Source organism: Pinus tabuliformis, chromosome 2_1 (assembly GCF_031772625.1).
Source record: "Pinus tabuliformis cultivar Carrire ecotype Pingquan chromosome 2_1, CPIR1, whole genome shotgun sequence".
NCBI classification, from domain to species: domain Eukaryota; kingdom Viridiplantae; phylum Streptophyta; class Pinopsida; order Pinales; family Pinaceae; genus Pinus; species Pinus tabuliformis.
The window spans coordinates 570756945-570901123 of record NC_142299.1 but is presented as its reverse complement, the minus strand read 5'-3'; the positions used below and the strand labels follow the sequence as shown (position 1 = coordinate 570901123).

Sequence of the window (144179 nt, the reverse complement as noted above, 5' to 3'; positions counted from 1 at the left end):
ATAAGTCCTACGGTGGAAAACAGAGGACCAATAGACCACTGACCTTGGATTGCCTTGTGCATCCATTCTTTTTACAGGAAAAGGAAATTTCTCATGCTGATAGTATAGGATTAGATGATAGATATAGGAGGTGTATCTGAACACCCTCTCTCTTTCCAAGTCCATCAATTGCTCATGTATTTTATTGGAGATGTAAGTGGCATAGTCATAACAGATTGGGGGCTTGCCAGGGGAAAACATGGCCATCATCACCAGCACAGTTTCATCAACAATTTCTATTGAATTATAGCCCAATATGGGACTAATCATGTCTGCAAGGTCTGTGCCCAATTGATTCAGGTATACATAATGGATGGGAGGGTACATCATGGTCTCAGAGGTAGGCTTCACGAACATTTGATTTATCTTGGTGACTTGAGCATCTGTCAGTTTAGCTCCTTGTTTTATCAGATCCATTAATGACAAAGGAACTAATTTCTTATCAGTCTGGAAGTTGAGCATCTCTCTAATGGCTGCAGGGGTGACATAAAAAACAACTGAGCCTGAAGGGTCAAGCACAGCCCTCTGAGTGGGGTCATAGCAGGCAGCACACCGATGGATTAGGTCAGGAAACACAGTGACCTGAGGGAGCTTGAAGATGGGGAGGAAAGAGTCCCAAATGCCCAATACATCAGTTCCACTATTATGTTTCATTTTCAACTCATTTAGCAAGTGAATGTGGTACTTGCTATGCATTAGCATTTCCTCTGATATTTGGTAATCTTTGTCTGCTAATGGTTTCCACTCCAACTCTCTCTGAGGGGCATTCAATGGAGCAATATTCAGGGCAACAGGTGCTACTGGTGTATCCATGTTTTACAGTCAAATTTGGGCTAAATTTCGACTATTTTTGGGAGAAATGTCATCCTGCGCGGTAGGTGAGTAATTTGCTGAATTACAGCCCGTTTCAGAGCAACAGGGGTGTAATTGGGCACAATTGGCCGGTTAAAAACTGATGGAATTGGTTTTAAGGCCTAGCAGGCCTATTTCTCTCGGGAAAATGGTCAAATTCAATGGTTTTTTAACAATGCAGGACGAAACAGAGCGCGCAGCTGGGAAATTGACAAATACCTGGTTTAATGGCGGTATTTGAGCTTGGTTGCAGTTGAATTCTGGGCGGCAGCAGCTCTGAACGGTCTTGGCAAGGTGCGGCAGCAAAGGACGTGAAAAATATATGCAGGAGGCAGAGCAGAATAACATAGAAAAATGCGCAAAAATGGCAAATTTCGGCCAAATATGGACTTTTTGTGGTTGGCGCGAAAATTTGGGTGACGTCAGCATGACGTCATCAGGTGGGGTCAGGGTCGGGTGACGTCAGCATGACGTCATCGGGTGACGTGGCGGCCTGTGAGTGGTCCACGGGGACTGCATAGGTGGCGTGACAGCTCGGAGCGATGGCGGGCGGGGGCGCTGATGCGGCGGTGAGGTGGCGTGACGTTGGCATGACCGGTCAGCGGAAAACCGGAAGCGGTAAGCGGTATGATATCGCACCGCTATTCATACGGAAGCGGGAATGTCAGAGGGCCGCCCGATCCAGTGATATAGCGACGCGTGCCCCCGTGTGTACGTCAGCGGACGTCAAATTTCGGAAGCTAACGGCAGTACATCGGGGCCGCTCCGAAATTGATGAGGGCCGTCGGATGGGAAAGCCCAGATCCGACGGCTGGCGGGAGGCAGAGTTGGCCGGACGATACGGAAGGGCGGGGATAATAAAATAATATTATTTTCTGAAATATGCACCCGGCGGAACATTATAAAAAGTGGGTTTTGCGGGTTTTAACAGTGTTACGGGTTAAAAAGGGGTCTTTTGGGTTTTTCAAAGGTTTATTTACAAAATAAAGTGGGTAAATCATTTCAGAGAGTTTGTGGAGGAAAAAAGGGGTAGGGGTTAGGTTATTAAACTGACCAGAGGTCAATTTAATCCCTGACTTTGGACATATGGCTATAGTGCCAAGGGGAAGGGAATATACATATTGCTGGGGTTTTATACACCATGGTGTTATAGTAATAGGGAAAGGGAACCATAGGGAATTAAGTAGTAAGAAATTAGGAGTTAATATGAGTGGGAAAGGTGGATGTGGGGGGAAAAACACTAAGTTTATATGAAATCAACTTAGTTTAGGAAGTAGATCAAAATGAAAAGAATTTTTAGACAAGAAATGTGGCTTTTAAAGAAGTAAGAACCAACAAAACTTTGACTTCTTCCATGAGCATAGGTAGTATTGGGATGTTAGTAATGAGTGTAATGGGGGTGATCAGGGGGTTAGACATGCTTCATTGTATTGCTGCAAAACTGCTGAATGAGAGACCTGCACTGGCGCCATGTTTTTCCTTTGCTTGGGCCAGTGACAAAAAGGAAATCATGCTTCTGCAACCCCATCTACCTACCCATCTATTTGCCTAGCATTTTTTGTTTCTTCATAGAGGGTGCACTTGGACTAGCAAACCCTCAATTGTTCTTTTCTTTTCTTTTTTCTTTTTTCTTTGCTTTTCTATCTACAACTAACCTTATTACCTCCAAGGCCCCAGATTAAACAGTTGGGAACCTTAATTCTCTACCTAACTACTGGCCTGCCAAGATTAAACAGTTTGGACAGGCTTCTTTCTCTATCCTTATGACAAGAAATTGAAACATGGCATGATCCAGATTAGGCTGTTGGACCATCCATCCAAAATTCAGTCAACATCAAGCTATGTACACATATTGCATTCTCTTGGAAATATGGGATCTTTGTATCACCAAATCAGAGCATATTTGGAACTTTCTTTGCCAATCATGAAATATGAAACCTATTGGTATAGGTATCTAACAGGTCCCTAATTAAGAGGGAGCCTGAAAACAAGTTTCTTACTTGGAATAAACTTGGAAATTCCTAAGCCAAGAGGGAGCTTAGGTACATTCCTTTTGTAGGAATGAGTACATTCCTTTATTGGAATGGATATGTCCTCCCTAATTAAGAGGGAGAGATAGACACATCATTGTTGTCTTCACTTGGGAAGACATAATGGAGAATTGGGTAAGCATATGTTATCCGATGCTCTTTGAGGATGTATTAGGGCATCCAAGATAAGAGTAGTCATTGAGGACCAATATTCTTTGAGGAATGGGAATCCAAGATAAGAATAGTCCTGGTGGAACACACCCTAAGAACCCGGGTGGGGTATGTTCTAAGAGAGACAATGATGAGGGTGTTTGTACATCATTGGTCTCGCCAGCATTGTGCTCAAATATCATGGATAGATAGAATTGTAAGTCAAGGCTTTGCTATGTGACAATGTTGGTTGATATGTTGTTATACATATGGGTTACCAATCCAATTCTTCTTATGAGAAATTATTTAGATTGAGAATGACCAAGTACCATTATGAATACCTCCCTAGTTAAGAGGGAGTGTTGACAAGTAACTAGGTTTGTTCTTCATAATGATGTATAATTTTGATTTGATGTAATTGATGAAAAGAAAGAGAAACAAAATTATTGTAATGCTTGTCCCATGGGTTTCATGAGCAAGGAATTTTATTTTAGTAATGGCTCCCATTGTGAGCCTTTAGGATTGAATCATCTAGTCATAAAATTCAAATTTAGTCTATGTCATGTATGAAGTACCCTTCTTGGGCATAATTCATTTGTATATGAGTCAATAGAAGTGTCAAACAACCCTCCAAGACAAGCACAATCATCCTCCTACAGGCCGGCTTCAAAGAAACAAAATTCTCTTCACAAAGGACAAGTCGGATCACTTACTATCATGTCGGCTCATATACATGGGAAAAAAACTATAAATAGCCAGTTCAGATTCCACTTCAATGCATAATTGCAGAGCATAATTTCGGTGATCAAGTCAGAAGCAAAAAGTGCAACGAGGTAGCAACTGGTATAGTGAGGTACAACAAAGGAAAAAGGAAAATAATCCAAGCTCCTCTTTGATTTTTTTTTGGGTTTATATCTCCTCCATCGAGTTTACTTATAGAAGAAGAGGAGAACAATCCGAGTTTATTTGCATTAGAAGAAAAGAAGCACAGTTTTAGTTTACTTGCAACAAAAGAGGAGGAGAACAATTCAAGTTTATTTGCAGCAGAAGGAACGTCGAAACAAGAAGGTAGAGTCTAGAAGGAAGGTTGAGATAAGAAGAAGGTCAAATATAGAAGGGAGGCTAAAGGTTTGAAGCTAAAGAAGGTTGAAGAAGAAGAGGAGTTGAGAAAAGGAAAAAGAGCATAAGGTTGACTATCGTTGTCAAAGGATCTCATTAAGAGAACTTGTGTCTTGGTCTTGGAGTGGAAACTAGGTCAAGTGTATTGGTCTTGGTATTTGTCAATTGGAATCTCTATAAGAAGAATAAATTGTTCAGGTTTTCCTCTCAAAGAGTGATAGGTTTTGGCCCTGACTGATAGCCTACATTCGGTGTCTCTTGTCTCTTTATGTTTATGCATTGGTAGTTGTTTGATGAAAAAGAACACTATAATAACATAATTAAAAGAAGATCCTAATATAAGAATTAAGAAACATTGAGAAGCAGTTACTAATGAAAGAGAAATCACTTAATTATTATGCCCTAGATTTCTCAACAAAAGGAAGCAACGTTCAAAGTAGCAAAGTAGACAAAAGGACATAAAGCCCATAATAACTCTAGTGATGATCAGATGAAGAAGAGGCAAGATTTGTAAGAAAGATAAATGGACGACATGACAAAGACAAAAGTGAGATTCAATTGAAATTATTTAATTGTGGTAGAATAGGTCATTTTGTTGCTAAATATCCATATGTAAAATTCAAGGACAATGATAGTGAAAAAGAGCATAAAGATTGAAACAAATTTCATAAACAAAAAGAGAGGATATGTCAAGAAGAAAAAAATTATTCCAAAGAGGATTGTAGCTCAAAAAAAGAGAGTTATGGATATAAATTTGATGATGAAAAATAAGAATTTCTATTTATAGCCATGGATGCTCAAAATGCTGATAAAAAAGACGACCAAAAAGAAAATACAAATTCAAAGGAAAATTTTGATGGAGAAGTAAATCTTGAAGTAGAACCAGTTGATGACTTGGAAGAAATAGGTAGACTCGGAAGAAATATTAAAAGGTAAAAGGAACTATTGGAAAAAAAATGAGAAAAAAGGTCATGATTCTAATCAAGCATCTATCATCCTCCTAAAGACACAACTAGAAGAAGCAAAGACAATAGAAAAAAATTGGATAAGCTTGTGGAAAAAAACAAAAACAAAAACAAAACAAAACAAATTTGTGAAAAGAAAGAAACAGAGGTTGTTTCCATGATAAAGGAACTAGAGAAATCAAATGCTCAATTAATGAAAGCCTTTTTCCAGAATGAAAAAACCAACAGTTTTTCATTAAAATGAAAATTGCTTACATAAGTTTATAATTTTCGCACATAACTAGACATTCAAAACCCATATCCATGGAGTAGCCACAAAGAAGACAAAGTCTACCTAAAGAATATTTACATCTTAACAACATAACCCCGGGAGTCCACACAAAAAACCCAAAAAGGAGCAAAGCTAAATCTCAGTGCATTTTGATAAAAATAAGAAAGTATTACAAAAAAATTTAGGCTAAAACCCAAGAACATCCTAAAAGAATTTCCAATTACCTAGCCCAAAACTCACAGGTGCACAATCCCTATGGCCATGACCTCAAGCAACAACAGAAGGAGCAGAGGGCAGTGAATAAAGCAAGGTGGTGGAAAATAAACCCCACGAACAAATCCAAGACTAGCTTCATGGAAAATATCTACAAACCTCGACCTTAAGAAACCTGCAACAAGATGTGGTGATGATAACAAATCGAAACTAGTAGAGGAAATGAGAGTCAACAGTGAAAATCCCAACATAATGAAGTGTTGAAATATGTAACTAGGTTCGATGTTCATAATGACACATGTAATCATGATTTTATGTAATTGATGTAATGAAAAAATAAATTTGTTATTGTTATTCTTGAGGCATGGGTTTCATGCTCAAGGGAAATTTATTTATAGGTCAAGCTTCCATTGAGAGCTTCTAGGGATTGTCATTAAGTCTACAAGTCAATAAATTCATTGTCATGTATGGAAGACCCTTTTGGGCATGCTACATATTGTAAAGATAATTTATTTAAATCAAATTTGAGTGAAAATACCCTCCAAGGCCTTGTCATGATGCAAATATCAAGTTGGCTTTCTCAAGTGAACAAATCGACCTAAAAGGAGCAATACGACCTAGTGGGAGACCTATATATAAGGGAGACTTCAACCTCATTTATGACACTTACTACACACACTCAAGTTCAATCAAGAAATAGGAAAATGTGCAATGAAAAGAAGGACGAGGAAAAGGAAAGAAAAGAAAAAAAATTGGATTGTTTTTGGGCTATTATTCTCCACATGTGCGAAGGAATTAGGGCACATATTATAGCATAAAAAGGCCAAGTTGCAGAAGTCAAGTTAGGGCATCAAGAAGGACACCTTGAAAGTCAAGTTCTCTAGGAGAGAGAATCAAATCAAGCAAAGAGGAGGAGAAATAATCTACCATTATTTTCCATAGGTGCAAAGGTTGGAATTGTTGTAGAAGAAACTGTTGGAGATCAAAATTGTAGAATAATATTCTAGGGAGGTCAAAGTTACAGAAGAATCTGCTGGGAATTGAAATTGTAGAAGTTCCTGAGGTCAAAGTTGCTAGAAAGGAGGAAATATTTGACTTGGTCATGGATGGTCTTGGAGGGTGTTTTTCAAGGGTCATAGGTCTTGGAATTCATCAATTTAAGTTCTATAAGAAGAAAGAATTCTTATGGTTTTTCCTCTTAGTTGGAGAGGTTTTGGCCCTGGTTGATCGCCTATATCTTATGTCCTCTTATCTTACTATTCTTTATGTTTTGGTAGTTGTTTGATGAAGATAATACTAATAATAATCAAGAGATAAAAAGATAATCAAGTTAAGTAAAGTTACATCACAAGCAGTTATCAAAGTAAGAGAAATCACGTATTATATGCCCCTAGATTTATCAATATGGTATCAGAGCTAAGGTGACTAAATCAAGAAAAGGAAGCTTAAAGAAGGAAACTCAAAGGTTGAAGCACAAGAAGATCACCTAAGAAACATCAAGAGAATCAATCATCAAGAAGGACTAGCCCTCTCATCATCTTGAAGAAAGTAATTAAGAGCATCAAATAAGACCTCAAAACCCTAGATCATTCAAAGAAGAGTTATTCAGTTCAAGCATTCTTGGAAAGTTTACAATCTTCATCGCAAAGGAAAGAAGACCTCAAGGACCCGACATCCGAAGAAAGATCCTACATTTCAAGTACCTTGGGAAGGCCATCACATTCTACACTATCATCTGAAGAAGCAAAAAGAGGCATTAACATCATCATCAAGGAATAAAGGTGATCTCCCTCTCTTTGAGCCAAGGATAATTTTTGAAGGAAGACATCTTCTATTATCAACATCATTATCAAAATCAAGATGGCATCAAGTTGAAGACATTGTCATCAAGAAGTATCTTCACAAGTAATTATATTTATATATATGTCTAAATCTGTTAAAATGACTTCATTTTGCAAGGAGAGCAACAAATTGGTTGGGTCATCAAACTTCCTTGCATGGAAGAAGATGATAAATTTGACCCTCATAGAAAATGGAGTCATTGGACATGTTAAGGTTTCAATCACTAAACCTCCAAAGGAATAAGCTCAAGCTCTAGCCAAGTATATGAAAGGGGAGAGAAGGGATCAAAGGATCCTTATAGAATCCATCAAGAACCCCCTCATACTTTATGTCGCAAAATTGGAGACATCAAAATAAATCTACGAGAAGTTAGTAGAATTGTTCTAAGTAAGCACCACTAGAGAATTCATATCTTTAAGAACCAAGCTATACAAGATGAAGATATCAAAGGAAGAAGGAATAGCCTCATACTTTATGAGGGTGTTAGAAATACGAGATCAACTTCAAGAGTTGGGAGAAATGATATTCGATAAAGAGATTACCATCGTTGTGCTCAATGCACTACCTGATGAATAGGGAAACTTCGTATTGAGTATTTATGGAAAGAAGGAAGCCACCCAATTTAGTGAAATTTGGTCACTATGTAAGATCGAGGAAACCAGGTTAAAAGAAAAGAGCGATGTGGGAACAGGTGAACAAGTTCAAGCATTTGCTGCCATGGCTAAGAGAAAAGGAAAGTTTGGAAAATTTGGTCCTCAAAAAATAAAAAAGAAGGATATGTCGTAGATCCAATGCTATGGCTATCAAGAATATGGGCATTACAAGAAAGTTTGTCTGAAATTCAAGAAGGACAAGTGGAAAGAAATAAATGAAGCCCATATCACTGAAGAAGTCGAAGAACCTGAGAAGAAGAAACAAAGGAGGAAGTGTAAGATCTCTACTATGATTGAGATAATCCCCTTCACTTAGTTCTTTTAATTTTTGTAAATAATAGCTGTCATGGCAGGACGCATTGTAAGTATGATAGGATGAATCATAGTAGATGGTATCATATTAGAATCTTACCATGAAAGCAAGATATCATGACATATTTAGAGAAGCTTGAAACAATAGTTGAAGTAGAAGTCTACATGGATATAACAGTCATCATAGAAATGAAGTATCTCTTTGTAACCTCATTGAAAGCATATATAGCACATATGGTTGAAAGAAAAGTCACCTAGAATGGAAGAAGGAATTCATCATACATCATCATCATGAGAAAGGAGCATTTGTTGGATGAGAATAATCTAGATCCTCCATTGGAATATTCATTAGAAGGTTCACCTCTACTTGGAAGAAGAAAATGTCTCAATGATCATTCTACCTTGTGTGAGACACATTTTTTAGAAGGATGATGGTATGGTAGAAGGCAAGTGCAGAAGTTCAAGTTAATTGGAGTACTTTCAATCAAGGAAAGGTAGCTTTCAAAGAAATTCTAGATGACCAAAAGAAGAAAATAGTTAGGTATGCATGTATTTGATAGATTAAGTCGTGTCATCATATAATTGCGGAAAGCATGATTGAATATGAACATGATGGAAAAATAAGAATATATTCTTGATACATAAAGGTATACACCTTGAAATAGTTCACATATCGATAGGATGAATTCAACATAATATGTCCTCATATGGAATATGTGGTGTTGACAAGATGAAGAAACTATGTTCCTGGGGTACAATATGTGAAGAAAAGAAGAAAGATTCTTGGAAAATTTGCAACTATGGTCACATAAGATAAGGAATCAACATCTAGCGACTAGAAGGATCTGATATGGCATCTCCATGAGGAAGGTATGCAGACCTTGATAAAATCTGAAAAATAAGAAGACTCTTCACATTGGAAATCTTGGAGATATGTGTTTATGAATACAGGGGATGTTGATGTTGCAAACAACAAGATGTCATGATGAAAGCCCATCACAAAAGGTAACTTTGATTTTATGTTCATTTTTTATCTTTGAAAAACATTTGGATGGGTTAATACATGGCTACTGAAAGAGAGTTGTAGATATCACCTACAACTAGCACTCATGTGGTTGGATGGAAGATCCTAAAGCAAACATGACTTGGAAGAGGTAGTTGTGTAGAGAAAAGTCAGATGTGGACTATAAGATCACTTTCAAATGAAGAGAAGGATGACATGAAAAATATGGTTCGTGAAGGAAAATGATGGATGGTTGATGCCCTATGAAAAATGAATGCTCCATTATGAAGGGTATGGACTTCATGACATCGAAAGAAGGAGCCCCACAAGCAGCTAATAGTACCATGATCTCCACCAAAGAGAAGAAAGATGTTAGAAGCAAGTCACTAGTTAAGAGGGGGCTTGGAAAATTCCTTGGATGAGAGGGAGGTTGGGTACATTCCTTTTATAGGAGTGGGTACGTTCCTTCTATAGGAGTGGGTATATCTTCCTTAGTTGAGAGGGAGAGATAGACACATCATTCTTTCCTTCATATTGTGAAGAAAGAATGGAGGATTGGGTAAGTGTTTGGCATCTAATACTCTTTGAGGATGTGGTAGGGAATCCAAGATAAGAGTGTTGAAGAGGAACGATATTCTTTGAGGACTAGGAATCCAAGATAAGAATAGTCCTTTAAGGACATACCCTGTGAACAACCGGGTGGGGTATGTACCTTGAGAGGCAATTATGATGGTGTCTATCAATAATTGGTCTCACAGACATTGTGCTCTGATCTTGTGAAGAGATAGAGTTTTTATCCAAGGGCTTGCTATATGAAAATTCTAGTTGGTATGATGCAAATAGATTGCTTACCAATCTGACTCTTCTTATGAAAATTCTTCATATTGAGAATGTCCAAGTACCTTGTATGGATAATGAATACCTCCCTAATTAAGAGGGAGTGTTGAAATATGTTACTAGGTTTGGTCTTCATAATGACATATGCAATCATGATTTGATGTATTTGATGTATAATGAAAAAATAAATTTATTATTGTTATTCTTAAGGCATGGGTTTCATTCTCAAGGGAAATTTATTTTATAGGTCAAGCTCCCACTGAGAGCTTGTAGGGCTTGTCATTAAGTCTACAAGTCAAGAAATTCATTGTTGTGTATGGAAGACCCTTTTGGGAATGCTACATATTGTAAAGATAATTTATTTGAGTCAAATTTGAGTCAAAATACCCTTCAAGACCTCATCATGATGCAAAGATCAATTTGGCCTTCTCAAGTGAACAAGTCAGCCTAAAAGGAGCAATTCAACCCAGTGGAAGACCTATATATAAGGGAGACTTTGGCCTCACTTATGACACTTACTACACACATTGAAGTTCAATCAAGAAAGAGGAAATGGTTTGAAGAAAAGAAGGACGGGGAGAAGAAAAAAAATGAAAATTTTGGACTATTTTTGGGCTATTATTCTCCACACATGCGAAGGAATTAGGGCACCTATTGCAAGAGAAAAAGTTCAAGTTGCAGAAGTCAAGTTAGGTCATCAAGAAGGACACCTTGCAAGCCAAGTTCTCTGGGAGAGAGTAACAACTAAACCGAAGAGGAAAGGTGAAATAATCTACCATTATTTTCCAAACATTCAAGGGCTAGGGTTTTTGCAAAAGAAACTGCTGGAGATCAAAGTTGCAGAAGAATATGTTGGGGAGGTTGAAGTTGCAAAAGAATCTATTGGGAATCGAAACTGCATAATTTCCTGAGGTCAAAGTTGCTATAAGGAGGAAATATTTGACTTGGTCTTTGAGGGTCTTGCTCAAGGGTCATAGGCCTTGTAATTCGTCAATTGAATTTATATAAGAAGAGAAGAATTCTTGTGGGTTTTACTCTTAGTTGGAGAGGTTTTGGCCCTGGTTGATTGCCTATATCTTGTGTCCTCTTGTCTTACTGTTCTTTATGATATGGTAGTTGTTTGATGAAGAGAATACTAATAATAATTAAGAGAAAGAAGAATATAATAAAGATAAGCTACATCACAAGCAATTATTAAAGTAAGAAAAATCACTTAATCTAGTTGCCCCTATATTTCTCAGCACGAAGCCCAAAGAATGAGGAAATGATGAAAATCCTAGAAGAATGAAGCCCAGAGGCAAAGGAAATGACAGAAATCCTAGCGAAATGAAGCCCAAAACTAGAGGCAACGAAAAGAAATCCCAGTAGAAAGAATCATGGATACCACGACGAAACACCAACACCCCAGATAGGTCGACAAGAAACTCCAACGGATGGTAATAACATCGGATTCCAAACACGTGAAACAAGCTAAACCATAGAAGGGGTGGTTAGGGTTTCCTCAACTGCCCACCTCCTTACTCCAAGGACCCACTTTTGGAATTAATGAAACCTTAAAGTTTGGAAAAGGTACTAAAATATTAGATAAAACTCTTAGTTTCTAAAGGTCTCCTTTCATCAAAACAGGTCTTGGCTATAAATAAAATCATGATACTTCGAAGGGATAATCAAGCTCAAATTCATTAAAGGAGGAATGCAAGGAAGAACCAAAAGATATGCTAATGTGATCAAAAGTTCTATCAACAATAAAAAAAACATGACCAACAAAAACATGAATTTTCCAAAGTCCATATTAGCCATATAAGTAGTAGAAAAGGAGGTTAATGTTGATTTTTCAAGTACAATGTAGACTAGTATTTATTTTTGAACACTGATAATTAATTTTGATGACTATATGCCTTATTTTAGCATTTACAACTTCTTCATCAAGCAATTATACTTCTGAAATTCAACCATTAACAATAGAATAAAAGAAGAGATCACAATGCATAAGAAAATGACTTAGTTTACCCTGGGAAAACTCACTTGGGCTAAAAACCTAGCAATTATTTCCTTAGAGAACCAATTCAACAAGAGATATCAAAGTCAAAGCTATGGATAAACTAACCAGCAAGAGCATCCAATAAGTGTCTAATTCAGCCCTATTCAATATGACTACAATCACAAGAGTACAGAGATAACATAGAGAACTTAGACTCCTTTTTCCACAAAGAAGTATCACAGTAATCTCAACCTTGTTCACAAAGATAAACCTTAGGGATCTCAACCCTATACACGGAGAGGAACCTCATGGATCTCAACCCTATGCATATAGAAGAACCTCAATGATATTGATCCTATACATAGAAGAATCTCAGGGATATCGGCACTATACATAGAGAATAATGCCATAGAGAATTCAAATCCACTTTAGATAGATAACACAAAATTTCAGGCTGATATTGGTCTCCTTAAATCACTTGAGCGAAGGCAGAAGGATAGGTTGTTCTTCTTTTTCTCGACTTCATTTATTTCTTGTCTTCCTTTGTCTCATCGCAGATATATAAATGTTTGAAATGATGTGATCCGAAGTACCTTAAGGGAGGATGATTTTCTCTAATATATAGACTTCTTAGTGACCGAATGGGTGTCTCCTTGGACAAGCCGACATGGTCATAGGAGGACCGAATTGGACACTTTGTTGGAGACATAAATATTCCACAAAAAAATTTATTATTATTTTCATAAGGTCATGAAGAATCATGCCTTTTACATTTGAAATATACATGAGCATGAAGAACATGTTAGATAAATATTAATTAAGTACATCAATAATAAAAATATATTTTATGAAGACCGACGCTAACTAAAAACTTTAACACTCTCTCTTAGTTAGGGAGGTATTCATAATTACTATCAAGATGATCTAAAGTTGACAAAATATCCAAGGAAAGATCAAGATTAAGACATGCATCATCGTTAATATCAAAATCATGAGCATCGACATAATCATGGTTCACCATCAAACAAATATAGATATAGTCTAGGTGAAACACTAGAAGCCTCATCAATGATAAACAATCTCACTCTAGAAAGAGATATGAGCATGATGTTGGGAGGTTCCTTCTCACTCTAGACAGAGATCTGAGTGGCCTCTAGGACTATTCTCCAACCAAGTTCTAGCCGACAAAGGGAGAATATCCTTTTTCGGACCATTATTAAAACAAGGTCAAAGTGACACAGGGATAATGTCTTTTATCAAACAATTCTCCAACAAAGGTCAAAGTGACACAGGAAGAATGTCATTCCACTGAACCATTCTTCAACCAAAGTCTATGTACTTGAAACATGGATAACCTCCCTAATAAAGTCAAAGTACATGACACGGGAAGAATGTCAGTCCATGATGTTATCTAATATGTCAAACCATTCTCCAACCAAGGTCATAATGACACGAGGAGAATATCGGACCATTCTCCATCCAAGGTCATAAAGGCATAGGGATAATGTCCATTCATAATGAAATCTCATTATCTCTCCCTCTCAATGAGAGAGGAAATCTCCACAAGCCCAAGCTTGTCCCAAAAGTACATAAACTTCCCTCTAGAAAGAGCCATCATAGGAATATCAATTATCTGCTTATCAGTGGAGATGTATTGGAGCTTCACATATCCCTTCAGCGCCATGTCTCAAATGAAGCGATATGTGCTTTGACATGTCATCATGGTCACCACCAACACCTGATAAAAAATAATCCAACAAGTATCTTCATAAGTCATACTACTTCTCAACTTGTCAATCCGACTGTAATATACTTGGCCTTTGCCATAATGAATGAAATAAATTATTTATTCATGCTTATCCAATAAAATTATAACAGATCCGAAACTAAAGAAACACATTATTTCCATCTTCAACACTCTCTGCCCAAACTAAGTTTGCAGTTGTACTTCTCATCCATGACCAATTGTACTATACTGGTAACACATGTTGAGAAATGAATATTGGCTCAACCATAAATTGTTATGTTCCCTCCACTAGATCACAAATTCTTTTCAGACACCCAAACTGGGTGCTCCCTCTTAGACTTAGGCATATCCTTCTATGGTAGTTTAGGTTGCTCCCTCTACCACTGTTGTCTTTCAGTATATCAGCTATCAATGAAAATACATCATCTCAAACTTATAGGTCATATCTCTTTGAAGTATTCAATGAGGTTTTCTAATCACAACCTTGAGGTAGCTCTTATGTACACTTCTTCCTCCTCAATTATTGAGGAAGGAAATATATGCATTAACCTGGTGCAACCTTAAAAAAATGGTAGTATAATTGTACCTTACAACAGGGGGAAATGTCTTGTCACGATTCTCTCCCTCTTACTCAAAGAACCTATTATTGCTAGACCTTGTAGACACCATGATCAAAGCATACTTCGAGCTTATTGATCTAATCGCTCCTTCTGAGTTCAGATCTTATCTAGTACACTATCGCTCAACACAAGTCGTAATTCTGGGAAATTCCTCTTTCTTTGATTCATTCTTACAGATCTTCCATCTTCTTGTCAAAGCCTTGGCAACCTTTACCATGTACTTGTAACCCTCACTAGGAGGCCATGGAAGAATAATTACAACCAAGCAAAGAACTCAAATACAAGAGACTAACTAAAAGTAAAATGATAACAATATTAATAATCAAACAAGAGAGATATAATATACTTATCTTTTGAGAAAAAAAATACCATATCCCTCTCGAATCCTTCATGCACATCATTTCATTCCTTCCTTTCATAAGATAGGGTTACATCTTTCAATGGAAATATTGAACTAGGTCTAACTCTAGGGTTTTATCCACAAACCCTAGAGATTTATTACCAATAATTCTAAATTTCTAGGGTTTACTAAACAGTTCTAAGAAGGGCTCTATATGACTTCTCATTTTATGTGAGGGACCCCTTCAACTCCCTCTTGCTCCTAGCCTACTTGCAGTAATTCTAGTAAAATAAGTCCTTATCACCAGCTACTAAATCTTTTGAAGAATCATTCTTGGATTTCTTCTGATGAGAATTCTCATCATCATCATCATTGTCCTTCCTTTTCTTATAATTTGATGCTTCAAGACAATTATTTCTATAATGTCGAATTTCTGACATCCAAAACATTGGACTTTTGACAAGTCTTTCTTTCTTTGTGAATTGGGTCTTCTACCTACACTTTTATTTTGAGAGTCAAATTTCTTCTTTCCATTATTCCTTCTAGATTTTGCAACAAGATCTTGAGATTCTTCTTCATCAGGACTTTGGATCTTTCCTTTAGTTATAAGCCTAGATTCCTCTTGAGTGCAAGAGGTCCACAATTCTTCAAAGCTTGGAGTATCCTTTCTAGCACATATCCCAATGGAAAATGCATCCCATAGATCTGGTAGTCCATTGATTGTTGTAGTGATCAATTCAGATTCAGAAATGACTTCACCAATGCTTTGGAGTTGATCTCTTAAGTGAGCTATCTTCATGAAGTAGGAGGCCACAGGTTCATACTTTGACATCTTAATATCACAGATTTTATTCCTTAAAGAAATATTTTGGCCAATGTTGTTGATTGAGTACAAATTAATAAGAGTACCATAGACTTTCTTTGATTTTAATAATTCTGAAACAAATCGGATTAAATGATCCTTAAGAGATTCAAATAGAATTCTTTGATCCTTAACCTCACCCTTTCTAAAAATTTATTTCCCTACAACATCATTATCATCTGGTTGAGGTACTTTACCTTGGACATATTGCAAAACTTCATGTTCTTCTAGGACAAGATCAATCCTCTTCTTCCATGCTTTGAAGTTTGATGCTCCTTCAAGTTTGTTTCCTTCCTTGCAAGAGGGAACCATTTGCTCAAAAATATTGGACATAGAGATAAGAGATTTCTTCCTTGAGAGAGAGAGAGAAAGAGATTCAATAAGGTGTGATCTTCAACTTTCTTTCTTCACCAAAGCTCTGATACCATGTTGATTTTTCAAGTACAATGTAGACTAATACTTATTTATGAACACTAATAATTACTACCAATGGTTATATGTCTTCTTTTATCATTTACTACTTCATCAAGAAATTATATTTCATAAATTAAACCATTAACAATAGAAGAAAAGAAGAGATCACATTGTGTGAAAAATCCAAAACTGGAATCCTATTGTAGCAACTAGAATTTATTTTTCTAATTGTTAATTATTTTAACAATTTATCTGCTATGACACATATCAAATAAATCACACTACAACCTTCACAAATAAAAATTGCAAAAATAATAGCGATGGAAACTGAGAAAATACTAGCACACACAATAAAATTGACTCCGTTATTTTTGGACAATTGTCCTCGGAAAAACCCAATGTGGAAAAATCGGTGCAGCAGTGAGGGTTTTTATTATTATGCAGCAGTGAAATTCTCAATGCAATCTATGGATGCCCACCTAGAAATCCAAACAACAAGAAAATATGGGCAAAATTATCTAAGGGAATTACCCTTCTTCCACAAGCAATCCCGACACAAATTCTCTTCAAAAACTCGTCCTCCTAGACCCTTTGCGTTGGCCTATGTGTTGTTATGCGCAAACCCTATGACGTCTAGCCGATGAAATGCCTTTGATGAAGTCGTTATTCTTGTCTCTGCTGAGGAAATTTCTTCTCTGACACTCTGGACCCTCTGTCCGACCTCTTGAAATGAAAACAAATTTCTCTCCAACTAAACCAAATTGATTCTCTAAAGCAAGTGCGCAGTCCTATGCGCTGCCTCACTAGGAATAGCTTAGCCCCTTGCTGCTGCTGCCTCTCCAGATCTGAAAAGATTCCTCTGGATCAATGTCTTTTCCCCTCACTAACTCTGCTTTGATCTCTAGCTCTCTAGCAACGGTTGTTGCTCTCTAGAAATCGATCTGCCGAGGAAATCGAACTAGTTGTGTGTCCTCTCGAAGATCCCATCGACTTCCTCTTATACTCCATTATTGAAGCACCAACAACCAATATTAAAACTTAATCAATGGATAGGATCATTTTGGAGTCGATATTTGTGATTTTCTAGATGATTTGCACCTTGACTTAATTAATTCTGATTAATTAACCATATTCCCTAAGTTTAGACTTAGGAAATATTTAAAAATTGGTTAATAATCCAACTAATCCATCTCTAGATGGAATTTCTAGAAATGATTTATGGGTTTTGGAGATCTCATGTATTATAGCCTCTCCACCAAATCTCGTGTCTAGAACACCTCTTATGCTATATACAATAGCACTCCCTCTTAGCAAGGATTGTGTTCTCTCTAGTGTTGCACATCCTACCACAATATCCTGTCTTTGTATCACCTGTTATCACGTTGTTGATGTCTAGACATACTGCCCACCAACCACTGCGCAACTCTGATGTTGCATCTGTGCCACTGCTAATACTACCATACTTCTGCCAATATTGCATCTGCACTGCAATTCCCTGTCATATTTTGTTGATGCAACTGTAACTACTGCAACTAAGAAGCATCCAAAATAATGAATCAATTGTGTTCCATATGATGCATTTGTCTCCCAAGTATTGACTACTACTAGTATATGCATTGTCACTAAATAATATGTGTTGTTGTTAACTCTATTACTAATCCACCTGCTCTATTACCAACACTACAATGTGCTCCTCAGCTACTAGTCTGCAACTATCACTCTGGTACTGACTGCATCAACTACCATTGATCCATCCTGCTACTGAATATTGTGGGCCCCCATAGCAAGGTAATGATCCATGAGGTGGACTCCTCAAGGACCCTGCCCAAATCTGTAGCTCTCTAGAGCTACAAATCCAAGTCTCCCCACCTCACTCCTAGAGGTATGGCTGCCAATATCACGAAGCCTTCCTCCATCCCAGAGGAAAACTTGTCGATCTCAACTAACACTTCTTGTTTGTCTTGCTTCTCTGACTTTTCCTTCTTCCTGAGAGGACACTGCATGCTATAGTGATCGATCTCAGCACATCTAAAGCACTTGACCTTTGATAGGTCCTTCTTCTTCCTTAGTTTTTCCCCCCGCCCTTGCTTGGGACCCTTTGATGTGAGGGCCATCTTCTCTTCCTCATTCACCACGTTTGATTTGCTGCTAATGATGCCACTGATGGAGCTATTTAACAAAGCTCGCCTTAACTCCTCTCGCTGCAAGTTTGACCACATTTTGTCCAATTCTAATAGCTTGTCTCTGTCCAAGATACTTTGGACATAAACTTTCCATTCCTCAGAGACACTATTTAGTGTCAATCTCACTAGCTATGTTGGTTGAGGTGTTGCCCCAATAGTTGCGAGTTGGTCTCGAACCTCCTGAATCCTGGTGAGGAAGGAATCTATGCCTTCCCCCTTTTGCATCCTGATGCATCTCAACTTTTCTTCCAGGATCATCCCACATCTCTTTGGAAGTATCCTTGTGAGTTATGTGTGGGACTATATGGTCCCAAACTCCATCCAAGATCAATTGCTATGCCTCCTCTAGTTCCTTCCTATATTATTTTAGCTCATCTGCGTCCTGGGGAACTACCACAACACTATCTATGGAGATCTTCATGCCTTATTCATCCAATAGGAAGGACATACTGGCCTTCCAAATGAAATATTTGGAGGAACCCTCCAACCTATCCTAATCTCTAAGCCCTATTGTGGCCATCTCAAAAAATTTCGAAAACCCCCTCTTTCCTTCTGCTTCGATGTTTCTCTTCTACTCGCACTCCCTTCTGGAATGCACAAATCTGATATCCGCTATTGCCAATCTTCCTGGAAAAATCGAACTTCTAAGACTCGAAGTTCCCTGAGAGAAATTTCCCCTCTGTTGTGTGTTCTTTTCACTACTGAGATTGTAGTTTCTACTGAGAAGAGAAAAGAAAACACAACAGCGGGGAAATTTCTCTCAAGGAACTTCGAGTCTTAGAAGTTTGACTTTTCCAGGAAGATTGGCAGTAGCGGCTATCAGATCTGTGCATTCCAGAAGGGAGTGCGAGTAGAAGAGAAACGTCCAAGCAGAAGGAAAGAGGGGGTGTTCGACAATTTTTGAGATGGCCACAATAGAGCTTAGAGATCAGGATAGGTTGGAGGGTTCCTCCAAATATTTCATTTGGAAGGCCAGTATGTCCTTCCTGTTGGATGAATATGGCATGAAGATCTACATAGACAGTGTTGTGGTAGTTCCCTAGGACGCAGATGAGCTAAAATAACATAGGAAGGAACTAGCGGAGACATAGCAGTTGATCCTGGATGGAGTTTTGGACCATATAGTCCCACACATAACTCGCAAGGATACTTCCAAAGAGATTTGGCATGATCTTGGAAGAAAATTTGAGATACATCAGGATGCAAAAGGGGGAAGGCATAGATCCCTTCCTCACCAGGATTCAGGAGGTTCGAGACCAACTTGCAGCTATTGGGGCAGCGCCTCAACCAACATAGCTAGTAGATTGGCACTAAATAGTATCTCTAAGGAATGGAAATTTTATGTCCAAAGTATCTTGGGCAGAGAGAAGCTACCATAATGGGACAAAATGTGGTCAGAATTGAAGCGAGAGGAGTTAAGGCAAGCTTTGTTAAATAACTCCATCAGTGGCAGCATTAGCAGCAAATCAAAGGTGGTGAAGGAGGAAGAGAAGATGGCCCTCGCATCAAAGGGTCCCAGTCAAGGGCAGGGGTAAAAAATAAGGAAGAAGAAGGACCTGTCAAAGGTCAAGTGCTTTAGATGTGGTGAGATCGATTAGTAGGGGGCATAAACTAAGATTGCAGTTTCTACTTTTCTGCAATCCTACAGTTTAAAATCGAATTTATGCCCCCGTCAATTCGACCTACTTGTCTAAGTATTGTGTTGCCTCTGAAAAATTCATCAACTTCTCCCTCTAAGCAGCGAAATTTTCTCCTCCCCTTAAGATCTTCCTGATTGATCACTCACGCTCTGATACCATGTGAAAATTCCAAAACTAGAATCCTATTGCAACAATTGAAATTTATTTTTCTAATTGTTAATTATTTTAACAATTTATCTACTATGGAAAATATCAAATAAAACACACTACAACCTTCACAAATAAAAAACTATGGAAATAATAGCACTGGAAACTGAGAAAATACTAGCACACATAATAAAATTAACAACATTATTTGTGGACAATTGTCCCTGGAAAATCCCAATGTGGGAAAACCGGTGCAATAGTGAGGGTTTTTATTATTATGTAGTAGTGAAATTTTGAGTACAATCTATGGATTCCCAACTGGAAATCCAAACAAAAAGAAAATCTAGGCAATATTATATGATGGAATTGCTCTTCTTCCACAAGCAATCCTGGCACGACTTCTCTTCAAAACTCGTCCTCCTGGACCCTCTGTGTTTCTCTGTGTAGACCCTATGACGTCTAGCCTCTCAACTACCTCTGATGAAGTCATTATACTTGTCTCTGCTAAGGAAATCGCTTCTCAGACAATTTGGACCCCATTCCCGGCCTCTGGAACTGAAGAACGAATTTCTCTCCAGCTAAATCGATTTGCTTCTCTGAAGCAACTGCGAAATCCTCTGCGCTGCCTCACTGGCATTAACTTGACCCCTTGTTGTTGCCTCTCCAGATCTAGAAAACTTCCTCCGTATAACTGTATCTTCCCCTCATTATCTATACTTCGATATCTAGCTCTCCGACAACTATTGTTGTTGTCTGGAAATCGATCTGTCGAGGAAATCGAACTATTGGTGTGTCTTCTCTAAGTGCCTATCAACTTCCTCTCATAATCCATTGTTGGAGCACCAAAGGTCAAGATTAAAACTTAATCAATGGCTAGGATCATTTTGGAGTCGATCAGTGTGAGTTTCTACATGATTCACACCTTGACTTAATTAATTCTAATTAATTAACCATATTCCCTAAGTTTAGACTTAAGAAATATTTAAAAACTCGTTAATAATCTAATTAAGCCATCTCTATATGGAATTTCTAGAAATGATTTCTGGGTTTTAGATATCTCACGTATTCTAGCATCTCCACCAAATTTTGTGGCTAGAACATGCCTAATGCTATGGAAACTAACACATTGAACAAGAAAAAGACAAAGTTTACTCTGGGAAAACCCACTTGGGGTAAAAACCCAACAATTGTTTCCTTAGAGAACCAATTCAACAAGAGATATCAGACAAACTAAACAACAAGTTCATTGTTGAATTTCCATGGCACTCAAGAATTTGGGTTTGTTCTTAGAATCTCTAACACAAACACACTGAAATGCCACAACAAACTACTTTGCACAACATAATAAACACAACAATAAATCAACTAGTGCACAATAGACAATTTTTCACTTTTTCAGCCCAACTTCGTTATATTAAAAAACTTTAATACAATTGTCTAGGGATCTCATACCAAGGATAATGGCCCTCATACAATCTACCCTGAAACAAGAATGCAACCAGGGCTTGGTGTCAACCATTTAACAACCAATCTACCCTGAAAAATATACAACTGACTTACTTGCCGATGTAGTTGGCTCCTCAGCTCCTTTCATTCCATGTACTTTGAACACATATGTTAGTCATTTAGCTTCCAATTTGCAGCAACACCAATCTACCACTATCAATGATCACAAGTCCTTTAGGTCACTGAACATGGCTCCAACAAATATGCCCTCTATCTACTCCTTTTTCCACCAAGGATGTCAACACAAAGGGACTTCGATCAAATATTCACAACTAATTTTGTGAGCAACTCTTTGGTTTGCCCACTTCTGCCTTCCTCTGTTGCTAAAATGATGGAAAATCAAGGGCTTGGAGGCTGCCCACTCTCACTGAATATGTCCTTCTCTGCACAGTGAACTAGGGCTCTCAAAATGACTCACTTGGTTGCCATTTACTCCTTTAAATATCAGCCCCTTGAGAACCAATAACTTTGCCTCTCCTAGCAGGCTTGTAGTCCTTCACAAGTTTTCACGTAGGGCTCCTTTGGCACCTATTGACATCCCTCAAAACTGCTCCTTAAGATGCCTAACCAAACCTGTCTTTCATGGAATCCCATCAACCATTAGAGAAATTTTGAGGTCTAAAATGGGCCTCCTAAGGAAAGTTATAAAATAATAGTGGAAATAATAAAATAAGATTAGATTACATGATCAAATTTTAGAAGAAAAAAAAAAAAAAACTATTTTTTCAACTTATCTCCCTATGGTTTTATTCAAATTTCGAGCAAGAGCACTCGTTGGATGCAGAATTTAATTCCTCATCCAAGGAGTTCCCATGTTACATACTTTCAATGGACCTTTCTACATGAAAAATGAGAAATACATGAAAATTGTGATGTAATCATGTTTTTCATATATTTCTCATTTTTCGTGTAGCAGGGTCCATCGAAAGTATGCAACATGGGTACTCCTTGGATGAGGAATTAAATTTGTCATCCAATGAGTGTCCCCGCTCGAAATTTGAGTAAAACCATAGGGTGATAAGTAGAAAATGAAAATTGAAAAGTTAGTTATTTTTTTTAATCTTTTTACTATTTTACTCCAAAAATGGTGAATCATCCCATATGGTTGGCATCATCATCTTGAATCCTATTGGTTCTTATAAATTTTATTTTGGTCGTACTTTTTTGTTTTGAGGCCCATTTTTTACCTCAAAATTTCTCTAATGACTAGCAACAACACAAAACATGAAAGGAGAAATTACATACCTTGGGCTAAAATTCTGCCCTCAAACTTTGGACTTTTGCTGCACCTTAGACCTACATTTTCGGCCCTTGTTAGGGTTTTTTTAGCTTCTCCTACAACCCTCCAAACTTGGAATTGAAATTCTCCTAAAATTTGTGCTTGACCCTTTTCTACAGGCCCTCTCGGTGCTCTGCCTTCTGTGATACCTCTACGCTTGTTCCAGCTCTATGTTAGGCCTAACGACCCTCCAAAACCCGACTTCAGGAGCTTGACCTCCTTCCAAAAAATTCCCTAAACCTGAAACTTGTTCACAAGAGACAAAATGCACCAAAAACTACCTATAACTTGTCCTTTGCACTCAGCCAACTCTTACCCAAACTCACCTACCCAAAAACACAAGAAGATGCTCCAATTTGGCCTCCTTTCAATTCAAACAAGCTCCTAAGGGACTGTGGTTTCCTCAAACCTCCTTCTCCTTACGTGAGATGCACTTCTGATGTGCCAGATGAGGTCTCCAATATTTTATATTTATATGTTCTTTGGTGGCAACTTTAACCCACTCTAGGGTACTCCTAAAGCAAGGTCGACATGTAATTTTTCCAAATAACCCACTAACACAAATAAAAAATTATATTCCTCATTTCAAAAATGCACCTTCAAATTTATTTGTAGCCCCTTTATCCACTAAGGGTGCCACACATGCTTCAAGGGTCTAACCTCCAAAATACACCTGGATTCACACCCACAACTTTGGGTGCAAAGCCCACAACTTGGGTACTCTTGCCCACAAATCCCATGTGGGTCAAATTCCTCCACAATCATGTACCCTAGGGTTTGGAGTACCTCCCAAGCTACAAACTCAACACACATCCACCAAGTTTCCAAGTTAACCCTCTTTAATCTAACTGCAATCACAAGAGTACAAAGTTAACACAAAGAACGTAGGCTCCCTTTTCCATAGAGAAGTATCACATTAATCTCGACCATGTTCACAAGGATAAACATCGAGGATATCGGCCCCATAGGTAGAGAAGAACCTTAGGGATCTAAGACCTATACACATAGAAGAATCTTAAGGATCTCGACCCTATACATAGAGAATAATTTCATGGATCTCATCCCTATACCCAGAGAAGAATTCCACTGAGAATTCAGATCGACTTTAGACAGATAACATGGAAATTCACACTGATATTGGTCTCCTAAAATCACTTGAGCAAAGACAAGAGGATAAATTATTCTTCTTTTTCTTGGCTTCCTTTCTTTCTTGTATTCCTTCGTTTTATTGCAGATATATGTGTGAAATGATGTGATTTGAAGTACCTTGAGGGAAGACAATTTTCTCTAATATATAGACTTCTTAGTGACTGAATGGGTGTCTCCTTGGGTAGGCTGACGTGATCATAGGAGGGATGACTTGGACACTTCGTTGGAGACATAAATCTTCCACAATAATTTTCTTTTCTTTTCATAAGGTCGTGAAGAATCATGCCTTTTACATTTGACAAATACATGAGCATGAAGAACATGCTAGAGAAATAATAATTAAGTACATCAATGATAAAAATATAATTTATGAAGACCGACCATAGCTATAAACTTCAACAATTAGAACCAACATATAAATAATTTTTCCAAAGGATCTCTCAAAAATACAAGCAATGAAGTAAAGGACTAGTAGAAAGTTGAGCTTTATCACAAAGATAACAAGAATGGTTTCAAAAGAATTATTCCATGAAGAAGGCCTTTCACATCCAGGTATCAAAATATCTTTTTGGACTTTTGCTCCTCTTGTAATAATTTTGATCATGAAGGAATAAGTTGTAAAGCCTATGTAAGGATGGTTATCAAAAACATATACAAAGAATACTTCAAGACTTCAAGGAATTATTATGTGATAAATGGTCATAGAAGTTTCAAAGAGAGTGTTACTAGAAATTACAATTCATTTTTCTTTATTGGATCATGTTGAGTGTTATAAGTGAAATAAATATGGGCACAAGACATGCGACTGTATAAGCAAAACAATAAAGGATCCTCAATAAAACAAGCAAAAGGAATTTACAAAGCTGTGAAAAGGAAGCAAGAAATTCGGGAAGAACGTGGATTTGATTTATATGCTCAAAATAAATGAATTCAATGGTATATAGATAGTGGGTATTTAAAGCATATGATATATATAAGATAAACTCTCTCTAAAGGGAGAAAAAGGAGGAAGTGTTACTTTTGGAAATAATGCACCATCCAGAATCATTGGAAAAGGAACAGTTAATCTTGATAATGGAAAGGCTATAAATGTTTTATATGTTGATGGTCTAAAACACAATATTTTGAGTGTTAGTCAAATGTGTGATCAAAGATATGATCTCATATTTCATGCTAAGGGTTGTGAAATAAGGAAAGCAAGATCGAGAAGATTAGTGGCAAATGTAGCTAAGACCTCAAGTAATGTATATGTCTTGGATGAAGTCAACAAAAAATGTTATATGGGGAAATTGGATGAAAGTTGGTTACGGCACATAAGGATGGGTCATATACGTTTTGGCCATCTAGTAAAACTTAGCAAAGAACAAGTAATGAGAGACATGCCAAAAATCTAAAAACTAAGTAATCCCATTTGAAAGTCATGTCAACATGGGAAGTAGACTATAGTCAAATTCAATACAAACGAGTACTCATCAACCAATCCATTAACACTTGTTCATACAGATCTTTGTGGGCCTATTAGAACACAAACATTAAGAGGTGAGAGATACTTTATGATTCTAATTGTTGACTATACAAGACTTAGATGGGTTTCTTTCCTTAAGGAGAAAATTCTGAAGCTTTTGAAAAGTTCAAACCTTCAAAGCCCTAGTTGAGAATGAAACTGATCTAAAGATAAGATGTTTGAGATTATATAGAGGAGGAAAATTTACTTCTCATGAACTCACTGAATTATGTGAAAAGGATGGGATTAGAAGACATATTTCAATGGAAAAAATTCCACAACATAATAGTATTGTTAAAAGAAAGAACAAAACTATGTAGGAGATGGAAACAACTATGCTTCATGAAGTAAACCTTGCAAACACCTTTTGGGGAGAAGCAATTAATACAACAATTTACATCATAAATAGAGCTCAAATTAGAGTCAACAACAATAGGAATCCCTATGAAATATGGAAAGGCAAATGTGCTTTAGTCAAACATGTCAAAGCTTTTGGAAAAGAGTGCTACATCAAGATAAATGAAGATAATTTAGGGATATTTTATTCTAGAGCAAATGAAGGAATTTTCCTTGGTTATTCATGTAGAAGTAAGGGATACAAATGCTACAACAAAATACTATACAATGTAGTAGAGAGCATTGTTGTAAAAATAAATGAAACATTACCTCAAAAAGAAAATCCACAAAAAAATGAATATCCAAAGGAGATAATCAGCGAACAACATGAAGAAGAAGAAGACGAAGAACAGAAAGAACAAGAGAAAGAGGAAGATAAAAAGGAAAAAGAGCAAGAGGAGGAACAGATAGAACTTAAACATCTAAATACCATCTAGGTACATTCAACAAAATCATCCAAAAAAACAAATTTTTGGGGGTAAAGCTTCAAGCATTTAGACTACGAGGTTGATAAGCTCACCATAATGTACAAACTTTGCCTTGTTATCCAAAGTATAACTGAACAAATTTGCTTAAGCCAGTAAAGATGAGTATTGGGCAATGCTATAGAGGAAGAGCTAAATCAGATTGAGAAAAATGAAACATGGGAACTTGTGCCTAGACCAAAAGATAAGAATTTAATTGGCACTATTGGCACTAAGTGGGTCTTTAGGAACAAATTAAATGAATATGGACAGATAATGAGAAATAAGGCTAGATTAGTTTACAAAGAATATACACAAGTGGAAGGTCTAAACTTTGAAGAAACTTTTGCTCTAGTTGCTAGATTAGAGGCGATTACAATGTTCTTGACATTTGCTTGCTTTAAAAAAATCAAGGTTTATCAAATGGATGTCAAGTCAACTTTCCTAAATGGAAATTTGGGAGAGGTAAATGTTGAACAACCAAAGGGGTTTTATTTGTTATAAAATTAAGACAATGCATGCAGGTTGAATAAGAATCATTATGGTCTTAAGCAAGCTCTTAGGGCTTGGTACTCAAGACTTGATAAATATTTTTGACAATAAGGATTCAAAAGAGGAGAAACCTATAGCAACTTATACATCAAAATAGATAGTGAAAACCTATTTATAATTGTTTTCTATGTGGATGATATCATATTTGGAAGTAACATTGGCACAATGAGTCAAAGGTTTCCGATAGAATTGCAGAAAGAGTTTGAAATGTCCATGCTGGAAGAATTGTCATTCTTGCAAGGATTGTAGGTTATTTAAACAAATAAAGGCATATTCATCTCCCAAACTAAATATCTCAAGGAAATGTTGAAGAAGCTTGGAATGGAAAATTGTGCACAAATTAACACTCCCATGGTTAGATAACGCAAATGAAGAAAATATGGTGAACCTCTAGATGAAAATCAAACTTTGTACAAATTCGTGATTAGCAACTTATTATATTTGATAACATCAAGACCTGATATCATGCAATCAATAGGGTTTGTTCCAAGGTTTCAATCTGCATCGAAGGATACTCGTGTGCAAGCAATGAAGTAGATTTTTAGATAATTAAACGGAGCTATGGAATTTGGCTTATGGTATGAAAAAAGGAAAGGCTTTATCATAACGACATATACAGATGTTGAATCGGTTGGAATTATTGATACCAAAAAATCACTAGTGAGGAGCATTCTTTTTGGGAAACTATTTGGTATCATGGTTGAGTATAGTTGACGATGAATACATTTAGCAATAACATGTTGCACTCAAGTTCTCTGGATGAAGCAAACTCTAAAGGACATCATAATAGACTATGATCAAGCAATATCAATTATATATCATAACACAACCAATAAAAGGCAACATAGCTTCATGGGGAGCAATGTCCTGCTCCTGATTTATGAAAAGGGGGAGAATTTCAGATGAGGAGAACCATCAATTCAAGGGGAGCAACCCTTTTCCATTGATCTCAAAGGGGAGGAATTGCATTCAAATGAAGAATTCAAAATAGGAGTTAAGATGCAGTCAAAAGGAAAATTTGTAGACAAATGGAGTTTGCAAACATGGGGAGCTCCTCAACGCTGCAAAATTTGTCTGAGGGTTACCATTGATAACGAGTGAGATTGTTGAAAAATGTATTTTCATTGATGTCAAAGCTAAGGGGAGACCCAATATGGATGCATATAAAAGTTAGGGGGAGACCCTTCATGAGGATAATAATGTTCAAAGACTCTTTTGTATATGCCAACACAACCATTACCACAATTCGACCCAACGTTAAGTGCATGTATTCACAAAAAGTCACTATAAATAAAAATTGTGAGTGCAATAGAAAGAGTGAGAATGTGGTGGGGCAATGTGATCTGTGGTAAGGACGATCATGTGATATGTGGTAAGCATGAACATGTGATCTAAGGTGCAGAGGAGAGAAGTGTAAAAGCAAGGACAAGGAGCAGAAGGTCGTAAAAAGGGAACAGAGGGCCATACAGGTAGTTTAAGAAGCAAAATAAATAGTAAATTAAATTTTGGTAGAATAAAATTTTCTTATGTAAATTACATTATTTCAGGTTACCTTTCGTCAGTTAGCGAATAGAGAATTTAATGAAAATAGACAGTCCTTGGCATATCGATAATTTTTACAAAGTCTTGGTTTTGAAAAATCATCAATATCCCAATATACTTACTCCTGGTCATAGCCCCTAGTCACAAGGCTCTTAAGGTTTAGCGCCCGAGGGCTAAACTCCTTTGGCATATCAACATATTGTTTTTTATCAAAAAGGCATGGCTAGTGCAAAATCACCAATACCTCATTATATTGGCTCGCAGTCACAGCTCTAGTAACGTGGGTGGTTAGGTATAGCACTCAAGGGCTAAAATCCCTCAACACATCACCATATTGGCATTTAAAAAAAAAACTAGTGGATTTTTCAATATTTTGAGCTTCAATAGCTCCTATTCATAGCCCTTGGCCAGGAGGGGGCTTAAGGGTTATCACATGAGGGCTAAGCGCGCTCATTATATCACCATATCGATGTTTTAACAAAAAGTGAAGGCCCAAGGAATCTCCAATATTCAGGTGTATTGTCTCTCATCACAATCATGGTCACGTAAGTGTTATGTTAAAGCACTTAGTGCTTAGATCCCTTGACATATTGATAAACAAAAACATTTGTAGGTTCAGTAAATATTGAATCTTAAATGACAACAAATTTTCCAAGGGTTGATAGAAATAGTTGTCGTTGTCCATACCTGAAAGGTCTTTGTTTTGCAAGTGATTTTAATGTTAAAAGATTTCAAGGATTTCTCTGATGTCCCGATATAATAGCACCTGGACATGTTATATGTGATGTAGTTTTAAAGATTATAAGCACTAAAACATGGAAATTTGGATTGAAGGGAGCTCCAAGGTTTGAAGAACTGTAAGTGCTTGCATAGCGATTGGTTGTATGTTTAAGTGGAAAGTTATGATAGTTGGACAAAAGGGAGAGCATGTATATTAAGGAATTATAAAGGCACTAGTAGTATAAGTGTTCGAGCACAGTGTAAAGGCACATGTGGAGTATAAGCTTAGCTCGAAGGTTGTAGTATGAATACGATTGAATAGGTAGTAAAAGCACTTAGTATTATGAGCACTATATTTTGAAGGTGGTTTGAAGGAAAGCACATGTTTAGAAAAATTGAAGAAGAGCTAATTTTGATAGCTCAAGTTGAAGGAAGTGCCTATTTTGATCGTTCAAGTTGAAGGGAGTGCCAAATTAATAATGACATAGTAAGGGGTGACTATACAAAGGTAAAGAATCGAACTAATAACCAGAGTGAATCATCGCAGAGCAAAATTTAGAAAAAACATAGTGAACCTTTGAAGAATAAGACTGCAGTGCAGAATTCAGATAAACAAAATGGATCCTTGAAGAAAAGTTTACAAACTAGACAACAGAGGGGATTGGTGTGACCTATAGGTTAGTTCCTATAAAATGGAGAAGGGTATTTGTGTCTCCTTCATGTTGGTGCTTGCAAATCAAAAGGGATTGGTGTCTCTTATAGGTTGGTGCCTGAAAATTATTGTAACAATAGGTTTGTGCCTACAAAGAATTATCATTTAAAGATATTTTGTGGTTTTCTCCAAAAAGGGTTTTCACATATATCTTGTGTTTCATGTCTTGCTTATAATATTAATATTTTATGGTGATTGAATGTTTAATAAGTAAAAATTGTATTATACTAACCCCTCCTCACCACCCTTGCCCTCGCGCCCCCCCTCGTCCATCCCCAGCCCTCTCCACAACAAAGTATAATTTTGAATCCAACATGTGGGGTTTAAGATTTAGAAATACAAACACTTATCAAGCAAAAAAGGACATCAAGAATTTATACACAAAAAGCTCCAAAGAGGAAATTCTATTCAATCATTAATTATCCATGCATGTTTTCAATGCACATTTGGTTGCTTTATATAGCTTAAGGCCATTATAAAGATATGAATAATATATTCAAAGCAACAACATGCATAATTATCTCCCATAGACTCTCCATGAATGTCTCGATTTATTCCATGAAATACGCATTCCTTTCTTTTCTTATTGTTTTCATTCTTATTTGTAAGTCAATATTACGTGTGATCTACTTTATTTATTTTATACATTCTTAATCACAAGTAGGTGTTAATCCTTCATACTTACTTTTAATGAATACTTGTGATCAATCATCTTAAGTTTTCTTTGGCTTACCCCCTAACCATATCTCAAGTTTCTGTGGGTTTCCATTAAACATTACATTCTTTGGGGTTTCAATGTTTCACCCTTAACCATTACAATTCTCAAGTGGTCAATATCATTTAGATATCTTAATCATATTTCTACACTACTCAACTTTAATTGTCAAAAGTCCAATAAAATGTTCTATTCGAAACTCAATCTTAACGTCGTGAATATGTCATTGTCATGGTTGCATGGGAAATCCTTCCAACTATTGGGTTCTACTCCTCAAGTCCCCACATCCCATAGAACTTTGAAAAGGGCAAGAAATGTTCCTTTTTAAAGGGAACAACCATGGGGCATTCTCAAATAGTTTCTTGGAGAAGAATGGAGCATTTCTAGAGCATTTATTTGGAACTTTTGGGAGCTTTGAGAAATCGTCCATAACCTAACAACCAAAACTTGGACTAGCTTGCCTAATGAACCCATAAACTAACACAACCATATAAATTAAATGATTAGTTAACACCAATAGATGACAATCCATGATAGACATCAAAACACTTACCTCAAGGTACATCTTACATTGTCAATATTACAAAATTCATAAAAACATAAGCAAATTATAACTTGTTTGTAAATTATTATTGGGAATTTGTTTCCGGATCCATCACATGATAGTTTAGATTATCAATGTTTCAAACCTGCTCATGAGGTTAATTCGAAACATAGATAATCTAAACTCTCATGCAATGGATCCGAAAACAAATTCCCAACAAAACTCAGACCCCAAAAGCCTCAAATTTGAATTATTATTAGTATAAAGAAATAATATATCAGTTAAGATATATATATATAACAAAATTGTTAACCATGGAAATTCACCTCACTTTACTATGGAAATTCTTAACTTGTAAATGGGTTTTCTTACAATACCATTGACCAATGCCATGGCTTATTGATACCACATGCCCAAAATATTTTTTATATAATTTATTTCATATTATGCCCTCTATCCTAACTACTACTAAAATATTTCATAGAGGTTATATTCCTACCATCCGTAAAAGAGGAAAAAAAACACTAGCCCTAGAACCAAAAAGACCAAAAAAGAACACCAACACCCCATAGAAATTATTTTTTTAATATGCTTTCGATGATTGGGAGGTGTTTAAAATTGATTTTTTGATGCATTTTTCATGTTTAGAACGTAGTTAGAGATAATTTTTAGGTTCATATATTATGTATTATGTTTAATTTTTAATATATATATATATATATATATATTATTTTATTTTCAAAATTTTCAATTTTCATTTGTTTAGAAACATTTTTTCAATTCATTCTACATGTTTGGGAGGTAATTAGGACAGAATTAGAGATCATTTTTCAAGTATCATGTTTAATTTTTTTTAAAGAGGTAGTTAATTTTTTTTGCAAATGAAAAATTTCGGTAAAAATCATGATGGATTTTCGTTTTTTTTAGTCTACGCATTTCAAACCATCCATTGTGGTTCATCGTCAGGACTAAGATGGTTCATCGTCATGACTAAGATGGAAAAATCTGATCTGAGCAAGAGAATAAATATTGAAGAATATGCACAAAGAATTGAGTCAAACAGTAGAAATAAAACGGTCATAAAGAATATACCATAAACAAATAACGTTTAAAAATACAAGATTAATAAATAATGTGCTAAAATAATTAATAATATAAAGGAGAATAAAAACAGAATTCATAAAAATATAATGACTAAATCAAGTCAAACAAAACATTGCATATTAAAAGGTCAAAAGATAAATATATACTAAAGAACAATTATTATATATATATATATATATATATATGAATTTTGGACTCTTTTTTTAATTATATTTTCCTTTTTTTAAAGCCAAAAATGGAATGTATTGAAAACATTTCTTTGGATTTTCTTTTTGAACTTTCATAGAATTTCACAACCAGCCCACCAAGACTTGGGCTAACTTGGTTAATAAACCATAAACAACGAAAAAGAGAAGAAATTGCTACCCCTCAACTCATAAATACAAAGAGCCTACCACATGTTTTTTTTTTTCCAATTCATTTTACATTATAGGAGACTAACTTGGTTAATAAACCATAAACAACAAAAGGGAGACAAAAATGTGATCACTCAAAGCACAAATACAAAGATCTTACCACACCTTTTTCTTAATTCGTTTTACATGTATGAGAGACAATTAAGCATATTTTTCCCTTCATATATATAAGGCTAGTGTGTGCCCCGATGGGGTGAGAGAACATAGTCACATTGGTCTTCAGGGCAGGGCTTAGCCCCTCTCAGTAAATCACCTAAGTGACATGTGGCGTAGGGGTTGCATCCAAGATACAGTGCATAGAAGTTTCAAGGAAAGGAGAGTCAACCTTATAAGTGGGTTGGCAAGCATGGTAAAGTTGTTGGTAAGCTGGGCATACTAGAGTGTGGTGGAAGTTTAGAAGGGGTTGCACAGGACGTCAGCCTATGCATGCCTCTTTGGCTCTAGTTCATTGTATTAGAATTTTCCGAATGCAAGTGGAGCAACGATTGTGGTGTTCGTGGTGGTCATGTATGCTAGGTCTGGGATCCCAGTGAAACCGCACATCAAAGCTTGCTCCATCATTGGTTGAGTCCAACATGGAGGAGATGCTTCTAGATTTGGGTAACTAGTGGTGAAGGTCTGAATTGGGGATTTGTTGTGATTTCTTGGTAAGTTTTCTAGTCTATCGTTTTGACATTCATACTAAATTACCCTCTTGGTGGCGAAGGGGAAAGTTCCATGGTTGTATTTGTATTCCGTTAACTTTTCTTTTGGGATTACAGCGACTTGGCCACCAGGCCTTCAAGGTCCTTCGCAGTTGTAATTGGAGGTTACTGGGTAATGTTTGGGTAGTGGGATTGGTTTGGGTAACTCCTTGCTCTAGTTTCGTTGTTGTGAGCGGGAACCCTTGGCCAGTGTTGGGCACATGCAAGTTTTCTCTTTGGCATTGGAGTTTAGGGTCTCTTAGGCTGCCCTCAGCGCTTCTAGTTTCGTTTTCTTGTTGTGTCAAGTGTTGAGTCTTTAGGGTCAGGGTTGTAATTGAGTGGAGGACGCTGGTTGTATTTTGGGCCAGTATTTTAGAAGGGAGAGGAGCCAGCATTAGCAAGCCGCTACCTTTCTTTAGCAAGGTGTGGGTTGGGAATTAATGGAATCCCTCTGTTGGGTGTCAAGGCTTGGGGTGGTGGCAGGGTCTACGCTCAGCGTTGGACATTTGTGGCTAGTTTTGGTGGTTTGGTATAGTTGTGATTATGCACACACATCGTGGGCATGCTCGAAGAGGGTTCGGGCCTAGAGGACAAAGGGTCGAACACCAAGGGGAAGAGAAGGTGGGGTACAAGTAGAGATGCAAGAGGAGTTGGTCCCTTCTCCTGGATTCTCAGCTTAGGCATGTCATGTATCTCCTAGAGCAGCTAGGTTAGATTCATCATGATGACCATAATGAGGTCATGAGTTTCATGAACGATCTGCAATACAATCAATGGAACATGCAGGACTGGCTGGCTTAAATTCAACTGAGCCAAAGGAGAATCTTAGACTGACTGAAGCACTTGGAAGGGGGAATGCCTCGCCTCGAATATCATGTGCATGGTGAACTTCGGCCTCCAGACCTGCCCGGTAATGAAATGGATAATCCAGATCCAACTCACCCTCCTGCTCCTTAATGTTAGTTGGTTGTTTCTTGATCTTAGGGGTATTTTGGGCCTTTTGTTGTTTCCATTTTTGGATCCTCTGTAAGTTTTGGCAATTTGTAATCAATTTACAACGCTTCTCTTCTAGCCAACAAATCCGGTAGGGGTAGGAGTGAGGCTGAAAGAATAGTGAAATTTGGACAATCGTGTTGTAATATATATATATATATATATATATATATATATATATATATATATTGTGTGTGTGTGTTAGATTTGTTACATTAACCAATGGTCTAAGAAAGTGTAAACCAGGGACATCTATACCGTCAACTTAAAACGTGAATCCTTGATATGGTTTGACTTTTTCTTTGTTTCCTCCCAAATACAAGTTTCAAACCTGGGCTACCTTACAAAACAAAATCCTCAAATGGACTTGAAAAAAAAAAAGGAAGAGAAGTTTTATATATATGTTTTTTTTATTCTTAAAGGTTTAATTTTTTTATTATTTTTACCATTAGCATATGAAACATCAACTTAATTTTATTTTTATTTTCATTTTCTTACGAAAAAAACAAACAAACAAACATTTTTTTTTTCGCTCATTTTACATTTTTGGAAGTTAAATAGAAATAATTCTCTCATTTTTAGAGGTTAAATAGTAATAATTTTCTCATCCTAACGCATTCGTTTATGTTCTCAATTGTGTTCAACTCAAATGAGTGGGAAAAATGTTGTTATTTTCCCACTGATATTCAATTCCTGCATGTTTAACTCATAATAGGTATTCTTTGTCCTTCAAACCTTATTGTCTAAGCAGCAGTCCTCGAGGACATTTCGTTTTTAGATTTTCAAATTTCTTATAATATATTTGACATTTCGTTTTTGGTGCCCCCGAAAACTTCACTTTTCCTGAGTTTTTGATACCCGTGTGCACATAACCCCATTTAGGAAACTCGTACAACGAGTAATTTTTATTTTGTTCTGGATTATTCTTCAAAATAACAGGATATTCGTTGATTATATCCCCTGTGATTGATGATAATGGACATTGTCAATAAGGTTTCACAGCAGGGTAACTGCATAAATGATAAAACCTACTGTCCAGCTGTGTCGCAAAATAGACTAATACAGCATGCAATATTACTTCAAGGCCGATTCAGAGACTAGAGCAATAGCTCGCAAATTTACCTTCATCTTTCCTTTACTGGCGCCCAAACTTTTAAAAAACAAATGCAGCTCGAAAGCTGAAAATAGCTTTCAAATTATAATTAAAAGTCTCCAGTTGAGCTCTGCAAACCTTAAACATGCTACATCATTTTCAACAAGAAAAATGATATTTTATCAATTATATAAGAAGCTAAAATCACGAAAGCAGTTTTTAAATGTTATAACCATTTCCAGTACAGGATTATAACGCATCGAAGAGATAATTTTGACACGAGCAGTAACGGTATCCCTAATCCTGAGTGACCCAAAAAGAACATATAAACATTGCCTCGACAGTTAAAAAGCATGTGTCGTACAAAGTATTGTGTAGGCTGAAAGCCTAAAACACATGCAGGCGTTCCCTACTTGTTAAATCTTGAGTACGAAGTCTCTCCAGACAATTGCTTTGAATATAAAATTTCTCTGACTACCACAGAAGCCACTCCTATGACGATTGAAGAGAAAATAACAGAACCAGTTGAATATTGAAATATTCGTAACACTACCCAGATAATATAATATCAAAATTCAATGTGCAGAATTGAAAAGCATAAGCGGGTCCTTCATCCTCCTTGAGAACCTTGGATCCGGTAATGGGACATTCTACTGCTTCCCCCTCCACTCTGAATCTGGATCCCTGCAATCACAAATTAGAAGAAACCCTGGGGTTAAAAAAATTCTGAGGTTGTTGAAATCCCAAACGAGCATAGCCCGTCCACAGAAATAGAGCTGTAAGCATTTTTGAATGATAAAGCAAAACTGACCTTTGAATATGGTCAAGAATGAGAAGCCTTGGTCCAGGAGGGATTTTTACATCTCTTAGGGCACTGCAGTAAATGGACAAATAGTTGATATTGTCAAATGCCATCAATTAGCAAAAGAATAGTGACTAGTGTGCTAATTCATGTGAACTGAGAAGCAGCTCAGAACAATATGTTTTGAAAAACAGCAAAGTTGAATGGTTAGACTAACCTGTCCGTCAAAAGAGGCAGGGTATTGTCGGTAAGCAAACCCTTCTTGAAATTCTTTTCATAATTTTGAAGCCCAAGTTTGGATAACATGGATTTCGTTTGGGCGTAATAATTTTCTTCAGGAGCTGGCTGAGAGAACTTTTGGCCTAACTGCAACAGGAAAGAATTTAACTATTAACCTGCAGGCAGCTTTCCAATATCACAGATACCAGCAAAACATATCATGCATATACAATTTGACATTATTCCATTATGTACAGTTAATTTTCGCAAATTAGCCCCTTAAGTAATAAGATTAAAAAATCTCGAGACATGCATTGAATGGGTTTAGTTAACTACAACAGTGAACTCTGTAACGTTTGCACAATACATGTCAAGCGAATATCCACAATAACCAAATTAACCAACGTAGTAACTGTTGAGAAACCAATAGGCTAGCAAATTAGGGTTGATTTCTTTTACTTGATAATTGCTTGTGAATATATGTTGGCTTCTTATTACTTTTATTATGTTCTCTTCATCAAACAATTACCAAAACATAAACCATGAAGATCACAAAAAGACAATGAACACAAGATATAGGCTCCAAGCCAGGGCAAAACCCCACAAGGGGAAAACCCAACCAACTTCTCTTCTTATAGAATCAGATCAAAGTGAGAAATCCAGGACCCAAAAACCAAGACCAAGACCTTCCACAAGACCCAAGTCAGCCCTCCTTCAAGCCTTCCTCAACCAAGTCAAGTCCAACCAAGTCAACGATGGTCAAAGCTCTTCAAATCAGAATTTTGGACCTGCAACTTCGCAGAGTTGCCCCAGCACCTTTGCAGAAACAGAATTTATGCCCTGTAATTCACAGAGTTGCCCCAGTACTTCACACGTGTGAACGACAAACAAAAGTTTGATTTTCTTCCTTCTTGACCTTCACTCTATCTCCTTTGACCTTTTGTTCTTCTTCCTTAGGTTTTCGCTTATCTTCTTTCTCTTGCTTGCACAGAAATCGTAGTTGCCAATGTGTGTCCAAATGAGGTCGAACTGCTCTCTATATATACAAATCCAGGAGGTCGAATTGTCCCTTCCAGGGCCGCCTTGGTCTTGTGGGTGACAAAATGACTCTTTGGCTCAAGTAAAATTATTTTTCTTTCTTTCAAAAGTCCAAATGGAACTTGACTCAAGTACAATAGATTGACTCGTGACAATTTTTCTTTTGACTTAATAAACCCTAGAAGCACGAAGAACATGCATGACTAAGAAATAATAATAATAATAAAAATTCTTCTTTTTCTCTATCATGAAATACATAATGATACAAGTACAATGATAATTATGAAGACCAAACTTACTTACAATTTTCAACGGTAACAAGGTGTTTTACCCTTCCATTTTCAAGGTACTCTCAACTCTCGAGCATAAAGCATCAATAAGAAAACCTCCAAGAAACCAGATCCAGCAATGAACACAAAGATGGTCTCAACAACAACGAATCTTTCCAGTAATAAACTCCCTAAGTTGGCTTTTTCATGCTAAAAGTGACAATTAAATTTATGGTAAATCAACAAAACGGAACAGAATGATCTTGAAAGGAAACGTGAGTACAGTCTGCAGTTACACATTTTTCAGCACAAAATTGGAGCTAAAGCACATTGCCAAAGAGTTTGGTGGGCCCATTGTCCCCTAATAGTGCAGGAAGCCATAGATGGAACAAGGTTTCAACTTTCATCAAAGAAAGCATACACTACAGTATTTCACAACTACTGTTGATGTTAAAGAATCAAGAGGATGTATCCCAGACCAAGAAGGAAGTTATGATGTATTAAATGATGTATATTTAAGAAATAGCTACAGCAAGGTTAGAAATAAGTTCCACCACATCTCAGAAAGGAAAGGATCCAGTGATTAAGGAAAAAAAAACCCTACAATTCTGCCAACAATATGATAGGGAAACCACAACTTAAGACCCTGAAGCTTAAAGGAGTCATAAAAGATAGAAATGTCACAATATTCGTAGATTCTAGCAATACTCAAAATTGTATAGACATTGTTGTTGCTAAACAACTAAAACTTTTTGTGTACCCCACCAAAGACCTCATTTTGACGGCCGCTAATGGACAAAAGGTAGAAGAAGTAACAAAATGTCATAAGGTTTCAATTCAGATACAAGAGCTGGAACTACAAACAGAACTCTATGTTCTACCGCTTAAAGAGATGGATATAGTGCTAGGTGCAGAATGGTTGATGTAGTTGGGAAGTTATACTACAAACCTTGAAGAATAGTTCATGGAGTTTAATTGGCAAGGACAACACTATAAACTATATGGTGTTAAAGCTTCCACTCTCAAAAAGATGCAAACAATACACACGAACCTCACCAACACTCAAAGTGTGAACGAAGTCAAACCCATAAACATAGATAAACTTCATTTCACCACGGAGACGTGCCCAACTAGAGAAAAAATTGTTTCCTATGTTTTTAGGACAAAGCATTCCTCAAGAGGGCGACAATGTTATAAACACAATTATAAAGATAAATAGAAATTAATTACTTAATTAAATGAAAAGTCAAGGGGCACATACCCTTTCACCTCGTGACAAGTCAATGCTATAAGTAAACTGTCACAAGGGTCATTGTATCATCATTTCTTATCAATCAATATATTTTACAGGAAATTTTGTCTTTGATTGTAAATAGGAACTGTTTATATTACACTTAACAAATGGTTCATGTTACCCACCAAAAAGTGGGTAACCCCAAGGAGAAAAGTTTTCTCCTCTTTGGACAGCCAACCAGCCAGTGGCCCTATTGATCAGCATGTGACATGATGCCATGGACTCTCCACTTATCACTCCAGTCATATCTCTCTCTCCCATCCGGAATCCCTTCTTAAAGGAAGGTGGGTCATCGATCAACAGGTACTTTAACCATTTTGTAATCATGTGCTTTCACTTAATGTTTCATGCATACTAATATGAATCAAGGGGTGATCTAGATGACTGACAAATCTTGACTGTATTCTTGTTCCCTCACTTCACCTAAGAGGTTAGTATTTGACTCTAGTCCAATGAGACTGTCGAAAAATTAAAGGCGGCAACATTTTTAACTTAACATTTTCCTTTCATGACATTTACTTGTGATATTAAGTTCTTCTTGTCATTATTATGTTTATGTTCTCATCATCAAATAAATGTCAAAACAATAAAGATCACATGAACACAAGATATAGGCTCCAAGCCAAGGCAAAACCCCTCCAAGGGGAAAACCCAAAAGAACTTTCTCTTCTTATAGAATTGATTCAAAGGAGACTTCCAAGACCAAAAACAAGACCCTTAGCTTCCTCCAAAACACAAGATGACCAGCCGAATAATCCAAGTGATCTTCAAGGGCAGCATCAAGGAAATTCACCATATAATTGATCTCTTTGTTATCTTATACCTGAGGTAACCCTAGGTCTCTTACACGACAAATCAGCCCTCCTACGAAATGCCCTTGACCATCCTCTTACAGACCTTCACACTTCCTCCAAACCGCAAACCTCAAGCTAAAGAATGTGAGCTTCTTGTTTTACCTTATGGAGAGCGAAGTCATCCCTTTTTATAGCCTTTATGTGGCTCTTCAAACCTACTTAAGGCCGACTTGATTCCTTTTGGAGTATCTAAACTCTTCTAAAATACAAAATAATGCTTATTTATTTCACACATGTGCCCAAAAGGGTCTTTACAATGTAACATTGACCTTTGACTCATAACAAACCCTATAAGCATACAATGGATGCTTCAACCTATTGACCATTGGCCCAAGCATGAAACCCATGCTTTATAAATAAATTTATTTTACAATTTTTCTCTCTTTTGATCAATACAAAGAGATTACATCATTACACGAGTCAAATGATAATTATGAAGACCGGAACTAGTTACATTCTCCAACACTCCCTCTTAACTAGGGAGGTATTCATAATTGACGAACTGTTACAAGGACAATACTCCCTTTGAAAAGTTCTCATAAAAAGAGTCAAATTGATAAGCCATCTTGTAAGCATCAACATTATGATCAACCAGCGTTGTCTCTGAGGCCTAACTAAACAAGCCCTATTTTATTCTAGAGCATTATGCTGGGAAGTTTTACATGTGATACCGCACTACCTCTACAAGGCACATACCCCATCTGGATGTCCACAAGGTATGTCCTTTTAGGACTATTCTTATCTTGGATTCTTGGTCCTGAATCCTCAAAGAATATCAGTCCTCTTCGCCCACTCTTATCTTGGATACCTATCATATCCTCAAAGAGTGTCGGTTCACGAGACTACTTCCTATCTTGGATTCCCAATCCTCAAGGAGTACTAGTCTTAGATGCTTATCCAATCCTTCAAATACCATTCTTTCCTTATGTCCTTCACTAAGACTTACGACTATTAGTCCTGGTCTAGTGCATGACACATAAGGATAAGAACTATCCACCATCACTCCCTTTCAAACAGGGAGGATATCATGTTACTGTTCGAGGGGACTCCTTTTACTCCTCAAATAGAGGAGATTCCAGACTTCCACAAGTTCTCTTACTTGTCTTTCATTCAGCTATTAGTTCCTCAAAGCTTGCATGGCTCCCTCTTTCCTTTGCATCTCATTATACCAAGCATGCTTCCTTTCCTAGTATCACAAGTCACGGAGACATCTTCTCACAACAGGTTCCAGGTCATCCATTTTGCACATCACTTTCATGTCTTCAATCATGAAGGCATTATGTCAAGCCTTCCCAGACTTCTGAGCTAAAAACGATCTTCCTTCTTGTAGTACGAAATTTGACCTTCTGGTTATCTTCTCACACTGCTACCTTCTAATCCCAAGATGAACACATCTTGTTCTTCATAGTTGCCAGGTGTTAGAGATTGAGTTCCTCTCCATATCCTTCACGTATTCCATCCACACAATTGAACTTGCCTCAATTGTCATCATGAATACCTGCAACATTCCTCCAAGTAGCAAAACAATATGTTAACCAAATAACCAATAATAGATATTAACAACAAACTTACCTCACCATGACAACCTTCTCAACAAGGCATCAACATCTTCATAGACCATCTCCACACAAGTCTACCTTTATACATCAGAGTGCCCAAGGATCCTTCTCAACAGGGCATCAACATCTTCATAGACCATCTCCACACAAGTCTACCTTTATACATTAAAGTGCCCAAGGATCCACCTTGATTACCAAGTTACCATTCTTTTCTGGAGATCATGTTAGATGTTCAACATATAAATTCTAACGAGAAGGTGTTCAACATTCCATTTTTCTAAAGTAAATTACATCTTCCTAGGCATCATAATGACTAACTTTTCTTGCAGGATTTATGAGTCCTATCCAAAAGTTATTTCAAATATACATTCTTATGCTTTCATACAATCATCTAGATATTAGATCTTAGCATCTCATTTTAAAAGAGAAATGAATGTCTTTCCTTGTGAGATGGCAACCTGATCAACTGCAATCCATCATCCTACAAGAGAATTGTCATGTTGCTATTTCCTAGAACCTCCAAAGTGATGGTTCTTATAGGATTTGTTACCCACCATCTGTGGGTGGTATCATAGGAGAAAAATTTTCTCATATGTGGTCCTCAACCGGCAGTCGGCAGCCATAAGATAGCTTGATGTGCCACTATCTCCGCCACTTGAGCCAGCCATGTGGTCCCTCTCCCATTTGTTATGATCGCATGTTTCATTTCAAAGTGGACCTCCCGACCCCGAAGATATGGCTTTTCATTCGTATAGTTGAGTAATTTTGTTTACTTATCATGGACACTTTTGGGCATGGATACATGGGGGGATTCAGTGGAAAGAGTGGGCTAGGTTTTACCCTTGTCTCCTCTGCCTAATTTGGTGGTTAGCCTTGTATCCTAGTCCCATGGGATCTCCTTCACTGGTTATTAGCTTTAGGGTTGCACTACATGAGAAATCTCGATTTTGGTTGTGTGGTCCCGCTTCCCAAAACCATATACATCACTCCCCTTTGCTCATTACACCCCCATTCATCATATTTCTAATCCAGGTCCACATTTTTCTACTGGGTCCACAAAGGGTTAGCCTCCCCCTCCCCTTGCCCACACCTTGGGTCGGACCTAGAACGATACCGTAGAGGTTGATGCATCTAAAAAAAAAGCATATTTGGCCACTCTCAACAAGGAAATTGTACCATAAAATGCAAAAGATGATCAGGACATACACATTTAGCACATGGTCAAAAGCCAAACATGAGCTCTACCCCTTATCTATGGCCATCACCTTGGTTCCTATGGGCCCTAGATGAGCCCTCTCCACATTAAGGAACCCATGACTGTCCCAACCCCTGGTGGGCAATGAACTACCCCACCTTAAATGGAGTATCTACTGTCGTATCCTACACATCATGCTTTCAATCCCTAGAAACCTGAGCAGTTATGAAGAAACATTAATCAAAGACAAAAGGCATATGAAGAAGGGTGGAGAAACAAAGGCCAGGTTAACTCATGTACCACAATTGCTCCCTCCTACACTCATATACCCAAGTGGGGGCTTCCCCTATTATAGCTACCCTTGTACCATGGCATGTGGCTTGGAACCTTTCCCTTGATCCCCACTTCATTCCATCATCATATCACTTGCCACCTACCACTTTATGGATGTACCAAGGACATGTCACCCTCTTTAAGGCTGAAACCACCTAATAGGGTCCTTGGTTAATCCCCTTATTAAGCTTGGAGACACTTGTACATGCCAAAGCCCACTATGGAAGGGCATGCCATTATGAAGTGCCCATTTGATTCCATGATTTGTAAACTCTTTTACTTGATTATTCTAATGATTTGTTGTACTAGAGGGCAAGGGGACACATTGGATCTTATGCAGGATTGCAGGTGGGTCTCCATTTGGGGTTTGGTCTCCCTATACGAGGTCCAAGCCCTCTAGAGGGTCACATTGGCACTTGTAGGGTGAACGTAGAGAGCCATGGGCCTCCACCATAGCAGAGAGCACTTCATGGATCCCCAGTACCATTCATTGATTGCTCATGTTCCACCTTTTTGGATGAGGATGATGCACCTAGATCACCATGCCCAGTCGGCTTCACATTTGCACCATACACTTGGCAAATGTTCCAGGGTCCAGATGAGGATGTGTCTCACCACGGGAGACAAAGGGAGGGCTTATGTCATCATCCTAGCCCTTACAAATGGTTTACAGGCATTATCGATCCACTTGGAGACCCATGAGGATGTCATTGTGCCCCCCACACCCACTTGGGGACACCACGTGTGACATGCTTGGATATGAAGGGGCCAACCCCTCACTATGTCTGGAGTTTATTCTCACACATTGGCACACTTTGGACTCCACTAGGCCTTCTCAATGGCCCAACGGCTCATCATGTTTATTATTTTACCCTCTTGACAGACTTCTCTTTCTATTTTGAGTTATCTTGGTGGGCTTGTCACCAAGTAATGTTATTGTTGCACATTATTTTATTATTTAGGGCTCAATTAGGCCAATTAGGCTATTCGAACTCCCTTATGGATTGTATAAATTAATGAGAGGCTCATTCATTCCTCTCATCATCACTTGGATTGGATTAGTATCTCTTGAGTGATTTTCGCACTTGTTGGGATGAACTTTTTGGAGTTTTCTTGATGCACTACGATGTTTGGATTTTCGCTATTGTCTTTTGAGCTTCTTCCTAATGCAAAGTGGATGAATGTATATACAGTCTCTCTCATGTAAGTGAACTTTTAATGTTATTCTTGTTATCTTACTTGTCAAATGCATGTATATTGTTATCATTATTCTTGTATGGGTCAATGTAATGCGAAATTCTTCTAGGACCTAGAATAAATGATTTAATGCATGTGTTTTTATTTGAGGGAGTGGGTGAATATTCCTAGAGGCACCTCATAGGGTGAAAGACCTCAACACTTCATCTCCTTTGCAAATTTGAAGTATAAATCCCTATTAACCTAGTTGTTGCCTAAAGTGAGGATAGCGAAGGTCAATTAGGGCTCATTAGCTAACGAAAATTCTCGATCTAGGTGTATCTTGCCTCCATTAAGCCCAAGAAGCAAAAAATTGATCCTCGCATCCCCTTGGTGGTCAAATTTACCTTTCTTTTCTTCACTTTTCCCAATTCTATGCCTAACCCTTGAGAGTCACCTAGGGCATCAAGTGAAATTCCTTGTAGCCATCCAAAACCCTTGAATTTTGGTCCACTACTGCGTTGGAGTTTGCTTAAGAGAGCCTCCAAGTTTGAGGCATATCCGACGGTTGAATCCCAAGATATAGCAAGCCCTACCATAAGACCATCTCTTTCCCTAGGATGATTTGGGTTAGTGTCCTCAATAGGCTCATTGCAGTGAAATCTCAAAAGAAAATTAGTCTTTTGATCCTATTCTCTTTCCCAATTAGGTCAAGCCCCTCCTTGGTTGATTGACTCCATACCCTTGATCTAGTTTGGGTCCACTTGGGTTCTCTGTGATCCCACAACTCTACAACTCAAACTCCACAAAGATCACATAGAATATGTTTCTCCTAAAGGAATCTTAAGTCTAGGAATCCCCTTGTCAAGGCATATCCTCCAAACCTAGACTCAAGTGTCCTCTTAGCCCTTCCTAGAGAGCCTATCACCTTGCTTTTCAAGCAAGCTATTTATTTGAGCCTCTCTTGTGAATAGGCCTTAGGAATCACCCCATATCTTATCATTGATCCATCTATTATTGTGGTTCCTCTCATACCGCGACTCCTCCCATCGGTGAAAATCCGTAAAGAGTAGGGAGCTTTAGCTGAGGTGAAAGTGGGCTATCGCTCCATTGTTGCCCCCTGACCTAGTAGTTGCTCTATGGGATCGCCTCCTAGGACCCCTACTTGTTTGAGCAGTAATAGGATCTTGAGGTTCCACCTCAACAAAATGATTGCCTCTAACATAATGTTAGACAACGAGAGGATGAACCTTATGCAAGTTAATCTCAAACTTTAAAAGACTAGATGATTCTTATAAAGCAATCCAATCAAGTAGACTCTAGATATGCTACTATCACATGATGCCATACTAAATCAAAAGAATACAAAGACGAATGTTTACTCCTTTAATGAACTTGATAGCATCAATACTTTCAAGGTCCTTACAGTTCACTCCTTCCATCATGCTCACCAAAGCACAGGGGTTTCTTTACTTCTCATTTTGCTTCCTTCATTTTGTAACTGCATTATCGACAAGTACCACCAAGCAAAATATACTAATACAAGAGTATGATGTCAGTTTCGTTAATCTAGGGACTCCATGGTACCTTAGAGGATGAATTCCTAGGGTTTTCAAATACAAACCCTAACCAGCTCTAGGGACATGATGTCATACCCTATACTTTATTCAATTCCATCCTCGCTAGGATTTCTCCTTACACCCTAGACTACCTACAAACCCTAGAAATCAAGAGTTAGGGTTTTTATGAGGGAACAATCAGATTAGGGTTACAGTTTTCCACATCACTAGGAATTCCAAATGCCAACTAGGGTTTACAAATCCTAGTTACCAACAACCTTCAACAAGATGAAGACTTCAAAACCCTAGAATCAAACATGTCACAAAACCCTAAAACAATTCATGATAGACCCTTTATTCTTTTATGCATAAAACAAATGCACGTACCTTATGACTACATCCCTTAATCAAATAGAAGTTGCTACAAAGCTCTCTCCTTGATTTCATTGTCCAAGGCATTTTCACTTCCACTGCTGCCACGATCTTCCCACTGTTTTCAAGCGTGAAAACTCCAAAGTTGACAGAGCCAAATTCTGCCTTCCAATGATCTTGAAAGTGCCAAACAAGAGTATTCTTTCTATGAGTAAAATTGCTTCTTCTCACAATGACTAACAGATGTTTCTCTTGTCTTTGAATAAGAGATTGCTATTATCCTTTCAAGTTTGGTATTTGTACTTCTACCAATTTCAAAATCCACAAAAGTCTACTAAAAATGGGTCTGGTACCTATCTCAGAATTTTGAACAAATCACGAGAAACTTGTTTTCTAGAACAACCCTCCAAACTTCTTTCGCAAAGTTTACAATGTTTACAATCTTACAATCTTGGTTCTGAATATAAAAATACTCTTTGGTTGGGGCTTCAGGACTATTTTGACTTGGAATGATATTCCCTTTCAAAATAATCCTAACTTTCCTCTAAACTATTGTGTCGGCCCTTTATCCAATATGGCCTACACTCAATTATTTATTTGAGCTTTTGGCCTTTCAAGAAAGGAAATGCGGCCCTTCATCAAATGTTACAAGACCATGACGATAAGGCTACCTTGGGAGTGCTCTTCGGCTTTCCCAATTCTTCGGCCTTGTAGCACAAGTTTGTGGCCTAGATCCTCTTACCAGGTATTCTCTCATGCTAGATTAACTATATCTAGCTTAAAGATGGACTGATATGTCTTATTGAATCAAGGTTTTTCAAGCTTATGATTTTTTTGTCTTCATCAATAGCAATGATACCTATTCTTGAGACTTCGACCCTCAAACTAGTGCTTCAAAAATGTTCCTCCATTCTGCGATCTTGAACTCTTTACAAGGTGACTCCTTACGTTGATTGGAGAGACTGCATATTAGACCACATAGCTTGCAATGTATAGAACTTGTAGCCATCCTTTTGAAGATACGGCTACTTACTCGGCCTCATTTAGATACAACTGATATTTGAGTTCAATACCTTAGATTCGGCCTAGTTCACAAGCCTACTTTTCTTCCAGAACTTCGCTTCTACCATTCACTTTTCCACAAGGATCTAATTTGCACTTACATAGACTCTTGGAAGCCTTGACACAAGAGTTTCAACCTATACACAGAACCTTGGGCCTTCAAGGAGATTGCAAGCCTTCGAACCATAGTGATCTCTTTAGCTGCCAATGTCTTGACCTTAGCTCTGATACCATGTTGGAAAATTAAAGAAGGCAACATCTTTAACTTAACATTTTCCTTTCATGACATTTACTTGTGATATTAAGTTCTTGTTGTCATTATTATGTTTATGTTCTCATCATCAAATAAACGCCAAAACAATAAAGATCACATGAACACAAGATATAGTGTCCAAGTTAGCACAAAACCCCTCCAAGGGGAAAACCCAAAAGAACATTTCTCTTCTTATAGAATTGATTCAAAAGACACTTCCAAGACCAAAAACAAGACCCTTAGCTTCCTCCAAAACAAAAGATGACCAAGTAATCCAAGTGATCTTCAAGGGCAGCATCAAGGAAATTCACCATATAACTGATCTCTTCGTTATCTTAGACCTGGGGTAACCCTAGGTCTCTTACACGACAGATCATCCCTCCTACGAAATTCCCTTGACCATCCTCTTATAGACCTTCGCACTTCCTCCAAACCGCAAACCTCAAGCTAAAGAATGTGAGCTTCTTGTCTTACCTTATGGAGAGCAAAGTCATCCATTTTTATAGCCTTTTGTGTGGCTCTTCAAGCCTACTTAAGGCCGACTTGATTCCTTTTGGAGTATCTAGACTCTTTTAAAATACAAAATAATGCTTCTTTCTTTGATATATGTGCCCAAAACGGTATTTTACAATGTAACATTGACCTTTGACTCGTAAAACACCCTATAAGCATACAATGGATGCTTCGACCGATTGACCATTGACCCAAGCATGAAACCCATGCTTTCTAAACAAATTACTTTTACAATTTTTCTCTCTTCTTTTGATCAATATATAGAGATTACATCATTACATGAGTTAAATCATTATTATGAAGACCGAAACTAGTTACATTCTCCAACAGAGAAACTCCTCGAAGGCCTTTGGGTTTCAAGAAGGAAACTACTAGGGAGGCTTTGATTATTATATCTCCATTCTTTGGGTTGGTGGTCATTGATCATGGAAATTGGCATCCTCTCATCCTCATCCTTGAGTCTAGGCTGGAAAACTTTGCCCTAGAGGTTGATGTAGCTAAAAGAAAGTTAAAATAAGAAAGCCACAATAAAGAAAAAAATAAAATGCAAAAGATGGTTGGGACGTTTGATTAGAACATGGGCAGCAGCTTAGTATGAGCTCTACCTCCCTCATTAGCCATCACCCGATTTCTAGAGCATGTGATGCTCTATCTATAAAAGTAACGCTTGTATTGGCCTATTGTCGCTGCTACAACACCCTCCAAAATTTCAACACACTCAAATTTTGGAGTCTACCTCACTACCATATCAAGTGTTGCCTTGGTCGTCAAGTGTCATCTCAAGTCATTCTGTAAGTTTCAAGTGTTCTTCATCATTCTTATGTGTCATCGCATTGATTAGAACATCTCTAATACATTTTATGGCCGAAACACCTTTATTTGTTGTAAAATGACACTTTTGAGTCACAGTCGCACACACATTGTTTGTTGTACTTGGGGAATGTATGTAAGCTGGCATTTTGATGTCTATTTATCATTGTTCAAGTCTGTCTAAGTTTTACCAATGAGTTGGTATGTGTCGCATATGATTTCATGTCTAAACTCATTGTGTTCGCCCTTTGTTCTATCCTCCAAACTTAGACAAATCTTGATTGTTAAAGTGAGCCCATTAAGGCATGAGCGCATAAGCGCACTCTTAAGCCTTGAGCGAGAATCTTTCGTTGCTCGGAAGTGTGCCTTGTGCCCTCCAAGGGCACATAGTGCACTCCTAAGCATCTTTCCCCTTCCTTGTTCCAAACTGCGCCTTAAAGAACCAAGTTTTCCTTTGAGCGCACTTCTTCGACTTGAAAGACTGTGCCCACCTTGAGCGCATAAGCGCACTCCAAAGACCCGAAGCCTAACCGCTTAATCCTTCAGCGATGCGTCTTGCACCCCTTAGCCCTTTGAGCGCACCCTAAAGCCCTGAAGCCTCATCCTTCATCCTTCGACACTGTGCCACGCTTTGCCTTCTTGAGCGCATGAGCAACTTGAAGCTCTGAAGCCTCTCCCTTCAGCGTTCACCTCTATGCCCTGTGCACTCCTTGTCTCCCTTGAGCACACAACGCACTTGGGAAGCCCGAAGCTTCATCCTTCATCCTTTGGACATGCGCCCTACGCCCTCCCTTGAGTTTCTCTATTTCCTCTTGAGCACATCCCGAAGCCCCAAAGCTTCCTCTCTTCAACTCTTCAGCCTTTCGAAGTGCGCCCTTGTGCCTAGAAGCTCTCCTTTGCTCCTTTCAAGTGCACGGTTAAGACATGAACAGAGGTCCAAAAGACATGTAATATCAAGAGTCATATGTAATTCCAAAAGTCATTTGGAAGTCCAAAGGTTCTAGAAGTCCAATAGTCATTAGAAATTGGAAAGTCAAGAGTCGTGAGAATATTAAAGGTCATGCCTCAAGTTATAAAAGGACCCTCATTACTCAAGCAAAAGACTTTTAACCTTGGCTTCTCCCATAGGCATTAGAGAGATAGAGATAGTACTTTTGGGGAGCAAGTAGTGGCTCTAACGCTCCACTATTGGAGCTAGTGATGTTCACTGTACTTACATATCTTGGAACCTTCACTTCATATTTGAAGCCTTTCGGCCAACACATTTTCATGCATGAATCATATATGTTTTGAGACTGTTCTTCTACTGTTTGTGGTTTATGTTGGTTTTCATATGTACTGAAGTAATTGAACTATTTCGATGACTTTGGTACTGTAATTATTGGAAATGTGTTGTAATGATTGAACAATTGTGGCATCTAAGTGAACTATTTCGCTTGATGTTCAACGATTCTTTCTTGTTTATGTGCGTGAGTCTCCATTAGATTAGTACTATTACTCTCTCTCCCTCGCAGTGAAAGAGCCTTGATACATCGACAATTGAACATTTCACTAGGCACACTCTCTTGCTCATTCAAAAGCACATGTGTGCTTCTGTCTCATGCTAATTGCTTAAGCCAAGGCAAATCTTTAAGTAGTCGACAGTCAGCCGTATTTTGGATGGTCACCAAACAGTGTGAGGTCTAATTGGGACCTCATATCGAGGACATTCCTTGTATGTTGGCAGTATCCATCACTGTCAACAATCTGGTGCTAAAAGGAGGATAGTCGATTTTGTATCGTTGATAACTCTACACATCCCAATCATTCATCCCCTAGTCAAGGCAGTAATATTCCAAGCGCCATCCCAACTCCTATTCCTGAAATAGGAGGGTCTTCTCAACCAGGTCTGAAGTTGGCCTACGAGGTTACCTACGAACAACTCCAGGCACTTCGACCTATTACCCGTCGGTTTGCGAAAGCTATCAGTGTGCTCCCTGTTGCTCATAATCTTCCACATCATCCTAAGAAGAAAGAAACAACTCGTACTGGTGTGTTAGTCACATTGGTGGAAGATTTGGTTTTCGCCACTCTTGAGGAGTTAGCAGTCTTCATAAGACAGTTCAGCAAGAGCCACTTCCACCCATTCACGAAGAGTATGAGGAAGACATTGTTCTTTCTGACGAAGAGCAGCCAACAGTTGAGTTGGAATTTAACGACGATTTGAACGATGACGGAGAAGGCTCATCAGAGTCGGAAAGGGAGGAGGAACTAAGAGACAAAGACATGGTTAACCAGGAATTGGATTGGATGGTCCCAAGGACCACTCATTCTTCTGAATAACCTTCGTAGAATGCCCAGACATCCGGAGAAGTTGTTATCAAAGTTTGATCCAAACAAGAAGACTAAGGCAGAAAATCATATCGACGATTTCTACATGCATCTACAGATGTTAGAAGTACGGTACGATGATGTTGCTTGTAGGCTTTTTCCTTTCACTTTAGAGAGTAGAGCAACAACATGGTCCCATTGTCTGCCTGTTAATTCAGTCCATGCTTGGTGGGAGTTTAAGAAATTATTTTTGGAGAAATTCGTTGATGACAAGACTCCCGCCATGTTATTAAAAGAGCTTGGAAATATTAAGATGGGGGTAAAGGAGAAATTTTAAGTCTTCAATCAAAGGTTTAACCGAATATTGAACAAGTTTCCCCCAGACACACAACCTCATGATTTAATTACTATTGATTACTATACAACTGCCTTGCCGACAAACATTTCCTCTTTTGTTAAACGAGCTGCAAAGGAGACATTGGCTCTAAAATTTGCAGAAGAAATCGTCGTGGAGAAAGACTTGCGTGCCATTGGAGTTATTACAGATGATGATGAATCTAAGGACTCCAAGGAGATTGGCAAGAAGTCTCGACGTTATTCAAGTAATGCTAAAGAAAAAGATTATGTGGATATTGACAACTTGACCAAATCTTTAAAGGCACTCACCAACGAAATTTCAAAATTAAAGAGAAGGTCAAGCGAGGCTTCTACCAGTAGCAAGCCCCCAAGTCTTTCCCATTCAAAAGGAATAACAACAACAACCACCAGTCAGTGAAATCTGCCCAGAATTCAAATGTTGTGTTGAATATTGAAAGTATAGGCATGGATAACTATTGTTCCTTCCATCAAGAATGGCATTCAGAGAAAACGTGCCCACAATAGAACCACAACATGAATGCTCTGGTAGCACACATTGTTGATACATTACTAGTAGATGAGCAGTCTGAGCAAACGGAAGAAACAAATGAACCTGCAGCAGCTAAGGAAAGTACAGGTATTGGACATGCAGTTAACGCTTTTGATTATATTCTCAACACTAACAAGAAGAGTGTTGAAGAACTATCGTAAAGCGAAGCTCCTCCTCAGAAACAAAATGGTTGATATAGTTTGAGGAGCAAAGAGCCCATTTCTAAATAGGAGGTGATGAGACAGAAGCTGAAGGATCAATTGTTAAAAAGGATCTCACCACTGGTCAATCCTTCTCAGAATGCACAAAGTAAGTCTGGAAATGCTACCGCTTCCAAGAACACTTCCACCAACACCAAAAACAAGTCCATTACTCTGGAAGTATCAAATAAAGCTACTCCTCTAAACAGTTTAGTACTACCTACTAAAGGTGAAAAGATTGATTATAATATCGTTGAAGATTTGAGAAGAGATCGTGCCAACATTTCCATCTTTGAGCTCGCGAAAATAGCAGGCCAACATGAACTGCTTGTCCAAGCCTTTTCATAACCTTCATCAAGTGACAAAGCTTCTACTTCTCAAAAGGTGTTTGGTAAGTCTTTTGGAACTCTCGAATCTATAGTCAATGTTGTAACTTTAGATGCTAACAATCTTTGCCCCCCATTTTTCCTTACTTTCGAAATTTTTAATTATAAGGTCCATAACTGTTTAGTCAATTCGGGTGCATCTGCGAACGTAATGCCATTATCTGTTGCTAAGAAAATAAACGCTAAATGGGATAAATCCGATGCACAAATCATTCAGCTAGACAGATCCCTTGTCCAAGCTATTTGTGAACTTAAGAATGTTATTATCCAATTCCCTCTGACCACCGAGTACACCAATGTATAAACATTGTAATTGTGGACATCCCTGAAGCCTAAGGCATACTCCTGAGTAGAGACTGAGTAGAAACAAACATATTCGAGTGGAGAGTGAGCCATACATGAAGTATACTATGGCACCATTTGAGAGTCATAATGAGCCTGTTGCCTTTGTCGATTTAATCTTTGGAAACTGATCACAATTGTTATCAAGCACAGTGATCACCCATCCCACTTGATACATAGTTGGAGCTCCTTCCTTGTACTCCAACTGGTGCTAATGAATCTTGTAATATAGATGTACATAATAGTAATAATAGTATAGGAAGTAGTTTAGTAGCTAATAATATTTGGACTATGTACTTTGATGGTTCAAGAACACAAGATGGCTCTGGAGCTAGTTGTGTACTCATAGACCCATGCAATAAGAAGTACATCCTATCATGTCGTTTGGAGTTCGAGTGTACAAATAATACTGTCGAATATGAAGCACTCGTACTTGGACTAAAGAAAGCCATCGATCTGAAGGTAGAGTTGCTCAAGGTAATTGGTGACTCAAAAGTGGTCACTCGTCAGGTATGGGATACTATCCACTGTGTTTCACCAAATCTTAAAAACTACCAACAGGAGGTATGGCGATTGATTAATTATTTTAAAGCTTTTAATATTATTTTTGTTCCTAGACTTAAGAATGTTGCAGCAGATGCATTATCTAATGCAGCCACTAGAATGTCGCCATTGAGAAATGGTTTTTCTATAGAGATTATATATAAACCATCTGTGCCTGATAATGTAACTAATTTTCATGTTTTCAATGACGACCAACAGATACTACATTTTATGGCTAATGTGGGCATATTTAAAGATGTTGCCATTGAAGAGGATGAACACGACAAGGCTTTGCAAGAGGCATCTAATGCAGTGAAAAGCAATACTATGCCTAAAGGCGTAGTGTCCCTGGAAAAATTATATGACCTACAAAACCAATTTAGAGGACCAATTAATACTAAGACTCAGAGCTCGAAGTTGTCATCTGAACAAGTCAACTTGGGAACTCAAGAAAATCCGAAATATGTAAACCTCGATACATGTTGTTCTCCACAAGAATGACAAGCATTCATCCGCTTATTCAAACAGTATCGTGATGTGTTTGCATGGACATACGACGACTTAAAAACATATGATACTTGTATTATCCAACATGTCATTCCTATTAAAGAAGGGGTGAAACCTTTTTAGCAGAAGCTAAGGAAAGTTCATCCAACACTGGAACCCCTGATCCAAAAGGAATTGAGAAAGTTGTTGGATGCTTGAATCATTTTCAAGGTTAGACATTCTACTTGGGTTTTGAATTTGGTCCCAGTTAGAAAGAAGTCTGGTGAGATAAGGTTATGTGTCAACTTTCGCAATCTCAATCGGGCATAAAACAAAGACAATTACCCGGTGCCATCCATGGAACAAATCCTCCAAAGAGTATCTAGATCTGAGATGTTCTCGCTGCTAGATAGTTTTTCTGGCTATAATCAAGTGCTAGTGGTGGAACCGAGTCGTATCAAAACCACCTTTGGGACCAAGTGGGGAACATTCACCTTTAAGCATATGCCATTTGGGCTTATCAATGACGGTGCTACATTTCAAAGAGAGATGGACATCGCTTTCCGCGGCCTGATTGGCCAAAGTGTAGCTGTTTATTTAGATGACGTAATTGTGTTCTCCAAAAGAAGATCAGATCATGTACGTCATCTAAGACAAATATTCGAGCAGTGTCGTAAATATGGGATTTTTCTCAATCCCAAGAAAAGCATCTTTGGTGTATCAGAAAGCACTCTCTTAGGACACATCATTGCAAAAACTGTAATTAAAGTTGATCCTAAAAGGGTCAAAGCTATAACTCAGATCCTGTTCCCTGTGAATAAGAAGCCTATGCAATCTTTCTTAGGAAAGATTAACTTCTTGCAAAAGTTCATCTCTGACTATGCTCAAATAGTTGAACCTCTACATGGAGATGATTAAGACAGATGTGACTTATAAATGGGAAAAAAGGGAAAATGATGCTTTCGCTCAAATTAAACAAGCTATTGTTAATGTGCCTACGTTATTCAATCCTGATTATGGCAAAGATTTCCTACTTTACACTTTTGCTTCGAATTCATCTATTGCAGTCGTATTGACTCGGAAGGATGCAGAAAGAAACGCACAACCTATTTCTTTCATGAGTGTTGGCTTACAGGGGTCAGAGTTGAATTATCCTGCCATCGATAAACAAGCTTATGTTGTGTATAAGGCAGTAAAATACTTCAGGCCCTATCTTCTTAAAGCCCACACGATCGTATTTGTGCCTCATCCGACGATTAAAACACTCTTCGTGCAACAGGAGCTGAGTGAGAAGAGGGCAAATGGGATGACCTTCTTACAGGGATATGATTTGAAGTTTAAACCAACTCACACCATTAAGGGTCATGGCCTTTGTCAACTTGCAGCCGAAGCAAGCGATGCTCCCGAGCAAGATATTTTAGGTTGGGAGTAGGAAATAGAAATGTATAATGTTGAACAAGTTCTCGAGACCAAATCTATAGCGCCATGGTATTCCAATATACGGCAATACTTAGAGCACAACACCTTGCCCACGCATTTATCGAATAAAGAAAGAGGGCAATCTTCCTTAAAGCTCTATCTTACTACCTCGTTCATGAAGTGCTTTTCAGAAAGCACCATAACAATGTCTTGCTAAGATGCCTTGAGCCAAAAGATATCGAGAAGGTACTAAGAGATCTACATGACAGACTGGCAAGGGATACAACTGTGCATAAAGTAATGAGGGTTGGTTATTATTGGCCCACCTTATTCAAAGACGCTCATGCTTATGCTCGCAAGTGCCCAGCTTGTCAAAGATGCGTCGGTCAAGATCAGAAGTCATCCGTCCCACTGCTACCAGTAGCAGTCGAAGAACCATTCCAATAGTGGGGACTAGATGTTATCGGAGAAATATTTCCACATTCGTCAAAGCAACACCGATACATTCTAATAGCGACATATTATTTTACTCGATGGACAGAAGCAGTTCCTAAAAGACAAGTTAACAACTAGGAATTCATCCACTTCTTGAAGCAGAATATCCTAACCAGGTTTGGTGTTCCAACGTCATTTGTCTTTGATAATGCGACTTATTTTTCTTTGTTGAAACTTTATAAATTCGCATTAGAAAATGGTATTGTATTAAAACATTCATCTAACTAATATCCACAGGGAAATGGTTTAGTTGAATCAACAAATCAAAATCTTATCCGCATAATTAAGAAAACCATTTTCTCTAAGCAAAAGAACTGGCACAATGCTTTGACAAATGCATTATGGGTTGACCGTGTAATTCTTAAGCCTTCCCTCAAAACCTCACCGTACTTTCTAGATTATGGTAAAGAAGTTATCTTGCCTCCAAACCTATATCTCCCAGCCTTGAAACTCCCCCAAGAGTCCCAAGTAGACCTTGTTGTTGAGAAATCAATGCAAGTAGTTTAGGGTTTTATTCCTCTTTCTTGATAATTACTTGTGAGTTATGTTGGCTTCTTTTACTTGAGTTATGTTGGCTTCTTTTACTTCTTTATTATCTTATCTTTCATCAAGCAGTTACCATATTATGTGTGTATGAAGATCACAAAACAAGAGACACAAGATGTAGGCACTATGTCAGGGCAAAACCCCCCTCGAGGGGAAAACCCAGTCAAAAATTCTCTTCCTTCAATAGTATTCTTTGAGACTCTTCACCCTAGACAAAGACCAAACCTTCCCTCCACACCAAGTCAACCTTCCAGATCTTCGAACCCTTTCCAGCAGCACTTCCTTCCCAACAACTTCGACTATGCAGCAACTTCTAGCACCAGGGAACAATTGGCAGCAACAATACTTGAAAGACTTCGATCTCCCAAACTAGGGCACGAAACAAAGAGAGAGTAGCTCCAAAATTTTGATTTTCTTCTTCTCCTTAGACTTGACCCAACTCGCACTTCCTTTTGCTTCCTTTTACCCACTTCGCACTTCTCCAGCTTCCTTAGAGATATCGAACTAGCTTGAGATGAGATGCTCCAAATGAATTCAACTTCCTTCTATTTATAGGCTCCAAGTGAGGTTGAATTGATGTCCTTAGGCCGACTTGATCTCTTCTAGGCCGACTTGGTGTGGAGGTTACATAAATTACATTTGACTCAATAGTAAACCTTTTTACATGATTCAAAAGCCCAAGAAGGGTCTCTTTAAATGTACAATGACTCTATAGACTCAATATTAATCCTAGGAGTCCACAATGGGGACTTTGACTAATATAATGATGACCCAAGCATGAAACCCATGCTTTAATAAGTCATTGACACAATAGTAAATATTCTTTTCTTTATTCTTTTCACAAGTACATTTCATGATGACTCAAATACATTAATGAAAACTGAACTTAGTTACATTTTCCAACACTTGCCTTCTAGTTCAAAGCAGGTTAGATACCTTAAACTTGAAGAATAAAAGCTCAAAGCCAAAGAAAGGTTTGTCGTTCATTAAAACTGTATTAAGTGTTGGTTCGACAAGAAATCTGGAGCGACAAAGAGTTTCGATGTGGCTAACTTAGTATTGAAGTGGGGCAAATTCCACGAAGAGAAAGGCAGACACACAAAATTCCAACCTCTATGGATTGGCCCATTTACCATCAAAGAAAGCTCGGTCATAATACTTTCAAGATGAAATCCTTAGACAGGAGGACTAACCCTCTTCCCGTAAATGGTCAAGATTTGAAGCATTATTTCCAATAGCGGCTCTAAGTTGTGTTTCCTATACAGTCTGTCCTTTTGTTTCTTTTCTTTTGTCTATGTCAGGCATATATGTGTCGTGCTAAGTCGGGTCCTATCTTGTTTTGTGTTTTGGTCATTGTACATAAATAAGACCTTGTGTGAAAAGTGCATGGCTCAAAAAGATTTTGTGGTGGAATAAAAAGAAAATGTGACAACCACAATGCTTGGCTATATGTTTGTTCTTCTTCTTTGTTTGGGAAGATGCCATAGGTTGAGCTAAGTCTAGATGGAAAATACAATACATCCAAAAGGAAAACCTTGAGGGAACCTATTAGATCTGCACCTATTCTAGTATCCAAACTCCTCAACTTGGTGTATATCTACTTGGTGTGTTACATGCTTATCCAATCTAGTAGAAAAAGGATAAGGGGAAAATCTAAAGTGAGCAAACCAATATCAGAGGTTATATAAATACTTCTCTGAAGGGGCAACCTTCTCTGCTCTCAACAAGTCGGCAACCCTCTTTTGTCCGTTAAAAATAATAAGTATTGAAGCACGGTCTTATTAAATAAATAAATAAAGGGTGAAAGAAGAGAAAGGCTTCCTGCGCAGGGAGGTGAAGCAAGCGACTTCGATGGTGTACTATCCAGGCTTGTTAGTAACGAAGCAACATTTGTGCCCCTGTATTGACTTCATCAGGGTACTATCCAATCCTATTGGCAGTAGAGCAACACCAAAGATGAAACTCATACTCTGAATATCTTAAACTCGCCGCACACATTACCCTTTCCTAGATTGAAACAATTGCGATATGGCATATCTTTTGTGTGTTTCAACCAAGTGAAAGGAAATGAGGTACTATGTATATAACCGGGTAGAGAGAGGAAATCAAGGCAATCTAATTGGTGAATCAATACTTCCTAAAGGGCAGACCCTTAAACTGAAAAGTTATTCCTAAGTAGAGAAGTTGAAGTCTGCCCAGTGTGCAGCCAAGTGTTGTCGCTACTACAACACCCTCCAAAATTTCACTACATTCAAATTTTGGAGCTTACCTCACTGTCATATCAAGTGTTGCCTTGGTAGCCAAGTGTCATCTCAAGTCATTCTATATGTTTCAAGTGTTCTTAATCATTCTTATGTGTCGACGCATTGATTAGAACACTTCTAATACATTTCATGGTCAAAACAACTTTGTTAAAATGACACTTTTAGGTCGCAGTCACACACACTTTGTTTCTTGTAGTTGGCTAATGTATGTAAACTAGCGTTTTGATGTCCATTTATCATTGTTCAGGTATGTCTAAGTTTTATCGATGAGTTGGTATGTGTTGCAAATGATTTCATGTCTAAACTCATTGTGTACATCTTTTGTTCTATCCTCCAGACTTAGACAATTCTTGATTGTTCAAGTGAACCCATTAAAGCATGAGCGCACTCTTAAGCCTTGAGCGAGTATCTTTCGTTGTTTGGAAGTGCGTCTTGCGCCCTCCAAGAGCGCATAGCACACTCCTAATCATCTTTCCCCTTCCTTGTTCCGAATTGCACCCTAAAGAACCAAGTCTTCCTTTAAGCACACTTCTTCAACTCGAAGGACTGCGCCCACCTTGAGCGCACCCAAAGACCCGAAGCCCAACCCCTTTAGCCTTCAACAATGCGCCCCACGCCCTCCTTGGCCCTTTCAGCACATGAGCGCACCCTGAAGCCCTGAAGCCTCATCCTTCATACTTTGACACTACACCCTCCTTTGCCTTCTTGAGCGCACCTTGAAGCTCCAAAGCCTCTCCAAAAAGTGGAAGTCCAAGAGTCATGTATGTACAAAAGAGCCATATATAGAAGTCCAAAAGTCATTTGGAAGTCCAAAGGTTCTAGAAGTCCAAAAGTCATTTGGAAGTCCAAAGGTCATTAGAAGTTGGAAAGTCAAGAGTCATGAGGATATGAAAGGTCATGCCTCAAGTTATAAAAAGATCCTCGTTACTTAAGAAAAAAATTTAACCTTGGCTTCTCACATAGCATTAGAGAGATAGAGATAGTACTTTTGGGGAGCAAGTAGTGGCTCTAACGCTCCACTATTGAAGCTAGTGATGTTCATTATACTTATGTATCTTGGAATTTTCGCTTAATATTTGAAGTCGTTCAGCCAGCACATTTTCATGCATGAATCGTAGATGTTTTGATACTATTCTTCTAATGTTTGCGGTTTATGTTGGTTTTCATATGTAATGAAGTAATTGAACTATTTCGATGACTTCGATGCTTAACTTATTGGAAATGTGTTGTAATGATTAACGATCATTGCATCTATGTGAACTATTTTTCTTGATGTTCAACGACTCTTTTTTGTTTATGTGTGTGTGTCTCCCTTAGATTAGTACTATTACTTATCTTTTAGAGACTCACTTTCTCTCCCTCGCGATGAAAGAACCTTGATACATCGACAATTGAACATTTCACAAGGCACACTCTCTTGCTCATTCAAAAGCACGTGTGTTTCTCACTCGTGCTAACTGCTTAAGCCAAGGCAAATCTTTAAGTAAACGGCAATCAGGTCGTATTCCAGATGGAACTTCTACACCAAACGATGTGAGGTCTAATTGGGACATCATATCATGGAGATCCCCTGTATGTTGGCGGTACCAACACTGTCAACATGTCCCAACCCTAATGAGCGATAAACTACCTCATCAATAAGGGGTATTAAATGTCAAATCTCAAAAAGCAAGTTTGGGCTCTTGAGCTATGCACCCAAATCAAGCCATAATCATAAAGAAGTAAAAGGAACAAAGGGGTGATAGAAGAAGGGCGAGGAAAGGGGTAACTCATGCATCTACGATAGCTCCCTCCTTACATCTATACACTCAAGACATTGGACCACCATTAACTAATTACTTGGCTATGGCACCCTGCCCTAAAGTCATGCCCATTTTGTTGACACCATCTTCACACACACCTCTAGATTAATGGGCTAACTTGGGACTCATCACTTCCCCTTGGGAGCTGGAAACAACTAAAAGGGTTATCCAACCATCACTATACATGACTTGATCTAGTTAGATATATGAAGTTGATTTTGTGAGAAGTATTGTGCCCCCAACATTAAATATGGTTCACTATGATAAATCCACGGTTATTGTACCTAATGATTGTTGATTTTCACTTGATCTTGACAAGGTTTTTGTTACATGGTTCTTGTTACTTTTGGATAATATGGTAGATTGGACATGTGTTCTAGTCTTGATTTGTATCTAAGAGGCTAAGGAACACAATATCTCCAAAACCCAGAAAAGGTTTCGGGAGAAAACACCTAGAGACCACTCAATTAAATTAATTGATCAATAATTAAAAGGTTCCTAAGTCTAACTTAGGAAAATTGATTAATTAATGAGAATTAATTGAAGAGATCGACTTATGCTCTAGAGACTTCCAGAAAATGACTTGGATCAAGTCTAAGATGATCTTAGACTTCGATCACGATTAGATCTTGGTCGTTGAAGCTCCAACAAGAGATTATAGGCGCAAGTCGATGACATGGAGAAAGACACAAGAGGGAGAGCAAGTTAGCCAAGGCAGATCGAGCTACCCAGTTGTAGTGATTTGGCAAGGGCGCAGTTCGAGCTAGAGATCAAGCATCGGAAAGAGGGAGCAACAGAGAATTTGAGGAAGAGGTATCTGAAGGTTTCCCAATGTTTCTTCAATGCCAGATTGGCAGGAGGAAGGAGGCCGAATTATCTGCAGAAGAAACCGCAAAAGCCAGTGTGAGCAGCCAGAAACCCCAGTGTGAATTGTCGGAGAGAGGTCGTTTCAATTGTCGAAGGCCGGAAAGATCATCCGAAAGGCATAGAAAATTTTTCCAGAGGAAGAGGGAGGCAGGATGGCTCACTTGGAGCCAACTAGCAAGTCGTGCAAATTATTCCAGGCCAGCAATGCACATTTATGGTGAGGAGTGTGAGCAGACCAATGGAGGCTAGGTGGATTTGCAGAGGGAGAAAATTATCTCCCAGATATTTTGCCAGTATATTTTTCAGAGGATTGCTAGTTGGGCATCCAAATTATTGTACTCTCCAAATTGCTGCATAATAATAAAATAAACCCTCATCTATTGCACCGGTTTTCCCTTCAAGGTTTTTTTAGGGACTTTTCAATCCAAAATAATTGTGTCGATTATTATGTGTGTGCATCTATTTCTCAGTTCTTTATTTACTTCTGCAACGTATTTTATTTGTGAAAAATGCATCAGCGAATTATATGGTATTTGTTGTAAACAAATAAATTGCTAATTAGTTAGGAAAATAATATCCTGTTGTTGCATTCGTGGAAATTTCACAGTTCTCATCACAGCAACAAAGGCCTCTTGAGATGATTGCCCCACTTTTTTTGCAGCATTGCAGAGGTCGTTTTGCCCATTGTAGATAGAGAGTATGACCTTGTTGATGCAGTGTCTCCCATCCAATGTAGAGCGTTGAGTTACTTGATGACCCCACATGATGCTTGACACTCCAAGTGAGCCCCAGATGCTGAAACATCGAGCCCATGAAGCTTGGTGTTGGAGATATTGATAATGTGCCTAGTGGACCTAGGATGCCCCCACGCTAGCCTAGATGATGACAGTCATCCTAAGGGCTCGCACATCACATTGGATCCCCAACACTTGAGTTAGAGAGTGCCATGTCACCCCTCTTGCTCTTTTTAAGGGGATTGTAGTGCACCAAGGAGATGAAGTGTTGGCATAGAAGCACTTCGGAGGCATGCACATGATCTAGGAGATATATCTACGAAGCACTCATTAGCCCACATAACACCCTTTTGTGGCATCTAGAGCTCATTTGGAGGATGACATCATGCTTGAGGTGTGGGCATTTACGGCACTTTTGTTATGTTTTTGAGTTATGAGGCTGGCTTGTAACCTCTATGATGAATACTTAGCAATCACTCAGAGGGGGAGCGAATCAATAATTGTGTCTTTTAAATTAACAAATTCAAATTAGTTTAAGAGTTTTTAATCTTTTTTTTGTAGTTAGCAGAATTGTATGTTTTCAACATTTAACAATGAATTCAGAAGCATACACACAAGTAAGACATTCAGCACATGTAGACACTAGATATAAGTGGAAACCTATAAAGGGAGAAAACCATGAATTTTTGGCTAAAGTGATGTTCGGCTAAAATGATGTGAAGGCAGGCTCCTATTTCTTCTATTACATCAAGTTTTATGTAGGCTTCTACCTACAAGAAGCTACTACCTCGAATTTCTTCTGCAAGCTACAAATCGTCAGGAAGTTCCTACTTCCTCTTCTATAGGCTCCAACCTGCTCTTTTTCAAGCTACTACCTGAAAGGAGACAACAATCCCCTACTCAAATTACAAATTAATTGTGTTGGTTACCTGACCTTTGTCTTTGCTTTGAACTTTGTTTTTTGTCCTCTTTTCAGTTGCTTATCTCCTCTGCTTCTCTTTCTCAATTCTGCTCCTCTTTCTCCTTACCAGGCTATTCATAAAGTTTCTCCCTCTCATAATTCAATTCTCTAGCATTTCTATCCTCTTTCTCCTTACCAGGCTATTCATAAAGTTTCTCTCTTAGAATTCAATTCTCTAGCATTTCTGTCATTCAAAAATGCATCTTTTATATACAGGGCTTTCTGACTGTTTGCCTTCCAAGCAAGAATTCGAAGTGAGGGGTAGTGTCTTTGAATTTTAGCGTTGTTCATGGTCTACCTCTTGATTTCTAAGCTTGAAGCATGAGTCAAAACAAATACACCTCGAACTGTTTACAAAAATGAAGAATCAGAGTCCAACATCAATGATTGCATAAGATAAAGCTCGAGAGTTTCTTCATTTTTGCTACAGGACATGAACGTTGGTTACCCACTGCAAATCTGGGCTGCGAACACTGATAATAAACTTTCAATCTGAGTTACAGACGCCAATAATCAGGCTCTAATCTGCATCCGTCCTCTGAATTAGGGAAAATTAAAAAAAAAAAATTCCCAGATCTGTATCAACTTCAATTTTCATGACTTCAGACTCCTCTACACTACTTCCAGTATCAGCAACATCATTATATGAATTACGTTCTTAGATGGATTATTATTCATGGATTTCATGGCTTGGATACAAGTCACAACTGTGCACTTCTTGTAAATGTCAATTCATCATATACCATATTGTAAAGTCATGACTCTAGTCAATGCAAACTTCAAGTTCTTCAAACCTTGTTCTCAAGTTCTCATGTGCCATATGTTTATTTTGGTTGTAAGACAAACAACAATTAATTTTGAAAACATAGCAATGTCGGTTTGATCAGCCTTTACACATCACATCTCATGGATCAGCCTTACACATCACATCACATTAATCAGCCTTGTGAAATTAGCCTTGAGTCCTGTCTTCATTACTGAAATCAGCCTTCAATTGACATCCAACCTTCATAGCCATTTGACATCAATGCCAACATTATCAACATTCCCCCCCTCTGGCATCGATGGCAACACTGTAGTCCTCTCCCCTTTGTCCTGAGAATCATCATCCTTATTTCTCCTAACCTCCCCCTTAGACATAAATGGCAAGGGGTTCTATGGACAATGAAAATTAACAAGAACACTCCAGTGTTTGCATAAACAGGGCAGTCCATTGTTGCATACGAATATTGAACATTTGTGGCAATATTTTCATAGTACTAAATTTATGATGATGACCACAATATTATTCAGGAACGAATCCATGACTGTGATTGCAAGATTCTTACCCTTCTATCATTATCAAGTGTTGACTATATACTGGTACAAAGTTGTTTTGATGTTGTCCCAATGTTTTGGTTATTGTATCTCAGACCTTTAGGACTATTGTTTACAACTCAGTGTATACCAACCTTCAGACTCTGCTATCATCAGTGGATTTTGAACAAGCAGTTTCGCATGCCATCCTCAACAATTCAACAAATTTTAGTAAAAACTCAAGAAATAAGATAACAAATGATTGTCTCAAGACTTTGAGGATGCTTCAGGTATAGTACAGTCATCACTATCAGTTAATCCTCCATTGGTCCATTTGAAACGCATTCCTGTGTTTACATTCCTTCTGTTCAAATATGACCTCGAATCCTCCTTTCAGTGTCTGGACTTTCCTGTCATTCTTCTTTTGGTATATTCATTCTAGAATATCCATCGATTTCATACATATGAGCATTATTTCCTGAGCTGCACACTATAGGCCTGGGCATAGTTATACTCTGTCATCCTCTGGCACCCTCAATTTCATTTCCTCTGGCGTCCTTTGGCATAGCATGTGGTATCCTCAATGCATGGAATCCTCTCTGGCCTCAACACATACAACCTGTGCTACCATTAAGGCATACAATCTGGCATTCACAATGATCTATTTTTGGCACGCATCCTCTCTGGCACCAGGTGCACTGTCATCCTCCAAAATAACGTATGAAGTAATTGGTGATTTCTCTCTGGCATCTTTTAGTACATACTATGTAACAAATAATTCAGATAAGCAATGTATGACAGTTTGGCAGTCTAAGTAACATTCTCAGTGCAGCTTTTCCTCTCTATCATCTATGCGTCTCTGCATCTCTGTCATCTGGCATCTGGCACCTCTGCTGGCATACCTCTATGTCCGTCTGACTACTCAATCGCTACACTTCAAAAGGTTTGCTCCATACCAAGGTCTGCTTCATTTCACCATAGCCTCAATACAATACAAATATTCATGCTCCTAGACAATAAGGTCTCTTTAGGCCATTTTTTTCTTAACAGAATACTACCATTACTAATCTTCTCTCAGTCTAGTGTTTGTCTTCATGTTGACTGCTCCTCTGCGACTTGAATGTGGCTTTGTTGGTGATGAAATCAAATGTCACAGTGCCTTGGTCCAGTCACCGAGACTCGCTTTCTCATGTCATAGTAATTCTTGATCTGGCCTCTGCGTTGGAACTTGGAACTATCCTCCGATGTTTCTACATTGGATATTCATGAGCTACATGAATTGCAAACTTGGCTCCATCTCCATCTCCCCCTGTCTTAGTAATCTCTGATCTCTATGCTAGGAAAAATGATCTCTGAGGTCGACACGCAGGAATGTCATGTTTTGGTTGTTTGTGTCATTTTGCAGGGATCCATATAGTCTTTTGGTGCCCTCCAAACTTTGCATAAATCATCTTTGAGGTCTCTGCCTATATGGTCTCTAAGGCCTGTATATTAGATATGGTTTTGGTTGCCATTCACGTGACAGTTCACGATAAACACACCAAGTGACCAAACATTAATGCTGGTAAGGTTTACTATTGTAGCACTCTGCTCCCCCTATGACTAATACCTTTCTCAAATGAAACCATAGCCTTTGCTAATTGCTTTTTCTTTGTATATCAGTAGGGCCTCAGTTATCTGCATACACTGTTCGACTTTGGGACTGGTAAAAGACATTAAAGTTAAGGTCATGGATAAAAGTTGCTCTGTCATCCTCGTGATGTTGTGGCTCCCCCTGTTACCAATATATCTATCAGACAATGATAAAGTTGCTCTCATAGTCTTTAGTTTTACAATTATTCTCCATGATATAATTGGTTCATTATATGTATACTTCATAATAGCAAGGTCAAAGTAGAAAGTTATGGTTTGTGTACTGAACCAGGCCTATTCTTAGTGAATGTTTCTTGATTGTTATTAGTTCTATGCTTTTGAAATCAAATACTTATGTGAAAATACATAGTAATGTTTGTTGTTGTTCTTGTGAATATGAATGCTCCTTCTGAGATTATATGTCTTTGTTGCATGCTAGTTACTCATTTTTTGCATAATTTTTTTGTATATATATAGATATACCTTTGAAAGTTGAATCAATTTGATGGTTCTCTTCATGATGAAGTTGGCCTGACCTCAGAGGTTCTGCATGTACAACTTAATCTTTATTCATACTGCTTCTCTGGCTGCCTCAAGGGTCTTGATGTCTAATTCAATGCTTCATTATTCTCTTATTCTTGTTGTTCATATGATTGTAGAGACTCCCCCTTAGATTATTCATCCTTTTCAAGTTTTATAGTCCTTTGATGCTCTTCTTTGAAGTCAAACTAATGAGAAGGAGCAGGGACTATCCCCAACTTGTGCCTTAGATATTCAAATGGTTCTCTTGCCAAAGGCTTGGTGAATATATCAGCTATCTACTCTTTAGTTGATATATACTCTAGCTTCACTATTTGCTCAGCAACCTGCTCTCTGAGGAAATGATACTTTATGGGAATGTGTTTAGTTTTAGAATGTAGCACTGGATTCTTTGAGATGCTTATTGCACTTGTATTGTCACACTTAATAGAGATGGGTTCACTGTATGTTACCTTCATGTCCTGTAGAGTCTACTTCATCCAAAGTACTTGTGTGCAACAAGTTGCAACTGCTATGTATTCCGCTTCAGCTATGGATAACGAGACTGAGGTTTGCTTTTTGCTCAGCCAAGCAACCAATGATTCTCCTAGGTAAAATGCACCGCCACTCGTACTTTTTCTGTCATCTATGCAACTGGCCCAATCTGCATCTGTGTGGGCTGTCAGTGAGAAGTCTTTTTCTATTGGGTACCACAATCCATAATCTGCTGTGCCTTTTAAATATCTGGAGATTCTTTTTGTTTCTAGTAGATGACTTTGCTTTGGTGTTGACCGATATCTTGCTACTAATCCAATTGCTTGGTCTAGAAGCAATTAGATAATAGGTTGTCTATCATAGATTTGTATAGCTTTGGATCAACCTCGGGTGATTCATCACCTTTACATAGCTTGCATCCAACAACCATGGTAGTAACAGGTTTACAATCCTCCATTTTGAACTTCAACATTTCCTTTAGATATTTCTCTTGAGAGATGAGAAGAAGGGCAAAAGTCGAGATGCCTAAATTCGATGGAAACGAAAAAAACAATGTTGCATGGATAAATAAAGTAGAAGAATACTTTGAGATATATGACATCAATGACGATGACGAAAAGCTCAGGCATGCATCCATGAAAATGGAAGGAGAAGCATATAACTGGTCTATGTGGTGGAAAAAGACAACACACGTCATTGGCTGGAGGAAATTTAAAGATGCATTCTTTAAAAGATTCCAAAGTGTAAAGGAAGAAGAGTTCTTTTCAAAACTCATCAAATTACGACAAAAAGGAAGTGTGGACGAATACACTCAAGAATGGGAGACCTTAGTAACACGAGTACCTGGGTTATCAGAATCTCGTCTAATTCAGTCATACATCTCAAGACTCAAAACCCATTTACAAGTAGAACTTGAGATGCATGACATTTCATCAATAGAAGTAGCAAGACGAAAAGCAAAAACAGCCGAAAAGAAATTCGAACAAATATTTTGGTCAAAATCTGAAAAAACATATTCAAGACGAAGAACACCTCAGTATGCAGACACAAAAAATACAAGATATGTTCCACCACATCATCGTGAAGATGAAAAATCTAATGTGGAAACGCAAAGGATAAAAGAGGGTAAATGCAAGCGTTGTGGTGAGAAGTGGGACCCCAAACATAGGTGTGCTAAAGGAAAAGAACCAAAGAACCTATATAATTGTGAAGCAACCAATGATTCAAACAGTGAAGATTCTGACATTGAAGAAACAGAAGATGCCCTAGAATTCTCACCAGAATTAGATGACGAAAGTATTCCGCAAGTGTCATTATCAGCTATGACAGGTATATCACAACCTCAAACTTTAAAGTTAAAAGGACACATAAAGAAGAACAACGTGGTGGTTCTCATTGACTCTGGTAGCACACACAATTTTTTAGATGCAACCGTGGCAAAGAGACTCAAATTTCCCTTACCAAACATGAAGGTGATGGTAGCAAATGGTAAGAAGAATGAAAAGGTGGGGAAATGCCATAAGGTTAAATTGCAGATTCAAGACTAAACTTTAGAGTCTCCATTTTTCACAGTGTCGTTAGGAGGAGTAGATGTAGCCTTAGGTATCCAGTGGTTACGAACTTTAGGTACTTATGCCGCCAACCACCAAGTACAATTTATAAAGTTCAATGGGGAGGTCAAAAGTACAAATTACACGGATTCCAAGCACCAAAAAATCAAATTGTATCATCATCTTAGATGATGAAGATGATTCGAAAGGGAGCACCCGCTTATGTAGTACATTGTCATTAATTAGAAATGTTATCTGCAAATATGACCAGTGAAGAATCACCAGAGATGCAAGATCTAATTCGGAAGCATGAAAAAGTATTTCAAGACCTACCTATGAAGATGTCGCCTAATAGGGAAATTGAGCACACAATAGAAGTCAAGGCAGGATCAGACCCTGTCAACATCAAGCCATACCGATATCCACATCACCAAAAAACAGAAATCGAGAGGTTAATCCAAGATCTCTTAAAGTGTGGGATCATCTCGAAAAGTAAAAGTCCTTACGCTGCTCCAGTGGTGTTGGTAAGGAAGAAAGATGGTTCATTCAGGCTATGTATTGATTATAGAGGATTAAACAAAATAACAATCAAAAACAAGTTCCCAATCCCCTTTATCGACGAAATGTTGGATGAGTTACATGGCGCAAAGTATTTCTCAAAATTGGACTTAAGATCAGGCTACTATCAAATTAGAATCAGATTAGAGGACATACCAAAAACGACATTCCGAACACATGAAGGTCACTATGAATTTAAAGTAATGTCGTTTGGATTAACCAATGCACCAGCAACGTTTCAAGCAACTATGAACGAATTATTTCGCCCACATCTTAGAAAGTTTGTATTAGTATTTTTTGACGATATTCTAATTTACAGTAAAACTTGGAAAGAGCACTTGCAACATTTGGACAAAGTTCTTACACTACTTAAAGAACACCAATTTTATGCAAAAAAATCCAAATGCACCTTTGGAAAGAAAGAAGTAGAATACCTTGGACACATTATATCCCATGAAGGCGTAAAGGTGGACCCTAACAAAATCAAAGCTATAAAAGAATGGACCAAACCTGCTAATATATCCAAGCTAAGAGGGTTCTTAGGTTTGACTGGATATTACCAAAGATTTATTAAAAACTATGCACATATAACTGCACCTCTAACAAATCTTTTAAAGAAGAATTCGTTTCTATGGGATGAGGAAGCAAGAAGGTGTTTTGAAAAATTAAAGGAAATTATGTCTAATGCTCCCGTATTAGCAACCCCAAATTTTTCTAAACCATTTATCATTGAGTGTGATGCTTCCGGATTCGGTATAGGTGCAGTATTAATGCAACAAGGACATCCAATAGCTTTTGAAAGTAGGAAGCTCAACAAAAGAGAACGCCTCAAATCCACATACAACAAAGAAATGCTCGCTATCATGCACGCACTAGCTAAGTGGAGGCAATATCTTTAGGGTAGTAAGTTTTCTATTCGAACAGACCACAACAGTCTCCAACATCTCCTTCAACAAAAAACACTTTCCAAAGAACAACAAAAATGGATTGAAAAAATTGTCGCTTTTGACTTGGAAATACTACATAAAAGAGGTAAAGACAATGTAGTAGCAGATGCCTTATCCAGGAAAGATGAAGAACCAACACTACTTGCAATTTCGGTTGTTGTTCCCGAGTGGCTTAATGAAATTCGAAGTGAGTATGCCAAGGATCCAGAAATAACGGCAATAATCAATAACCTTCCCAACAACTCAAAATTTGAGTGGAAGAATGATATCCTATGGTACAAGGGAAGAATCTATCTAAATACAAATTCCAAGTTTAAGTTTAAGATACTCAAAGAATCACATGACTCACCGTTAGCTGGACATGTAGGATTCTTTAAGACTTACTACAATGCACGTCAATCCTTCTTTTGAAGGGAATGAATCGTGATATTCAGAAGTACGTAGCAGAATGTGACACATGTCAAAGGAATAAAAGTGAAAATATTATGACTCCAGGATTACTTCACCCTTTAAACATTCCAAATCAGAAATGGGAAGCAATCTCGATGGACTTTATCGAAGGATTACCAATATCAGAAGGCAAGGACAAGATTTTCGTAGTAGTCGACAGACTCACCAAATATGCTCACTTTATGGCAATAAAGAAATCATACTCAGCAAAAGAAATTGCTGAAATATTTTGCAAAAATATATATGTGTTACACGATTTTCTGAAAGTCATTGTGAGTGATAGAGATGCCAAGTTCAAAGGTAATTTCTGGAAGGAATTGTTCAGCCATATAGGAACCTACCTAAATATGAGTTCCGCTTATCACCCTCAAACAGATGGCCAAACAGAGGTTGTCAATAAATGTTTGGAGGCCTACCTACGTTGCTACGCTACAGAAAAACAAAATAAGTGGGCTCAATGGTTACATCTTGCTGAGTGGTGGTATAATTCCACTTATCATACATCAGCAAAAATGATGCCATTTCAAGCTCTATATGGGTATGAACCCCCAAAATGGAAGGATCTAGCTATTGTCCAGACAAATCTACCTGTTGTTAAAGATCAACTAGAAGAAACCCAAAAAATCGTCCAAATATTAAAAGAAAATCTGAATAATGCTAGGAATCGTATGAAGCAACAAGCAGACCGTAACAGAACCGAAAGAGAGTTTGAAGTTGGAGAATGGGTATTTGTTAAGCTCCAACCATACAAACAATTATCCTTAAAACAGAAAGGAAAAAACAAATTGGCACCAAAACTTTATGGACCTTATCAGATCAACAAAAAGATTAGCCAAGTTACCTATGGTTTAAGCCTTCCAGAGACAAGTCGTGTTCACAACGTCTTCCACGTATATTGCCTTAAAAGGGCACTAGGTAATAACCAAATAGCGCAAACAACACTTCCATCCTTAGATGATGAGGGAAGAGTCATTTTAGAACCAGAAGGTATTTTGTCTACTAGAGAAAGAAAGCTTCGATATCGTACTATCAAGGAATATCCGATCAAGTGGAAGGACTTACCCGAAGAAGAAGCTTCTCGAGAGAATGAAGTATTTTGTCAACAACATCCTTCGTTACGTATGCTTTGAGGACAAAGCATTCTTTCGAGAGGAAGGCAATGTTATGTAAAAATTAATTAGTTTTAGGTTTATTATTTAATTTTAGGTTTAGTTAGACGAAAGGGCACGATCATAAGATCATGCCCTTTCCCAAAGGGTGCCCATGGCGGTATATAAGCCAGGAACCCCATTGTACTCAATCATTATCTGTCTATTCATCATTTTAATCAAATATTTATACATATATTTCTGCGTATCAGAAGTTTTTTGTTTCAATATGCCTTCTGATTTTTGTGAGATTTGCAAACCAAGGAACAAAGAAAGCTCTCCAATCATTGACATTTCAAACTTTGACTTCATTTCACTAGCAAACCATTGAACCAGAAAGTCTTTGTTGCTTCCAAACATTATATCATCAACACACACAACTATAATTAGAAGTTCTTTTTCATCTGACTTTATGTATAAGTTATTGTCAGTTGTACCTTTCTTGAAGCCTTGTTTTTGAAGATACTTGTCCAACCGAGAGTACTATGCCCGTGGTGCTTGTTTGAGTCCATACAGTGCATTCTTTGATCTGCAAACATCATTAGGATTATCTGATAGTTGGAAGCCCCCGGGTTGTTCTATGTACACTTCTTCTTCTAGCTCTCCATTAAGAAAGGCAGACTTCACATCCATCTGGTATACCTTTAATTTTGTGTGATAGGCAAAGGCAAGAAACATTCTAATTGCCTCCAACCTTGCCACCAGAGCGAAGGTTTCTTCATAATTCAACCCTTCTACTGTGAATAACCCTTGCATACCAATCATGCTTTATTTCTAACAATATGCCCTTGTTCATTCAGTTTATTTTTGAATACCCACTTTGTGCCTATGATGTTTTTTCCTGCTAGTATTGATGTCAGTGCGCAATTCTTGTTCTTTTCTATCTGGTCCAATTCCTCATTCATGGCATCTATCCAGTGTTTATCGTTTCTTGCTTTAGAAAAGTTCTTTGGTTCAATCATTGACAGCATGGCAATCTGAGCTTGATCTGTTGTCTCAACAAGTTTCCTTCTTGTTTGAACCCCTGCATATTTATCACCAATATTTTGATTATCAAGATGGTTCTTTTGTACATACCTTGAGGGAGCTCTTGAATAGGTCTTTGTTTCTTCTACATCTTCAACCTATTTTTCCTCTTCTTCACTGATTTGTTGATCTGGAGGATTGATAAAAGTTTGTCTTCTTGTTCTTGATAGGTAGTTCCTCACCAACCTTCACATCTATACAATCAACAATCTTATGCAATCTTTTATTGTAGCACTTGTATCCTTTACTTTTTGTTGAATACCCCAGGAAGATTTCTTTGTCTGATCTAGCATCAAACTTTCCCAAATTCTCATCATTGTTTTAAATATAACACTTACTGCTGAATACTTTGAAATGTTTGATTGATGTTGGTTTTCCATGCCATAATTCATAGGGTGTCTTATCACAGTTGGGTCTGAGATGTGCCTTATTCAGTATGTGAATTGTTGTGTGAATAGCTTCTTCCCAATAGGTCTGAGGAATGTTCCTTTCCTGCATCATAGCTCTATCCATTTGTTGTATTGACCTATTCTGCCTTTCAACAACTTCATTCTGCTAGGGTATGTCTGCAATGGTGTATTGCCCTTTTATTCCATGTTCATCACAGAAATCTGCAAATTCATCTAATGTGAACTTTCCTGCTCTGTCCAATATACACTTCATCTTGCAGCCTATTTGGTTCTCTGTCAATGCCTTGAAGACCTTAAACTTCTCAAATGCTTCTGATTTGTTTCTCAAAAAGGCTACCCATGTTAGTTTGGAATAATCATCAATCACTAGCATGAAGTAACACTCACCTCCAGGTGCTTATGTTCTAGAAGGCCCACACAGATCCATATGTACTAGTTGCAGTGGCTTGCTAGTTGATAGTTGATCCTTGGTCTTGAATGGAACATGAGCTTGTTTCCCCATTTGGCATGACTTGCAAATAGGATTTTGAGGCTTCATTATCTTAGGCAAATCTCTTACAGCTCTCTTTTTACTTAGTCTAATGATATGGTCAAAGTTTAGATGCCCTAGTCTCCTATGCCACAACCAACATTCATCTTGTTTGCCCAAATAACATTCTTCATTGTCTTCCTTCAAAACATATACATTGTTTTCTATTCGGATTCCTTTGGCCAATATCTTTCCTATTGTAGCAAACCTTATCTCACAATCCCGAGCTCTCAAGATGACATCACAACCTATATTGCACATCTGGCTTACACTCATCAAGTTATGTTTCAGTCCATCTACGAACAATACATCTTTTGCTTTTCCTTTGTCAGTATTCAAGCTAATTGTACCCTTTCCTTTTATTTTTCCTACAGCATCATTGCCGAAAGTGACATTTCCAAATTTATTTTCATCTAAAGACAAGAACTTGCTTTTGTCCCCAGTCATATGCCTAGAGCAACCACTGTCCACATACCATTGACTATTCTGATTCTGAGCATATAGAACTAGGCCACACTTACTCGTTTTCTTCTCTTCCTTCTTCTTTCTCCACTGCATGGATTCCTCTGTCCTATGATTGTCCTGAGGCTATGATCCGAAACTTTTGAGTTGACATTCATAATACTTGTGACCAAAATTGGGGGCTTCAGAAAGTGGAGCAAATGGATTATTGTTCCTGCTCATGTTTATTTTTGTATTTACAGATCTGTTGTTCCCTTCATTTCTTCTCAGACTTCTTGTTTCATTCCTTCTGACGTATGCTTTGTAATTTACCAGCCTTGTGGCCAAAATATTTGCATAAGTAACAATATCCACAGAAAGAATTTGCATACCTGGGGAAGGATGGTACTTGTTAACAAGGTTTCCTTGGCATCCGATAATTTTGTCTTTTGAAAAAATAAGGCCTCTGGTAACTCATTGTCTGCTTGTCCAATCTTCTTGTCCGTTGTTGTTGAATAGGATTAGTTCTTTGATGCTGCTGAATGAGATGAATCTTCAGCTTCTCCTTAGGTGCATCGTTGCCTTGTTAATGAAGTGTGTTGTTGACACCCTTTTTCTCTCATTGTTGTGGGCTGTCATTATCTATTGTGACAACTTTGACAAAACTGATGGTCCTTTTATCCTTTGTCTTCTTCTCATTGATTTCTCCTTCATAGCCCAAACCAACTTTCATGAGCGGAGATCTTTGCGCATTTAGTGTCATATCCAACTTTTCAAACTCCTTTATGTATTGAAGGTTCATATTCAATTCAACCCATGTTTTCTCTAGCTTCTTTCTCAGGGTAAATACTACTTCTTCCAGCTTTTCACACTCTTAGTTTTTCTCTTATAAATGTTGTAGTAGGATGTCTTCCACCTTCTTGGCCTCCTCTAATTCAACTTTTAATTGAATAAGTTCTTCAGACATAGGCTCTTCTTTAACATATTTTAACAAGAGAACTTTTTGTTTCTTGTTATTTTTCTTGACTCTTTCAATCTCTTCTAGGGCACTAATTAGCTCCCCCTCAAGGTCTACTTCACCTTCTTCTTCTTCACTCAACTCACATTCATTAAACTTTTTAGATTCAGACTCTGAGGCCATAAGCAGAAATTCACTAATTCCTTCTTCATCAGAGGATTCATTTGTATTGTTGACCCTGCTACCTACACCTACCTACAAGTCAGTGAAAAAAAGCCTTCAACCCCACAAGGTGTGGTTGGTGGCAGGGAACTAAGAGAAGGGGTTGTCACACTAAATCCCTTCTCTCTCTGTTTAAGCTATCTCCTAAGTTAGCTATGGGGGGTGGTCCCTAAATGGAAAACTAAGTTAAAATAAATGTGAGGTTCTAAGAGAGATGTTAAAGTGAAAGTGGATTACTTTTAAGAATTATGAGCCAAATATAATATAAGCAATAAAAATCATTAACATAATAAAACCATAAAACCAATAACTTAAGATAAATTGCTCAACAAAAATGAAAGATACATTTGCTCAAAACAAAAGTAGAATGCTTCTAACAATGAAAACAAAGCAATCCTGAAATGGAAACAAAGATGTTAGCACGATAATCAATACAAGATAATAAATGATTTCAAACTATAATCAATGCCTAAATTAAAGCATATAGAGATATCTTGCAAAAGGAAAAGAAATTAGTATTCTACTTGCAAAAGGAAAATGAAACAGTGCTTGCCAACATAAAATATTCAATAATGACAAGTAGAATGGACAATTGCAAGTAAAACCATAAAATGTATTAGCATGAGATGCACTTATACTAGATTTGAATGCAATTAGTCTTGGTTGTTTTTAATCTAAAATACCTAATCTAAGTGAGAAGTCCTCCTCTTAAGCTCTTACCAAAGGGTAAAAATTGGGGTGTTTGTAAGAAAGAGGGGGCGAAGGCACAGAGGTGTCATTAATGATACCCGTCCCCTGAGTCTTACGAGTCAGTGTGTGCCTTCATTCCTACAAGGGGATAAGCCACCTTCATAACTGCAGGGTCACAACGCCTTTACCTTACTTCATACCAGATGGAAGAACTTTCCAAAAAAGCATTTTTCCCTATACTTTCTATCAACCAAGCTTATGCTTGGAAGTTAATTTTAGTGAGACTTTGGAAGCCTAGTTTGGAAGCCTTCCTATACTAAAATGCCTAGATGAGAGTGCACATTGTGTTAATTCCCCAATTAAAATATACTTACATGCACATGCTTCATAAATGGAAAATGAAATAGCTTGTAAAACTTTGAGAATTTAGCATGTAAATGAACTCATATGTGCTTGCATGGAAAATAGACAAATGAAGTAGATTGCTTTAAAGCTACGATTGTTCCAAAAAAAATGCTTCAAAAGTTACCCATGTGTATAACCAAAAAGTGAAGCATGTACTTAAAAGAATAATCAAAACTTGCCACAATGTTGCATGTTTGCACATAAGATAAAATTTACAAGTTAAAGCTTATGCATGTAAGAGATTTAAAATTAGAAAATGATTGCACGATTATAATGTGAATTAGGGGGAAGATGGCTCTATCTTTGAGCGAGGACTTGAACCTATTCCCTCTGAGCGGGTTTGGTTAACTCCCATCAACGATTTGAAGCTTATCGCCGCTTTCAGTCTGGCCAATCGACTCTAGCGCTTTTTCTGGGGCTGTTGACAGGTAAGTTTTTGGAGTGGGGTTTGTCTATCGGTTTTCGAGGAGGCTTCAGATGGATGCAGGACAAGATCCACATGTTGATATGGACGAAGATCTCATTGATTATTTTGCCGACCCGTATGAATCAGTGTCGATCTAGGCAGAATTGCCACCTCAGCCTCCAATGATGGATCCACCAGCAGCAGAAGGGTTACCGGTCTCTCAGGTGGCGGAGGTTAGGGTTTCATCAGAGGTGGTTTTTGAAAACCCTAGTCCTCGGGACTTTGTTAGTACTTTTGTTGTCGGTCAGCACACGCTTGGGTTTCAGAGCTCTGAGGTTCCTGTGGATCCCTTTTCTCAGTCGCATATCGATCTTTCGATTCCATCGCCATCTTCACTACAATTCCTAGCGACATGCTTCAACCCTTGCTCATCTCCGACACTCACCGACGGAGTTCCCCATCAGAGTGGGATCTTGGAAGAGACAACTTATAATTTTGATCTGGGTCCCTCTAGGATTCCTTCTCTTACAGTTGGAGGGAAGATCCATCCTACAGACGTCGTGAACATCTTTCAGGACCTTCAGATCTCCGCACCTACTCAGACATCAGGTTTCTTTGTTGGTCCCTCGATCAATTCCCCGGATTGGTTGCAGACGAAAGCCAAGGTTGATTCCCCTTTGGATTCGTGGTCACAAGACCCTGCTGTTCCGAAGGGAGGGCCTCAGAAGAAACGAGAAAAGAAAACAAAAAGCACCAAAGTTAGAGAAAGAGGAAGATTGTTGGTGTTAAGGTAGGGCATCAAGTTGGACGAAGTCATGGAAACTGCAGACGGTGTATTAGTGGTAAGGGTCTGCGGCAGAAAGTACTCAGCGTCGCGTCTGAAGAAGTGGGTTGCTGAAATTTGGGGGCAAATTCTCGATTCATTACCATCGGTGGTAACCATGACCAGAGGATGGTTTGTCCTGCGTTTCCAGTGAATACATTATATTTACCCAATATTTAATTTTTGTTGTTGTCTTATTTATTTTTAATATTCCATATACGAACCACTTTAATTCATGCAAATTTGTAGAAATGATAGAGATCTATTTTGATACAACTTCCTTGCGTGGCAATCAACCGTGTCAGATGGATACTTATATTAAACATGTTTTTTGGGATTGACAAGTGGCTTTGATGTACGATGAATGGGTTGCTTCGGAATTTGTCACTCTTTTTTGTTCCTCTGCATTGGAAAGGAACCATTCTAGGATACAGATGAATCACCATGAAGCATTATAGGGAAATATGGATGACTATTTGACTAATGGGAATACTTTTGCTTGTAAGATACCTTGCAATGGTCATGGGATGCGATAGGCATTCATAAGAAAAGGGACAAGACCATAATGTCTAGAGGGCAAAAAATAATAACAAATAAATGTGGAGATCCAAGGGATGGTTGGTATTTCTCAACTACCTGCCAATGATGATTTTTTTTATCACAAGTATCAATTTTTAATCTTTTTACAGTTTTCATAGGTAGCACAGTAACAAAAGAAGATATCAGTAGAAATCTGTAATTTCTTCTCTCTCCATAGCTTTCTTTTCCTGATTTAATAAAAAATTTGGCTACCTGACAGAGGGAATTTTGGCCATAAGCCAAGGAAGTTTACAAGCACAAAGAAATTGGCCACATACCAGCAAGGTTCAAACTTGTTCTGATACCACTTGGGAAGTACCTTGTGCTAGTGAGAGTCAGTGACAGGATGCCATAGGCATTCTAAGAAATGGGGCAAACCCATATTGTCCAAAGGAACTAAATAATTATTAAAAGACGTGAATGATACAAGAATTGTTGATATGCAGTCAGGAAGACTAGCAGTTATATAGTATTGAAGAGACATGACTATGCTAATGGACACAGTCCTTTATCATAGTTATTTAGCATTAATTAGGTATATTACATTGCCCTAGAAGCATAGATTTCAAGCCACGTTTGATGAGGATTCTGTCTTCAATATGGGAAAAATCACAGCAGTTGAGACAGACTCAGTCATTTATTTTTCTGATGGTATTTTAATCTTCAGCAAAGATATGTATTCTCTTGAACCGGAGATAAAGTGGATATGTTGGCAATCCTTACATCTGTGGGAAGGGGTTGTATATATAATTATTAGTCACTACCTAGACCACTGAATTGTATCCATAAGCACTACTGTACATATACTTCCGTTCAGAAAATTTAATATAAGATGCAAGTTTTCAAAAAGAAAAAGAAAGGTCAATGGTGTTTACAAGAAGCAAAACAATATAGGTATAATATATGTTGTTAAACACGAATTGACTGAATGATCACTTTTTCCAAGTTGGACAGTAGTACTTACTACTGACTATGCACATGGCTATTATTATTTACTTGGCAATAATTCTTCAAGACTAAGTTCATTACAATTTTATGAATTTTATACCAGCACTGTAACAAGTTGGCATACATATTTACATTTATAGAACAATCTCATGAATTCACATCATATATATTGAAATGCGTGCTAAGTAGTACAAAGCACAAATCTCTGACAGTCCTTGGTAATTAGAAATTTCAATAGGATGTAAGAGAAAGGTTTATACAAGTTTATACAGTGTCAGGAGGCGCATTCCAGAAGACGTAAATTATGCAGGCTTTATTGTAAAGTGCAGGTGTCAATGCCTTTTATGATTGAGCTTAGGAAGTGCATAAATGGCTTAACACAGACAAAATAAAATACAGCCATGCTTGCAGCAGGTGGAGTGACACATGCACACCCATATGGAAAGAGAGAGAATATACAAGTCACTTGAGCCGAGACATTATTACTGGCTAACCATGTAAGCATCATTTTTCTATTGCTTTGTTGAAGATCAGCTGTTCTCAGAAGCCTTATCCCCTCTTGAAACAAAAAGGACAAAGTAGCCGGCAGGCAAATGCTTGCCCTACCAAGTTCTTTTTTCTGTTCACAGTATGTGATTTTAGTGATTTAATGAAGATGTTGTTTCCAAGGAAAAGAAAATCTGTTATAACTATTTTGACTCTATTTTCACTGTATATAGTGTAACTCAGGCAAACAGATGATCAGTGCAGATAACATGGTTGGAATTTGCTAGTAACTTACCTTGAAAAGGCCACCTTGAACAAGTGCAAAGAAAAGACCAGAGGTAACCGCATTTGCTGCCTGATTTGGTCCCCCCATGCCACTTACCAGTGAGAACATTGCTCCTGAACCAAATGCTGCAACCATACTGCAAATAATAATATCATAAGATATGTGTCTAGCAATGTTTAGATGACAAGGAATCAGAAGACATGTCTATAAATTTAAATAAGAATAGTATCAACAGGAAGGAAATAAGATATAACTAGGGTTTTTCCTTGGAAAAGCTCCAAATGAGACAAATATATAAATATGAGTTCAATACTTTTAAACAGAACCAAAAACAATTGAGCAGAAGATGGTTAGAAAGCAGAAGTTACCCCTATAGTTTAAGTTTTCAATGTGTCCTCATTCCGCATGTTTTACAAAGTGAAATTTTTTTGAGGAAAATAATAACAACTTGTACCATATTACTAGAAGCATCCAAACTTTCTTCAAAGGTTCAGTTACTCTTAGGACCACCTCAAGCCTAATCCATCAGTTAATTAACAGCAGAATTTGAATTTAATTCTAAATAATTGTAATATATGGTGCAAAACATGGCACTCAAAATAAATGTAGATGGGGCACTCAAAATAAATGTAGATGGTCAAGCAACTCTGAGGCTTCACCTGGTTTGAACATCCTCAACCCCACCACGTAGCCTTTTCATTGCACATGTGATACCTGCATTAACACCAGTCATAACTGCAAAGTTCCGAGCTTGCAAAAGTGGCCCACCTGTAAATGCCTGCCATAAAATTCTATATATTAAGACATGTTTACAGATGAAGTTTTAGGTTACAATCAAAATTTGCAAACAGATATGCCTTTAGAGTAACTTGGAAAATAAAAGAAAGAAAGCCAAATCTATTAACAAGGACAAAAAAGGCAAAAACAGGGCATGTATATGCTTCAATGTGCAATAGCATACAAAAAAAATGAAAGAGAAACTGTGTCTAAGCTCCAAGTTTTTACTTTCAATTAAGTATTTTTCCAGATATTTCATACAGAAGATTTCAGATTTGGAGTGTCTATTGAGCTTGAAATCTTTGTGACTTGGCTTATAAGGTTTTTCTAGTTTTCATTTGACATGCCATTTTTACTCTCAGTCTAACCTATCTTTTTCAGAATCACATTTAGTAATTCCACCATCTCATCTTCTTTTCAAACCTGAGGTTCTGTTCTGTGTTTTCACAAATTTGTTTTCTACATTTAATCTCAGCCAAACATTTTTAATCTCACTTCTATATTATGTGCAGCCTAGGTTTTTACATGTCTTTCAGATATTATAACTTTCCAATATATATATAGATATATATATATATATATATATATACACTCTTTGGAGTTTTACTTTCTAAGTATTAGCTTTGTGCGCCTAAAATCCAACCCATGAGATTTGCCACCTAATTTCTCATGATTCACATTTCTTCTAGGATCTGTCCTGCCATAACATCTAGTGGTCATTGCACCAAGAGAAGCGAGGTGCACTCTCATACCAGTGTGGATGACATTTGCAATGTCTGTATAATGTTTATAAATCAAATGACAAAAATGTCGAGGTCCATAATACAAAAGAAGTAGACCATTAATTACCATGATGTAAAAAATAATATATAATACTAAAGCAAAAACCAGCATAGATGCATCTTATCCTGAGATCTTTTCAGCGTCAAGGTTGTTCCTTGATATTTCTTTGATCTCTCTCAGTGCTTAATCAAACCAGGGTAAAGATGGATCTATGCCAGTGTAATCATAATTCCATGACAATTCTGCTCCACTTTATGCCTTGCTTTTCCTCTTTAAGGTCAGTGAAGTTTGCTGCCATTGCCTGAAATATTGTCATATAAACAAGTGCCCTTTCTTCCCGCTGCCATTCATAGTGGGTCCCTCTTTAACTTTTCTTGCCACTTTTAGAAACTTCTTCCCTAGCTATTGGCAAGCTAAAGTTTTTCTAAGGTTAACCCTTTGAAATTTCCTCCCTTGGGGTTTGCCAAAGTGAACTCTTGTAGGGACAAATGACGGTTTCTGGAACCTATGATATGCTACATTACTTTTCAAGCATATATAATTGCTTTTAGTGTTTGTCATAAGCTGCACTGCCTCTCAAATAATACAAACATCCAACTCAATGTTTAATTTGAATTTAATTTTCATACAGCTATAAAATCTTTCTAAGGTTGACCCTTTGAAATTTCCTCCCTTGGGGTTTGCTAAAGTAAACTCTTTTAGGGACAAAAGACGGTTTCGGGAACCTATGATATGCTACATTACTTTTCAAGCATATATAATTACTTTTAGTGTTCATCATAAGCTGCACTACCTCTCAAGTAATACAAAACATCCAACTCAATGTTTGCTATGAATTTAATTGTAATACAGCTATAAAATCCCAGTTTATCCCTCTCTACGGACACAAGGAAGTGATTAACTTTGGAAGGTAACAGTCAATATTTCTTCCATAGCATATCTTCACAAATCTTACCTCGATGAGTTTGACCTTTATACATTTGCATCTTCCTCAGTAAAGGGCCATTAATCAGCCACATTCATAAATCATGTTGGCAACCAATTATCTAGCAACAAGCAAACATTCCTGACCTAATTGACATTTATATTTCATAGTCTATTAATACCTTCATCATCAATACAATTACTTGGCACAAGGAAGGTTTATCTCTAAGTTGCAGAAAATGCCTAGTTTGCCCACATCCTAATCTCGCACTGCTCGGAAATGCCGAAATGGTACAAAATGCCTTGGAAATGCCAATAATCATAACATACAATGTTGCCAGATTTGGAAGCACTGTACAATATAGACTTCATTTTAAGCACAAGCACAATTTCACAAGAAAGAAGAAAATGAAATTGCACTGAAAAGATTAATTAAGCTAGAGAGACCAATTCAAGTTACTCATAAACTCTTGTGTGTATTATTGCTTGACATGGATACAATTAAATAACCCTCCTTGAAAGGGAACCAATGCACACTAGGTTGAGGTTCCATATTGCGTGCACACTATAAAATAGAAAAGCACTTTCTCTTGTTAGCTAGTAGCCTAAAATTGAAGTAGGAGACTCTAAAATAGAGTGAAAGTCTAAAATAGGGTTGACTAAAGATAAATGGAATCAAATATAATTTAGGACTGAAGTAATAACTCCCTCCTGTAGCTCCTAACTCAGAAATAGCAAGAAAACTCCAAAAACAACATTGAAATAAGGATAAGGTGATTAGGTGAGTGGATAAGCTTGTGGATAAGGCAATCTCCCAAAATAAGAGAGGAAGTGTGCATTAGTGATTAAGGACCCTACGGATAAGGTAATGCGCACTGGTGGTTAGGAAATAGCCATGTCACTACCCAATCACTACCAGTCTACCATGTCATCTTAGGTGGCACCCCTAGTTAGAAAAAGACTTACTAAAAATAGAAAACGCTAAAAATAGAAGATGATCCCAGATGGTAGGGAATATCTAGTAGATGAAGAAAAGTGTTCATATGGGGACCTAATTATGTATGGATGAGACCCTAAGTGTGCATTTACCCCAACACTCCCACTGAAGCACAACCAGTGAGTGTGAATTATGAATGAGTATCCATAATTTCCAGCCATTTTAGGTACTCATGTACACGGGTGGGACTAATGAAGGAAAGCCCAATGGAAACAGAAGTTAAAAACCCCCTCAAAACAAGAATGCTAATGCTAGCATGATCAGATGCTAGGCAATTGTGTCCTTCACCCTTAAGAGCTCACACAAAGTTGTTATCCTCTACTCAGTGAAACTCTTGGTGAAGATGTCTGCAATCTGCTCAAAAGAAGGGTAGTGTTGCATGTCAATGACTCCATCATGAATCTGTCTTCCAATAAAGTGCATGTGAACCTCAATGTGCTTAGTCTGTTGCCTCCATACTATGTCTCTATAGAACTTGAGTGCAATCTAATTATCACACCATATCATTTTTGGACAATGAAACTGAACATCCAATTATGTAGGAAAGTGCTACAACCATATAGCCTTAGTAGTGTTCATCGCACCCTTGTACTCCACCTTTGTTGATGATAAAGCAATAGTTGGCTGCTTCTTGCTTGACCAACATATCGAATCAAATTCAAGGTAGAGAACATAGCTTAAGGTGGACTTGCGATCTGTGCCATTGCCAGCCCAATTTGAGTTTGTGTATCCAACAAGATCTAAGGAAGGCCCTGCTGCATAGTGTAAACCAAAGCAAATAGTCTCCTTCATATATCTGATAATCCACTTTGTTGCCTTCTAGTGTAGCTCATGTGGGTCCTGCATGTACCTGGAAACTGTTCCAACTGCATAAGAGATGTCAGGTCGAGAGTAAGGTACAAAAGACTCCTAACTAACTATCAATACCTAGTAGAGTCAAACAAAGGTGTCGTACCACCATCTTCTAGCTTAACCCCATAAAGGAAGAGGGTTGAAGTTACCTTGCAACCTGTCATCTGAAATATGTCAAGGATATCTCTGGCATACTTGGACTGATACATCTTGATCCCTAAATCAGCTTCGTTGACTTCAAGACCAAGGAAGTTGTGCAACAGTCCCATGTTTGTCAGAGCAAACCTATCATGCAAATGAAACTCCAATGCAACAGTGAAAGAGGTTGAACTCCCTGTAATAAGTCATGTACATAGAGTACTATCATTCCATCTGTGGTCCTCTTGGTCCTATAAATCCCCTTACATCTAACAAGTTTCCTTTTGGGTGGAAAAGGGACCAATTGTGATGTGTTATTCCCTATCAAGGAATTGTACTCCTGCATCGTTGCCTACCAGAAGGGGTTACCTTCAATCTCTACATAAGATTGAGGGGCTGATTTGAGCACCATATAGCTGTGAATAAGTAACGGAGACTTCGTGGCTACAAAAGCTAGTAGAATGTCCACAAATTGTGATCCGATTCTCCAGGGATTAATAGGATCACCCATTAGTTCACTAGCTGCCTGAGGTGTCTGTTGTACCCATCGAGGTCTATGCTCTAGATCTGTAATATCTGTTAGATTTTGTAGCATAGGATGGTGTTATAGTCTCAATAGTTGTCAGAAAGGCTAAGAAACACTAGGACTCATAGTTTTAAGACTCGGACTCGGATTCAGAACCGGGCGAGGGTTGACTCCAACTCGGACTCCGACTCGGTATCAACTTGGCCTAGTTGATTTCAGTGACTCGGTCATTGTAAAAAATACAATAATTTTTTTTTTATGAGAAAAAAACATAATTTTAAAGATTTTCATTCATGCTTCCAAACTCAAAGCATTAGAATATAGAGAGAAGACAACATATGATCAAAGTATGCTCATGAATCTACCTATTATATCAAAATGGCACCCATTGCACTATCCAATACATATAATATATAGAGATCAAAACAAAAACACATAACCAAGTAGGCCCTAAATGGCCTCTACAACAAAACATCACTAGTCACTACTGCTAGACAAGGCAAGATCATCTGGCTCAAACTCTGAATCAGAGTCAGATAGGGAAACCTCTAGCCTCCTCAATGCTGCTCCAATGATTGCCCAAGAACCTCCTCACTACTGCTCCAAAAACCAATTCCAGCTCTTCACAAACTCCTCACAAATGCAATGAGATAGTTGTGAGGAAATGTGAGGGGGTTGGGTCACTTTTATAAGCTTGGGAGAGGGGTAGAGGCATTAGGAAAAACAAAAGACAAAAAAACTCAATTTCAAGTCCACCTTGCCGCCCTTTTTCCCGTGGACCAGCTCAGTCGGTTTAAGACGGGCTCAGTCAAGCCGACCAGTCCGTTACCGAACTAGCCGAGTCAGTGTCCAGCTCGGCTAGTTTGGTAACGGAGCGGCTTTATGACCGAGTTAGCCCTAGCAGGAGTCTAGCTCGGTCTCCCAAGCCGAATCCGATTCAGACCGGCCTAGTTTTAAAACTATGTTAGGACTCCATAACCCAGAAAAAAGTTTCAAGAAAATCCACCTAGGAATGCCCTAATTAAGTTAATTAATCAGTAATTAAATTTTCCATAAGTCTAACTTAGGGAAAATGATTAATTAACAAGAATTAATTGAGAAAGGTGAGATTTATCTAAACTCACACGGATCGACTAGGAAATAATCTCAACCATTGATTAAGATTTAATCTTGGTCGTCAGAGTCCCACAATGAGATTATAAGAAAAGTCGATGGGTAGATGGTGGAACACACTTGAGATCAATTTCCTTGGGCAGTTCGACTTTCCAGAGAGCAGCAGCAGTTTGTCGGAAGAGTTCGGGCCAAAGAAGGGAAGCAGAGGCAGAGAGGGCCAGAGACAGTGAGTCTGGAGGAAGTTTTCCAGTTTTAGAGAGTCAAAAAGAGGAGGCCGGGATTTTCTCCATGAAGCAACGCAAGAATTGTGCAGTTGCTCCAGAAGAGCAATTCCATCCAGCTGAACAGGAAGACATTTTCAGTTCCAGAGGCCGTGAAGAGTTTCTAGAGGGTCGGAGAAGCATTTTCCCCAATCGGCAGCAGGCAAGACAGCTAGATTGGTAATCGATTCAAGCAGTGCATTTGGCAAGTAGCACAGGGGTGACGCAGAGCCTGCGCGGACCACTTAGACAACTAGCTTTTCAGAGGTCAGGCAGTGTCGAGATAGCTCAGAGAGAGGGTAAAATCCCTCTGAAAATTTTTTACAGTATTTCTCTTGGATAGATTCATCAGTTTTGGCGATATTTATTGTACTCAGAATTTCTCACTACTGCTTAATAATAAAAAGTAAAAACCCTCAGTCGTTGCATCAGTTTTCCCAAGTTGGGTTTTTCCAGGGACTTTTATCCCAAAAATAACGATGTTATATTTTTGTGTGTGTGTGCCAATGTTTTCTCAGTTTCAAGTCTATCTTCCGCATTATTTTTTATTTGTGAAGACTGCAGTGTCAGTAATTCATTGTTGTCGTAGCAATAAACTGCTAAATTAATTAACAATTAGAAGAATTAATTCCAGTTGCTCAATAGAATTTTAGTAGTTGAAACTTTCACATGGTATCAAAGCAATTTTGATCAAACGGGGAAGCTCAGAAGCGTAAGCAGAAAAATTCATTGTTTGGAGGGAACAACAAGGCGTTTTTATGTGGGTTGCGCAGTGCCTAACCGGGCAGTGCTAATTGCTTGAGCAATTCGAATTTTTAGTGCAGGGTTGCACAAAAACTCGGCTTGCTAGATTGAGTGATTCCAGCAGGCAAAAGGAGCAACAGTTCAATATTTTCGTTGGGCAGATTCCTTGTTTGGGCACAAAAGGGTTTTGCAACAGTTGCTATTGCAATATCAGCGTCGGGTGAAAGAGAAAGTGCACACACAGACAGAAATTTCTCTCAGAGGGTTTCTAGCCTAGAAATCCAAATGTCCAATTGCAGTTGGCAATAACTGCAAGTAGAATATCTCACTCCAGAAGGGAGTGCAAATAGCAGGCTCAATAACTGAGCAGGTGAAAGAGGGAGATTTTTGTTCCAATTTCAGAGATGGCCACAGTTGAGCTTAAAGATCAGGATAGGTTGGAGGGAGCCTCCAACTATGTCATTTGGAAGACTAGGATGCCCTTCCTAGTAAGATGAATTTGGACGGAAGACCTATTCAGATAATGATGTGGCAGTATCGACCGATGCAGATCAGCTAAAGGAATACTGGAAAGAGATGGCAAAGGCGAAGCGGATGATCTCGGATGGAGTCCGAAAGCATATAGTCTCGCATATATTGGCCAAGGAGATGTGGGATCCTCTCGCTCAGTTATATCAGAATCCTTCGATTCCTTCTGAACAGCGGAAGATGTTCCTGCAAGAGAAGTTGAGAAACACCAGGATGCAGAAGGGTGAAGGCATAAATCACTTCCTCGCTAGAATTCAGAAAATTCGGGATTAGCTTTCAGCAATTGGAGAGGCGCCTCAACCTACAGAGCTTGTGCATTTGGCCCTAAACAATGTCTCAGAGGAATGGCAAGTCTTTGTCCAAAGCATCTTGGGATGAGACACATTACCAGGGTGGGACAGGATGTGGTCAGACCTGCAACAAGAAGAGATGAGGAGAGCTCCATCAACGGAAGCAATATTAAAGGTAAGAAAGGTGAGAAGGAAGAGGAGAATGTGGCCCTTGCATCAAAGGGTCCCAGTCAGAGACAGGGAGAGAAGAAGAAAAAGAAGGACCTATCTAAGGTCAAGTGCTTCAGGTGTGGCAAGTTTGGCCACTACAGCACTCAAGGTCCTCTCAGGAAGAAGGACAAGCAGGAGAAGCAGGATCACGCAGTAGCGTCTACAAAGATAAGCAAGTTGTCCTCCATGCTAGACGAAGATTTCGCGTAGTCCCAAATTTGCGCAGATTTGGGCACGGTCCATTGAGGTGTCTTCCTCATGGATCAGTACCTTGCTACAGGGGCCCACAGTGTTCAGTAGCAGGATGGATCAGTGTCAGTGAAGCAGTGAGATTCTAAGTGACAGTTGCAGGCTAGTTGCAGTCAAGTGCTGAGGAGTGCAGAGCATTGTTGATAGCAAAGTAGGAGGCTCAGTAGCAGAGTCAGCAGCAATGCAAATTCTTCAGTGGACAGTGCAGAGATTAGTAGCAATCAAATGCTCAGGAGACAAAAGTAGCACAGTTGATTCAGTATTTCAGATGCTTCTTAATCGCAGTAGCAACAACAACAGTTGAGAGGGAGTTGCAGTGCAGATGCAGAGTTGGCAGCAGCATAACAGTGTCAGCAGCAGCACAGATGCAGCATCAGAGTTGCGCAATGGTTGGTGGGCAGTGGCAGGCAGTCACAGTGGCCAAACATCAACAGTGTACAAAGGGTGATGCAGAAACAGGGTGTTGGAGCAGTTCAGCACTAGAACACCTTCCTCACTAAGAGGGAGTATTAGTTTTTGTAGGTATCAAATGGTGTTCTAGTCTCGACAATTGTTTAAGAGGCTAAGAAACACTAGGAATCCATAACCCAGAAAAGGTTTTAGGAAAATCCACCTAGAAATGCCTTGATTAAGTTAATTAATTAGTAATTAAATTTCTCCCAAGTCTAACTTAGGGAAAATAATTAATTAACAGGAATTAATTGAGAAAGGTGAGATTTCTCTAGAAATTCACACAGATCGACTAGGAAATAATCTCAGCCATTGATTAAGATTTAATCTTGGTCGTTGGAGCCCCACAATGAGATTATAAAAAAAAGTCGAAGGGTAGATGGAGGAACACACTTGAGATCGATTTCCTTGGGCAATTCGACTTTCCAAAGAACAGCGACAGTTTGCTAGAAGAGTTCGAGCCAAAGAAGGGAAACAAAGACAGAGAGGGTCAGAGACAATGAGTCCAGAGGAAGTTTTCTAGTTACGGAAAGTTAGAAAGAGGAGGTCGAGAATTTCTCCAGGAAGCAGCGAAGGGACTACGTAGTTGCTTCAGAAGAGCAATTCCATCCAGTTAAAGAGGAAGGCGTTTTCAGTTCCAGAGGCCGGGAAGAGTTTCCAGAGGGCAAGAGAAGCATTTTCCCCAGTCAATAGCAGGCAAGGACAACTAGATTGCCAGTTGATTCAGACAGTGTGTTTGGCAGGCAGCGCAAGGCTGACGCAAAGCCTGTGCAGACCACATAGAAGGCTAGTTTTTCAGAGGTCAGACAATGTCGAGATTGCTCGGAGAGAGGGTAAAATCCCTCAGAAAATTTTTGCCAGTATTTCTCTTGGATAGATTCGCCAATTTGGCGATATTTATTGTACTCGGAATTTCTCACTACTGCTTAATAATAAAAACCCTCAGTTGTTGCACCAATTTTCCCAAGTTGGGTTTTTCCAGGGACTTTTGTCCAAAAATAACGGTGTTATATTTTTGTGTGTTTTTGTGTGTGTGTGCCCGTATTTTCTCATTTTCCAGTTTATCTTCTGCGGTATTTTTTATTTGTAAATATTGCAGTGTGATTAATTCATTATTGTCATAGCAATAAACTGCTAAATTAATTAACAGTTAGAAGAATTAATTCCAGTTGTTGCAATAGAATTTCAGTAGTTGAAATTTTCACAATATCATGTTGCGGAGCAGAAATATCAGTTTCTAAAATCTAATCAAAAATATGATCAAAAGAAGTCTCTCTAACCTATGACTCGAAGTGTTGGAGATGGTGAAGTAGATTACTTCTAAGGTGGATGCAAAAGACCACCTTCAAACTTGACACTCCACTTCATAAGAAGTGATTCCTTTCACTGATTTATGAGGAATTGTATTAGGAATATAGGCTACATAGTTAATGGTTTCAACCCACAACTTAGGAGGAAGTGATCTAACTTGCAACATATAGTTTCCCATCACTTTTGATGACCTGTTCTCTCTCTGCTACTCAATTTTGTTGTGAAGTGCATGGTATTATATGTTGCAGCTCTATACCTGCTTCTAAACAAACATTTTCAACATCTTTATTGACATACTCTCCTCCATTATTTATACAAAGCTTCTTAATCCTCTTCCATGTTCGATTCTCAACAAGCTATTTGAAAGCCTTAAGCCTTTCAAAGACTTTAGATTTAAGCTTCAAAAAATACACATGTAAGCCTTGATCAATCATCAAAAAAATTGAGTACATACCTTGCTTTACTCATGGATATGTAAGGAAAAGGACTTGTAATGTCACTGTGCATCAACTCTAGAAGTGTAGTAGTTCTCCATGCTTTTCTTGTGTTAGACTTCTCAAGCTGCTTGCCAATTATGCATCCCTGACAAACTCCATCTATGTATTGAATGTTTGGTAAGCCTTCAACCATTCCTTCTTTACTCAACTGATCCAAATACATGTAGTTTTGATGGCCAAACCTCTCATACCACAACCTGCTCTCCTCAATTGCATCAGTAAGGAGAGAGACAAAATCTGATTTTGGAATGAAGTGTGAGAAAGAATACAACGTGGAATGGTGATCAACCTTGCCAACTGCTCTCATGGAACCATCTGCCATGTCGAAAATCACAATTGCATCCAAAGTGTACTCAACCCATTTCCCTAAATCAATGTGTAATCCGATAGATGGAGAGAATATTTATAGATATTAGATACATGAAGCACACTGTGAAAGCTCCCATAGTCTAGATCAACTCTTGCTTCTCTACACACCTCAATAAGAGAATTAAATAGTACTAAAAAATATGAGATGAAGAAGCCATATGGCGAGTGGCCCCTGAATCGAGAATCCAAGCATAAGGAAAAGAAGTGAGAACAATCAACGCATGACCCTCACCTTTATCTTCTGGTGGCTTGTACCCTTGCTTCTTCTTGGCATTATTTTGAATGTAGTCCTCAAGATGATGTTAGTGAAGGGCATGTGCCATGAGGTCAATTGTCTTCTTCATGTATACACTCTCTGAATGGAACCCTTTACTGCAATAAGTGCACTTAGTCTTCTCTTTCTTAGACTTCCCGCAATTGGAATTTGAACTCTCTCCAGTGGTCTTTCGCTTTCCTTCCTTCTCATGTTCTAGTTCCTTTTTACCCTTGTTTTTTTGTTTGTTCTTCTTACTAGTTTCTTGTGCCGTAAGCGCATGGGCCTTGGATGACTCTAAAGCCCCCATAGCAATCAACTTGTTTTTCTCTTGAATTAATGATTACATAAAGTTATTCAAAGAAGACATCTGCCAATTTTTACCCATGGAGAATTTAGCAATATGGGAAGAAGAAATAAATATAGAATATTCAGGTCCTAGGTTTGAAGAATTGAAAGAATCAACTGCTCTTCCTTTCTGATAATGCCACAAGTTCTTACTTGTTGAGCAAAGTCTTGAACGTGACAAAGAAGTCCTATGGTGTATCTAGGTTGCCAAAAAATGTCTCCATCTTGGTCCATACCTCATTGGGAGTATTACAAGCATCAATGTCAAAGTGGAGGTCTAGGGAAATTAACAAGCATGGGATGCCATAGGCTTCATCCTTTTGTTGAAGTACTAAAAAATGACTAAGTAGCTAAATAGACCTGTTACCTCCCCAGATGTACCAGGCAGGACTTGCAGTGAGCCACCAAGGTTGAACAAGACACTTGTTCAAATTTCAAGTTCAAAAGCCTTGCAGGACAATTTTGCTCTTTCTTTTGGTTTTCTTCTCTATGCAATTTTCGTACCCCCATGGGGGAATTGTAATAAATGATGTTAGCATGATGAACTTATGTAAAAGACTTAGCTCCCTAGGACTTAGTTATTAGGGAAGCTACTCTAGAGTGTTTTTTTTTAACATGGTTAACTATTTTTTTATTTTTAACGACTAATAATTCCTAAGTTTTTTCACTCATACCTCCATGTTAAAAAAAACACTCATACCTCCATGTTGAAAAGTGTAACTAGTTTTGGTCTTCATAATGACGTGTAATTTTGATTTTATCTAATTGATGAAAAAAAGAAAATAAAATTATTCTTGTAGTACTTGAATCATGGGTTTCATGATCAAGGAATTTTATTTTAGTTAAGGTTCCCATTGTGAACCTTTAGGTTTTGTCATCTAGTCATAAAATTCAAAGAAAGTCAATGTCATGTAAGAAGGACCCTTCTTGGGCATGTTATATTTGTATATGAGTCAATGAAAATGTCAAATAGCCCTCCAAGACCAAGACCAAGCTCAAGCATCTACTTCAAGTCGGCCCTCAAATGAAATAATGAATTTGCTCCAACAGTTGTGTCAGCTCACCCATTGATAAAGTCGTCTTATTATGGAAGGTCCAACAACTATAAATAGGCAGCTCGGCCTCATTTTAGAGCAAGAATTTTGGTTAAGATCAAGTCTGAAATAAGAAGAGCAAAAGTCACTTGGGAAGGAGACTAATCATCAACGAAGAGAAAAGGAAGGAGAGCAAAGTCTCTGGCACCATTTTGGATCTGTTTTTGGGTTACATTGACCTTACACATGCGAAGAAAGGGACTGTCTCTATTGCAAAAGAGGTCGAAGTATTGCAACCCCATTGGAAGGTCAAGACAAGAAGGAAGCAAAGGTGTATATCAAGCCGAGTTGTCAAGAAAACTGCCGCCACCTATAGTGAAGGGAATCAAGGTTCCAAAGTTGATCATTTACATGTGCTAGGGTCTCTGAAGGAAGCTAAGAAAAAGAAGGCCGAGATCTAAAGTATAGCTGAGGTACAAAGGAAGACCAAGTGTTGACTTGGGCACGAAAGAGAAGCAGTGAAAGGAAACTTGAGCCTTGGTTTTGGAGTGGCAAATAGGTCAAGGGTCTTGGTCTTGGTATTTGTCAATTAAAGTCTCAATAAGAAGAAGAATTTGTTCGGGTTTTCCTCTCAAGTGGGAGAGGTTTGGGCCCTGGCTGATAGCCTATTTTTTGTCTCGTCTCTTTATGGTTTATGCATTGGTAGTTGTTTGATGAATAATAACACTATAATAACATAAGTAGAAGAAGATCATAATCTAAGAAGTAAAAAGCATTCACAAGCAATTATCAATAGAAGGGAAATCACTTTATCTCGATGCCCTAGATTTCTCAACATGATATCAGAGCTAAGGTGACAAAGTCAACGAAGGACATCTTATCAAGGGATACTCAAGGATCAAATCTCGATAAAGGCATCAAAGCAAAGATCATCTTGAAGTCAAGATCCACAAAGGAAGCATCATAACCTTAGATCAAAGAAAATGTCTACAAAGAAGTTTTGGAACCCTCAAGCCATTTCAAGAGACCTCAAAGACCTTAATCAAATTAAAGAAATTATACATCAAGCAAGACCAAGAACGTTGCCATCAAGATTCTAAGGCGGTCTCCCCCTCTCGTTGAAGCAAGATCCTTACCATTGAAGACATCATCAAGAAGTCATCATTGATCTTCATCAACAAAAACTCCACCATCAAAGGATCCAAAGGGATCTCCCTATCTGTGAGATTAAGGATCATTATTGAAGAAAACTATCTTCATCAAGGAGAAGTTTTCTATTCTCTATATCATTATCAACATCAAGGAAGCAGCAAGGAGAAGGAGCATCCTATCAAGTAAGTATATTTATGTCCACATTTGAATCTGTCAAAATGTCTTTTTGCAAGGAAAGGAACAAATTTTTTGGGGCTTCAAATTATCTTGCATGGAAGAAAAGGACAGATTTGAGTCTCATTGAAAATGAGGTCATGGAACATATCAAAGGATCAATCACCAAACCAAGAAAGGAAGCTGCTCAAGCTCTTGCAAAGTATATGAAAGGGGAAGTTAGGGCTCAAAGGATTCTCATAGAATCCATCAAGGATCCCCTCATTCCATAGGTATCAAAACTCGAAACTTCAAAATAAATCTATGACAAATTGGTAGAGTTGTATTCCATAAGCACTACTGGAGAAGTCATCTCATTAAGGCAAGAACTCTACAAGCCAAAGATGTCAAAGGGAAGATGAAATAGCCTCATACTTTATGAGGATATCTGAAATAAGGGATCAACTTCAAGATCTGGGAGAAGTCATGTCTCATAAAGAAATGACTACAGTTGTCTTAAATGCACTACCAAAGGAGTGGGGTAACTTCAAGTATTTATGGGAAGAAAGAAGCTACTCCATTCCAAAATCTATGGTCACTGCACAAGATTGAAGAATCTAGACTAAAGGCCAAATCTGATGTGGGAGTGAGGAAAATCAAGCTTATGCTACTATGACAAGAAGAAAGGGAAAATTTGGAAAGTCTGGTTCTTGGAAAAAGAAAAGGGATATGGCTAAGATTCAATGCTATGGGTGTCAAGAATATGGGCATTACAAAAGAGATTGTCCTAAGGTCAAAAAAGACAATAACAAAAGAGGAAGAGAAGAAGCCCATATCATCGAAGAAGTGGAGGAAGCTGAAAAGAAGAAGTCCAAGAAAGAGGAAGTAAGAGATCTCTACTATGACTGAGATAGTCTTCCTCACCTAAGTTCTTTTCAAGTTCCTAAGTCTTCTGTTGTAAGATATGGCTATCATGATTCACTAAGAAAAATGATGGGATGCATCATGGCATCATAGAAGCATTGAAAGCAAGAGCTCGTGACATCATCATAGAGAAGCATGAAAGATGGTTGAAATTGAAATCTATGGCAGTCAACTATGAAGGATATAGCTCTTGGGAACCTCATTGGAAACATAAGTGGCACTTATGGAAAGGAAAAAGTCATCCAGGACAAAGCTCATCATACATCAGTCAAAAGGAAACATCTGTTGGATGGGGATACTCTAGATCCTCAATATTCTCTGATGGAATCTTCATCGAAAGGTTCACCGATGAAGCAAGTGTTTCATCAAAGAAATCCAACTTGTGGAATTCATGGGATAATATGGGGTACCAAGGGAGGTACCCAAGGTAATAATGTAATAATGGGATGGGCCATAGTAATAAATAAGGTGGTTAACCCATGTCATGTAAGGGACCACAAGTAGTTAATAATAATGTAATGGGCCCATGGTATTAGTTGATGGTATGAGGGAACCATGGTAATGATGCATGGTATTGTATGTATGAGGCCTATATAAAGGCTAGAGACTCCACATGGAGGATATGAAGAGAAGTATTCTTGTATGAACAGGCACATGGCTTGTGGAGTGTTCTCCTTCCTTAAGGAGTGAATGTATGGTGTTGCCCTACCTTAAGGGTTTTCATAATAAGAAGCATTTCTATCTATTTCTATCTTGTTATTTCTTGGGTTAATTCTGTTATCATAATATCTCTGGGTCAGATCTATAACAAGTGGTATCAGAGCACTTTCTTGGGCAAACCATGGAAATTTTTTTTTATTTTTGCAAGGTTTCGGGGGCGGCGAGTTTGCAGATCAGATCTGTAAGTTTTGGTGCAAGATCTATAAATTCTAATTGCAGATCTGGATTCTATGTGAAAAGATACCCGATTTCAAAAAAAAAAATCGGTCGAATCGGAGTCCGGATGAAGGAGATATCACTGATCTAAAAATCAGTGGGGTTGCAGACAATTTTCAGGGCAGCGATTTTGCGGCACAGATCTAGACGTCTGGGTACAAGATCTACAAAATATAATTGCAGATCTGGATTCTTTGGGAAAAAATACCCAATTTCAAAAAAAAAATCAGTCGAATCGGAGTCCGGATGAGGGAGATATCGCTGATTTAAAATCAGCTCTTTTTTGCAGAAATTTTGGTGACGGCGGGAGAGTAGCAGCACAGATCTGAAATTCCAAGTGTCTGGATCAAGATTTCTACCACATGGGCAGATGCAGAATGATTGTTCCATTTCTAAAAACAGGTTATAATAGAGATTCTGAGCAATATTGACGAAACTGTGACAATTTCAAATTTTCGCCAAAGTAAGTGAATCTTTTTTCAAACCCTCTTCATGGAATATTTTGCTGGAAAAGATGATAGCCCTACCACTGAAGAATTCATACAAAGCCTAAAGAAAATATATAAAGAGGAGAACTAGAAGTTTATGGTACGACTTTTTTTGAAAGACGAGGCCGCCATATGGTGGAACTCACTGGGCAGTATAGCCGTGACCAAAATCTCGAATGAAGAAATGGAAAAACTCCTTATGGACAAATGGTCTCAGACTAGAAAACAAGATAAGGGGAAACATGTGGGGTTATTTCCTACTGGTATATCCTTATTGCAGGTTCATGGATTGATTCAGAAAGAGAAGATCATTGTTTCTATAAATCCTAGTTGCAAGCATAATTTCATCCATGTTAATTTGGCAAAAAAATTGCAAGTTCCTGCCAAAAACATTAAAAACACACAGGTGGAGGATGAGGATGTTCAAGTGTATAAGGATTTGAAGATTTCTATAGATAAGTATGTGTTGCATGGTGATTTTTATACTTCAGAGATGGATAATATGGATGTTGTTTTGGGATATCCTTGGATGGAATCCGTGGGTACTATTAATATTAATGTGCAGAAGAAATTCCTGAAGCTCTGGTATAAAAAGAAGAAAATTACAGTGCATGATATTTCCATTAAGACCCAAGCAGAGACTATGGAGGCAGAAGCACAAAGCTCTAATGACACTTACACATCTGATGATGAGCCAGTGATGATCGACAATCAAACACAAACAGAGGCTGAAGAAGAAAAGGTTACAGGTGATGATACATCAGAAGAGGGCTCAGTGGTTGAAGTCATATTGAAAAAGAAGACACCACAACAGGCACCACAGCAGGGTGAAGTAAAGAAAAAGCCATCGTGGGTTAAAACTTCAACATATCATCACCCACATCACCCCGCAAGACAACCATCAAGATGGCAACCAATTAGCCACATGGACAACAACCCCCGCATGACAGATCGAGAGGAACGAAGATCCACCTACTACACATCCACACAGAAGAGCTACCACAGTCGACTTCCATCTCAAGCGAGCGAGGCACCAGCGAGATCGAGGGTTCACCTTTCTCTTGGATGGCTAGATGCACGTGCATGGTATCAGTGGACTACTCTTTTGAGTAGATCTTATTATTTATGTTCTTCCCATGTTTCGGGGACGAAACATGCTTAGGGGGGTGGAATGTTATATACCTAGGGGGGATAATATGGGGTACCAAGGGAGGTACCCAAGGTAATAATGTAATAATGGGATGGGCCATAGTAATAAATAAGGTGGTTAACCCATGTCATGTAAGGGACCACAAGTAGTTAATAATAATGTAATGGGCCCATGGTATTAGTTGATGGTATGAGGGAACCATGGTAATGATGCATGGTATTGTATGTATGAGGCCTATATAAAGGCTAGAGACTCCACATGGAGGATATGAAGAGAAGTATTCTTGTATGAACAGGCATATGGCTTGTGGAGTGTTCTCCTTCCTTAAAGAGTGAATGTATGGTGTTGCCCTACCTTAAGGGTTTTCATAATAAGAAGCATTTCTATCTATTTCTATCTTGTTATTTCTTGGGTTAATTCTGTTATCATAATATCTCTGGGTCAGATCTATAACACAGTTAACTATGAATGATATAGCTCTTGGGAACCTCATTGGAAACATAAGTGGCATTTATGGAAAGTAAAAAGTCATCCAGGACAAAGCTCGTCATACATCAGTCGAAAGGAAACATCTGTTGGATGGGGATACTCGAGATCCTCAATATTCTCTGATGGAATCTTCATCGAAAGGTTCACCAATGAAGCAAGTGTTTCATCAAAGAAATCCAACTTGTGGAATTCATGGGATGATGGTATGATGACAAAAGAGATGAACCAGATCAAGGGATTGAAGTTCTTTCAATCAAGGAAGCTGCTAAAGAAAATCTGGATGACATAAAAGAAAATGAGGTATGTATGCTTACATTCAATATTGTAGAGTCATGTCATATGGTTGCAAGTAACATGGATCAATGCTCTATCTTGAGAGCATAATCAAAAAGATTTCCTCCTTCAAAGAGATGCAGGAATGCTCGGGTCACACACATTCACTAGATGAAATCAACATAATATGTCCTCATATGTAATATGAGGTGGTTGACATTAATTGGAGGAACTCTGATTGGAAGTTCCTGGGAATGAAATGTGTAAAAGAAAGGAAGGAAGAGATCGTGGAATATGCAACCATGGAAAAGGCAATCAACATCCGAGAACCAAGAGATCTGACTAGGATATCTCCAAGAAAGATATGTAGACTCTGATGAAGTCTTAGAAAGAAAAAAAAAGACCCTTGACAATATATATCTTTGGGAGATGTGTCGATATGTATGCAAGAAGCTGATGCAAACTAGAAGATGTCATGATGAAAGACCATCACAAAGGTAATTTTGATTTAAGTAAGCATTTCTTATTTTTGGACAAATATCTAGATGGGCTTATGTATGCAAGACGTTGATGCAAACTAGAAGATGTCATGATGAAAGACCATCACAAAGGTAATTTTGATTTAAGTAAGCATTTCTTATTTTTGAACAAATATCTAGATGGGCTTATGCAAGGCTACCAAGGGAAGATCTATGGATATCTTCCACCACCGATGACCATGTAGTAGGATGAAAGATCCTTAAGGAAACATGGCATGAAGAAGGTAGCATGGCATGAAGGAAGGCCAGATATGAACTGATGGATCACTTTCCGATGATGACATGGTTGACTCATGGATGAAAGTGATGAATGGTTGGTGCCCTCTGTAGAAGTACCAGACATGAAGACTCCTAGATAATGAAAAGAAATTCATGACATCGTGAAGAGGAGTTCTTCAAGCAGCTGGTTGTCCCACTGTCTCCACTGAGGAGCTGTTGTAGGTCCCTAATGAAGAGGGAGCCTAGAAACAACTTTCTTACTTGGAAGAAACTTGGAAGCAAAATTCCTAAGCCAAGAGGGAGCTTAGGTACATTCCTTCCATAGGAATGAGTAAATTGTTAATCAGTGGTTGTCACAATGTTGCACGAAGCGGGAGCGAAGCGGAAGCGGGAGCGCGGAAGCGTCATTTTCCAAAAATCTAGGAAGCGAAGCGTCCGCGGAAGCGTCTGCTATATATATATATTTTTTTATATTTTTTTGCATTTATACTCAAAACAAACATCCCAAATACCAAATTAATTGTAGAAGACATGAAAACATGCATATTTTTGCATAAATCAAGATAGATATGGCATCCATGATTCCATTGTAGTTACTAGTATGTACAACAATCATCTATATTCTAGCTATTACAAACATACATCAAATTTTTAAGCATATTATAAAACATAAAACATTTAAGCATATTATAAAACATAAAACATAGAGCATATTATGATTTATCTAGCAAGTGAGCAACTGTCAACATTTGTCATGTCCAAAATTCAAATAATAATGTTTACAAAATATGTCACTTGGTCACCGCCAAGCCAAAAAGGTTCAAAATTCAAATTCACAAGTCTACAAGTCTAATGAGTAATCTATGACAAAAAGTAGTAGATTGTGAATATATCTACTAATCTCTCCTCCTTCCACCACGAATAGAACGTGATGGCGGGCCTCCACGTGGTGGCAATGAAGAAGATGGTCCCTGTGTAAGTCGTGGCACTGAAATTGATGAAGAAGAACCCCCTGCTGTTGGTGTTGAACCATGGAACCTAGGAACCAAGGGACCAGATGGGGGTGGGGGTGGTGGCATATCAACACGGTCATCATCATCCTAGAATCGCTCAAAAAATTCATGCAAAAAAAAAAAACACTAGTTAACAAAAAAATTAAAAACATGAATTAGAGAAATGCTTTATAAGGGAAAATTGGAAAATTCATACCACAATGGACATACCTGGATAAGAGCATCCTCTAATTGCTCTAGTCGCAACACTCCATCCTCCAAATTGGGCTCCTCTGGATTCTTGTCCCAAATCAACAAGTCTTTATTAGACTTTGCATCTTCACAGTAATGGGACAACAATCGCAAGTTGTAATGAACATAAACCAAGCTCTCTGCCCGGTCTAAATTCAACCTGTTCCTTTTAACACTGTGGATGAAAGAATAAGAGCTCCAACACCTCTCTGCAGAAGAAGTGTTTACCACCTGTGATAGCACCCGCAATGCCAAACTCTGTAGAAGTGGAGTACCCCCTCCATGCATGTTCCACCACTCAAGAGCAGAAAAAGTCTCTCGATCTTGAATTGCATGCATGCTCCCAAATGGACCAGTGTTGAGCGTATAGTTGCTCACCTGTCTCCGTACCAATGCAGCCTCCTCCTCATCAGGGATTAATTTACTCAATGCAGCCATATATTTTTCGTGAACCTCTCTATCTTGGTGTGGTTTTTTCCTGCTTCCCCCCCCAGGTGCTGGTGTTGAAAGCCATGATGGATGATAGTATTTAGGTGTCAAAACATATGCTAATGCATGCAATGGAATATTTAGCATTTCCCATCGGTTTTGCACCTCTACACGAATATAATTGTACAAGGTGGTATCTCTAGGCTCAACAATGTCTTTAATCTGCCCCAACATGCTATCCATTTGCTCATACACCTCCCCAATTACTGGTCGATCTGAATCTGCAAACTTGATCATGTAATAAATTGGTTTGGTGAATTGCAAAACATATTTAACCTGTGACCAAAAGTAACTGTCAAGAACAGTGTCCTTGACTGCATTAGCACCATCTGAGTCAGTGTTAATTTCATCCCATGAATCAGCACACACCAGATTAGTTAAAGCTTGTCTCACCCTCACTAGCTGCCTAAAGGTGAGGTAATAACTAGCAAATCTTGTCTTTGCAATTTTAAGCAATTGCAACTTGGAGTAAGTGCCATAGAAGTAGTTTACCCTTGTATGCCCTGTGATGAATTTAATGAGCTGCTTCCCTTTCCTGTAAACCTCAGCAATCCACCCACAATCTTTGTGTTTCACAATATCATGCATCAAAAGGTTCAATGTGTGAACCAGGCACCCAGACCAAAAGATGTGTGGATGAGTACGCTCAATAATTTTTCCTGCTGCCTTACAATTTGCTGCATTATCTGTGATCACTTGAACCACATTATTCGGACCAACATCTTTGATTGATTTCAATAGGAGATCTGCAATGTTTTGTGCAGTTGCACTGATGGAGGAGGAGTCATGACATGCAATAAATATTGCACCACTAGAAGAAACACCAAGAACATTTATCAAATGTTGGTTTCTAATATTTGTCCACCCATCTGATACAATGGATACCCCAGAATCCACCCACTCATGTGTAAAACGTGTCAAAGCTCTTTGAACCTTAGCTTTTTCTCTTTCTAATAACACTGTTCTAGCTTTCTCATAGTTGGGGGCCTTGTATCCTTTTGGGGCTTCATTGATGGCCTTTACCATGTCATGCCAATAGGGAGAGCGAAGCACATTGAATGGTACACCGCAAGCACAAAGAAAACGGACTATCTTTCCATCCACATCATCCCTCCCAGCAACATTAACGAAATCCCCTATTGTTCTTCTACCTCCAGAGGTTGCAGAAGTACCATGAGGAGATGGGCAACTACCAAATTTAGAGGTTGCACTTGATTCAGAATGAGTTTTTTGTTTCTTGTTTTTTTGTTGTGCAGCCATCTTTATTTGGATGTATTTTCTTCTTTCTTCAGTTGAAATGTTTGGGCAAATTTGTACCCCCACAGAACCCTTTTTTTCATCACTGTCCAGCACCCCACAAAGATGCCTCCTCAGACGGGTATATGAACCCGTATATGGTTTTCCTCCATGACAACCATGAGGGCACACAAATTTGTAAGATCCACCACCCTTTCCCCCATCAAGTTTGGTCACATAGTTCCACAAGGGTGTTGATGTACCTTTCCCATCTTGTGCTTCAGTGTCCCCTTCAAGTTCATCCCCTTCCTCTTCAAACCCTTCCTCCTCATCATACATTGGGTCACTACTATTAGGACCAAGTTCATCCCCTTCCTCTTCCCCTCTATTCCTCACCCTTGCCATCATTAAAACCAAGAGTGGAATGATACATAGAAGCCAAAAGAACACCATCTTGGAATATGGATATAGGTGGTGGACAACCTGTAAATAAAGGAGCAAGTAGAAACAATGGGAAAGAGTAGGAGAGGGAGGAGAAAAATACAATTTTTTTTTCAAAAAAACAAGGGAGTTTGGGGTTTGAACTTACCTCTTTAGCTCTTGTAGATGAAGTCCTCCAAGCTCTTGCTCCAAGCTCCTCCTCCTTCTCCTAGCTCCTCCTTCTTCACTCCTCCAAGCTCTCCTCTCTTCTCCTCTCCTTTCCTCTCTTCTCTTCTCCTCTCCTCTCTTCTCTTCTCCAACTCTCATAAACTCAAAGTGAGAAAATGAGGAATGAATGGGAGCTTTATGCTTTTCATTCCTCACCTAAACTCACCCTAAACTCACCCTAACCCACCCCCTCATGCTAAGTTAAGTTAACTTTTAAAAGAAATTAAAAAAAATTTAAGTTTCATTGGCTGCCCGCGCGGAAATTTCCGGAAGTGCTCGGGAAGCGTGCGCTTCCGGGCCCGAAGCGTGGCGCCTCCGGATGCCCGAAGTGCCCTCCGAAGCGCGGATCCGGGGCAACGCAACCCAATTTCCAGGAATCGTTTTAAAAAACCGGAATCGCACTTCATGAAAACCGGAATCGCGCTTCGCCTGGAGGTTCCGGAACGCTTCCGTACGGGACGCGATTCCGGCTTAGGATCCGGGGGGTCGGGCGATTCCTGCAACTATGGGTTGTCATTGATGTTAACCCAAGCAGCACCAAGGGTTACCTCGATCTTGCATGGGCATTTCGACTTGACAACTTACTCTATTCTAAGTCAAGGATCTTCTAGATGGATTCTACTCGTTGAGATGTTTTCGTTGATATATGGCACGCCAAGTAATTCTTCACGGTTTGAGAGATATTCATGTTTGAAGTTAGTAACCCCAGTTAGTGGCCTAAAACCCTATGGAGTTGTGGCATGGCATTCATAATTGGTTGTGGTCATTGAATAGTCAATAATTAATAATAATAAAAACTAATCCTAAAATCCCTCCAACATTCACTTGTTGAGGACCCTCTCAACTCAAGACATTCATATAAATAATGACCCTCATATCCTCCTCTACTAGGGATTTTGTGGCTTCAAACAGGTCATTGTGGCATTTTCGCTATAACCTTTTTTTCTGCGAAGCTTCAAAAGCTGAAATTAAAACTCATTTGAGTCAAAATCTTGATGAACATCATGACCAAATTTCAGATCTTGGTTCGCTATATTTTTGGAGATATGATCTGAGAAAGTTAGGGTTTTCACAGGCTCCCGAATTCCATGTCAAACAGGTAACGTTGGGAAAATCCTCATAACTTTCTCTCTGAGCATTGGATTCAAATTTTGTAAATAGTCACAGAAAGAGGACGGACTATAGTTTGTTGAGTCGTGTTTTCAAGGTCGAAGGTTGCAACAGTGACATGTGGCACTTCGTACAAGTTCGCTCTACTAAACCAGTGTATAATCAAGTCATCATGGTAGATTGGGCATAACTCTTTCTTGAAGAACCCAATCTTGATCAGACCTGTGGGGTTGGAAAGAGGACTCAAAGGGCTACCACAGGATGAAATTTTAGACCCTGGAGATCTGAAATTACATAGATACAACAGATTCAATATCGAGCTCCTAGAAGGCAAGAAAAAGCATGCATTCAAGGATCATTGTAGTAAGGACCACACATCAACAGTCAAGGGTAAGTCTCCTACAGCAAGGTATGTATGATTAGTGTTTACATTTGAATTTTGAGTATCATATCTGACATATGTTTTTGCGGGACAATGTAAGTATATATAGGGTCTCGATTATATCTCTATGTCTCTATATGTCACAATTAGTTTTGATACCACATTTCGGATGTCCTATTCTTGATACTACACATTTGATGCTACATATTCTTGATGCTACACCAAGTCTACTAAATCTATATGATGTTGTAAGTTCATGTTACTTGTCTTGTCATAGTTGATAGAATGGTCTCTATTGTTGTACTTAGAACTTGGTCCATCACAAGTCTAGGGTCTGCCATCAGTTTTTAGTATATATATCTTTAGGTCAGTTTTGGATATAGTCTTGCATAAAGTCCAGGCCTATATCAAGAGTGGGAGTCTTTGTCTACTGCTGCAACAAGTCAACAACAAAAGTGACAAGCACACTTCAAGTACGCATTGTAATTTTAATTTGTATTTATTCATTATTATGCACTTACATGTGTTTTGCAGGTAGAGGTAAGTTGAAGGGTATTTTGTTTTGTTTTGGGATTGGTTTCGCCAGGCAAATTTTGCATGCAAGTAGAAGAAGATTCAAGTACAACTTCAAGCAAGAATTCAAGAGCAGAAGTATCAAATCAAAGGAAGCATCACAGTGGGACATCCTTTGAAGACATGACAGCCATTTGTATATTGTGAAGAAGTGTCAAGGCCAAGAGTCATCATTGTAAAGTTGTAAACGAGTCATTTGTAAAAGTGTCATTATTGAAGAGTCATTATTGTAAAAGAGTCAATCTGCCTAGAGTCGAAAAGGCATTATTGGGAGGTATAGGAGTCTCTATTGGGATGATGTCATGGTTGGGTTGCAGGTCATAATGTGATTGGGTGTTCGGTCAAAACCATTGTAAATCATATTGTATCGTGGATTGTTGTCCCTGGTATGGGAATCCATACTCTTGTCTCATTTCAGCGATTACAGGGTGGTAAGGAGGTGTTAGGTTGGTGCATGAAGTCGCCTACAGGTTGGAGCCTGTGAACACTTCAAGGTGGTAGGTTGGTCTAGGATGTTGGGGCATCCATTCAATACACTACTAAAGAAACCAGGGCGTTGGGGCATCCTTCCAATGGGATTTGGAGGAAGAATGCTTTTCTAGAATTCTAGGAAGTTGTTGAACACAGTAACCCTCTAGTTGGGGCTGAAGATTAAAGAATTTATTAGAAAAGCGTTCGGTGGTTTTTAACCCAGAGGGGGTTTTCCACCTAAAATTCTTGTGTCTACTATGTTCTTTTATTTACTATTATTACTGCATAAACATTAATAATAATTGAAGATTAACTAATGCTCTGAAAAAGTTTAAAAGTGTTAATTGCTAAAGAATATTGATTCACCCCCCACCCCCCTCAGTATTTCCAACATAAATTCCTTTATTGGAATAGATATGTCCTCCCTAATTAAGAGGGAGAGATAGACACATCATTCTTGTCTTCACTTGGGAAGACAGAATGGAGGATTGGGTAAACATCTGGCATCCAATACTCTTTGAGGATGAGTTAGGGCATCCAAGATAAGAGTAGTCATAGAGGACCAATATTCTTTGAGGACTAGGAATCCAAGATAAGAATAATCCTGGTGGAACACACCCTGAGAACCCGGGTGGGGTATGTTCCGAGAGAGACAATGATGAGGGTGTCTATACATCATTGGTCTCGCCAGCATTGAGCTTAGATCTCGTGGAGAGATAGAGTTGTTAGTCAAGGCCTTGCTATGTTACAATGTTGGTTGATATGATGCTAAACAAATGGGTTACCAATCTGACTCTTCTTATGAGAATTCTTTGGATTGAGAATGACCAAGTACCATTATGAATATGTCCCTAGTAAAGAGGGAGTGTTGAAAAGTGTAACTAGGTTCAGTAGTCATAATAACGTGTAATTGTGATTTTATGTAATTGATGAAAAGAAGAAAATAAAATAATTTTTGTACTACTTGAATCATGGGTTTCATGATCAAGGAATTTTATTTTAGTTAAGGTTCCCATTGTGAACCATTATGTTTTGTCATCTAGTCATAAAGGTCAAAGAAGTCAATGCCATGTATGAAGGACCCTTCTTGGGCATATGTTATATTTGTATATGAGTCAATGAAAATGTCAAATAGCCCTCCAAGACCAAGCTCAAGCATCTACTTCAATTCGGCCCTAAAATGAAATAATGAATTTGCTCCAACAATCATGTCAGCTCACCCATTGCTAAAGTCGGCTTATTATGGAGGCTCCAACAACTATAAATAGGCAGCTCGGCCTCATTTCAGAGCAAGAATTTTGATTAAGATAAAGTCTGAAATAAGAAGAGTGAAAGTCACTTGGGAAGGAGACTAATCATCAACAAAGAGAGAAGGAAGGAGAGCGAAGTCTTTGGCACCATTTTGGATCTGTTTTTGGGTTATGTTGACCACACACATGTGAAGAAAGGGACTGTCTCTATTGCAGAAGAGGTCGAAGTATTGCAATCCCATTGGAAGGTCTAGACAAGAAGGAAGCAAAGGTGTATATCAAGCCAAGTTGTCAAGAAAACTACCTCCACCTATAGTGAAGGGAATCAAGGTTGCAAAGTTGATCATTTACACGTGCTAGGGTCTCTGAAGGAAGTCGAAAAGTTGTAGGTCTGAATCAAGGAAAAATAAGTACAAGACCTAAAGTATAGCTGAGGTACAAAGGAAGACCAAGTGTTGACTTGGGTACAAAAGAGAAGCAGTGAAAGGAAACTTGAGTCTTGGTCTTGGAGTGGCAAATAGGTCAAGGGTCTTGGTCTTGGTATCCGTCAATTGTAGTCTCAATAAGAAGAAGAATTCGTTCGGGTTTTCCTCTCAAGTGGGAGAGGTTTTGGCCCTGGCTGATAGCCTATATTATGTGTCTCTTGTCACTTTATGGTTTATGCAATGGTAGTTGTTTGATGAAGAATAACACTATAATAACATAAGTAGAAGAAGATCCTAATCTAAGAAGTAAAAAGCATTCACAAGTAGTTATCAATAGAAGAGAAATCACTTTATCTCAATGCCCTAGATTTCTCAACACCTCCATTAGGGAATTGTAATAAATGATGTTAGCATGATGAACTTATGTAAAAGACTTAACTCCCTAGGACTTAATTATTAGGGAAGCTACTCTAGAGTGTTTTTTTTAACATGGTTAATTATTTTTCTTTTTAATGATTAATAATTCCTAAGTTTTTCACTCATACCTCCAAAGTTTGGAGTACATCCTAACGGCTAGGCCTTAGTGGTGTTGCCTAATTCTAGAGCCAATGCATATTACCATGCTACTCATTATCCAAAGTCTTACAGAATTGCATTAAATTTTTCTAGGATTTTTTTTCCTAATTAAAAATTCCCGCAAACAAGAATTTTCCTTGTAAAATTTATGTAATAAAAAAAAGGTGGCAGTAAGAGATGTCATATGCCTTGGGGGTACTTGTTTTTCACTCGAAGCACCCACTTTACCTTAGTACCCCCTTCTTGAGAAAAAATATTAATTTTTCCCCATGAAAATCATCAAAAAAAAAGTGAATAAATTAGCTCCCTATCTTTAAGGAAACATGTTTTTACTTGTCTCCAATCTCACTAAGACTCACAGTCAGTTAATAATGAGTTAGAGACAAGTTAGGGGGAGTTAACTGACAAGTTTTTTCTTATCTCCGGTCTCACTAAGACTTACAGTGAGTTAATAACAAGTTGGAGACAAGTTAGGGGGAGTTAAGTGACAGGTTTTTACTTGTCTCCAGTCTCACTAAGACTCACAGTCAGTTAATAACGAGTTGGAGACAAGTTAGGGGGAGTTAAGTAACATGTTTTAGGGGGATTTAAGTGGGGCATATGGTGAGTTTTCCTCTTCTAGAGATTCACACTCCTCTTTGGAAACTCCTCCCTCTTGGTCTATAAAACAAAGCACTCTCCATGTTGATTTGGCAACTCAAGGACAAACTCCCTCCTTTGGACAGCCTTCCTCATCTAGAGAAGACCCTCTTTTCCCTTGGAAGAATTTAATCTGGTCAAGGAAAAATATATTTTTAATGTGAAAACACACATGTGCACAAAAGTTCAAGTCGGCCTAGAAGTCAAATTGGGTCTCCCCCATCGCATATAAATAGACCTAATGTCACATCAGTTTAAAGCATCACATGACAAGAACCTTCTTCTCTCTCTTCTTTGGATTGGTTCGTACAGGTCTGAAGCAAGGTAGCAGAGTTCTCATGCGCGAAGGGAAAGAGGCAATTCTGAAATTTTACGTTGACTTTTTGTTTGGGTGATCGTTGACCAAGTTTGAATTGGAGTTTTGACTTGCTTTGACTAGCATAATTTCGATTTTTGGAAACCGAATTTTTCTATGGAGGAGCCGAGATTTTCTGCGCACTTTTGGCTATTGCTGACCGTTGACTTGACCTCTAAAATCTAAATTTGACCGCAAGGTTCTTCTCTCTCCTTTGATTGAGTTTTACCAAGTTATTTGGGACTATTTTGACTAAAGTTTGACCACCAATAACGGCTAGATCTTTTGTCTGTTGACCAAGCTCCCTTGGAGGAAGTTTGATCGTTGACTTGTGCACTAGTTGGAGCATTTTTTACTATTGTTGACTTCAACAGAATTACATATTTGACTTGTTGACCAAATTTGACTATTGGGCTCATCATTTGGATATTGATTGGTTGGATTTGTTGGATAATTGTTAAAATTGGCAACTAGGGCCAAATTCCACCTTGGGACAACTCATTTGATGGAGATGATGATTGCATTGGATTCCTCTTTTCGAGAGGTCCAAGATTGATATAAAGATCATCTCATTCGGACAAGAAGAAGTGTGATTTTGAATTTATGACCACACGTGCAAATTTTTCAGGTCGGCCTCAGCTAAATATAGGCTCAAGAAGCCCAATGGATGTGTCTCTTCACCCACAACGAAATGTATAAATAGAAGAGACATCACACCTCATTTGGACATCCATCACTCACACATTCTTCTCTCTCTCTTCATCAAATTGGTTCGTACAGCTTGGGTAGCCCCTCTCTCTCTCACACACATGCAGCTAGGAGGACATAATTTATGGGCTAAATCACAAAACTGAAATTGCAAAATTTCAGTTTTCTTAGGCCGCATTGATTGGCATAGAAATCGAGGTTTTATGGGCTGTTTGACCTGTGTTGACCGAGTCTGACCAGAGTTTTTGTGACTGTTTTGGGTTGACTTTGACCCTTGTTGGAGGTTGTGTTTCACTACCTTTGACCGAGCTTCAAAGGAGGTATTTGACTGTTGTTTTGACCAACATTGACTTTCTAGTTAGGGTTGAAGTTTGACTGCAAAATTTGACAGGGTTGATTTGACTTTGTATTGGGCTAGTCAATTGGACTTTTGTACTTTCTCTCTCTTTGCTGAACTATTAAATAGTAAAAATTTGACAAGGTTGATTTGACTTTGTATTGGGCTAGTCAATTGGACTTTTGTACTCTCTCTTTGCTAAACTATTGAATAGTAATAAGAAGAATTGATCAAAGGGTTTTCCCCACATTGGGGATTTTCTATGGCATCCGCCAAATTTGGTGTCCTCTTGTCTTGGCTTGTCTTCTGCATTTTGTTTTATTTTCTATCTGCATTTACTGTCAATGTCACTAATGGTTAATGAGATTGCTACTAGAAATAATTGGAAATTGTTATTGGGTTCTAAAGGAACATTTAAGTAAATTGTGCTACACATAGAACATACCATTGTTATCTAAAATTAACATGGTATCAAAGCCCAGGTGAAGACAAAGCTCAAGCAAGAGTGAGAAAAGCAATCACTAAGGAAAGTTGTTGGACAAGAATTTTGAGCTAGCTTTAATGGCGACTACATCATACTTCATATCCAAGGACAAGCTCAAGGATAAATCCGACTATCATGCATGGAAGATGTCTCTGGATTTGACTTTGGAAGAGAATGATTATTAATTTTAAATAACAATGGTATGTTCTATGCTTAAGAGCAATTTTACTTCAATTTTCTTATTAGCCCAATATCAATATCCAGTTTAGCAATCACATCAACATGATAGTAAAATGCAGATAGAACATAAACAATAACAGTAGAAGACAAGCCAAAATAAGAGGACATAAGACATGGCACCAGCCAGAGACAAACCCCAATGTGGGGAAACCCTTGATCAATTCTTCTTATAATTCTTCAAAATTTCAGCAGAGAGAGAGAGTACAATATACAATTTTCACTTGCCCAATCAAAGTGAAATCTGACCAGTCAAACAGCAGTAACAAAAAGTCCTAACCAAAAAGTCAACATTGGTCAAAAGGGCAGATTTTGACCTCCAAAACGGCTCAGTCAAACTCGGTCAACTCGGCCTCCAACAGCTAGTCAAATCAACCCAATATCAGTCTGGAAAAGTCCAATAAAATCTGGTCAACAAAAGTCAATACTGCAGCAAACACTTCTACAGTCAACGTTGGTCAAAAATGCGGCCTACCCAAACAGAGATCCTCCACACAAAACCGCAGTCAAAACAAGTCAATGCTAGTCAAAACAGCCCTCCTGCAATTTCGGTCAATGCAAGGACAGAAAACCCTTCTCTTCTTCGCACATGTGGAGAGATGCCTCTGAAATTCGTACCCAATCAATGAAGGAGAGAGAAGAATGAGTGTGAGATGAGATGACAAAATGAGGAGTAGGCTCCTTGAATTTATATGCAACATGGTGGGCTTAAGGGTGCAAATTAGATGGTTGGCCAACCTTGACAATTTGTCCATAATCAAAATAAATTAATAATTCCATTTGTACATGTCCGAATGGGATGATCTTTACATCAATCCTACACCTCTCGAAGAGTGGAATCTAATAAAAAAATCAGTTGCCTCATATGAGTTGTCTAAGCTGAAGTTTGGCCCTAGTTTCCAAATTTAACACTCCCTCTCAACTAGGGAGAACTTCACCTGCTAAATTGTTTGACAATCTGTACCATCCCCGTCTCTGCTCTGCTCTGTTGAACCATGAAGAAAGAAGAAATGATCGAGAATGTATCATACCATTCTCCACTGACCCAAAGTCGGTCTCCAATAATAGAGAGTGTGTCATACCATTCTTAACTGACCTGAACTCGGTTTCCATTGATCTCAAATCAATATCAACATCCTAGCATAGGGAGTACGTAGTATACAATGCGTCCATCAATAGTACTATGGTCCCTATCCTCATTTCCCTACTTATCAGCCAGATGAGAGGTACTTCCCATGAGTCCCGGACTGCATGGGTAGGATGTGCCGGCAGGAAAAGATGAACCACCCATCCTGCACATATGCCATAGGAGAAGGTGAACCACTCATCCTATGCATTTCTTAACATGGGGTATCGCAGGGGAAGGTGAACCACTCACCCTATGGTCGCTTATCGCTCCAAGAAGTACCCCAAGCCCCCCGAAGCTCCTAGAGCTCAACATCCATCTCATACGGGACCCTCATAAGAGGTTCTCTCCACGACTCCAAGTCGTTCACGGAAAGTTAAGAATTTGACCTTCCCCAGGGACTTCGTAAGAATATCGGTGACCCGATCATCCGTCCCAATGTGTTGGATCCTTATTGCTCCTCGTTGTACCATATCCTGGATAAAGTGGTACCTGATATCAATATGCTTGGAACGGTAATTAAACACAAGATTCTTAGAAAGACGAATCCCACTCTGGTTGTCACAGAAGATCACGGTGGTATCCAACACATGTCCAAACAGCTCACTAAAGAGCTTCCTCAACCAAACAGCTTCACAGGAGGCCATACTAGCAGCAATGTATTCAGCCTCAGCGGTGCTCAAGGCAACCGACTTCTACTTCTTGCTCATCCATGATATCGAAGCAGAACCTAGAGAGAAGCAACATCCATATGTGCTTTTACGATCCACCACACTGCCAGCCCAGTCTGCATCAGAGTAACCATGGAGCCTCACATTCCCGGCAGTGTATCTCAGTCCATAAGTGATTGTGCCCCGGAGATATCTCAAGAGATTCTTGGCAGCAATCCAATGTATGTGATGAGGCTCGACCATAAACTGACTCAATGTATTCATTGCAAAACGTATGTTCAAACTTCGGACAGGAGTTCACCAAGAACATCAGCGACCCATGAGTTGACGATAATTAGAAGGATTTCCCAAACTGGACCCAGCAGCACTTCCGCATAACCTTTTGAAGTTAAGTTCCATTGGAGTAGTCATGGACTTGCAGTCCACTATCCCAAATCTTTCAAGTATCTTCACAATATATTTTCCTTGGGATAGGAAAATGTCACCTGGATTTTGCCAGAACTCCAACCCTAGGAAGTAATGCATCAATCCTAGATCCTTCATCTCGAATTCAGAAGCCAATTCCCTCTCACATTGATGAATGAGAGGGTCTGCACCTGTCAAAAAGAGTGTGTGGTCTAAAATGCGGATGCAAATTAGAGTTTAATTTAATGTCAACCCGGGAAGGTAAACTTAGAAGTGCTTATCTAAAATATATAGATCTAGAAAGATTCATAATTTGTCCAAGATCTTAAAGTCCCCTTACAAGAACATATTCATTAAGATCCCTTTCAATAACTAATCAAACTTAGATCTAACAATTGTTTGAGATCTATGATTCTCTTACAAGAACATATTCTACAAGATCTCTTCCAACATTAGAACATCTAATAAGAAATTAAAAGCTAAAATGAAATAAACCTAAATCTAATAATTGTATGAAATCTTACGGTTCTCTTACAAGAACACCTTCAAATAAGATTCTTCCAATATTAGAACATTTAACAAAACTTGAAAGCTGAAATCAAACAAAAACATAAAATAAATTATAAACAAATAAGCATGCAAGTGAGGCCACGGGGACCCTCCATAACTCCACCGGCACACCACTTCAATGGAGACTCAGATGTAGAAGCAAAATTGAAGTATGATCATTTGTTTCAAAATCTCCATCACAAACCAACTCTAAGATTACAACTCTAAGCTTCTAAGATTACATACTCCAAAATTCTAAGATTACAAAAACTTCCAGATTACAAATGGAGGAGATTGTACTCCTATTTATACAATGGGATGAGTAACAAACTCATAATGATCATCCACTAATCTCTCTTTAGTTCCATAAATCTCCCAAAGATTTTTAACTACTTTCTTATTATTACAAAATATGATCCCACAAATCTCTCAAGCATTTTTAACTACTTTCCCATTATTACAAAATATGATCCCTTTGAATCCTCCATAAATCTCTCACATATCTTGGATAAGATATGCCAACCAAATCCTCCATGATCTTCTCCTTAGGAATTGGATAAGGTATGCCAACCAAATCCTTCATGATTTGCTCCTTAGGAATAGGATAAGATATGCCATCCAAATTCTCCATGATTTTCTCCTTAGGAATAGGCTTGCATAATTATCTCCTTAATATGGTGGAGGAGATATTGATTCTTCCTACACATCACAAAACTCACATATTCTTGAAATATATATAAAAATATGTATATTTTCTAATATTTAATCATAAATTCACTTGTAATACAAAAATGAATAAAATGGAAAATAGGAAGGTGAAACCCAAATGTATTTATGAAAATGATATGATAAAAGGTTAATGGGATGATGAAATGTAAGGAATAGTGAAAAAAAAGGTGGATGAAAATATGACATTTCTGAGTCCTAACATCCTCCCCAACTGAACTTGTTGCATGTCCTCATGCAACCATGCATGGGTCTCTTTAAGAACATTTGGCATCTTGAACAACTTTGGCTTTACATGATGATGTCTTTAATAATGAATGTTTCCAGGATATGTGAAAGACATGAGTAACAACTTACATTTTCTTATAGTTGGTTCTTGTGTGACAACCATGAATACAAAGAATGTTGGTTCTTGTGTTAACAACATTCATTTCATTTTCTGTTCTCTTTTCTTCAATAATAATGTAAACACTCACTGGAAATCATAAGCTATCAATGTGCATAAGAAAGCCCTTTTGTAATATTAATGAAGCATGCCAATATTACGTATGAAGCAAAGTGCAACAAAGTATCATTGGAAAATAAATGTTGGTGAATGGTAAATGAGAAAAAATGGAGTGATAGTGGTGAAGAAATGGAATCATGGAAGTGAATATGTAGTGTGATGAAAAAATGGAATCATGGAAGTGAATATAGTTCTCCCCCCCTCAACTGAATTGGTTGCATGTCCTCATGCAACTTGACATGGCTCATGAAAGAAAATGTAGCATGGTGAGGGAATTTTCCAAAATATTCAAGTTAGCATATAAGGAATTGCATGATTAAAGATTAGAAAACAACATACCTCTACTTACCCAAAAATGATGAACTATGCAAGAGGAATGTAGCTGGTGCTACTGCTGCTGGATCAGGAAAATGTGACTGATGTTGTTGTTACTGGATCCTGGGAAATGAAGGAATCTGAACTGCTGATGCTGAATCATGGAAAAGATAAATGCTGAAAGTGGAACTGTGGTACTCTCGTAGATCAGAATTCATGATGCTGTAACTGCTGAGGGAGTCATGAATAAGTGTATAGTCTTCACCTGCTACTAAACTTCTTGGTACAATTCTAATCATGCGAAAGAATGTGTCGATGTCGAGCATGAATAGAAATCATTGGATTACCGGCCATTGATGTATGTCGTTAACCAATGCGAGGCAACTCACCATTGATGTCAATGAGTGCCAAGGTACCCGAGTACATCTTGCGAAGTGCGAATGGATGTGTTGAGGTCGAGCCACTTGCAAGATCTGAAGATCAAGGGACATTGATGTATTCCCATGATCGTCAGCGAGAGAACTTGCCATTAAGGCATGCAAGCCTCTAGGTACTCAAAAGGAACTCTAGTCTATTTCCCAGAAAAGGTGCTGATGTCAATGGGGCAAGACTTGTTGAAAGGTGGGCCTTAAGGAATCTCACATCAGTCAAAGCGAGTTTGTACAAAACAATTTGGTAGGACTATAAATGGAAAGAACTCACGGACAAGCAGTGTGGATCAGCATGGCAAGGAAAACAAGGCAATGTAATCATGGAAAGGGAATGAGTTTTATTCATCGTTGTAAAACAAGGAGTTGTAATCATGACGCAAAAGGATCATTGTGGAGTGGAAAATGTCATGATATGTGCAGTGAAGAATTAGCTCCTTCAAGCATCCAAAAATGGATGTAAGGAAATGCATGGTGTAAGAAGATGAACTCTTGCTGTGAAAAATGGATATGGAAATGTCATGCTTTATGGATTTACAATTGGTGGAATTCAAAATCTGCTTCAAAAAGGGAGGTGCAAGGTGGTGGTTGTGGAGTTGGATTTGTCTTTGGAATTTTTCATGAATTGTAGTCTTTGGAAGACCAATTGTCGTCACAATGTAATCTCCTTATAATCACTTGATTATCCTGTAACCTGTAAAAAAACTTGGCAGAAAGAAAACATAAGTGTGTTCAAGAAGAAATGGCCATTTCCTTCATGATTCTTACGCAAAAATTTCATACCAAATAAAACATATTAAGGACAATCAAAGTGTTGAAATTGACTTAATCATGATATTAAAATCAATCCATTCTTAAAATAACCATGCAAAGTAATACTCCCTATTTGGGTCATGTGAAATATACTCGGCAAAAAGATTGGCATTAGAAAGATCTATTGTGGTCTGCATATGAATATGTGATATAAAAGCATGCAACAGAAATATGTTATGCCAACTTGAAGTTATTGAAACAAGATAATCATCATTTATAGAATCCTCCAAATGTTTGATAAATCGATCCTCAAAATTTGTTTCCAAGTGTTCCATTTTTTATTTTCAGACCTGCATGAATTTTGTGAAAAAAATAAAATAAAAAAATAGAAAAAAAATATTTTATTATTATTATTATTATTTAACAAAAGAATGAAATTCAAAATTAAAAAAATCAAATTTTTTTTTAATAAAGAAATCAACAAGAACAAATTCTATTAAAAACTAATATAGAAAATTTCTAAACTAACACTAAAATGGATTTTTTTTCCAATATCCTAAAAAAACACACAAAATCCTCTAGAATCAATGAAAAATCTGGCTTTTTGTCTAGAAAAATTAGGAGAAGATAATGCAAATGCCAAATCTCTCCAGGATAAGTCAAATCCAATTTTTTATCACTATGTGGGAATTTTTTTTTTTTTAATTAAAATTTATAAAGACTAAGTTTTATCTAAAAAAAATTTTAAGATGATTTTTCACTCATTCACAAAATTCTTTATTGTCGCATTGCAAATTAGTTCTCCAGCAAGAGTATGTTTATTTGAAAAAAATCAATAGATTTTCTGATCTTCCCGATCGCACGAAGCGCGGGAAGAGAGCATACTAATCTCTTGATTTTTTTATTTATGCAGGTTAGCGTGGATGGATAAAACACTATTAAGATCTGCGACAAAACCTTGCATTATCTACACTCTTTCTGCAATGTCACGGGGGCATTTAGACTCTCGGAAGACAAATATTTCCGATAATCAGGCTCCTGGCTCACCCGTGATACAGAAACAAGACATAGAAATGCAATTTATTCATGATGATTTATTTATTTTTTTTCAAGATTAAAAACTTCTAATGATAATGACTTCTAATGACTTCTAATGAGATCTCATTTTTATTTTTCTAATCTATTCTATATTAACTTAAACGATGTTTTATTTTCTAAGTAAAAGAATGCTTCCAATGAAGCCATCTACGGACTAAAAGTTCGAACATGCTCACATCAAGATTTAAAAATTTTACATTATGTTTTGCAAGTATGTGAGAATCCTGTCTTAGAGTTGGCTCAAGGTTATTGTCCTTGCTCTCCAAGAAGTACCTGTTCAACATTGTAAAAAGTCCTCATCCGTAGATGGATTAGTGAGAAATGGGGGGTTTAAAATAAAAACTAAATTTAAATTATCTATGTGCGAAAATGAAAAAAAAGAATGCTCCAAACTTTGAACTCCTTTATGAACCTGTTGTCACCAAGTTCCACAAATTAATCCATAAAAACAAATGCATAAAAACAATTACTAAATCCTTCTAGTTGCACTTCCCCGGCAACGGCGCCAAAATGTGTGGTCTAAACTCCGGATGCAAATTATAGTTTAATTTAATGTCAACCCAGGAAGGTAAACTTAGAAGTGCTTATCTAAAATATATAGATCTAGAAAGATTCCTAATTTGTCCAAGATCTTAAAGTCCCCTTACAGGGACATATTCATTAAGATTTCTTTCAGTAACTAATCAAACTTAGATCTAACAATTGTTTGAGATCTATGATTCTCTTACAAGAACATATTCTACAAGATCTCTTCCAACATTAGAACATCTAATAAGAAATTAAAAGCTGAAATGAAATAAACCTAGATCTAATAATTGTATGAAATCTTACAGTTCTCTTACAAGAACACCTTCAAATAAGATTCTTCCAATATTAGAACATTTAACAAAACTTGAAAGTTGAAATCAAACAAAAACATAAAATAAACTATAAACAAATAAGCATGCAAGTGAGGCCATGGAGGCCCTCCATAACTCCACCAGCACACCACTTCAGTGGAGACTCAGATGTAGAAGCAAAATTGAAGTATGATCCTTTGTTTCAAAATCTCCATTACAAACCAACTCTAAGATTACAACTCTAAGCTTCTAAGATTACATACTCCAAAATTCTAAGATTACAAAAACTTCCAGATTACAAATGGAGAAGATTGTACTCCTATTTATACAATGGGATGAGTAACAAACTCATAATGATCATCCAAACTCATAATGATCATCCACTAATCTCTCTTTAGTTCCATAAATCTCGCAACCATTTTTAACTACTTTCCTATTATTACAAAATATGATCCCACAAATCTCTCAAGCATTTTTAACTACTTTCCCATTATTACAAAATATGATCCCTTTGAATCCTCCATAAATCTCTCACATATCTTGGATAAGATATGCCAACCAAATCCTCCATGATCTTCTCCTTAGGAATTGGATAAGATATGCCAACCAAATCCTCCATGATTTGCTCTTTAGAAATAGGATAAGATATGCCATCCAAATTCTCCATGATTTTCTCCTTAGGAATAGGCTTGCATAATTATCTCCTTAATATGGTGGAGGAGATATTAATTCTTCACATATTTCCTACACATCACAAAACTCACATATTCTTGAGATATATATAAAAGTATGTATATTTTCTAATATTTAATCATAAATTCACTTGTAATACAAAAATGAATAAAATGGAAAATAAGAAGGTGAAACCCAAATGTATTTATGAAAATGCTCTGATAAAAGGTTAATGGGATGATGAAATGTAAGGAATAGTGAAGAAAAAGGTGGATGAAAATATGACATTTTTGAGTCCCAACAAAGAGATCGTCCACATAAAGTACCAAGATGAGAAGTCTATCATTCTCAACCTTAAAGTAAAGGTTCAGATCAGCTTCACTTCTTGTAAATCCCAACTTCATTAGATAGCTATCGATCCTCTCATACCAAGCCCAGGGTGCTTGCTTCAACTCATAGAGGGTTTTCTTCAACCTACATACATGTTTCTGACGATCTTGAACTTCAAACCCCTCAAGTTGTTCTACATAGACTTCCTCCTTAAGTGAACCATGCAAGAAGGCAGTCTTAACATTCATCTGGTGTAGATTCCATACTCATGAGGTAGCAAGGGTTATAATAGAACAGATGGTGGTGTAGCGGGCAACAGGTGCAAATATCTCATCATAGTCTACACCTTCCTTTTGAGAGAAGCCTCGAGCAACAAATCTGGGTTTGAACTTTTCAGCACTTCAATTAGCTCTATGCTTGATCTTGTAGAGCTATTTCGAGGTGGCAACAGATTTGTCCTTAGGGCTAGGGACCACATCCCAGACATCATTCTTCATAATCGACTCATACTCTTCATTCAGTGCATCCTTCCAAACTTGGTGCTTTGCAGCTTCTTCGAATGTGCAAGGCTCAGATTGATCAATGGTGCTCATTGCAATTAAGTACCCTTGGTACCTATTTGGCTTCTTGCTTTCACGAAATGTCCCCCTAGGTGTAACATGTCTCTCGGCATCTTCGAGAGTCTCCCTAAGCCATGAGGGTCTCCTTTTTTAGGAGGAGGGCTCATGAGGGGGTGGATCAATGGGATCCATTGGTCCTTCAGCATCGGGCATCGGCTCATCCTGCGGTTCTCCCTACTTTCCTGAATCTGCTTCTTTGTCCTTCCTTGGAAGAGGAAGGTTACTAATCTTCCCAAGGGCAGCGTCCTCATCGAAGGTGACATCATGACTTATCTCCACTTCTCTTTGACCAGGCACATAGATTCTATATGCCTTAGAAGTTTCACTATAGCCCACAAATGTTCCTTTCTTCCTAGAAGCATCCAATTTGCTTCTCTTTTCTTTTAGCACATGAAAATATACGGGACTACCAAAATTCTAAAGTGAGAAACATTAGGTTTCTTACCGGTGAAAACTTCTTCGAGAGTTTTGGAGTCCAACGATTAATGAGGGCATCTATTTTGAACATACACGGCAGTGTTTGCTGCTTTGGCCCATAAGAACTTCGAAAGGCTTTGATCATGAAGCATGGCACAAGTGGCTTCTACGATAGAATGGTTCTTCCTTTCAGCAACACCATTTTGCTCAGGAGTATATGTGGTAGTAGTCTCCCTCTTAATGCCAGCTTCTCTACAATAATTATTGAACTCATTTGATTCATATTCGGTTCCATTATCAGTGCTCAATATTTTGATCTTCTTCCCGGTTTGATTTTCAACCAAAGCTTTGAAAGAACGGAACCATGAGAATACTTTGTCCTTCTTCTTCAAGAAATATATTCAAGTCTTGCGAGAGAAATCATCCATAAAAATAGCATAATATAAATATCCTCCCAATGAGTTCACGGGCATCATACTAGATAGATCAAATGAACTAATTGCAGTATGTCGGTAGTCTTGATATCACTTGAGGGGAATGGTCCCCTTGTATGATTTCCTTCGGCATACCCCTGACAAACACCTTCATGTTCTACTTTAAATTCGGGCATACCTGTCACCATCTTCCTCACATCAGGTAGAGCCTTATCATGTAGATGAGAAAACCTCCAAGGCCATAATTCAAATTGAAGTGATGTGTCGCAAGACATAGTTCCCAATGGACTTCCTCCAACTTGATATAGGCTATCAACCATGAAGCCAAAAGTGTAAATTCATCTTTGAAATTTTTATTCCACACACGTACCTTTCCATCGATGAATGCCACCTTGAGTCCTTTGTCCTCCATCGCCAAGATAGATACCAGGTTCTTCTTTAGATCGGGTACATATAGTACTTCTTATAGATGAATGGTGTTACCTTGATTCAATTGAAGAGTAACATTCCCAACTCCCTTCACGGGATAGGTGGCATTGTCTCCAAGGATAATTTCCAAATTTGTATCATTTTCAATCAGATTTGAAAGAGCTTCCTTATACCCAGTGAAGTGCCTTGAGGCACCACTATCAATCAACCAATTTCCCAAAGTGTCCGGAGGAGATGCAGTGGAGAGGGCAGATTCAAGATAAAATTATTTTTGCTTGTTATCAACAACATGAGATTCATCATACCTGGTGTTTCTTGATCTCTTGAGAGGGCGACCATTTCCTTGACAAGGAGCGAGAGCATTCCTTTTTCCTCAGTTTTTGAATCTGCCATTCCTTTGATTGTTGTTGCCCCTGAAATTGTTGTTGTTGTAGTTGTCATCATCATGAGGTGTATCCCTTCTATTATGACACTCCCTAGCATAGTGGCCAAACTTGTTGCAAATGAAGCATCTTCCCTTCCTTCCATTTTTGAAACCCGGCCTTCCTTGACATTGCTTGTTTGAACCTGCATTGTTCTTCTTTTTAGCATGAGTGGAGAATGCAGTAGGATCATTCCTATTTGAAGGCATATCTAGTTCCATCATCCTTGTTTCTTCTTGAGAACATCTAGTCAGCAATTCTTCAAAACCTGGAATCCTGTTGTTGTTAAGAATAGTGGTGTTGAACACGTGCCATTCACGAGGGAGTCCTCCAAGGGCAATGAGAGTAAGCTCCCTATCAGCAATAGCTTCTCCAATTGAAAGAAGATCATTTTTTATCTTAGTAATCCTCATGAAGTAGGATTGAATGTCTTCATTTCTTCCCTTCTTTATATCCTTCAGCTTGTTCTTGAGGAAAAGAACTTGGTTTGCATTGCTAGATTTGAACATGCCAACCAACCTGTCATATATCTCCTTTGATGCATTCAAATCGGAGATGTAAGCAACTAAATGCTTATGAATAGAATCCATGATGATCTTCTTTGCTTTGACTTCACCCTTCTTGAACTTTGCCTTTGCAACAACCAGTGCATTATAAGGAGGTTCTGAAATCTTTCCCTGCACATAATCCATAACATCTTGCTCTTCTAAAGTCAAATCAAGAGACATCTTCCATGCATGATAATCAGACTTATCATGGAGGTTATCATCAGATTTGAAGTAGGATGTGGAGGCTGTTGAATCTTGTCCTTGATCAGTGATTGCTCCTCTTAGTGATTTCTCTTCTTGCTCTTGCTTGGGCTTTGTCTTCACCTCAGCTCTGATACCATGTTAATTTTAGATAACAATGGTATGTTTTATGCTTAAGAGCAATTTTACTTCAATTTTCTTATTAGCCCAATATCAATATCCAGTTTAGCAATCACATCAACGTGATAGTAAAATGTAGATAGAACATAAATAATAACAATAGAAGACAAACCAAGATAAGAGGACACAAGATATGGCACTAGCCAGGGACAAACCCCAATGTGGGTAAACCCTGGATAAATTCTTCTTATAATTCTTCAAAAGTTCAGCAAAGAAAGAGTACAATATGCAATTTTCACTTGCCCAATCAAAGTGAAATTTGACCAATCAAACAGCAGTAACAGAAAGTCCTAACCAGAAAGTCAACGCTAGTCAACAGGGCAGATTTTGACCTCCAAAACAACTCGGTCAAACTCGGTCAACTTGGCCTCCAACAGCGAGTCAAGTTAGCCCAAAACCAGTCCGAAAAAGTCCATTCAAATCTGGTCAACAAAAGTCAATGTTGCGGCAAACCCTTATGCAATCAACGTTGGTCAAATAGTGGTCAAACAGCCTCGATTTATGTGCCCAAAAATGTTGCCTACCCAAACAGAGATCCTCCACAAAAAACTATAGTCAAAACAAGTCAACACTGGTCAACACAAGTCAAAACATCCCTCCTGCGATTTCGATCAACGCAAGGATAGAAAACCATTCTCTTCTTCGAACGTGTTTAGAGTTGCCTCTGAAATTCATACCCAATCAACGAAGGAGAGAGAAGAATGAGTGTGAGATGAGATGACAAAATGAGGAGGAGGCTCCTTGAATTTACATGCAACATTATGGGCTTGAGGGTGCAAATTAGATGGTTGGCCGACCTTGACAATTTGTCCATAATCAAAATAAATTCATAATTCCATTTGTACATGTCAGACCAATAAAAATATCAGCTACCTCATATGAGATGTCCAAGGTGAAGTTTGGCCCTAGTTGCCAAATTTAACAATGATGCTATGGACTATGTAAATGGAGGAGTGGTGGAGGCTCCTTCAAATGCACCCATTGCTGCAAAAATAAAGTACAATAAAGGTGAGGTGAAAGCTAAAAAAATTATTGTAGATTCCATTCACAAGCCTCTAGTTGCATATATTTCTGATTTAAAAACATCTAAGGAGATGTATGATAAGTTGGTTGGGATGTTCAAAGTAAACAATGCAAATCAAGTCCTCTTTCTCAAGAACAAGCTGAAAGACATCAAGATGGATAGAGGAGAGTCCATTCAATCCTACTTCATGAGGATTACCGAAATCAAGAATGATCTTCTATCTATTGGAAAAGTTGTTGGTGACAGGGAGCTCACTCTTATTGCACTTGGAGGTCTTACAAGAGAATGGGGGATGTGTTTAACACCACCATCCTCAACAATGAAAGGATTTCGGGCTTTGATGAATTATTGACTAGATGCACTCAAGAAGAAATAAGGATGATGGGAAGAGATAAGCCCTCAAATGGAAATAATCCTACCACTTTCTCCGTTCATGCTAAAAGGAAGAACAATGTTAGTCGAAGAAGACAAGGTCAAGGATTTAAGCTGGGATTCAAAGAAGGATGAAAAGGAAGATGCTTCAATTGCAACAAGTTTGGCCACTATGCTAGAGAGTGTCCTCACAAGAAGGATACTCCAAGGGATGATGACAACAACAACTACAAAGCCAATGGCAATCAAAAGGAACAAGAAGTTCAACTACAAAGCAAAGAGGAATGCTCCCGCTACTCGATATGGAATTGGTCGTCCTCCCAAAAGTTTGAGAAACTGCGGGTCTAAGGAAACTGATGTTGTAGATAAGCAAAAAGAATTTTATCTTATTTCTACCCTCACCACTGCGTCTCCTCTAGACACTTTGGATAATTGGTTGATTGATAGTGGTGCCTCAAGGCACTTCACTAGGTACAAGGAGGCCCTCTCAAATTTGGTTGAAAAGAAGACAAATTTGGAGATCATACTTGGGGACAATGCCACTTACCCCATTAAAGGGATTGGGACTGTCACTCTTCACTTGAATCAAGGTCAAATCCTTCATCTACAAGAAGTATTGTATGTACCTGATTTGAAAAAGAACCTGGTATCTATTTCTGCGATGGAAGATAAAGGCTTCAAAGTAGCATTCGTTGATGGAAAGGCACGTGTTTGGGAAAGGAACCTAAAAGATGCATTTACACATGGATTTATGGTTGAAGGTCTCTATCAAGTTGGAGGAAGTCCTTTGGGAGCAATGACTTGCGATACTTCTCTTCAATCTGAATTATGGCACCGAAGATTTTCTCACCTTCATTACAAAGCCTTACCTGATGTAAGGAAGATGGTCACAGGTATGCCCGAATTCAACATAGATCATGAAGCAGTTTGTCAGGGTTGTGTAGCTGGAAAACATACAAGAGGACCATTCCCTTCAAGTGAAAGTCAAACTACCGACATTCTTTAATTGGTCCATTATGATCTATCTAGCATGTTGCTTGTAACATCTTTGGGAGGATACTTGTACTATCCAATTTTTGTGGATGAATTCTCTCGCAAAACATGGATCTATTTCTTGAAGAAGAAGGACAAAGTGTTCAAATGGTTCCACTCTTTCAAAGCCTTGGTTGAAAATCAAACAGGGAAGAAGATCAAAATATTGAGGACCGATAATGGAACCGAATATGAGTCAAATGAATTCAATGACTATTGTAGAGAAGCGAACATTAAGAAGGAGATCACTACTGCATATACTCCTAAGCAAAATGGAGTTGTCGAAAGGAAGAATCAAACAATCATAGAAGCTATCCATGCTATGCTTCATGACCAAGGCCTACCAAAGTTCTTATGGGGAGAAGCTGCCAACACTGTTGTATATGTTCAAAATAGGTGCCTGCATCAAGCATTGGACTTCAAGACACCCAAAGAAGTTTTCACTAGTAAGAAACCTAATATTTTTCATTTTAGAAATTTTGGTTGTCCCATATATTTTCATGTGCCGAAAGAGAAAAGAAACAAGCTAAATGCATCTGGGAAGAAAGGAACTTTTGTGGCTACAGTCAAACTTCAAAGGCATACAGAATTTATGTCCCTGGTCAAAGAGAAGTGGGAATAAGTCATGATGTCACCTTTGATGAAGATTTTGTCCTTGGAAAAGTTAGAGATCTTCCTATCCCAAGGAAGGACAATGATGATGATGCAGGAAAGAAAGATGAATCTCCGACAGATGATCCAATGCCCGATGTTGAAGGCCCGATGGATCCCATTGATCCACCTCCTGGTGAGCCCTCTACCTCAAGGAAAAGACCTTTGTGGCTCAAAGATACTCTCAAAGATGCTGAAAGACATGTTGCACCAAGGGGGACATTTCGTGAAAGCAAGAAGTCGAACAGGTACCAAGGGTACTTAGCTGCTATGAGTACCATTGTTCAATCTGAGCCATGTACGTTCGAAGAAGCCGTGAAGCACCAAGTATGGAAGGATGCAATGAATGAGGAATATGAATCGATCATGAAGAATGATGTTTGGGATGTGGTTCCTAGACCCAAGGACAAGTCAGTGGTCACTTCAAAATGGCTTTACAAAATCAAACATGGAGCTTATGGGAGTGCTAAAAAGTTCAAGGCTAGGTTTGTTGCTCGAGGCTTCTCTCAAAAGGAAGGAGTGGACTATGACGAGATATTTGCACCGGTTGCTCGATACACCACTATCCGATCCATCATTACTCTTGCTGCCTCTCAAGGATGGATCCTACACCAAATAGATGTCAAAATTGCTTTCTTGCATGGCTCGCTTAAGTAGAAAGTCTATGTAGAACAACCTAAGGGGTTCGAAGTCCAAGATTGTAAGACACATTTATGTAGGTTGAAGAAAGCCCTCTATGGGTTGAAGCAAGCTGCTAGGGCTTGGTATGAGAGGATTGATAGCTATCTTATGAAGTTGGGTTTTACAAGGAGTGAAGCTGACCCGAACCTATACTTCAAAGTTGAAAAGGACAGGCCTCTCATTATGTTCCTTTATGTGGTAGATCTTTTTCTGGCAGGTGCAGACCCTCTCATTTATAAATGCAAGAGGGAGTTGGCTTCCGAATTCGAGATGAAGGACCTAGTTTTGATGCACTACTCCCTAGGCTTGGAGGTCTGGAAAAAGCCAAGTGAGATTTTCCTTTCTCAAGGAAAACACATTGTGAAGCTACTCAAGAGATGTGGGATGGTGGAATGCAAGTAAGTGTCTACTCCGATGGAACTCAACCTCAAGAAGCTATGTGGAAGTGTTGTTGGGCCCGAATTGGCAAATCCTTCCATGTATCGACAACTTGTTGGGGCCCTGATGTTCTTGCTAAACTCTCCTCCAGACATATGCTTCGTTGTGAATACGTTGAGTCAATTTATGGTTGAGCCTCATCACATACATTGGATTGCTGCCAAGAATATCTTGAGATATCTTCATAGAATAATAAGCTATGGTTTGAGATACATTTCCAGGAATTTGAGGTTGCATGGATATATAGATGTTGATTGGGCTAGCAATGTGGTGAATCATAAGAGCACATCCAGATGTTGCTTCTCATTGGGGTCTGCTTCAATATCTTGGATGAGCAGGAAGCAAAAATCGGTTGCTTTAAACACCACCGAGGCCAAATACATTGCTGCTAGTATGGCACGTTGTGAAGTTGTTTGGTTGAGGAAGCTCTTCAGTGAGCTATTTGAGCACGTGATGGATACCACCGTGATCTTCTGCGACAACCAGAGTGGGATTCGCCTTTCAAAGAATCTCGTGTTCCATGACCACTGCAAGTATATTGATATCAGGTACCACTTTATCCGGGATATGGTACAGCGGGGAGCAATAAGGTTCCATCACATCAAGACGAATGAGCAAGTTGTAGACATTCTCATGAAGCCCTTAGGGAAGGTCAAATTCTTAGCCTTCCATGAGATACTTGGAGTCGTGGAAAGACCCTCCCATGATGGTCCCACTTGAGTTGGACATTGAGCTCTAGGAGCTCCTAGGGGCTTGTGGTACTTCTTGGAGCTATGAGTGACCATAGGGTGAGTGGTTCACCTTCACCTACATGGTGCACTGTGTATAGGGTGAGTGGTTCACCTTCCCCTGTGATACCCCATGGCAACATGTGTGTAGGGTGAGTGGTTCACCTTCCCCTACTAGACACATGCGTGTAGGGTGAGTGGTTCACCTTCCCCTACGATTGGCATATGCATAGGATGAGTGGCTCAGCTTCTCTTATGGCATATGAGCAGGATGAATGCTTCACCTTCTCCTGCTGATGCCCCAACATACATCCTACCCATGTAATCTGAGACTCATGGGAAGTACCTCTCATTTGGCCAATGAGTTGGGAAACGTGGATAGGGACCATAGCACTGTCGATGGATGCGTCGTGTGCTGTCGTACTCCCTATGTCTAGGATGTATGGTGTTCAACAACTTGATCTGGGATCAACTGAGGACTAACTTTTTGTCAATGGAGAGTGGTAAGGGATTGTGACTCCCTCTCGATCAATTCTTCTTCATTATTACTTCATGGTTTAGCAAAGCAGAGCAGAGATGACAGAGATCAATGGGATCCATCAGGCATTGGATCATCTGTCAAAGATTCATCCTTCTTTCATGCATCATCATCATTGTCCTTCCTTGGGATAGGATGATCTCAGACTTTCCCAAGGGTAGAATCTTCATCAAACGTGACATCATGACTTATTTCCACTTCTCTTTGACCAAGCACATAAATTCGATATGCCTTTGAAGTTTCACTATAGCCCACAAAAATTCCTTTCTTCCCAGATGCATTTAGCTTGTTTCTTTTCTTTTTCGGCACATGAAAATATACAAGACAACCAAAAATTCTAAAATGAGAAATATCAGGTTTCTTATCGTTGAAAACTTCTTTGGGTGTCTTGAAGTCCAATGCTTGATGCGGGCACCTATTTTGAACATATACAACAGCATTGGCAGCTTCTCCCCATAAGAACTTCGGTAGACCTTGGTCATGAAGCATAGCACGGGTAGCTTCTATGATTGCTCGATTCTTCCTTTTGGCGACTCTATTTGCTCAAGAGTATATACAGTAGTGGTCTCCCTCTTAATGCCAGCTTCTCTACAATAGTCATTGAATCCATTTGACTCATATTCGGTTCCATTATCAATCCTCAATATTTTGATCTTCTTCCCTGTTTGATTTTCAACCAAGGCTTTGAAAGAGCGGAACCATCTGAACACTTAGTCCTTCTTTTTCAAGAAATAGATCCATGTTTTGCCAAAGAAGTCATCCACAATTGCATAGTAAAAGTATCCTCCCAAAGATGTTACGGGCAACATACCAAATAGATTAGAATGGACCAATTGAAGAATGTCGGTAGTTTGACTTGCACTTGAAGGGAATGGTCCTCTTGTATGTTTTCCAATTGCAGAACCCTAACAAACTCCTTCATGATCTATGTTGAATTCAGGCATACCTGTGACCATCTTCCTTACATCAGGTAAAGCTTTGTAATGAAGGTGAGCAAATCTTCGATGCCATAATTCAGATTTAAGAGAAGTATCGCATGAATATAAAGACTTTTCAACAGTAATACATGAGTAGGTATAGCAAATGTCCTATATCATTGACAACGATCTAATTCTTCAGCAAGCCACAGAAGTTAGGGTTGATTACCCACAAAACAGTAGATTGTTTACCCACACAAACCACCAATATACTTTGAGTGCAAAGTCGAAATTCAATAATCCAATTCTTCTATCTGTAACGAGTTTAATACAATGACTATTAAACTAGTGTCAAACTATTGTTATGTGTTTGGTTACCATTGTGGCGTTGGGGAAATCTCTTGTGATGTTTCAATTGTCCGTGTCAGTGATATGACAACATTCATTTTTATTGTGGAATCTTGCTCAAACAACACCACCTCCCAAGATGTTTCTATTGTAGACTGTCACCCACTAAATCGTGCGATGGGTAGGTCATGACTCCCCTGTCCCTTCACAAATCGCAATGGGTTGCTAAGACTGTCGCACAAGTTTATACGACTGCTAGGAAGAGTCGCGACTATGTATTTTTTTGCTTGCAAGATAACCATTATAGAAGGGGACACGTTGTCTTCAATCCTTGCATACACTACAACTGGAAAGATCGCTAGTTGCAGCTTCGTTCTTTACAGGACCGCTAAAGGATAGATCACTCTTTTAACGTTGTCGTTGATCGGAGATGTTGGTAAATGCTTGCAACAACACAGTCGTGGTGCCCTAATTCGTGATGTCACTTTTAACGTGTCTCCAAGGGTTATGTCGCGGGTTACATGCCCTAAATAGGCTTCCCCTACCCTTTGATACAAATTGTTGTGCTCAGATTCTTTAACGCCAACTTCAGGGAAAAGTCGAGGAATCCCTCAGGAGTGTACTCTTGTATGCCAGGATAAGGACAAATTTTCAATTCGCAAAACCAAATAGAACTGCTCCAATGTTGTGCTAGAACAAGAAAGAGATAAGTGTCTAGGTAGGGTGGGATCAACTCCACCGAAACTAGATAAAAGGATTACATAGGGTGGGGTCACCTCCATCAAAGCTAATCAAAAGAAAGGGGTCTTAAACCCTCAAAGCCTCAGCGCAAGAAAACAGAGATATATGATCCAAATCGATGTTAAAAAGTGATTCCAACTCTCTATTCATAGGTTTCCTCAAAGGGATTATCTCAAATGTGAGAGGCTACAAGTGCCACCCACAATTTGGGCTATTTGCCCAAACCAACCCAAAATTTACCCAATATTGTCCCAAACATTGGATAATTGGGTTTTCCCCCTTTATCGAGACTATAGCCTACAGGGTTGGATAGGCTATTTTGTCCTCTCATGGGCAATTAATCCATTGGGAACATTACATAAGCTACCAACAGAAACATTGAAGTTGGCCAAGGGAGAGGCAAAACAAACACATTCCTCTTCATTCAATGACAAATTCGCAATTGTATCACGTACTATCTTTGAGAATAAAATCCCCATTTCCAAAATTAAATTTGGCTAACAATAAATGTTCTAGTTGAGGAGACATCAATGACTTCACACAATAGTTGGAAACTCAAACTTAAATATCATGATTACCAACCTGACCCCACCAATTGGTATCCTCAAGCACATAGCTCGTATAACAAAATTTTGCCAATGGTTAATTTCAATGGTGATCTCATGATTCTGGTATACCCCATTAATGGTGGTAGAACAGTTTTGGTAATTTTTATTGGACTTTGCAATAGTGATGATTTTGTTATTAACATGTTTTTGTTATCATTGATGTTATTTGTCTGAGGTGATATTAAATTTTTGATGGTTCATAGTCCTCGGTTATGGGCCCTTTGCCACCTTTTTTTGGGTAATATGTTTTGTACCATAATACGGCTGCCTTAACATGTAACTCACATTGGAACCATTAAACCTCTCAATCTGCCCGTTCCCTAAGTGTATCAAACAGAACAGTTTTAGTAAACGAGCGTATGTGTGTTGTAATAATACAAATCCATAAGAAACAATAAATAGAGTTGCAGACTTGATGATGAAGAGGACAAAACTCTATATTCGTGATAATGAGATCCCATATATCATCAAAATGGCCCATGGACCTTCTAAAAGCCACAAAACATACAAAATACAACTGGAATTTTGAGAGAGACATTAAAAAAATGCATACAAGAAGTAATGATGCAAAACTGAGATGCTACATTGAGTTGCAGTCAAGTTATAAATCAAGTGAGCTTTCTTCACAGAGACCCAGGTTCAATCACCCCAAGAACATGATACCGAGCTACTGCGAAGAATTTGTTGTTCTAACCTACAATATCCTATAGTTCATTAACCATGGATGGTTTATCCAAGAAGGCAGACAAGGCCAGGTGCAAGTCCCTTGGAGATTCTGGTGAATTAAAAAACCCCTCGGGCTCAACTGCTAAGCTGAAAGTTTTGAGCCTGCATGGGTATTACCTGAGTGGGCATTTCAACCCCCGCCCCTCCAGAGAGAGAGACGATAAAATGAGATGCAGAAACAGACTTGACAGGAGATATAGTGAGTCACAAGAATCAATCCACAATTCATTAATCATTTTTCTATCTTAAGGAGTAAAGTTGTACAAGCATCTTTTAGTTGAATTTATTGAGACTTATCTTAACAGAATTGCACAACAGAATTGAATTCAAAGCTATAAATAAAGAATGGAAAACTTGCCTCTTAATTTAACAGGAAATAGCCTGGAATCCACCATTCACCAAAATGAACAAATATAAAAACTAGTGCAAACACTCCATCAGCATGCAAAGAAAATGGAAAGCACGCGATGCCCAATAAGGAAAACAAATCGTTTGAACTCTACCTGGGCCTGCTTGAGTGAAGCCATGGCCTGAGGATTAACCCCGTTTGGTTGGGTTGGTAGAGTAGATGATATATCTGAAGTAAGAGTACCCATTAAAGCCCCAATGGCTCCTCCCTGTATTGCACTTGTGGCAGTGGTCACAGCCACATCGACTGGTGCAGTCTGCCTGCTCAGCCATGTCTTGAATCCATTGTCGAGTTCCTTGAACTTGTACTGCAACTGCGCAATAGGCCCCTTTGGCACTTCCATTAATGCCTTACCGCTTTCCATTTCAGTTTTCGGGAGAGGAGGAATATGTGAGGTTCGCTTCTGTATCCAACTAAGAAGAGGGATAGTTTTGCTTCAGAGCCCTGAATCTGTGCATGTAGTCTTCATGTGGTATTTCAGACAAAAACGCATAAATTGAAGCTAAATGTGAGAAAATAGGAACCAGCAATACTAGGGTAGGTGCTCCCCAACCCTCTCATGATCGCAATCGGGTTTATCTTTTGAAGGGTGTTGGGTTTGAGAATTGTAAAGCATGGCCACGTTGAGGTGATGTCATTAGGAGTTAGTCACTTGCAAGGGTTTAAAGTCACACAAAAAGCGGAATGAGCATTAAGATTGTGGTATGAAGGTCGTTTAAAGGGCGTTGTTAGTGGTTGGGTTAAGATGCACGGACGTAAAGAGTTTATGTTTAAATTTTGATAGTGGAGAGTTTTTCTGAATTTATTTTTTTTAACAATGGGAGAATATTTTTTTTTAATTTGGGATTTTTCTTTTTCTCTATTTGCAAGATTTTGGGAGAATATTTTTTTTTTTTAATTTGAGATTTTTCTTTTTCTCTATTTGCAAGATTTTAAAAGAATTAAAGAAGAGGTATAAATATGGTCAACATAAACATTACATGCACAGTTTTTAAAGGAGTATTATGTCAATGAGACTAGAATTAAGGTGATGAAGTTATCACTCTCAACCACCTAGGCTACATTCAATTGATTTTAGTGGGAAAAACTATCATAGCTTAGTTGTCAAGTTAATAGTGAGGACAATCATCTTTGGTTGCTATCCGCGAATGCAGGTTGATTCATCACCATTATTCAAGGAAACCATACCACCTGGAGTGACCCACAGGTGGTTCGTAAGGGGGCAGGTTTTCACCACTGTTAGATGTCTCTGGGTCTTGGGCCATTAACATGTTTCCTTACATCCAAGGAAAACGAGCTCTTAGCCAAGCAAAGCAGTTTTAGGGCATACTCTCGGCCCAAGTTTTTTGTGTATTAAAAGGGAAGATGATTTTTTATATTTGATTTTTATTATTATAAAAACATTAATTTTTTAAAAATATATTAATTTAAATAAATGTTAATAGGGTAGCTATTTTTATTAGTCAAATGGGGTTATTTCGAGTGGTTGGGGAGAACAATTAGAGTGAGATTGTTGGTACCAGACGAGCCCACAAGTATACTCATTTAAAAGTTCACAAAGGCTCAAAGCCAATACAACAATATTCTTAGTCATGAAGTTGTTACAACAATATTTATCAAGGCATTATAGCTCCTCATATCTCTAGCGGGAATTTGAACCTAGGTGGGGAAGACAACAATTATGTCATCCAACCACCCAAAAATAATCTTAGTTAATTGTCTATATTTTTATAAAACATTAAATTAGTAAAAAAAAAAAAAAAACATTATAAATGATAGATAAAACAGTTTATTTAAGAACCATTTTTTAATTGATACCTGTAGTATATTTTTATACGCTAAGGTTAATTTATTTGTATATGTGAAAAAGGCAATAGCATCGTTGGTTTCTGAACTTTATTTAGTTGAGTTAAGTTCAAAAGGAAATTTGTATAATTCATAATAATTTATGGCCATCATTTTAAAAGAGATAAAATTCGTATTTGATTGTTTGCACTAATCCTATTTGAATGCTTGCACTAGATGCATTGATTTCAATGTAGATGTTGATTTCTAATCCTATTTGATTTATTATAGCAAATGCATTTATTTCAGTGTAGATGTTGATTTTTAATTCTATTTGAATACTAGCACTAGATGCATTGATTTCAGTGTAGATGTTGATTTCTGATTTTATGTAACTAGATTTATCATGTACAATAATTTCAAAGTAATGAGATTAATAGTGTGCATTGATTTTAGTGTAAGCACAAAAAAAATATTGATGGCATGCATTGAATTTTGTATTATGAAAATTCAAGCGTGAATAAAATACTTGAATTTTCATCTTAAATAAAATGTTCACTTACCTGAAATGTTTGCTTCATGAAATTGTAAACTATTTGTAATTAACTACATTCTTATTATTCGCATTTTCCATCATTAAAATATTGTTAGCCACTTTGTATTCAAATGAGATAATAGAAAACAACTACAATTGAAACTTACTTGGGGTCTACGATTCCAACCATCATTTTCATATGATCCATATGAAAATATGGCAAAACTAACAGGTATGGCAATATGAATAGTAGAAGAAAATAATTTGAGATTGATCACAATGAAGGCTATTTGTAATTGACTACATTCTTATTGTTCATATTTTTTATCATTCAACATTGTTGCATTGTCACTTTACATTCAAAAAAAAATCAGCATTCAAGTTATTAATTGACTCTGTCATCTCAATAAATTGAGGTAACTGAGCAAATTTAAAATTAAAATGACTAGATTAATCTTAGACATGTTTAACATATTTAAAATGATGAGGATAATTAGATGTTCAATAGATTTTCATGGTTGCACACGACTGAAACCAGCTTAGATCCATCTTAACCTTGGATCTATCAAGCGTCGAGGGGAATCAAATCTCTCGAGGTGTAAATCTTTCCACAAGTTTTGCACTCAATAAATATGTTTGCACCTCGAGAGATTTGATTCCTCTTGACACTTGATAAATTTGGGGTTAAGATGGATCTAAGTTGGTTTAGTATGTGTTGAGTTTAAAAGGAAATTTTTCTAATTTCTAATAATTTACAGCCATCATTTTAAAATAGATCAAAATCATTAACTTTTATTTAAAAAAAGTATCACCATAATGAGTATAAATGTAAACTATAGGAAAAAGGACCTTTGTTTATGGACAACTCTAGTTTTTTGAATGAAGTTAAGGCATCAAATTTTTAAGCCCTTGCATTTTGTAAATTATTTAATCAGCCTTTAGAACTTTGATGTGACCCCTTTTTTCTCAAGAACCATTTGGGTGAGTTTATTACCTTTTCTAACACTTACATTCATATGTATTTATGGCAATTGAAGTAAAGGCCTTCTAAACTAAATTATGTTAAATATATAGATAAAATTTGAACATAATCACAAGGCTGGTAGGAGGGAGAGGGGTACTTTTTGGCTTTGAAGAAGTTAAAGTTGTAAAGTATTTGTGAGGTTTAGGGTACATGATAAACAATCAAGTTGAAGCGTATGCCCTCTACTAGGGGATTTAATTAACCAAAGAAAAACAGGTAAGTTCTCTCATTGTTTTGGGAGTATTTATCATTTGGTGAAGTGCTCCTCTCTAAGAGACAAAACATTAGAAAGTCTTCTTAAAAGAATTAGGAAAGCAGCGGAAGGATTCTCTTCAATAACATATTTCCATGTTCTTCGTGATCTCAATAAAAATGTATACTTATGTATTAATGAAGGGTGTAAATTAAGGTTGGGAGATTTAAAAATTAATGGGTGAATCGAGTCTTCTCCTATTCCTGAGAGATAAATGGATTGGCATTGACAGTTACGAAAAACTGCATTATCAATCAATTATAAGATGATATGTAAAAAAAAATGGTGGGTTCGTTTTGTAAGGTATATACCTACAAAACATCATTTTTTATTGTCTCGTTTGGAGCCCTTTGGAAAAAATTGTAATTTTTCTGGATAAGAGGGCTCGAGATTTTTTTTTGAAGACATAGCCATGTACTACCTTATGTATTTGTTGTGATCCGGACTCAAACTTGCATATAAATACCAAATTCTCATTCTAGTTATAAACAAAGGACTTAATCACTTGATTATGAAATGTAGCGTTTAGATGTAAATAAGGTTTTTAGTATAGACATGTGATTGTTGGTCACTTGAGGGTTATGGTTTTTGGCCTTTTAAGTGAATAAGTAATAAATACATTTAGCGAAAAAAAGTTTCGTGTCAATCGTTGAGTGCTACATTAATTCATTGGGACTTTTATTTAAAAAATGAGTTAATGATTTCAACAAATGCTTATGTTTTATCCATCCAAAGTTGCATTGAAAACATTGTTGTGATTGTAATTCATGACATAATGACTTTTCCTTTGGTTTCCTTGAATTATTTCTCCTTTGGAAATTGCAAGTCAAGGCATGAATTGGATAGTTCAAAATGGAGAGATAATCAATCTCGTAGATGTTAGTGATGGATGCAAACAATTACTAGTATTTTCTCATGGACAAAAGAGGAGAATGCAAAACAATTGATATCCTTGAAAGATCCACTAGTCTTTAAACAAGTTGGAAACTAGTTTGAAATCAAGTTAAAGAAAGGAAAAAGGGTTGGAGTATGTTACTTTGTAATAAAATGTAAGATTTGGATATTTTTTTCCAAATCTTGTAAAACAAAAAAATTATGGTGTGGCTTTCTAATGGGCAAATAAATAAGTAAATTATTAAATAAACAAATTCGAGGATTTAATCTAAATCTCTAAATAGCAAATGTCTAAATGACTAGATATTAATTGTTTTTGGCAATAAAACTTTATTTCACTTTCAAGAAAACATTTATACATAAATTTCAATATGTATTAAAAAAAGAAGGCATGTTTCATAGGTAGGCTTCACTATTAGTAGAAGACAATCAAACTGGAAAAAAGGTTGGCTAATGCCAAAACACCCAAATTAATGTACAATAAATAATATCCAAAATAATAAAAAGACAAAGCAATGTGATCAAAGGGCACATGATGATAAACACTATAAAACAACAACACCAACAATGGGAGAAAGGTTGTCATGGATATTAGAGACAATGCCTCATCTAGTCATTGATGAAGTATCATCCATGAGTTGATCCCTCGTCGTGGCATGAGATTATCTTCTCCTTATCTCCCTTTGTTCTCAAACTTGGTTGTCTACATGGTGACTGTTATATTGTCACTTTGCCAAAATTAAGTCCCTGGAGACCAAAATAAGCCAATTGGCTCTTGGTCTATACTACAAGAAAGCTTATTCCAAAACTTTAAAACTTCCATAAACGCTCTATTTGCATATAAATATTTTATTCAATTCAAATTATAATTATTTTTAGTTTTGTGTGTGTGCATAATAATTCTAGCGATTGAGTGCTTTGATCTTCATGCAAGAGGTCTCAGAGTCGATCCCTTAGGCCACCTACCTTTATCGTGTGCTTCACTTCACATGTCTACTAATTTAGGTGTCATAATCAACAATGATGCCTTTACACTCGGCAACATCCACAAGATGTAGGAAAGTGCTTAAGGGCTTCCCATGAGATTTCCCTTAAGACACTTCCTATATTATGTGGATGATGTCTAATGTAAATGCAACAATGTTGATTATGGCACCCAAATCAAGATAGGTGTTTTATGTGTGTGTGTGTGTGTGTTTGTGTAAACAAAATTAATATAGATATATCTTAACTCTAGATATATTAAATATTGAGAAAGATTAAAATGCTAGTAAGTTATAAATTTGTTAGTGCTTAAAAAACACCACAAATAAAAATGGGTTTGCACACACACATATATATCCTAATTAATGTCACAATGTTAGAGAAAGATTTCGGCGAAAATCACATGGAATGTCATTTGTCGACGCGTTTCGAACCAACCAGTGTGGTTCATCGTCAGGACAAGTTGAAGAACAGATCTAGCTTAGCATGTTATATAGACCGAGCAGAGCCTCCAATGGCTAGTTTGACCATCCGCTAATATTGACCAAAGGACCAGGATCAAAATACTAATTTATCAGTAAATAATCAAAAAAATAAAGGTCAATTACTATTAAAAGAAAATTAGTTGCAACGGACCGCTTCTAAAAATAAACTAAGGGAGAATGAAATAACTAACTGAATAAAAATAATAAAAATAACAAATTAAATAAATAAATAGATATAAAAAACCCCGAAATAAAAATAAAATAAATACACAATCAAATAAAATAAAAAACAAATGAGATCAGATAATAATAATTAAAATAATAAAAAATAACTGGAAATAAATAAGAGTTAAAACGTGAATAAACAAAAATAGAAATAAATAAATAAAATAAAAAGAATAACAATAGTAAAAATAAAAATAAAAATAATAAAACTAATTAATTAATTAATTAATAAAAATTAAAACTTAGTAATAATAATAATAATAGTTAAAAAGAATAATAACTGAATATAAATAATAATAAAGCACTAAAAATAATAAAAAAGAAAATGAAATAAAATAATTAAATAATAAATAAATGGGAGTACAACATAACTGAATGACTAAAAATAAAAATAATGGTAAAAAATAAATACCTAAATGAATAAAATAAATAATAAAAATAAAAAATAAAAATAAATTAAACTAAATAAATAAATTAATAATAATTAATAATAGTAATAATAATAATAAATTAATTCCCCGGATGCGGGTGTTGGATTGAAAAGGACGGGCGAGCCACATGCTACGCATGGGCTGCCCCGTGTTAACCCCACGGCTACCCGGAGAAGGTCGTCATATGGTAAATGAGCCCCTTACACTGTTAATGCAATTAATGGCGGAGAGGCGAGGTAAATGGAGGAGCAGGGCGAAGTTAATGAGCGCCTGCGACGAGGGAATGAAGCAGCATATTACAAGCTTGATGGGTCGGGCAAGGAATTCTGGTCTGAGGAGAGTTGGTGGGTGCGGAAGCACAGAGGGCTTCAGCCGCGGAAGTTTTCATCACCCTGCGGCTTGGAAACCTGTCTCTATTGCCATCCTTGTCGCTGGATTGGAAGGAGAAGGCAATTGGCAAATTTGCAGCGACAGTTCTGGAAATGGAATAGTCTGCTACCAAGGGGAGGAATTCAAGGTGAGGGTTGGGCACCAGAGAGCGATTTGGAAAGGAATTGGTTCTGCAACCGATTTCAAGCTCACACTCAAGCATACAGAGGAAGCATCAGATTCATCATGGTTAAAATTCGAGAACGACAGCCCAGCAGAAGGGGTCCATCGAGAGGGTCCTCCTCACAAACCCCTGTAGCAGATGAGCATCACCACTGCTGCTGCTGTTATTGTCATAGGCGAGCCCGGGCAACCCCGCTACCCATTAGACATTTCGTGGAGGTCGGGAGTTCCAGTGAAGGGAAACCGGAGCTTCCTTCCTTTGGCTCTGTGGTATTCACCCTGCAAAGCTCTGAGGACAACGCAGGCGTTAATGCCCACATATCAGTCCTGTTTACCAAAATTCCGGAAGGCAATGGGGATGACATCCCTCAGGGCTTGCTGGAGAAGCAATTGGAAGGCCCGGGCAAGGAAATTGATACTGGAGAACAAGCGGCTGAGGAAAAGGACACAGCTATGGTGCCTCCAGCGTCTGAAGCTGGAAGCATGGGGGAAAAAAGCTCGCAAGACCTCTTTCCTCCAGTGGGGCCAGCCCCTCCAGGCGTCGACGAAGAGATATGGAGGAAAATGTGGGAAGGACGAGCAGAGGGTGATGGTTGGGCGTACGTGGTCGAAGACAAGAGCCTCGGTGAAAAGGCGGATGCACATCTCGCGGCCCTCCTTCCATCTTCAGCTCGTCTCCAGGACTAGCGCAGCCGCGGGTATTTTGCTCTTGTTATTTGGTAATGTTTGCTGGCAGTTGATACTTGTATCTCTGCCTTGTTTAATTCTGTCGAGTCTCTGGTCAAGTCTCAATTCTGGGTGGTCTAAGCTGATAGCTGACACTAGTGACTCTGTCATGCTCACATCTGTCTGGTCTACGGGTCAGTCTATCTTAGCAGTAAGCCCCTGCGTGGGCAGTCATGTGTCTGGTCTATACAATGTTGCTCCTCAGGGAGTCTGATATTTTCTGCTACTGTTTTGAGAATTCGGTCCGGTGCTGCCCCTGTGTGGGAGCTTTTGTTGTCATGGAAAGTTCTGGATGGTTTTGGCGAAGCTGCCCCTGCGAGGGAGCTTTTAGGTCTATGGTCAGGATTCCCAGGGTGCTACTGCAGGCCCTGGAAGGCATGTCTTGCTGTTTGTAAATTTTTCTTGTACATATAATATAATGCTTAGCTAGTCTTTTACGGAGAAAAAAAAAATAATAATAAATTAATTAATTAAAATTAAAAATTAATAATAATAATAATAATAAGTGAATTAAAATAATAACTATAATAATAAAACACGAAAATAAAAATAAAAATAAAAAATAAAATTAAATTGAATAACTAAAAGGGAATAAAACAAAACTGAATGAATAAAAATAAAAATAATAGTATAAATAAATAGAATAAATTAAAATAAATAAATTAATAATAATTACTAATAATAATAAATAAAATAAGAAATTAAAGGGAAAAAAACTAGGTGTATAGAGTAATGTATACAGCTAAATAAAATAAAAATAGCGTGTTAAATAGTAATATAGAAAAGCAATATAAGTAGAAAGGAAATAAGTTACACCGAGGTCCATAAATAAAAAATAGGAGAGGCGAAATAATGACGATAACATAAATAAATAAGTGAACAATACAAAAACCAAAGAGGACGGAAAACACGACTAGGAGGAGAGGGCAGGGACCCAACACCTACTGACTTTCCAACCATCATCTCTATTGAGATTGCTAGGTCTCTTTTCAATCTCTAGCGCTTCCCTGAATTTTCGATGATGGAAATGCGGAATCTTAGCAATAACACTGGCTTCTTCGATACAAACATGATGATTGGTTTTCTCCGCATGTTCAGCCAAAGCGAAAGACTTACATCTCCTATGCCTCAGATCCGCTGCGTGCTCTCGTCCTTCTCTCGTCCTTTCAGAATGCCAAGATGATTCCACCTCGCTCTCTTCAAGCCTGCGTTCATCTTCAATGGGTACTGGTCTATAAGATGGAGGTATTCAAGGATATCTCTGCGCAGAAGAGGAATTGGCGTTGGGCTCTCAGCGGATCGTGGGTCCTGAAAGCGATGATAGCTCCCTGCCGGTTTCCGAAATTCCAGTTCGCAATTCTGTTGACATCAGCGGCAGTGTTTCTCAAGATCTCTGCGTTCCAGATCCTGCTGCAGGTTCGATTGGTTTTTTCTCCGCCTCCCTGGTTACGGAGGGTTCCCATTCGACTTCTGTTATTTCTCGCTCCCCCAGGGGTTCTGATGCATCAGCGCGACGTTCTGTTGCTTCAACGCTGCATGGGAGGTTAGCTGATGTACTGACAGACCTGTCGGACTGCGTAAAACCGTTCTCGGCATCGATTAGCGCTGGATCGGTGAGTGATTCGGTTGATAGAGCTGATGAGGCCAGCGGAGGTTCTATCTCCGCCCCCCACCCCTCATTCGATGGTGTTGTTTCAGCTGAACCGATTGACTGCGGCGTTACAAGGGACCGTTCCTTCGACAGCGTTGGGAGATCAGGTATTAACGACTGTAGCAACCCTATCAATTATGACTCCAACGTCAACAACCGTTCTGGATTTGGTGGTATTAATTCCAATCAACTCGATAATTTAGATAATGATTCGCATAGGATTGGTGACTTGATTAGCGATAGTCGTTGTATTTATAATAGGAATATTATTGTTAATAATAATAATAACCTAGATAATGATAATACTCGGCTTGGCATTAATTTGGATTGTGGTGATGATATTAATAATTACGATAATTATAATAATGGGTTTGGTCAAAATAATAGTATTAATATTGATTCTAGCTTTAATTATAAAAATAGTGATAATTTTAATGATTTGAGCAATAGACTATCTGGCTTGAAAATTAAGAGGAAAAATCGGTCTTCTGCTTTGACCCCTTCTTCTTTTTCTAGTAACAAGGTTGTTAATCTCTCCAGTTTCGATTTTCCCCCTGCTATTTTTAAAGTCTTGAGCAAAGGCTTAAATTTTGCCTTAGCCCCTAGAAAAATCCCTGTAGAGGATATTATTTGTGATATTGAGTTTGGGATCCGAGGTCTACCCGATAGGATCAAGGATACTATCAGGCAGGATTGTGCAGTGGCCTTGAGGAAGGCTAAGCCGCCCAAGAGTAACCTCAGCAGAGATGAATCTTTAGCTCTCAGATCCTTAAACTAGAACAAGGATATCATTGTCCTTAAGGCTGACAAGGGTGGTGCCGCCGTGATTCTTAACATGGTTGATTACCGCAGCAAGATGTTGGACCATCTTCATAATAGTGGAAGCTACAAAAAGCTTTCCAAAAATCCCTTGAAGAAGGTTGCTAGAAATGTGGCTATGGCTATTAAATCCATTGGCTCGTTGAGTTCCTTGCACCATAAGCTCATTGAAAGTAACCCTATTACTCCGAGAATCTATGGCCTCCCTAAGATCCACAAGGAAGGTGCCCCCTTAAGGCCCATCGTCAACACCATTGGAGGTCCTACTTATCTTCTCGCGAAGTTCCTGGCTTTAAAGCTTAAGCCCCTCGTTGGTCGGATCGAGTCCTTCGTAAAAGACTCTGCCTCCTTTATCGATGAGCTCAAGGACATTAAGCTTGATCCTGGGGACATTCTGGTTAGTTTTGATGTTGTCTCTCTGTTCACTTGCATCCCTATTAACGAGGCCATGATTGTGATCAACCGCCTAACGGATCCTGACACGGCTAGGTTGGTTGAGATCTGTCTCACTTCCACCTTTTTCTGTTTTGAAGGGGAGTTCTTTAAGCAAACATGTGGGGTTGCTATGGGATCCCCCCTTTCCCCTGTTGTGGCTAATATGTTTATGGAAGATTTTGAGTCCAAAGCTTTGAACTCTTCCCGGCTCCTTCCTAAGCTATGGAAGAGGTATGTGGATGACACCAATGTCATTTGGTCTCATGGCCAGGATGAGCTTGATCTCTTCTTTGATCATCTTAACAGGCAGTCCTCAGCCATTAAGTTCACTAAGGAACAGGAAGTTGATGGATGCCTTCCTTTCCTTGATATTCTTATTTCTAGGAATGAGGATGGCTCCCTAGCCCATCAAGTTTTCCGAAAGAAAACTCATACGGAGCAGTATCTTCATGCCAGTTCCCACCATTTCCCAGCTCAGAAGATGGGGGTTCTTAGTACCCTTGCTACTCGGGCCCTGAGGATCTCGGACAAGAAGAGCTTTGAGAAAGAAAAATCCCATCTGCTGGATGTCTTTGTGGAGAATGGTTACAGTAGATACATGGGTCATAGGGCTTTCCTTAAAGCTTCCAAGAATTCTCTGGTGAAAAGAGAGCCAAGAGATCGTGTTCCTGGTGTCCTTCTACCTTATGTTCAAGGGACCACGGATAGAATTGGTAGGATTCTCAGGAGACATAGTATCCCGGTATCCTTCAGGCCCCTGAACACCATCCGTTCGTCTCTCAGATCGGTGAAGGATCCCATCGACCCTAAAGATATGAAAGGTGTTTATTTGATCCCTTGTTCTTGTGGGACCCCCTATATTGGGGAGACTGGTCGTTCCATTAATCAGAGGATTAGTGAGCACGCAGCGGATCTGAGGCATAGGAGATTTAAGTCTTCCGCTTTGGCTGAACATGCGGAGAAAACCAATCATCATGTTTGTATCGAAGAAGCCAGTGTTATTGCTAAGATTCCGCATTTCCATCATCGAAAATTCAGGGAAGCGCTAGAGATTGAAAAGAGACCTAGCAATCTCAATAGAGATGATGGTTGGAAAGTCAGTAGGTGTTGGGTCCCTGCCCTCTCCTCCTAGTCGTGTTTTCCGTCCTCTTTGGTTTTTGTATTGTTCACTTATTTATTTATGTTATCGTCATTATTTCGCCTCTCCTATTTTTTATTTATGGACCTCGGTGTAACTTATTTCCTTTCTACTTATATTGCTTTTCTATATTACTATTTAACACGCTATTTTTATTTTATTTAGCTGTATACATTACTCTATACACCTAATTTTTTCCCCTTTATTTTCTTATTTTATTTATTATTATTATTATTAGTAATTTTTATTTATTCTATTAATTTATTTATTTATACTATTATTTTTATTTTTATTCATTTAGTTTTGTTTTATTCCCTTTTAGTTATTCAATTTAATTTTATTTCTTTTTATTTTTATTATTTTTCGTGTTTTATTATTATAGTTATTATTTTATTTCACTTATTATTATTATTATTAATTTTTAATTTTAATTAATTAATTTATTATTATTATTACTATTATTATTATTATTATTAATTATTATTAATTATTATTAATTAATTTATTTAGTTTAATTTATTTTTATTTTTTATTTTTATTATTTATTTTATTCATTTAGGTATTTATTTTTTACCATTATTTTTATTTTTAGTCATTCAGTTATGTTTTACTCCCATTTATTTATTATTTAATTATTTTATTTCATTTTCTTTTTTATTATTTTTAGTGCTTTATTATTATTTTTATTCAGTTATTATTCTTTTTAACTATTATTATTATTACTAAGTTTTAATTTTTATTAATTAATTAATTTATTGTTTAGATAATCTTCGGCAAAATCACATAACCAATCTTTTGTCGACGCGTTTCGAACCAACCAGTGTGGTTCATCGTCAGGACAAGTTGAAGAACCAATCTGGCCTAGCTTGCTTAAATAGAGGTGCAGAGACTCCAGGGTTAAAAATACCAACGGCTAATTTTGACCAATGACCCTAGTCAAATTAGTTAAATTAATATTTACCTATTTTTTGTAACTTTTTATAAAGGCGTTAATTAAAAATATAAATAATAAATCAGTCTAATATTAATTAATTAATAAGAGAGTTCTAAGTAGTACCCTATCTAATAATCTAACGGTTATATCGCATTTATTTATTTCTACAAAGTAATAAACCCTAATAGGTATGGTAAGAATGGTAATAACTTTTTAGAATATATTATTTCTATCTATTATTTACATATAAAGGTTTATTCCAAAATTAATTTTAATAAGTTATATATGCTTATTAAATGATATATAATTCCAAATAAATTG

General features: G+C 38.0%; 1 protein-coding gene across 1 annotated transcript; it reads right to left on the bottom strand.

The window, feature by feature from the left end:
• Nucleotides 1-35900: 35900 nt before the first annotated feature.
• On the bottom strand, nt 35901-131644 carry LOC149201726 (Mitochondrial import inner membrane translocase subunit Tim17/Tim22/Tim23 family protein). Its single transcript, XM_089402994.1, has 6 exons — nt 131082-131644; nt 80626-80744; nt 79976-80102; nt 36612-36760; nt 36404-36466; nt 35901-36276 (listed from the first exon to the last, which is right to left on the bottom strand). The coding sequence occupies exons 1-6, from the start codon at nt 131349-131351 to the stop codon at nt 36243-36245; spliced, it is 762 nt and encodes a 253-aa protein (XP_089259120.1). The 5' UTR covers nt 131352-131644; the 3' UTR covers nt 35901-36242.
• Between the last annotated feature and the right edge of the window lie 12535 nt (nt 131645-144179).

What these genes read in the sequence shown, in the direction of transcription:
- LOC149201726 (XM_089402994.1), bottom strand. Translation starts at nt 131,351, where the DNA reads ATGGAAAGCGGTAAGGCATTAATGGAAGTGCCAAAGGGGCCTATTGCG. An exon ending in CTTCACTCAAGCAGGCCCAG is followed by an intron (nt 80,745 to 131,081) that starts GTAGAGTTCAAA and finishes ATTTTATGGCAG; the next exon opens with GCATTTACAGGTGGGCCACT. An exon ending in ATTCTTGACCATATTCAAAG is followed by an intron (nt 36,277 to 36,403) that starts GTCAGTTTTGCT and finishes TTGTGATTGCAG; the next exon opens with GGATCCAGATTCAGAGTGGA.